We start from the raw sequence: 141,550 nt of genomic DNA on the forward strand, positions 1-141,550 counted from the left end.
TTTCAGAGGTGGTGGTGTGGGTGGCTGACATACATAAGTCTCATTATTTGGACCAGAAGGATCTTCAGGGGTCCAGTCTTCCAGTTTACAGGTGTGGACATTGAGATCCAGGCACCTGATAATACCAGGCTGGCAGGAAAGTCAAATGCCAGAGGCTTCCATGGTCTCTACTTGTGTTTGGAGCAACAGAATTCTGAACAGAGTCAAAGGGATAAGGGGTCTTTTCTGGCACAAGCTGGCCCAAGAGCAGGCCTCTGACAGAGGTCTCAGACTCTGGGGGGCCCAAAAGCAGCTCTCCCTTGGGCTCAGCCTTCTGGATCCTAGGGCCAGAGCAGTAGCTCTGCCGGCTAGGACTTGGTGAGGGGAGCTTTGAAGTCACTAGTTGAAGGTCACCTTCCTGGCCCAGCTCCACCTGGCAATGTTGACTGTGAGGCAGTGGAGGGGAGGGCTGAGAACACAGAAGAGAAAGGTTGCTCCTATTTGGAATGAATTAGTGTGACTGGGAAAGTGGAGAAGGGAAAGAGGTCAGATTTTTCAAAATAAAACCCAGCCCTCAGCTAATGTCTTAGTTTAAGAAAACAGATGAAGAAAGAAACTTTGTGGCAGAACTAATTACAACCGTCTTTTGTGGCCAGATGCAATGGCTCACACCGGTAATCCCAGTGCTTTGGGAGCCCTAGGCGGGAGGATCATCTGAGCTTAACAGCTGGAGACCAGCCTGGGCAACATAAACATAGTGAGACCCCCCCATCTCTACTTTTAATTAAAAACAAAAAACAAAAAACAAAAAAACCATCTTTTCTATGCAAACAGGAAAAAAATGGAACTGTTGTCTACTGTGGCTGCTTGATTACTCTAGGGTCTCAGAATACCCCAAAATGCAGGCCTCAGGAGCAGCTCTCTCTGACCCTCTCCCTCCCTCCTGTCTTTGGCCCCTCACTCTCCCCGGAGGCCAGCCATAGAAACTAGAATCCTTCTTCCTCAATGCAGGTCATAGAAACCAGAGCCCTTCTCCCCCAAAGCCAGATATTGAACCCAAAAATATTACTCTAACTTTCTCCCACACGTTTCTGGGTAAAAACTGGCCATAAATAAATTATCTGACCTACCTTGTTTGCTTGCAGGTCCTAAGACCCCTCCATCCCAGAGAGAGTCCTGCCCCATACTCAGAAGGAAGGAATGCTGCAGAGAGAGGCCAAGAATCTACACGGACAGGCCTTGCTGGGTTTCCCCACTCAGGTTATTGGCCTTCTGGTCCAATTATATTTCTTTCTTCGGTTTTTTTTGTTTGTTTGTTTTTGTTTTTGAGACTCAGTCTGGCTCTGTTGCCCAGGCTGGAGTGCAGTGGCATGATCTCAGCTCACTGCAACCTCTGCCTCCCAGGTTCAAGTGATTCTCCTGCCTCAGCCTCTAGAGTAGCTGGGATTACAGGCGCGCCACCATGCCCGGCTAATTTTTGTATTTTTAGTAGCGATGGGGTTTTCATTATGTTAGCCAAGCTGGTCTCGAACTCCCGACCTCAAGTGATCCGCCTACCTCGACCTCCCAAAAGTTCTAGGATTACAGGTGTGAGCCACCGCGCCCGGCCCATCGTGGGATTTCAACTCTCTACACCAGCTGGACGTGACAGCGGACTCGAGGAGGCGCAGGTGCCGGTGGTCTTGGCTCAAGAATGCAGCAGCCGTGCTGGGCTAATGCGCCTTGGAGGTTCCGCCCTGCAGGCGAGGGAAGCAAGGGTTCGCTCAGATTGACCTTTGGGTTTAAGCTAAAGCGTCAGTAACTGACATCCAGGTTTACATGGGGCATCCTGGAGAGGGTCAGCCTCGCAAGCGGTTCTGCTAATCACCCAGCCCCGATTCCGCTAGCGGGTCCCGGTGGGTCTCACGCCTGTAGCTCCTGCTGAGCCGGGCTTTCAGCGGCGCCCAGAGAAGCACCGGCCGGGCCTGGCAGCTGGGTCCCGGCTTCCGCGGGACACTGGAGGCGTCGGAGGCCCTGGCCCCGCCTCCTCCCCGGCAAGGCCCAATGGGGCGGCGGGCCCGGCAGCCCCGCCCCGGTGGTGTCCGCGCGGCCCGCGCCCGCCAGGCCCAGCGTTAGCCCGAGGCAAGGCAGCTGGGAGGAGTGACGCGCGCTCGGACCTCTCCCGCCCTGCTCGTTCGCTCTCCTGCTGGGATGGCCGGCTACCTGCGGGTCGTGCGCTCGCTCTGCAGAGCCTCAGGCTCGCGGCCGGCCTGGGCGCCAGCGGCCCTGACAGCCCCCACCTCGCAAGAGCAGCCGCGGCGCCACTGTGAGTGCCGCGCGGAGGGTCCTGGCGGGCGCGCGCCCCCAGCTGCGACGTGGCGGATTACCAGGCTGGGGCCGGGGAGTGCGACCAGCCAGCCCGCAGCCAGGGGACGGCGGGGTCGGGCGCTCAAAGGGCCAGGGGGCAGCTTCGCTCCGCGCTCCCCCGCCTGGCGCTTCCTGGCCGGGCCAGGCGCTGGGGTGGGGACTTGAGGGACGGTGGCAACTGGTGGCCCGGGCGACGGCCAGTTCTGCGCGGGCGGGGGCTCGGGGCTGTCGCGCGCCCCTAGGTATTTCGGGAGGGGGTCCTGAGAGTGTCCCGCACCCGAAGGGTGGCCTGCCCGCCCTGCGCCCCTGGAACGAGACTAGCACCCGCTGGGGGCTGGAGCACCCCGCGCGCTCCCCTGGCGAGAGGGAGGGTCGTGGCGCGGCCCCTGCTCAGACAAAGACTGGGAGGCGGGAGGCATGCACTTCCCCTTCCTTTTCAGCCAGGCGCGCGCTGATACCAGGCCCACGTCAGCTATTTTTGGAGCCTTTTACACAGCTGGAGGAGCGTCCTTTTTAATTTTCCCCTTTTGTTTGGCCGCCCCCACCCCCACCCCTTCGCCTTCATCGCTGCACTTGAGGCTCCATCCTGGGGCCTCTCCTTGACTTGACCTGCCTTGGCAGGCACATGCCCTCCCTGCCTGGCTCACTCGCCGCAGAGACCTGGCAGCCCGCGCAAAATGTCACTTTGCGGAATTGTTCCCACGGCTTCTGGGTACCCTTAGCTCCCTGCTTAGGAGAGAAGACAGTAGTCAGGTCGTGATAAGCAAGACTTAGCCCGAGCCTCCGTTACCAACGCAGGCTGCCTTGCCTGGCATGTGGGCATCGGCCTGCCCCCTCACCCTGGCTACCCAACACAGCTACAAAAGGCAGGGAGCAATGTAGGTCCCTTGGCCCTGTCCGATGCCTGTTGTCATGGAAACCCCTATCCTAATCTGGCCAGGAGCCCCTTGCAGTGAGCCAGGAGAGTGAGGAAGAGGGGGTGGAGCCCGCCGGCCCTGGCCTGGCCGGAGGAGGTAATGGTTAACCGGATTGTGGGAGCAGCTGACTAGAGCTGGGGGGTAGGGAGGCTTGGGCCCCAGTCCTGCCTCCCCTGCCAAGGAGAAAGGGGCATGTCTGCTTTTGCACCTCTGGGAATCTGTCTCAGGGATCAGCCCAGCAAGTCCCAGGTTCCAAGTGCCCCAGGCCCCTAAGATTCCCATATAGCACACCACCTTCAGCAAAAATACGGTGGAAGTGAGCTACAAACTTTAATTCTCCCTTCTTTTCTGCCTTGATGGTAAAAAAAGAAACAAAACAACACAACACAAACAGGAACACAAAGCCCCTTTTAAGGGTCCTGAATTTGGATGCAGGAAAAGCAGTCAGTTGTGGGTCCTTCTAGAAGTCCCCATGTGGGTTGGTTATGAATGGGGAAATTGCTTGGTTTTTGAGTTGGACATCAGACTCTACAGTTGCGACTCTGCCAGCTTGTTACCTGGCAACACAGCTGGAGACAGAATACTTGGCATTCCTCTTGATGACAAGGAAAGAATATTTTTGGGCTAAAAGAGCCCCGTGTCTTTGCTGCCTGGTTATTCCTGCATACATCTTTTCCTATTTTGCAACGCCATAGGTTTCCAGCGACTGCTGGTGATGTTTCTGGTAAGTTAGAGCTTGGGGCAGTGGGGGCCAGTTCTGTGAACCGCCCGGTGGGAGAATTACTTATCTAACCTTCCTTTACTCCACTCCTAACCCAGAAATTTCTTAATTCTTGCCCCTTAAGTGTGCAGATCTTTCTGCCATGTCAGATAAGGCCCTAGCTGCCCTGCCAGAGCTGATTTGGGTGGTTGTGTTTAGGCCTAGTAGGTACTGAGGAAAAGCCTCTTTGGAATGGCTGAGGCCTGCTCCCACATCTTCTGTGTGAAGTTGAGGGCTCTTGGGCTGGTTCCATTCAGGGTATGAGGTGCTGGAAACTGCTCTCGGATTACTGGAAGCTGGGGTCTATGGCCTTCCCTGGGATTTATACTCTGTAAACCCATGTTAAAAATACCAGCAGATTACAAATATTAGTACACTGTAGGTTGTAAGCTTCTCCAGGGCATGGGGCCCAGTGCTGGTGAGAGATGCCACCTGTGTACATCTGGTGCAGGCTGCTGGTAAGAATTCACTGGCCCCTGTGTGGCAATGCACACCAGATGAGTGAGAGGGGAGGAAGCACATCTAGTGAAACAGAAGGTAAGGGCCAGGGCAGCCCTGACCACAGATGGCGTTGACTTCAACTTGACCTTTATTTATGTCTTTGACAAAAGTAGTGTACTCCTACTTTGTGCCAGACACCATACTGGGTGCTGGGGATAGAGCTGGAAATGAAACCAGCAGAGACTCTTTCAAAACCCTTAGGAGCTCAAACTCTGATGTGGGAGGGGCAGACAGTAAACAAGATAGACTTTGACTAGCATGATATATGGGTACAAGAGCTAAGGAAGGCCAGGCACTGTGGCTCACACCTGTAATCCCAGTATTTTGGGAGGCTGAGGTGGGAGGATTGCTTGAGGCTGGGAGCTCCAGACCAGCCTGGACAATATAGTGAGACCCTGTCTCTACAAAAATAAAAATAAAATTAGCCAGGCACAATGGCGCGTGTCTGTAGTCTAGCTACTCAGGAGGATCACTTGAGCCCAGGAGGTCAAGGCTGCAGTGAGGTATGATTGTGCCACTGCACTCTACCCTGGGTGACAAAGCAAGACCCTGCCTCCCCTCCCCCCAAAAAAAGAGAAGAGCTAAGGAGAAAAAGACAAGAAAGGTATGTGCACAAAAGTTTGGATAGGGCAGCCAGAAAAGTCCTCACTGAAGGAATTGCTGAGGAGGGGAGGAAGCAGGCCATTTTCTGGAAGCAGGGGAAGAGGGACTTGCAGGTGTCAGGGGCATGATGGAGGAGCAGAGAGGATGGTGTGAAGGCTGGCTCAGCAGGCACCAGGTTGAGTGACGGGATGAGGTTCAGCAGTAGGGTCTGTAGAGGGCTCACAGGCCGTTTTTGAGAACGTTGGCTTTTACTTTGCAGGGTTTTGAGAGAAGTGCTGTGATCTGATTTCCATCTTATCAGGAGCATTGTAGCTTCAGGACCTGGCAAGAGAGGATGATGGCTTGGATCTGGATGGTGGCACTGGGGATGGTGAAGAAGTGGTTGGATTCTGGATATTTTGAAGGAAGAGCCAGTAGTGGGAAAAGGTTCCAGTTCAGGAGATTTTACATAACAATCTAGATACGCAGCAGGCACTCACTCATGGCAAGGATGGGCTTGTCTGAGGGTGGCTTCTGGTTTTGGTGGTTTGGATATGGATAGGAGAGAAGAGAAGGAATGAAGGATGACACCAAGGAAACTACTAGAGTTTGTTCCAAATTGGCTGTTCTGGCTGGATGGGGTGGCTCCCAGGACTTTGGGAGGCTGAGGCGGGTGGATCACTTGGGGCCAGCAGTTCGAGACCCGCTTGGCCACCATGGTGAAACCCCATCTCTACTAAAAATACAAAAATTAGCTGAGTGTGGTGGCGGGCACCTGTAATCCCAGCTACTCAGGAGGCTGAGGCAGGAGAATTGCTTGAACCTGGGAGGTGGAGGTTGCAGTGAGCCAAGATCATGCCACTGCCCTCCAGCGTGGGCGACGAGTGAGACTCCGTCTCAATACATACATACATACATACATACATAAAATAAATTATACAAAATTGCTGTCCAGCCTTCTTGAGCCCCCAGGAATTGGAACCTTTCCCCACTCTCTGATCCTTTGCTGGGACATGCTGACTGAGCAGCCTCTCTGCTGAGAATATGGGTAGGAATGTGGAGGGAGCAGTTATGCCTGGGGCTGGCTGCCTGTGACTGGACCTGTAGCCTCCTGCTGGGAGCAGCAGGAAGCCAGGGATGGGTTTTGAAATCCTTACTTGGTATTGGGTGCTAGGAGCCCCAGACAGGGAGGAGAGTCGGCCTAATGGGCCTCTGATGAGTGGTGTAATTCCATCCTGCACTCTCCCCGAGAGGCCAGTGTTTGTGCAGTGCATCAGCTGAAGATTCACGGTGGCTGTCACTTCAGAGGTTTTCAGGGAGGTCTAACTGCTGCTCCATGTATTTCAGGTAGCTTGTCACCACTTGTCTCCCAGAGAAGGGCAGACCATGGCTGTATCTCCACCATACAGGCTGAACAGCAGACAGGGGTCTCAAACTCCAGTGCCCTGGGCCACACTGGAGGGCACTTAGCTGTCATGGAGTGAAGTGAGAGGCCCCCCTCAGCCCAGCCCATCCTTGCCATGAGTGAGTGCCTGCTGCACATCTAGATTTTTATATAAAATCTCCTGATTTTTTTTTTTTTGACTGGTTTAAATTTTTATTATTTTGGTAAAAAATGTATAAAACTTACCATCTTAATCATTTTTCAGTGTACAGTATTGTTAAGTACATTCACACTGTTGTGCAACCATTACCACCATCCATCACCAGAACTTTGTCACCTTGCAAAACTGAAACTGTCTACCCATTAAATAACACCTCCCCATTTCCGGTCCCCAGTCCCTGGCAACCACCATTTTACTTTCTGTTTCTGTGAATTTGACTATTCTAGGTACCTCATGTAAGTGGAATCATATGGTATTTGTCTTTTGTGACTGGTTTATTTCATGTAGCATAATGCCCCCCAGGTTCATCCACTTTGTAGCAGGTGTCAGAATTTCCCCCCTTTTCAAGACTGAATCATATTCCATTGTAGATACAGTAGTCCCCCTTCTCCTTGGAGGATGCATTTCAAGGCCCCCAGTGGATACCTGAAACTGCAGAGCCTGTAGATACTATGTTTTTTCCTATACATACAGATCTATGATAAAGTTTAATTTATGAATTAGGGACAGTAAGAGATTAGCAATAATAACTAGTAATAAAATAGAACAATTATAACAATATACTATAATGAAAGTTACATGAATGTAGTCTCTCTTAAAATATCTTATTGTGCTGTACTCACCTATTTTCGGACTATCGTTGACTATGGGTAACTGACACCACAGGTAACTGACTTCATGGAAATAAAACCTTGGATAAGGGGGGACTATATCACATTGTCTTTATCCATTCCTCTGATGGACACGTGGGTTGCTTCTACCTTTTGCTATTCTGAACATTGCTGCTATGAACATGGGCATACATATATCTCTTTCAGATCCCACTTTCAATTTTTTTTGGATGTATATCCAGAAGCAGAACTGCTGGATCATAATAGTAATTCTTTTTCTTTTAGCCGAGGAACACCCATACTGTTTTCCACAGCAGCTGCACAATTTCACATTCCCACCAACAGGGCACAAGAGTTCCAATTTCTCCACATCCTTGCCAGCACTTTATTTTCTGTTTTTTTTTTTTTTTTTTTTTCCTGATAGTAGCTATTTTAGTGGTTATGAGGGGATAGTGGGGTGATATCTCATTATGGTTTTGATTTGCATTTCCCTAATGATTAGTGATGTTGAGCATCTTTTCATGTGCTTGTTGGCCATTTGTATATCATCTTTGGACTTGAAATGTCTATTTAAGTCTTTTGTCCATTATATTTATTTCCTGTTATCCAGGCTGGAGTGCAGTGGCGTGATCTCTGTTCACTGCAACCTCCATCTCCTGGGTTCAAGCAGTTCTTCTGCCTCAGCCTCCCAAATAGCTGGGACTACAGGTGTGTGTCACCACACCAGGCTAATTTTTTTTTCTATTTTTAGTAGAGACAGAGTTTCACCATTGTGACCAGGCTGGTCTTGAACTCCTGACCTCAAGTGATCTGCCCACCTTGGGCTCCCAAACTGTTGGGATTACAGGCATGAGCCACGGCGCCCAGCCAGTCTTTTGTCCATTTTAACAAGGAGTTATTTGTTTTATTGTTGAGATTTACTGATTTTTAAAACTTGGTCACCAATTAAGATTTTTTAAAAAAACCACTACCTGGAACAAGCAGAACAAGACTATGCTGGCATCGGCTCATGTGTTTTAGGCATTTCAGTATCCCAGTGGGGTACTGGATAAGTGCTTAGTTAGCACTTGCCGGTGAGTAAATAAGCAGGTCCCATGGTCCCTGAGGGTTGACACACCAGGTCTTTGATCTTGACCTTGAACTCTCCTAGCTATGCCTGCCTGAAGCCCAACCGTGGAGCCCAGGCTGAGGCTGAAACCTGTAAAACTGGCCCCAAGTGAATCTCTTCTTAGGGCTCCAGATTATGATAGTTCATTTTTTTAAAACAAATTTGATTAGCTGTCCTCAAATGAACTCATAGGAGATGCTCCCCAGAACTAAACTAGCTCTGCAACAGCTTAACAGACTTTCTGCAGGTTCTGCAGCTCTTTCCACTCAAGCTTCAGAGAAAAGTGAAAGAATATTGTAGATTGGGTTCAAAATCCCCATCGCATCTTGGGAAAGGTGGCAGAGCCAGCAGCAGCCAGCCACCTTTTGTTCTCTAGGGAATGAAACAGTTCAAGGCTGTGTTTGTGTTCTGCGTCCCTACATCTGACCCACAGGTCTTCCAGAGACCGCATTTGGGTCAGGAACCTGGGTTCTATCTTGCCTCTGATGCAGACCACACTCTCTGAGTCTCATTATTCCCCCTAAATGATCTCTAAGATTATTTTTAGATTAAAAAAAAAAACACGTCTGCGTATCTTTGGAAAGTGAGTTGTTTGAGGTCTGTTAGGCTTTAGTCACTTTTGTTTTAAATGTGCTGTGGTGGTTTCTAGGCCTGCTTTTCACAGGTATTCTGTCCCTTGTCAACTTAGCAGTTGTCAGATCTTCCGACTCTTTTCTTTTCTTTCTTTTCTTTTTGACGGAATCTCGCTCTGTTGCCCAGGCTGGAGTGCAGTGGTGTGATCTCGGCTCACTGCAACCTCCGCCTCCCGGGTTCAAGCGATTCTCCTGCCTCAGCCTCCCCGGTAGCTGGGATTACAGGCACATGCCACCACGCCTGACTAATTTTTGTATTTTTAGTACAGATGGAGTTTCACCATGTTGGCCAGGCTGGTTTTGAACTCCTTACCTTCAGTGATCCACCTGCCTCAGCCTCCCAAAGTGCTAGGATTACAGGCATGAGCCATTGCACCCAGCCCCAACCCAGTGTTTTCAAATAAGTATTCTCTTCCCTTCATTTGCTGTGTCTAATCTAGAGTGGAGCTGGAAGACACATCACTACGTTTCTAAGGACTGTGTGTAACACAAGAGTAAGCAGGTTGTAAGTGAGGCTGAGGAATGCTGCTTTGGGGGAAGGGCACAGCTCTCAGCCGTCCTGTTCCGAGCTGGTGAGATTTCCCTGTGACGGCCGGGCGCGGTGGCTCAAGCCTGTAATCCCAGCACTTTGGGAGGCCGAGACGGGCGGATCACGAGGTCAGGAGATCGAGACCATCCTGGCTAACATGGTGAAACCCCGTCTCTACTAAAAATACAAAAACTAGCCGGGCGAGGTGGCGGGCGCCTGTAGTCCCAGCTACTCGGGAGGCTGAGGCAGGAGAATGGCGTAAACCCGGGAGGCAGAGCTTGCAGTGAGCTGAGATCCGGCCACTGCACTCCAGTCCGGGCGACAGAGTGAGACTCCGCCTCAAAAAAAAAAAAAAAAAAAAGAGATTTCCCTGTGACTGTGTGACTGAAGTTTTAGTAGATCTTGTTCCCTGCTCTGCAGTTGCTGCTTCTTCCCAGGTTGTGGGCAGAGGAGCAGGCTGGTGCTCCGGTGCCCCTGTCTGCTGCAGGTTGAGGTTCAACAAACCTTGTCCAAGGCAGCTGTACTGATTCATTGTTAGGTGGCCAGTTCCTGAGCTTTCTTTGAAATGCACTTACCAGACTGTTGGGTTTTCCTGCAAGTCAGACTCTCCTTCAGTAGCATCTCCTGCTCCCTACCCTCCATTGTCTCCTTGGACCTCTGATCAGCCCCTCATTGAGTCCTTTGATGCTTCTCTGGTAGGACTGACCGACCTGTGTTGACTGGGATCAAGGGTTCAGAGTTCCATTCGCAGGTGCTGTAAGCCTGTCCTTCCTGTTGAATAAGGTCAGTCCTCGTGGCTCTGCTGTTTTCAAGCTCTGTAACCTTGGGCAGTAAGCTGTTAACCTCTCTGAGCCTCAGTTTCCCACATTTAAAATGGAGATAATGGCCAAGTGTGGTGGCTCACGCCTGTAATCCCAGCACTTTGGGAGGCCAAGGCAGGAGGATCACCTGAGGTTAGGAGTTCAAGACCAGCCTGGCCAACATGGCAAAACCCCCTCTCTACTAAAAATACAAAAATTAGCTGGACCTGTTGGCATGTGCCTGTAATCCCAGCTCCTCAGGAAGCTGAGACAGGAGAATCGCTGAAACGTGGGAGGCGGGCGGAGGTTGCAGTGAGCCAAGATCATGCCATTGCATTCCAGCCTGGGCGACAGAGCAAAGACTCTGTCACAAAAAATAAAAATAAAAATAAATAAATAAATAAAATGGAGGTAATGATACCTTCTTGGGGTTATTTTTGGGATTAAATGGAATCACATTATATAGCATTGGTACCCTGTAAGGCACATAGTAGGCACTCAATACCTATCTAGATACCATTTCCTTGATCACTACAAGTTAGTTAAGGGCTCTTGGGTTGCAAGCAACAGACAAAGTGACTGGTTAACTTGGAGAGGATTTTATTATGAGCTACACAGGGTAGCTCATAGAATTGCAGGGAAAACTGTAAAGAACTAAGTCTTGGACAAAAGAAATATCTAGGCATGGGCATGTAGCCCCAGCTACTAAGGAGGCTGAGGTGCAAGGATTGATTGCTTGAGCCCCAGAGTTTGAGCCTGGCCTGGGCAACATAGAGAACTAAAGAGACCCTGTCTCTATACAATAAGTAAATACATAGAAGGGGAGCCCAGGCCCTCCTTAGGAACTAGATGGCAGGAGCCCCTGGACAACCTCTTGCTGATTTGGTGCTGGATGAGGCAGCCGCAGCTAGCCGGCGTTCTTTGTGTTGGTCTCCTTTGCCTTCATATTCCAGGGGGAGAGGATCTGACTGGCCAGGCTGGCCCCCACCCTCTTGGCCACTGGTGGGCTGGGCATGTTTTTGGGTAGTTCTACCTAGCCAGATTAAAGTAGGGGTGGGGTGGGGAGTCCAGCCAGCTTGGGCAACAGGGCAAGACTCCATCTCCACAAACAAAAAAAAAACTTAAAAATTAGGCTGGTGCAGTGGCTCACGCCTGTAATCCTAGCACTTTGTGGGGGTCGAGGCAGGTGGATCACTTGAGGTCAGGAGTTTGAGACCAGCCTGGCCAACATGGTGAAACCCTGTCTCTACTAAAAATAAAAAAATTAGCCAGGTGTGGTGGTGCACACCTGAAATCCCAGCTACTTGGGAGGCGGAGGCCCGAGAATCACTTTAACTTGGGAGGTGGTGGTTGCAGTGGGCTAAGATCGTGCCACTGTATTCCACCCTGGGGGACAATAGTGAAACTGTCTCAAAAAAAAAAATTAAAAATAGCTGGGTGTGGTGGCATGCGCCTGTAGTCCCAGCAACGTGGGAGGCTGTGGTCGGAGGATCACTTGAGGCCAGGAGGTTGCTGCTGCAGTAAGCTATAATGGCATCAGTGCATTCCAGCCTGATCAACAGAACAGGACCCTGCCAAGAAAGAGAGAGAGAGAGAAAGGAAGGACTGAAGGACAGGAAGGAAGGAAGGAAAGAAAAGAAAGGAAGGAAAGAAAGGAAAGGAAGTAAATGAGGATGGATCCAGGTGCTCTAAACCAGCAGTTACCAAACTTTTTGGCACCAGGGGCCAGTTTCATGGAAGACAATTTTTCCATGGGTAGCAGGGTGGTGGGCAGTGGGGATGGTTTTGGGATGATTCAGGTGTATTACGTTTATTGTGCACTTTATTTCTATTATTATTACATTGTAATATATAATGAAAACATTATGCAGCTCACCATAATGTACAATCGGGGGGAGCCCTGAGCTTGTTTTCCTGCAACTAGACAGTCCCATCTGGAGGTGCTGGGAGACAGTGACATCATCACGCATTAGATTCTCATAAGGAGCATGCAACCTAGATCCCTTGCGTGCGCAGTTCCCAGGCATGAGCTCAGGTGGTAGTGCTCACTCGCCTGCTGCTCTCCTCCTGCTGTGTGGCCCAGTTCCTAACAGTCCATGTACCTGCATTAAAGGCTGTGGCCTGGTTTGCTGACCTCTCTCCAGAGCCCACGGTAGTAGTCCATGGCCTGGGAGTTGGGGGCCCCTGCTCTAAGCAGTCAGGGAGCTGATTTGCAGACGGGGGAGTGGACGCTGGGCAGTTGGAGCCCTGGCTTTCTGCCACCGTCTCCTGGTGAAGGGCGGGCCTGGCCGGGAGGAGAGGTCCCCCCACTCCAGCCTCCCCAGGGGCATGATGCACTGTGTGTCCCCGCTTCTAGATGCTGACAAAAGGATCAAGGTGGCAAAGCCTGTGGTGGAGATGGATGGTGATGAGATGACCCGTATTATCTGGCAGTTCATCAAGGAGAAGGTAGCGCCCCCTCCCGAAGTGGGTGGCTCTTCAGGTGGGCTGGCCAGGGAGTGTTCTGTCCCACAGGGTCTTCTGGACTGCAGGTCCCTAGGACTCCCCCGTTGTCCTGGTTGGGCAGCAGCAGCAGTTTCTTCCCCTCTGTCTACCCTTCTTTCACATCTGGTCCGCTAATTGTTCGGAAGTCGTCAGGCAGGGGCCTGTCCCCAGCAGTCTGTGTTGTGCTGGTGCCAAATCCCACGTTGTGTCAACTTTGAGCAGCTTCAACGTTAATCCTGTATCATTTCCGTCTTGATCCCCTGCATTTTACCTCACTTCTTGAAAAGGAGTGAAAGGGGAACAGGGCTGGTGGGCAGGGCAGTGCCCCGGCCTGCAGCTGTGGTGAGCCGCCCTGGCAAAGGGGTCCCAGCGTGGCTGCTTGGTGTCTCCAAAGTTGCCGTGGTCTGTGTATGTCCAGGAGAGCATGTAGTCCTTGTGAAGGCGCCACACTGTGTGTGCGTTCATGGGACACAGGTTGAGAACTGCCACTTCTGATTGTCAGATCTCAAAGCACTTGAGGAGAGGAGGAGACCAGTTGTATGGAGAAATGTAGATGTACTTGGGGTTGGGCTTTGGCTGAGTCGGTGGGCTGTGTGAGGCGGGCAGATAGGCACAATGGGGGAAGAACCCTCCAAAACGCTGCGGCCTGGCCTGCCGACCTCTCTCCAGAGCCCCAGCCTCTGCCAGCTCTGGCCAGGCCCCACTGAGAAATGGCTGACTCCAGCTTTCTGCTGCGCCCCTCCACTCATCCCTGTTCTGACTGTCTCCTGCCGTGGCCTGCAGACTTCCTATCCTGCCCTTTGTTGTCGTGTCCCTGAATCGCTGGGGTGACGCCTTGCTCTGACCCTCTGTCCCCAGCTCATCCTGCCCCACGTGGACATCCAGCTAAAGTATTTTGACCTCGGGCTCCCAAACCGTGACCAGACCGATGACCAGGTCACCATTGACTCTGCATTGGCCACCCAGAAGTACAGTGTGGCTGTCAAGTGTGCCACCATCACCCCTGATGAGGCCCGTGTGGAAGGTGCGAGGGTGTGGAGGTGGGCGGGCCAGGGAGGGTCACAGGCTTCTCCCACCTGCCTCTCCAGACTTGGGGTGGGGCAGTTGGCCATGTCACTCATCTCGGGACTAGGAGGTTGGGAGGCTGCAGAGCTGGGGCTTTCCTGAGGCCAACTGCACCTGAGGCTAGTCTCCCTGTGTGTGCCTGGTGGACAGTGGGGCCTCAGAGGTCACTGTTGATGAGGCTGGGGCAGGCATGGGAAAGGGGCTGGCCTCAGGTTCCACGGTTAGGGCACAGCAGAGCTGAGGACAGAATCTACGTCTTCCATCTCCCAGGACAGTGATGTTTCTGCTGCACTCTAAGGCTCTGACAGTGGTAGGTGTCATTGGTGACAGGGCTGAGGAGGAGGAGGAGGAGGAGGAAGGTAATGCTGATGTAGTCACAGTAATGATGGCTTCTTTGGGCAGCAGTCCATTCTGGCATGGACAATCTTGCAGGCAGGTTTGCAGAGAGATTGTGCAGAGGAGTGCTGTGTGTAAGGCCTGTGTCCTTCAGAGCCTCAGCAGCCTCTGGGGAACATCGCTATTGCCCTCCTGCCGCTGGCTTGGCCTTGCAGGTCTGCCCCTGTCCCCATGGTTATGCAGGATCCCTGAGAGGTGCCCCCACCAGGCCTGGACTGGCTTCTGGTCCTTCGCTGTTGGGGCCGCTCTCGAGGGTTCCATGAAGAGACAGCAGTGTGTGGGCAGAGAGGCTAGGTTTGGATAATTCGAGAAAGGATGGTTGAGGAGTTTTCTGAGCTCTCTTTTCCTACTTTCCACAGTCAGAGGGAGCTGGTGGGAAGCACTCAAGATACATCTGCAAACTCCCAGGCCTGCCCCTGTCCTGCAGGTCATGCCTGACCCACAGCACTGGGATCATTTGAGTGCTGAGCTCTTCATTTCACCTGAGCCCTGGGAGTTATGTATCCCCATTTATGGACAAGGCAGGAGAGGGTCACAGCCTTAGGAACTGGGGCGGCGTTGGGGCCAGGACTGGAGCATGCGGAGTGGGCAGTGTGTTGTCAGGCTTCGTCAGACAAGCCCTTCTCCTGGACTGCACTCCCTCCATGTGTGATGTGGGAATCATAATGGCCAACAGAGCACTTAGCATGGACCGGGCACCGTTCTAGGCCCTTTACACACGAGCTCATTTAGTCCTTATGACAACACTTAGGCTAGGCTAAGTCCTTATGACAACACTTAGGCTAGGTATTTTTCCAGTAATTCTCTTTTACAGCTTCAGTTGAGTCACTTTTGTAAGCCTCACCATTAAAATTGGCAGACTTGGCTCACACCTGTAATCCCAGCACTTTGGGAGGCTGAGGCAGGCAGATCACCTGAGGTTGGGAGGTTGAGACCAGCCTGACCAACATGGAGAAACCCCATCTCTCCTAAAAATACAAAATTAGCTGGGTGTGGTGGCACATGCCTGTAATCCCAGCTACTCGGGAGGCTGAGGCCATCTCTCCTAAAAATACAAAATTAGCTGGGTGTGGTGTCACATGCCTGTAATCCTAGCTACTCGGGAGGCTGAGGCAGGAGAACTGCTTGAACCCGGGAGGCGAAGGTTGTGGTGAGCTGAGATCGCGCCATTGCGCTCCGGTGTGGGCTGGAGCAAATACTCCGTCTCAAAAAAAAAAAAAAATTGGCAGACTCCAGAGCCCACGCATTTGCACTCTAGACTCCACTGCCTCCCTTGTGAAGAATTTTAGGACCGCCGTCTGGCTGTGTTGTTGCTTGGGGTTCAAATTCTGGTTCAAAGGTGGCAGCTGCAGTGGGACCACTTTATCTCTGTCCTCACAGAGTTCAAGCTGAAGAAGATGTGGAAAAGTCCCAATGGAACTATCCGGAACATCCTGGGGGGGACTGTCTTCCGGGAGCCCATCATCTGCAAAAACATCCCACGCCTTGTCCCTGGCTGGACCAAGCCCATCACCATTGGCAGGCACGCCCATGGCGACCAGGTAGGCCAGGGTGGGAGAGGGGATCCACTGACCTGGGTACCCCCCGACCGGAGCTCCTGGCCTAGCCATTCTCTTGTCTCTGCAGTACAAGGCCACAGACTTTGTGGCAGACCGGGCTGGCACGTTCAAAATGGTCTTCACCCCGAAAGATGGCAGCGGTGTCAAGGAGTGGGAAGTGTACAACTTCCCCGCAGGCGGTGTGGGCATGGGCATGTACAACACCGATGAGGTGAGGCTGGCTCCGGCATCCTGGGCCCCTCCTCTCCCAGCTTGTCTCTTCATCTCTGTCTCGTGGTTTTCCTTTCTTCTGTGATGGCCTCATTCTTAGGCCACAAAGAGGCAGAAATGGCCACCAGGGCTGGGCATGGTGGCTCACACTTGTAATCCCAGCACTTTGGGAGGCCGAGGCAGGAGGATTGCTTGAGGCCAGAAGCTTGAGACCAGCCTGGGCAACAGTGAGACCCCATCTCTTGGGAAAAAAAAAAGAAGAAGAAAGAAAAGAAAAGAAGTGGCCACGAACAGCTCCAGGCGTACTCCTGCCTGCTTGGCTACCCTATCAGAAGACCAATGCCTCTTTACCCTCAATTCCAGCTCAAATGCCAGGTTGAGTCACATGACCACCTCTGAGCCAATCACAGAGGCCTGGGGAGAAATGCTTCTGATTGGATAAGCCAGGGACACACTGTCAACCCCAGTGCTAGGCCTAGGAATTAGCCCTGCCCAGCCACTAGTCTAAGAACTGGGGAAAAGGCGGTGCTTTCCAAAGCAAAGTTGAGGGGCCTCTTGCCCCTGGGAAGTTGAGAGGGAGAGGCTGGGCCAGCAGAAACATCCTGTTCACTGCACGGAGGCTGGTGTTAAACAGTCGTGTGGGCGGCGGGGCACCGTTCCTGGAGGTCTGGGCCTTGCCCTGGGAGGTGGGAGGTTGCTGGCAATCTCCAGGCTAGGGCACCACGCCAGGGCCCTGTCTCTCCCCCTGCAGTCCATTTCCGGTTTCGCGCACAGCTGCTTCCAGTATGCCATCCAGAAGAAATGGCCGCTGTACATGAGCACCAAGAACACCATACTGAAAGCCTACGATGGGCGTTTCAAGGACATCTTCCAGGAGATCTTTGACAAGTAAAGCCTCATCCATGTACTCCGTGGCCTTTCTTCCCTCCCCCCCATGCTGTTCCCATCCTATACCCTTGGGAGGTCACTATTAGAATGCATTTGGCTCAGCTCTGAGGCTCAGGGAGGGATCCCCAGCCTGTCAGCCTTCTGCCCTCTCCCCATAACAGACCTTTTTACTCCCAGGCACTATAAGACCGACTTCGACAAGAATAAGATCTGGTATGAGCACCGGCTCATTGATGACATGGTGGCTCAGGTCCTCAAGTCTTCGGGCGGCTTTGTGTGGGCCTGCAAGAACTATGACGGAGATGTGCAGTCAGACATCCTGGCCCAGGGTATGCTGGGAGGATGCTGCTCCCTGTGGGGGTGGACTATTGGTCTTCTCTGGCTGGAGGGATTTTCAGACCCTTTCGGTAGAAAACTCTAGTGGAGCAGCAGGACTCATTGCAGGGTCCTCTGTGGACAGCAGGGGGCAAGACTCCCTGGCATCTGAGTGAGAGAGGATCACAAATTAGGTTTGGACTGGTGTATTACTGAGGCTGCTCTTAGAGAGAAAGGAGGGCACAGGAATTCCAGGGCTAGGTTGTCAGCCTTAGGATGCTCCAGTCCATGATGGAGCCTCATGACTGATTCCAGTAGGAAAATGGGATCAAGCAGGACCGGGGGTTCTTTAAACTACAGCGAATGCTTTTTGCATAGTGAACCTCATGGATGGAAGAGAATGTCGGGAAGCCTGCAAACCCCCAAGCCCTAGGGTGTCCTACAAGACAAATCAGATTGCAGTAAAAGTATAGGTGATGAAGTCAGGAGTTTGACACCAGTGTGGCCAACGTAGCGAAACCCCGTCTCTACTAAAAATGCAAAAAAGCCGGGCGTGGAGGCGGGTGTGGTGGCAGGCACCTGTAATCCCAGCTACTTGAGAGGCTGAGGCAGGAGAATCTCTTGAACCCCGGAGGCAGAGGTTGCAGTGAGCCGAGATTGCGCCATTGCACTCCAGCCTGGGCAACAAGGGTGAAACTCCGTCTTCCAAAAAAAAAAAAATAGGTGAGACCGTTAGAGAAGAACAGCGAGAAATGGGCCAATTGTGTTGGGAACAAGAGCAGGAAAGGTGGTAGACATGGGAAACAGGCAGGACAGAGAGAGTGAAAGAGAAACCTAAGTTTACCAGGGCAGCTCCTGGTAAGGGGAAAGGGGAAGCCCGGGACCGGTTCTGATGAAAAGCAGAGTCGTTACTTTGTGTAAACCTTTGGCTTTACTTTGGAAAGTTCAGTGGGGATCCTCTCACCAGAACAATTCCCATGTAGGATAGAAGGATGAAACGCCGTGGCAGATGAGGCAGAGGCGTGAAAATTAACCTTAAGTGTCTAAGGAATGGTGTGAAGGTGCAAGTAAAATGGAGAAGGGATTGCTCACAGGCAAAATTCTTAGAATTCATAGATAAAGCATTTTCCTGTAGATGTTGTCCATGTTTTCTTTCTTCAATCCTTATTTTGGTGTCATGGGGGTGCCTTTGAAGCCCTGGAGCCCTTGACAATAGAAAAGTTTGCTGGAGTTGACATGTGGATTTGGGAACATTCGGAAATTAATCAAAAAGCTTGAAAGTGGCCTAAGAGAGCAGCTGCAAAAGTGATTGTCGGGAAATAGCTGACCACAGCTTTATTGTTTTGCTTGAATGTGCCTCCAGGTCACGAGCCAGGCTGGGTGGAGGCTGTGGGGGACCACAGGACTCTGTGGGGTCTTGGGCCCTATGGGCCACAGGCTGTGGGGTGCCTGGAGCTGGTGACACAGATGAATGTTAACGTGCTGGTGATAGCCACCCTCTGGTGCCCTCCAGCCCTGTGCTGGGCCCTGGAGACCCACAGCAGGGTGGAGAGGCCTGGAACAGTCCCTGTCCTCCCAGTTGCAGTTAGGGGAGGCTGAGTAGAGCCACAAACTGTGACAGCTACAATATTGGGTTGTAGAGGGCAGCAGGGCTCAGCTGGGTGGCCCCAGGAGAGGCAAGGCCCTGAGAGAAAGGCTTTCTACCCTCCAGGCTTTGGCTCTCTTGGCCTGATGACGTCTGTCCTGGTCTGCCCTGATGGGAAGACGATTGAGGCTGAGGCTGCTCATGGGACCGTCACCCGCCACTATCGGGAGCACCAGAAGGTGAGTGCAGGGCATGGGGCCTCACAATGCCCTTCTACCTCTAGCCTACTGGGCTAAGGGCTGGAAGGACGAGCCTGACCCGCCAGTCCAGGGGTGGGCAGCTGTATCTGGGCAGCCTCCTCGCTAGCTGGCTCAGCTCTTGATCCCCCTGCGACCCCCGTCCCCAGGGCCGGCCCACCAGCACCAACCCCATCGCCAGCATCTTTGCCTGGACGCGTGGCCTGGAGCACCGAGGGAAACTGGATGGGAACCAGGACCTCATCAGGTAAGCATGGAGGGAAAGGCTGGAGCTGCTCAGGACAGGCTCTGAGTCCTGCCCTTGCACAGATGGGGTCTCATTCTGCCCCATCCCCCGTAGGTTTGCCCAGACGCTGGAGAAGGTGTGCGTGGAGACGGTGGAGAGCGGAGCCATGACCAAGGACCTGGCAGGCTGCATTCATGGCCTCAGCAAGTGCGTGGCCTGGGGTGGTGGGCAGACCCTGGGGCCAGGTGGGAGGAAGCCAGGGGACCCTTCCTAAAGTTCCCCTCATGAGTCAGCTTAGCTGCCAGGGGGCCTGGAGCAGGACATATCCATAGCCCCAAGAGATTGCTCAGGCCAGCCTCTGCAGACCAGGCCTAGTGAGTTCCTCCCCATCCCTGAGGCTGGCTGCTCAGCGCTCCTTCTGACCCTGCCCACACCCCTCTCCCAGCTTCTCTCAGGAGAGCAGTTACGTGAAAAGACAGACCCTACCGGTGCCTGCCGAATCACTGTGGCCTCATGGCAGTGGGCTATAGCTGGCCTCTAGCCTATAGCCTGGGTGGCAGGAGATGGCTGTTCTGATGCCCAAGCTCAGGCTGTTCCGTGGAAGGGCCTGGAGCCGCCCCTGATGTGAGTGGTGCTCTCTCTGCAGTGTGAAGCTGAACGAGCACTTCCTGAACACCACGGACTTCCTCGACACCATCAAGAGCAACCTGGACAGAGCCCTGGGCAGGCAGTAGAGGGAGGCGCCACCCATGGCTGCAGTGGATGGGCCAGGGCCGAGCCGGCGGGTCCTCCTGAGCACGGCAGAGGGTGAGCCTCACAGCCCCTCTCTGGAGGCCTTTCTAGGGGATTTTTTGTAAGCGAGATGTTTTTAAAAGCATGTGTGTTTCCCCTCATGGAGATGTGAGGCAGGAGCAGTGTGTTTTACCTCAGCCAGTCAGTATGTTTTGCATACTGTAATTTATATTGCCCTTGGAACACATGGTGCCATATTTAGCTACTAAAAAGCTCTTCACAAAACTGTCTGCTGTGTTTGTCCCTGAGGGGAGGAGGTAGTGGGACCCTGAGGCAGAGGCCCTGCTAGAGTTGGCAGGTTCCCCTGGGGCAGACCAGAGCACCTCAGGAAGGGGCTGCCACCGCGGGGAGGGGACCAGGCAGCCCTGGGATCCCGCATTCCACAGGGGCCCCCTGCGGAGCTCTCAGACACTCAGGGCACAGGCCTGTGAGTTCCCTGGAAATTTCTAGCATGATCCAGTTTCTGTGTCCAGTTCTGCATTCTGAGAGTCAATCAGTCCCTGATAGGTTGTCATTGATTGTTTTCTTCGTTGGTTTTAACCTTCTAAACATCTCCAGATCACTTTCTTAGCCCTTTTCTAGGCACTAAAAACAAGTCCTGCCCACACCTGCCTCACACTTCTCCTTTCCAAGGCTGACTGAGTTTGGCAGGGCTTGGGTGTGGGTGAACGAGGGCCCCGCATTGTCTAGGCCAGCGGTTCCCAGGCTTGGGTTCACTTTCACCATGCGTTGGCAAAACTAGAAAAGTAAGCTTGTGAAAAATTGCTCTCAGCCAGGCATAGTGGTGCACGCCTGTAATCCCAGTACTTTCGGAGACTGAGGTGAGTGGATCACTTGAGGCCAGGAGTTCGAGACCAGCCTGGCCAACATGGTGAAACCCCATCTCTACTCAAAATACAAAAATTAGCTGGGCATGGTGATGCGCACCTGTATTCCCAGCTACTCGAGAGGCTGAGGCAGGAAAATGGCTTGAACCTGGGAGGCAGAAGTTGCAGTGAGTCGAGATTGCACCACTGCACTCCAGCCTGGGTGACAGAGCAAGACTGTCTCAAAAACAAACAAACAAAAATTGCTCTATGCAAGTTCTTTAGCCCCATGTAAAAAGGAAAAATAAAAGTTGCTCTAAAGCTACATATAGTCAAAAGGATTGTCTTCTGCATAGTAAGTTCCGCAAAGCTTCTACTTTTTGGTGTTAAAATGTCCTGGAGAAGAGTTGTATAATCTTTATAAAGCCCTGGACAGGTGTGGTGGCTCACGCCTACAGTCCCAGCACTTTGGGAGGCCGGGAGTTTGAGGCTGTAGTGAGCTATGATTGCACCACTGCACTCCAACCTGAGTAACAGAGTGAGACCCCATCTCTCAAAATCCCATCTTACAAAGTCCCTTTCCTCAATACTGGGGGGACTCCTATGGCTCCTGAAACCTGACCATTGCTGTAGACTGAGTGGCCTTGGAAGGGCTCTAGCCCTCCACCCACACTGGTGACCCCCCGCTTCCTCTTCCTGAGTAATGCCCTGAAACTCTCAGGGCTGTAAGAAGAAATGTGGACTGCTGGCTCCAGCAGGCCCAGCCCCTGGGAGGAAGCTCAAGGTTTCCTGCCTCTTCTTGCCTGTCATCAGCACAGGGCTGGCAGCTCTGCTGAATGCAGCCTCTGAAGCCCAGCCTGGCATCGGGAGCTGGCTTTTTTCCTGAAGCCATGTGGGTGGGTAGGGAGGGGAAGCAGCTTTTCTCTGCCAGTGCTGGGAATGCAGGGGCCTTGGCCGGCTTGACTCTTGGGCCCGGGGCAGTGGCTGTAGACGCCTGGCCCCGCAGGTGGCCATTCCAGTGCAGAGGATGGTCTCAGCCTCCCCTGGGCCGCCCCTGGAGAGTGCAGCCCTGCTGTGTGGGGCTGGGAAGTTTTGCTGGAAGTTCCTACTAGGGGTGAGGGCCAGGTCCCCAAGAGCTGGGGAAAGAAGCATTTGCAGTCACCTCACTAAAGAATATTCATTTATTTATAATTATTGCTAAGTAAACTTCTCTTTTAAACAGGAACATAAAAACACAGTAGGGCTTTGCACAAGTGGAATCTCTAAACAGTTGGTTTGTATACATGTCAAAATAAGTTAGAATGGAATTTGTCCAGGAGTTTCCAAGTCACCCGAGAGGCTGTGCACCTCTTTTGAGAAGGGTAGGGAGGAGTGCAGACAGGAGCCTTGCCGAGACCACCCCCCAGCTCAAACTGTGAGTTGTGCTGTTTCCTCCTCCTAGCTTTGCCCAGGTCCAAGGCACAGGGCAGGGGGCGTTCAAGTATCGAACCTCACAGAGGGCCAGTGCTGACAGTGGGGCTGGGGGAGGGAAAGGAGAGCCCCACCCTGGGGGCCAGACCTTCTCCCTTTGGTTTCCAAGACCAAGGCCACTGCACTGGCAGGTGGGAGGAGGAGGAGGAGGAGGAGGTACAGGGTTCTTTTTGGTACCGGGGAGAAAGACGTTGTAGGAAGAGGTAGTTGCAGGGGATGATGCCTTCTGCTCAGCAGGAGAAAATGTCTTGTGCAGTGACGGGGTCACTGCCACCTGAGGGTCATCATGGCGGGCACCTGGGAGGTTGTGGGGCCTTGGGGTCTGGGAGCCACACTTGGGCCACCTTGTCCATCCTCAGTCCTGATCACAGTCACCCTGAGGCCTGGCTTGGTCCTTCACTTAAGGATCCAGCCTTGGGGGTGGCTGCGCTGCAGATTGGTTCCTCCCATCCCAGGCTGTTCCCCTCTCCGGGTTTCTAGGCTGAAGTTAGTGGCTTCATCTGTGCCTTTGGGGACGACTCCTGCTTGCCACTCCCCACTGAGGCCTCAGGAGGCAAGTGGGTGGGGGTCCGGGTGCCCTAGAGTTCCTGAATGTGATATTTCACTGCCCTGGGCCTGTCGTCTCTGGTTCCAGGGGCAGGAGCTGGCGTGGGAACAGAGGGGAAGAGAGCAGGCGAGCGAGCAGAGTCAGCAGCCCTGACAGCTGAGGATGGGACATGGGATGGAGCAAATCAGCAACTGCAGGAGCCAGGCAGGGGTGGAGGGCTTTCCAGCTCTGCTTTCTCCTGCCTCCCACCCCAGCCTGCTGAGGCTGCTGCCAGCGGCTGCACCTCCAGGGCCAGTGCAACAGTCCCCGTGGAGCCCCGGTCCTGCCCGGCCAGGCTGCTCGGGGTGGGTGGGTAGGAAGCACGCACAGCACACGAGGAAGCTTATGCTTGGAAAAAGAAAATGCATCTCCATCAGAAAAGGTCATAGGTGACACACAGTTGGAAAGAAAAAAATAAGTTACCTTCAGAAGACCCCCTTTGCTCAAAAAAACCCTTGATTTCCCTCTGTGGGCTTCACTTTCCTTTTTTAAATACGTTGTTCTTTCCGGGGAGCTGCTGACTTGTGGTTATCCCCATCACAAGGTGGACACTGAGGAATAAGAAATGACTGCGGTCCCCCTCCCCCGCAGGTGGTCCTGGGCCTTCCCCAAGGACAACCCTTCTTGGTCCCCCGTGGTGCCCTCACTCCGCCCTGCTCTGCCCCATGCTTCTGGTTTTGTTAGTGTGTGCCCGACGCAGGGCCTGTCCCGGCTTTGTTCCTGGTGGGGGCCCCCTGGTGAGGCGTTCCAGCTAGGGCCGAAGTGGATGACGTGTTGCAATCCACTTTAGGGACACCCGCTTCCAGGAAGGGATGTAGGACAGGGGTCTACTGGGGGCTGGGCTCCCCCCAGCTGTCCTGCAGGCCAGGGCCAGGGCCACGTGCATGCCTGGCTTGAGGAGCACGTGGGAGACCCCAGGAGGTAGAAGGCAGAGTGCCCCGCCTGGCAGTCTGTTGACAGGGCAGGGAAGGGGGCCTGGACAAGGGAGGGGTGGGCAGTACTGGCCAGAAGGGAGCTCAGACATCCTTAGAGGCAGGAGTTGGCCGCGAAAAAGACATGGCTCAAGTGGTCTCCTCTTCCAGTGTCAGGACCCCTGAAGAGCTCTGCTGGGCCTGGAGAGACCCCGAGGGCCTGTGCCCTTGTGACCTGTCCCCAGTGGCCCCACTTCTCCCACCCCCCATGGAAGCAGGCCAGGGAGACTCAGATCTGGGCCTCATGTGTTCTCCTTCCCTTGCTGGGATGCCTGGGCCTGTGCTGGCTCACAGCCGGGGCCAGTAGTACAGTCTCCATTTGGTCTAAAGGTCCCTAGTGGTGCAAATGACTTGGGGAGGGAGGGCTCAGAACAGTGGGGCAGTAGCTTGTTTCTTGGCTGCAGGAGGTGCAGCCTGCAGCCCATGGGTCTCACCCCCATTCCCTGGCCCCCCTGGTCCCCGTTGGGGGTGGCCCAGCTTGTGCTATAGCACATTGTAGTAGGCCATCTCTTTCATGGCCTGTTCAGTGAGGACACTGGCCTCGGCGCTGCTGTCCACGCTCGCATAGCTGTAGGCGTTCTCCTCAAAGTCTTCCATCTCCTGCTGGCCGTCGAGCTCAGAAGGGTCAGTGCCTGTCAGCTCCATCATGGGGTCTGTAAGAGAGGGGCACAGTCAGACCTGGCTACTGTCTCATGGGAGGAGCCAGTCACCCCCACGCAGGAAGCTGATGGCCTTTCTAAAGAGAGGGCTTCCCAGTCACAGCCTCCAGGAGCCTCAGCTGCCTCTCAGCCTTCCCACCCTTGGACGCCTCAGGGTCCTGTGGCTTCTAGCTGGGTCACCAGACCTAGGCCGTAAAGCTGAGTGTGGGGGAGTGGGTGCTATCAGTGAGGGCCCTTGTGAGAACTGCAGGCCTGGCCTTGAAGTCTTCTTTGGGTCATTCCTCCATTGACCCATCAAAGTCACTAAGCCCTACTTATTCCTTCTCTGCAGTGTTTCTCGTTGGCCACGGGAAGCTGCCTGCACATCACCTTTGCAACACTTATTAGCACCTGCTGCATGCCAGCCACTTCACAGGCCTCGCCTCATCCAACAGTCACAACAACCCCATTTAGCAGCTCAAAAGGCTGAGGTTTAGAGAGGTGAATCAACTTGCCAAAGGTCACCCAGCACATGCTGTTGTTCTGAGCCACTGTGCTGTTCCGCCTCAAACTGCTGGAGGGTGCTGTTCCTCCTTTGGCCTCCTGCCAGCATCTGTGCTTTTTCTATCGGTTCTATGCATTGGTATCCTTAGGCCTGGCTCTCCAGGGACAGACAAACACTCAGGGTAGGTTCATAAAGATATGTCGGGCAAAAACTCTGAAGAGGCCCCTTGTAATTTTGTAATTATAAAGCTCTTACAGGGGAAGCCCAGGGTACGATCTGGGGGACCTGGGAGGCTGGCAGGGGCTGTGGCTGGCCCCCAAAGTGCATTCTGACCCTGTCTGCTGAGATGTGTGTGTTGTGGGGGAAACAGACCCCAGGCTGGGGGCAGCCCTAGCAGGTCTAAGGCAGGCTTTGTCAGCCTTGGCACTTAGGGCCATAATTCTTTGTTGTGGGGCTGTCCTGTGCATTGTAGGACGTTTAACAGCATCCCTGGCCTATACCCATGAGATACCAGTAGCATCACCCCAGTTGTGACAACCATAAATGTCTCCAAACACGGCCACATGTCACCTGGAAGACATACTCATGCTCAGTTGAGAACCACTGGTCTAAGGGTAATCCCATCCCTTGCCAATTAGTGGTTCAGGAATAGGCATGTGACCCAATCCTGTTGAGTGGGTCATGAGGAAAGGCCTGCTAGTAAGTTCTTAGCACCTTCTCATTGATGTCAGAGAGCTAAGGGGAGCAGGCTGTTACTCTTCCACTGGATGTGAACTAGGAAGCACACACCCTGACGGCCACTGGCAGCCATCTTGTGACCATGAGGATATTCCCACCTAATGCCGTGGACAGAGGAAGCCTCACCCTGATGTCACTGTTGGCGAGCTGAATCAGCCAGCTCTGAAGAGGGCCTAGACTTTGAGACATTTCTTTTCTTTCTACTTTTGACAAGGTCTTGCTCTTTTGCCAAGGCTGGAGTGCGGTGGTGCAATCACGGCTCACTGCAGCCTCACCCCAAAGCAATCCTCCCAACTCAGCCTTCCGAGTAGCTGCCACACCTGGCCTTGAGCCATTTCTTAATTTCCTTATTGTTTAGGCCAGTCTGACTGGGCATTTGTTATGTGTGCCTGTAGCATCTAACACACTGTGAGTCTGCCGGACTTTATAAAACAAGGTCACCTGTCCCATATCTGATAGATTTGGGCTGTTTCTTCCCTCGGTCTAGTGCCACACCTCATGTTACATAGCTGTTTTTTTTTGTTTTTTTTTTTTTTTTTTTTTTTGAGACGGAGTCTCGCTCTGCCGCCCAGGCTGGAGTGCAGTAGCCGGATCTCAGCTCACTGCAAGCTCCGCCTCCCGGGTTCACGCCATTCTCCTGCCTCAGCCTCCCGAGTAGCTGGGACTACAGGCGCCCGCCACGTCGCCCGGCTAGTTTTTTGTATTTTTAGTAGAGACGGGGTTTCACCATGTAGCCAGGATGGTCTCGATCTCCTGACCTCGTGATCCGCCCGTCTCGGCCTCCCACATAGCTGGTTTTAAAAACAAGCTAAATAAAGCACCTTGGGAAAATTTCTACCTGTGGGTCTCTGTACGCCATCCCCATTTTGTTTATCAAGTCTATTGGTCCTGTCCTGTGGGCCCCAGAGAATAGTCTGTAGCATTTTTTATAAGGACATTGATCCACCTCCCCAAATGACAGCCCCATAGTTACGAGATTGTTCTGTCTAGAATGTATGCTGCCTGCCTTCTGCATACGCATCAAGCCTGGGCTTCCCAGACCAAGGCTTTATGTGGGAGGTGGGGACCTGGAGGCCAGTCGTTCCAGGGCCAATTGCTTCATTCTGTCATCTGGTACAGCCAGGGAATAGAGCAATTCTAAGCATCCCTGGTGACTGAGCTCATATAGAAAGAGATTGTACCTTCACCACCCCTAGGAACAAGGTGTACAGGGATAGTCTTTTTAAAAAATCTTGAGGCCGGGCGCGGTGGCTCAAGCCTGTAATCCCAGCACTTTGGGAGGCCGAGACGGGTGGATCACGAGGTCAGGAGATCGAGACCATCCTGGCTAACACGGTGAAACCCCGTCTCTACTAAAAAATACAAAAAACTAGCCGGGCGAGGTGGCGGGCGCCTGTAGTCCCAGCTACTCGGGAGGCTGAGGCAGGAGAATGGCGTAAACCCAGGAGGCGGAGCTTGCAGTGAGCTGAGATCCGGCCACTGCACTCCAGCCTGGGCGGCAGAGCGAGACTCCCTCTCAAAAAAAAAAAAAAAAAAAAAAAATCTTGTTTACAGGGGGCGGGGTTTCTGGTAAAAACTGGAAAACCTGCTAAACAAAATCTTTTTTTTTTTTTTTGAGTCAAAGTCTCGCTCTGTCATCCAGGCTGGAGTGCAGTGGCACAATCTCAGCTCACTGCAACCTCCGCCTCCCAGGTTCAAGCGATTCTCCTGCCTCAGCCTCCTGAGTAGCTGGGTTTACAGGCATGCACCAACATACCCAGCTAATTTTTGTATTTTTAGTACAGACGGGGTTTCATCATGTTAGCCAGGCTGGTCTTGAACTCCCAACCTCAGGTGATCTGCCCACCTTGGCCTCCCAAAGTGTTGGGATTACAGGCGTGAGCCAGTACACCCAGCCTAACAAATTCTAAAAGCGCTGTAACATTGACAGTCTCTTCATGGTCCCAGTTATTTCCAAAAGGGCATGGTCTGCTCTGCTTCCTTCTGGTGGGTTAGCAACAGGGCAGACCCACTGGAACACAGCTGTCAAAATCTACTGCACATGGAATCACCCAAAGTGCTTTACAAAAATCCTGATCCCAGGCCACATTCCAGATCACTTACATTTGAACCTCAGGTCCAAAGTCAGGCATCAGCATTTAAAACATTCCTCAGGTGACTCCCAACATGCAGCTGATTTGCCAGCCAGCCCTCTGGAGTCTGGATCAAAGGTTCTCAATGTGAGGTCCCTGAACCAGCGGCCCTTTTGCTAAGAACTGGGAACTTGTGGGAAAGGCAGTGTCTCACACCCCACCCCAGACGTACTGAATCAGAAACTCTGGGGGTGGGGCCAGCACTTTGTTTCAACAAGCCCTCCAGGAGACTCTGAGGCACTAGTCTGGTCCAGTGTGTCTCAAGCTTGACTGTGCAACAAATGGCCCAGAGATCTTTTTGAAGTGCAGAGTCTGATTCAGCAGGTGTGGGTGGAGCTGAGAGGCCAGCAAGATCCCAGGTGGGGCCGACGCTGCTCATCCTCCTACCACATTTTGAGTAGCAAGGAGCTACCAAGAGCAGCCGATGGGGTTTCATTCTCATCTACTGGAAGCAACCTTAATAGACAACTGAAAAACAAAATAACTGAGATACCTGTTTCTGCCAGAAAACCCAGGTCATTCACTGGTCAGCTGCTCCTGCGTGCCTGACTGCGTTCCAGTAAATAATCCCACGTGGCAAGTCAGCTCACCTGGTTACTGCCAAGGCATGTTCCCAGCTGGTGTGACTCAGAGGCACACCGGAATTTCTTTATTATTATTATTTTTTGGCGATAGGGTCTTGCTTTGTCACCCAGGCTGGAGTGCCGTGGTCCGCTCACAGTTCACTGCAGCCTTGAGCTCCCGGGCTCAAGTGATCTTCCTGCCTTAGACTCCCAAGTAGCTGAGACTATAGGCACACGCCACTGCACCCAGCTAATTTTAAAATATTTTTGTAGAGACCAGGTCTCATTATGTTGCCCGGTTTGGTATCAAACTCCTGGCCTTAAGTGATCCTGCTGCCTCGGCCTCCTAAAGTGCCAGGATTATAGGTGTGAGCCATCATGCCCAGCCAGAGCACCAGAAATATCGCCAAACTGTAGAAGGAGCCTCCCTGTGGTGCTGTCAGCTCCCTCCTTCCTGTGGAGTCTCCACAGCAGTCCCTCCCCACCATGAGGCCAGAGAGGCTAATAGCTTTGCTGTCACCCAACAGAAATGCTTTTAGTACTGACCACTGCTGGAGGGAAAGGCTACCGCTAATACTTGGCATGTTTTCTAACAGCCTCTGAAACTTCTATGAACTGCTGAGGTGTAGGATCCTCTCCCAGAATTTCTCCCAGATCTTAACGTCAGGCCCGTCTGGCCCTTTCATGAGTACATGGCTTACAGTTTGCGGCAGGCACTTGTGAAGAGTGTGACTGATTGACACTTTTTTGCCTCAGTTGCTGGGAAGCTCAGATCTCCCCTCTGCATGTCCCTTCCCTAGGACTTCCCATGGTGTAATTAGGAGTTGGGACCTCACCTGGCTCTCCCTTATCTTTCCAGCTGCCATTTTTTCCCTTTTTAACTTTCTTTCCCATCCACTTATTTGAAATATTATCTTGCGGTAACAAAATAAAGTGTCTGTCACCTCCTGCTGTGTTGTCATCTTGCATGAGCTACCTAACGTCACTGTTCTTCAGTTTCTGCATCTGTAAAATGACGATAATAACAGAGCCAACCTTGCTCTGAGGATCACGAGTTAATAAAGGCCTGGCACACAGTTAGCACTCAATAAATGTGAGTTACGATTTTTATTGTTTACGTGAGCTCATTTAAGTCCTTTGAAGAAGACATAAATATCCCATCGTTATTGTCATCATGGCCCTCCAGGGTCCCCCCCTCTCCAGACCTGAGCCCATCCCAATGAAGTCTCAGCCTTGGCCAGCCTCCCCACTCCTCTAACTGGGCAGGAGGCTCCTGAGTGTGCCATGTTGGTATCATTCCTGCTCTGTCCATTGCGCTTGGCCCACCCACCTTGGCTGTCCAGGCCGATGTCCATGACGCCATGCTTGACCTTCATGTGCCGGCTCAGGTTGCCCTTGAGATTAAACTTGCTGGAGCAGTAGGGGCACTTGAAGGGCTTGCTGCCCGCGTGCAGGTGCATGTGACCCAGCAGGTTGTACATGCGGTTGAAGGACTTCCCGCACACCTAGAACACATCAACCCGGTGTCCTGAGCCTGTGGGGAACCTGCTTTCCCTGGACCCCAGCCCACTCCCACCTCTATGGCTGGGCCAGAATCCTATTCTTTTTTTTTTTTTTTTTTTTTTTGAGACAGACTCTCATTCTGTTGCAGTGGCGTGATCTTGGCTCACTGCAACCTCTGCCTCCTGGGTTCAAGTGATTCTCCTGCCTTAGCCTCCTGAGTAGCTGGTTTTACAGGCATGTGCCACCATGCCCAGCTAATTTTTTGTATTTTTAGTAGAGAAAGGGATTCACCACGTTGGCCAGGCTGGTCTCGAACTCCATACCTCACATGATCCACCCACCTCAGCCTCCTAAAATGCTGGGATTACAGGCATGCACCACCATGCCCGGCCCAGAATCCTGTTCTTTATGGACAGTTCTCTCTTTATGCTTTTCCATGTGACCCCAGACACCCGAGAGACAGGGACACAAGCCATCCATTGCGGGTCACTGCTCCTGTGGGTCTGCCCCACTTTCTCTGAGCCAGAGTTATCAGAAACCCAGGGCTTGGATCTCTAGCAGCACTAAGTCCCCAGGATGGGGTCCTTTCTCTGTGGCTGCACCATGACCCTTCACCCCCTCTCCAGCTCTCATAAAAACCCAACTTCAGCAGCTTTCAGGATCTGAATCCCCACCTGCCCTCCCAACCCCCAAAGCCCACACTGTTTCACCCAGCTGGGGCTCCTTTTGCCCACACTGGCCAGGCCAGCACTTGGTGGGCCACAGCTGCTGCAGGCATGCTGATTCCAGGCCACCCTTGGGGAGGTCCCAGCCCCGGGGCCTGATGGCCTGGTACCTTGCATTTGAATGGCTTCACGGGCGAGTGTACAATCATGTGGGTCTTGAGGGTCTGCTTCTGCACAAAGGTCTTGAAGCAGATGTGGCACTGGTAGGGCCGGACGCTGGTGTGGATCAGCATATGCCGCTTCATGTTTGCCTGTAGGGTGAACTCCCGGCCACACACCTCACACTTGAACTCCTTCACGCCCTGTGGGGTGGGGGGTGATGGTCAGGGCCACCCAATGGGCACAACCTCTGGCAGTGACCCTCAGTGGGGAGCCAGGTAGGTGCAGGGCCATAGCATCACAAAGGCACAGTTTCTGGGAAATGTCTCTTTTTGAGGGTATTCCAAAATAGGTAACACTTGTTTAAAACCACCAAAGAATGCTGGGGCAGAGCCACTTACTCCAGGAAGCCTTTCAGTAATAGACAGAAATAGGCTGTGCCTTACTGTAACAATCCAGATACCTGCTGTCTCCTGCCCCCAGGGTGGATGTGTACATAAGGTCTGTACTAGTGCACTAAGGCAAATGCGTGCTCATTCATTCAACAACCATTTACTGGGCACCTGCTCCAAGCCAGTACCACACTAGGTGGCAGGGGCCTGTGGTCAAGAAGACACAGGGTCTGCCTGCTGTCTGTGGACTGTTTCATCAGATCAAGGACATGTGTATGTGTTTTTATCTTCCGTGCTGTCTCTTGGTGGCCTTTTTGGTTCACAGACCCTTTTGATAATATGATTGAAGATATAGACACCCCCCCAAAAATGGCACTTAGGTCTATGTAGAATTTCAAAGGGTCTTAAACTCCTGGAGCCTATCCACTGACCTCTTGAAAGTGTTTTCCTAACTTCCATGGTGATAACAGCCACCTGTAGTTCTGTCCAACATACAGCCTTGCAGGCCGCTCCCTGGAGGGTCTAATTTGTGGGGCCTGGGATGGGCCCAGGAATTTTTATTCTCAACAGGGCCCCCAGATGATTCTTATCATTGATGGACTTTGGGCTATTCACCCCCAGGAGACATGGATTCCAGGGGAAAACCCACTGGTTTGGACTGTGAACATGCTTTTCTATGGTTTGGAGGTCACTCCCAGAGCAGGACAGGGTGTTGTGTGCAAAAGGGTCCAATTTATTATCCATGAAGGAAAGTTAGGATAAAAGCTGGGAGCTGGGCTGGGCACGGTGGCTCACACCTGTAATCTCAGCATTTTGGGAGGCTGAGGCAAGAGGATCACCTGAGGCCAGGAATTCAAGACCAGTGTGGATAACACGGCAAGACCCTATCTCTAAAATCTGAAAAAGGCCAGGTATGGTGGCTCATGCCTGTAATCCTAGCACTTTGGGAGGCTGAGGCAGGCAGATCATAAGGTCAGGAGTTCGAGACCAGGCTGGCCAACATGGTGAAACCCCATCTCTACTAAAAATACAAAAATTAGCCAAGTGTAGTATACACCTATAATCCCAGCGACTCAGGAGGCTGAGGCAGAAGAATTGCTTAAACCCAGGAGGCAGAGGTTGCAGTGAGCCGAGACCACGCCACTGCACTCCAGCTTGGGTGACAGACTGTCTCAAAAAAAAAAAAAAAAAAAGTAAAAATAAATAAAAATTTATGGGAGTGTTTTTCTTTTTGATGAGTTAGTAATTTAGTAGGAACCCAATGGGACATGTGTCTGTGGTCACAGCTGCTGTCTTAACTGCTTGTTTGGTATAAAACTTTGTATTATAACGTAACAGTTCCCGTGTCTATGTCTCTTGGCAGCAGGGACTTGTGTTGTATACCCTCTTGACACATCGCAGATGTGTGTGACCACCAGGGGGCCCTGCCATTCAGGAGTTTATTTTATAAAACACATGATGTGCACATTGTACAAGGTTAGGCTGATAATAGGGACGTTTTCAGTTTTATTAGCCTTTGGATTTTGCTTTCAGCTTTTCTTCCCAGTATTAACACTCTATGGACTTGGGATTTTTTTTTGTTTTTTTTGAGACGGAGTCTTGCTTTTGTTGCCCAGGCTAGAGTGCAGTGGCATGATCTTGGCTCCCTGTAACCTCTGCCTCCTGGGTTCAAGCAATTGTCCTGCCTCAGCCTCCCGTGTAGCTGGGACTACAGGCGCCCGCCACCACGCCCGGCTAATTTTTGTATTTTTAGTAGAGATGGGGTTTTGCCATGTTGGCCAGGCTGGCCTCGAACTCCTGACCTCGTGATCTGCCCACCTCGGCCTCCTAAAGTGCTGAGATTAAAGGCGTGAGCCACTGCGCCGGGCCCTGAACTTGGAATTTTTAAGTCCCCTAGTAGAGGAGAAAGATGGCAAATCTGTAGCACATGTGCTGTCACCCTGCACAATCACTCCTTGCAGACATTAACAATCAATCATAAGGTTTTATTGCCAGGCCTAGATTCAGTTTCAGAGTCCTTTTCTCTTTTTGGAGACAGCCTTGCTGTTGCCCAGGCTGGAGTGCAGTGATACAATCACAGCTCACTGCAGCCTTGACCTCCTGGACTCAAGCGATCCTCCTGCTTCAGTCTCATATGTAGCTGGACCACAGGTGTGCGCCACCATGCCTGGCTAATTTATTTATTTATTATTATTATTATTATTTTTTTGAATAGAGTCTCACTGTGTCACCTGGGCTGGAGCACAGGGGTACAATCTCAACTCACTGGAATCTCTGCCTCCTGGGTTCAAGCAATTATTGTGCCTCAGCCTCCCTAGTAGCTGGGACTACAGGTGCACACCACCACACCCAGCTATTTTTTAAAAAATATTTTTAGTAGAGCCAGGGTTTCACTGTGTTGGTCAGGCTGGTCTCAAACTCCCGGCTCAAGTGATTCTCCTGCCTCAGCCTCCCAAAGTGTTGGGATTACAGGTGTGAGCCATTGCATTCGGCCCAGAATCCTTCTTTTTTTTTCTTTTAAAGTCTTGCTATGTTGTCCAGGCTAGAGAGCAGTGGCTATCAATAGGAGCAATCACAGCCTCAAACTCCCAGGTTTGAGCAAACCTCCCACCTCAGCCTCCTGAGTAGCTGGGACTACAGGTGTGCAGCACCATGCCTGGCTAGACTCCTTCTTGACATCACATTTTAGGCAGCTACTACCAGTTGACTGGAGGAGCCTCTGCAATGAAATCTACAAATTGCTGGTTTCTAGGCCTGGCCGGGTGTTAACAGCTCCCCGACTCCCTGTAGTGTCTACTGTGAGAGACAGGGTCACGCATTTGACCTGGAGAATCACTTACAGGCCACCGTTATGGGGAGAGGAAGCTCCATGTACATTCAGCTTTGAGGGGTAAAGTTGGTGGGATTTTGGTGGAAACCATGGAACAGCCAACTACCAGAGTGGGATTGTGGGACCCAAGGGGCCTCATTCCACCTACCGGGATATGAGGGCCTCTCAGAGGAGGTGATGTTGGCTGAAAAGTGGGGAGACTAGTGGCTGAAGGCAGGGAATGGAGGGCAGGGGAGTATGGGTTAAGGCTGGGTTTAGGGACATGGTAGATTAGAAAGTGCTGCTCAATTTTCTGCCCTCCCGAGCCACTGTTTCTAGTTTAGCTATATTCTAGAACGACTTGTACTTTTCTGTAACAAATATTTTTCCTTACATCTTCGCTGCTTTGAAAATTAAATATATTTAGCCTGTTCCTAAAGGGAAGTCACAGGTTTTGATTCGCTTTTGTAATGACAAGGAACAAAGGACACCCTCTCTACTTCTGACCACTGAGCTAGGACGCCTCCCTGTTGCATCCTGGCCTTTCTCTGGCCTCTGTCCTCCCATCTAGAAAATAGGGAGGGTAGGCTATTTCAGTGATTTTCAAACTGTGTTCCTTGGGTCTTGCAGGGGTTCCATAAACATTTCATTTGAAAACTTTTTTTTTTTTTTTTTGAGACAGGGTCTCAGTCTGGTTGCCCAGGCTGAAGTGCAGTATCGTGATTTCAGCTCACTGCAACCTCAGCCTCTCAGGCTCAGGTGATCCTCCCACCTTAGCCTCCCAAGTTGCTGGGACTATAGGTAGTGGCACATAATGTTTAAAATTTTTTTTTTTTTTTTTTTTGAGATGGAGTTTCGCTCCTGTTGCCCAGGCTGGAGTGCAATGGTGCGATCTCGGCTGACTGCAACCTCCACCTCCTGGGTTCAAGTGATTCTCCTGTCTCAGCCTCCCAAGTAGCTGGGATTACAGGCATCCGCCACCACACCCAGATAATTTTTGTATTTTTAGTAGAGAGAGGGTTTCACCACATCGGCCAGGCTGGTCTTGAACTTCTGACCTCAGGTGATCTGCCCACCTTGGCCTCCCAAAGTGCTGGGATTATAGGCATGAGCCATCATGCCCGGCCATGTTTAAATTTTTTTGTAGCAATGGGGTCTCCTTATTTTGCCCAGGCTGGTCTCAAACTCCAAGACTAAGCAATCTGCCTGCCTCGGCCTCCCAAAGTGCTGGGATTACAGGCGTGAGCCACTGTGCCTGGCCAAATACATGTTTTTGAATGCGTAAAGCTTTACTACTTAAAAAATTAATTTCAATTATATAGCATTTCTTTCTAATACTCACCAAAATAAGTATGTAATGATAAAACTAGGAGACCACCTAAATGGTCCCATCTGGGACTCTGGAAAGTACTGGATGAAAAATTGGCAGGAGGGGCAGGCCGATCCCCAGGCCCTGGGGATGGTCTTACCTTGTGGGTGAGGGAGTGCTGCTTGAGGTGGTGGATCTGGCTGAACTCCATGCCGCATTCAGTGCACACGAAGGGCCGCACGTTCTGGTGCTTGAGCATGTGGTTCTGCAACTGGCTGCGGTAGTGGAAGGACTTGTCACACTCGAGGCACTGGTAGAGGGTGGGGCCCTGATGAGAGGCCAGGTGGCGCTTGAGCTGGGTCAGGGTGGAGAAGTCCAGGCCGCACTCGACGCAGACGTGGCAGCGGCCACTCTCGTGCTTCACTTCGTGGGCCTTGAGCTCGCTGGGGTAGGCGAAACCGCGGCCACAGAAGTGGCAGCTGTAGGGCTTGACCTCCGAGTGCAGCAGCATGTGGCGCTTGAGGTGGCTGGTCTGCGTGAAGGCCTTGTGGCATACCTGGCACTTGTGGGGCCGGGTGCCCTGGTGCGTCAGCAGGTGCGTCTGCAGGTGGCTGGGCTGCTTGAAGAGCTTGCTGCAGTGTGGGCACGAGTGTGGCTTGATGCCGTTGTGGCCCAGGATGTGCGTCACCAGGTTGTACTTGGACGTGTAGGACTTCTCGCACATGCGGCACTGCCAGCGCTTCTGGCGGTCACCCGCCTCCACCAGGTAGGAGTCGTCGATCTGCACGTTGATGTCCAGCCGATCCAGCTGGGCCTTCTTGTGGCGTTCCACGGTCGAACCCGCCACGTCAGCCTCGAACTCGCCGGCCTCCTGCCACACGAAGCCCTGTTCCGGCTTGACAGGCTCCGGGGACTCCATGCTGGGGGCCTCGGGGTCACTCAGCGGGGCCAGGTGGGGTGGCTCGAACCCACACTCTGTGGGCAAGGCCTCTGGCCCAGGCAGCGCCATGCTGGGCTCGGGGAAGCCATCCCGGGCCGGGGCCGGGAAGTGAGGGTCATACGGGGCCACGTCCAGCTCCGGTCTCGGGGTTCGGGGCACATGCCGGAGCGTCCGGGGCTTGCGGCTGAAGGCGCTGAGGTCGATCATCTTGACGGCACTGCTCTGCACCAGGGCCTCGCAGCCGCCACTGGCTGCCTCAGCCGGGGCTTCTGCTGGCCCTGCTTCCTTGTCGTCACCCGGCACAGAAACCTCATAGACCTCCTGCTCCTCTTCCTCCACCTTCTCGAACTTGACCTTGGGCACCAGGCGCACAGGTGGCCGCGTCTTCCGCCGGGTGTGCTTCTCGAAGGCTGCCTCCACCTCCAGCACCTCCTCCTCTGCCGGCTCCTCCAAGGCCCTCCCGTTGCAGGCCAGCTGGTAGACGTCGGGGCCTGGTGGCCCGGGCTCTCCCATGGCTGCTCCAGAAAGCTCGGGCCCCAGGTCCGGGTAGAAGGCCTCAGCGCTTATGGTAGCTCCAAAGAGCTCATTTTCGGAGACCAGGCCAAGCACGGCAGCCTGAGCCAAGGACAGCACCACCACAGCGTCCGTCTGTGTCCCTGAGTCCATGAAGCCCTCCATCCCGTGACGGCTAGCTAGGAGGGCATCGCTGTGGGTGGAGAAGGGAAAGTTAATATTGCTGGCTCACTGCTGCACGGACAGACAACAGACACAGCGCGGACAAGAGCTTGGCTGATTCTGGGTGTGTCTGACCCTGATGTCTTTTCTACTCCTGCCTTGGGAACAGTGCACACTTGTCATTACAGGGAGCAATGATTCCCGCTGTGTATCTGAGCATCTCCTCCATCTCCCTGGGGGATCCTGGGTAAGCTCTGCCCCCTTGCTGGCCTCAGTCTTCCCATCTGTACAACAGGGAGGTGGGATTTCCTCAGTGGTTCTCAAATTGTGTTCTACAGGTCCTTCAAGAATTCCTTAAAAAGGCTGGGCATGGTGGCTCACATCTGTAATCCCAGCACTTCGGGAGGCTGAGGTGGGCGGATCACCTGAGGTCAGGAGTTCAAGACCAGCCTGGCCAACATGGTAAAATCCTGTCTCTACTAAAACTACAAAATTAGCTGGGCGTGGTGGCGGGCGCCTGTAATCCCAGCTATAGGAGGCTGAGGCAGGAGAACCGTGTGAACCTGGGAGGCGGAGGTTGCAAGTCAGCCGAGATTGCGCCACTGCACTCCAACCTGGGCAGGAAAGTAAGACTCTTTGTCTCAAAAGAAAAAAAATCCTTAAAAATTGGATTCAAAAATGCAAAAATTAAAGATTCTACTATTTAAAAACTGATTTTAAAAGGCCCACCTACTCAAATGTAGTATGTGCCACATTCTAACACATTCAGTAGCCCTACTGGCTTTGGTGCCAAAGTAATTAATTTGCACAGACCTTGGGACCGTGCGGTGAGGTGTTAACTGTCATTATTTGTAATGACTCGGCTGTATGAATGAGAATGTATGGCAAAAAGACACAACATAAAAAAATAAAATAGGTGCTGAGGCCGATCTCAAACACTGGCTATGACTTGTCAGCCCCGATGCTAAACATATGCATCTATGACAACTGGTTGTTGTTTTTCTTCATTAACTAAATGTTATACATTTAAATATCTAAATTTATACTGATAAAAATATCACTTTTATCTGATTTATACATTGGAGTTTCATGTCAGATCTGATTTGAAAGAAGGGCTCCTTGACAGCTAACATGTTTGAGACCGCTATCCGAATTGAATGCTCAAACAGGCTCCCAGGTTCACATTCATAGTTTCTCATCTAACAGGTTTTTTTTTTCTTTTTGATTAGAGATAGGGTCTTGCTCTGTTGCCCAGGCTACTGTGACACAATCATGGCTCACTGCAGCCTCAACCTCCAGCACTGAAGTGATCCTCCTGCCTTAGCCCCTTGAAATGCTAGGATTACAGACATGAGCCACTGTACCTGCCCCTAACATGATCTTCTAAATAGTGCCAATGTGCCCACCTGCCCAGGTACAAATCCCCAGCACAGCAGCCTCTTCCCTCGCTGTGCCACATATGGAGGCATCTGCTCCGTGAGCCCTCTGTGGAGCCTGGTCTTTGCACCCATGGGTCTTCCCACCTGGGGCAGGCTTTTCCCAACCCCATTGACCCCTGCTCCTCCCACCAGCCTCCGAGGCATGGCTGGAGGTCCACCTGCTCCTGGGGCCTTCCTGGCTCTCCCGGCCAGCCCTTGTGCCCTCTCCAGGCTTCCAAGGACTGCAGCACGCCAGGCAGTGTGCCCATAGGGGGTGGCGGCTTCCTCCTGGGTCTATACCCCTTGCCCTGGTTCAACACCTGGCACATCAGAGGAGGGGGGATGGCATTACTGGGGTGACTCTCGCCTGCGCTGCTCCCAGGGCTCCCAACCGACCAACTACCAGCTTCTCCCAGAGCTACGGTCAGGCACACGGTCAGCAGCCCTTCCTTAGGAAACCAGCTCTGGGCAAGGCGTCCCCCTCCCCCCAGCGCCCAGCGGAGCTTCCCCTTCCTGAGGACGGCTAAAAATACCCCAGACAGGAATTCAGCCTCCTTGAAACGGACACCAAAGATTAAACTATTAAGCTTAGAGCGAGGCTCTCGTGGAAGGGATCAGATAGAAGGAAACCTCGGCCTGGGGGTCAGGGTGCATCTGAAATAAGCTGGAGGGGCTAACCCTGCTTCCAAACCACCACACCCCACTCCAATGTCCAGCTGCTGTTCCCAGCTGGACATTAAGCAAAGTCACACCAGTGGCTCAGTTTCCCCATCTGAAAAACAGGGATGAAAACACTCACCCATGGAAAGGTTGTTAGAGCCCAGGGTCCTAACACAAGTGAAGCGGCTTGGTTCATTATAAAGCCCTAACCAACTGTAAAGAATCACTATTGGCCGGAGCATGGTGGCTCACACCTGTAATCCCAGCACTTTGGGAGATTGAGGCGGGCGGATCACTTGAGGTCAGGAGTTCGAGACCAGCCTGGCCAATATGGTGAAACCCCATCTCTACTAAAAATACAAAAATTAGCCGGGCGTGGTGGCAAGTGCCTATAATCCCAGTTACTTGGGAGTCTAAGGCAGGAGAGTCACTTGAACCCAGGAGGCGGAGGTTGCAGCGAGCAGAGATCACACCATTGCATTCCAGCCTGGGCGTCACAGCAAGACTCTGTCTCAAAGGAAAAAAAAAAAAAAAAAAAAAAACCCAAACAAACGAACAAAAAAAACCCATTATTATCTGCCCAGATCTCTGGGAGAAGCCTTTTCTGAAAAAAGTCACAGAGCCAAGAGATGTTTCCATTCTTGGGCCCCAAATTCAGCAAAGCTTAAGTGATTCTGAGGACAACTGCTAGAGACTGAGAACTCATTCATTCATTTGTACAATAAATAGCTGCTAAATCCCTGCTATGGGTTAGGGCTTGTGCTTGGAGACAGCAAGGTGAATGAGGTAGGGGTCCTGCCCCTCGGGGCCCACCACAGCCACCCCCAGTGCCCTCCAGCCACTGTCAGGTTTGTAGAGCACGCTGAGGAATGTGGCTGCCTCCTGTCACTATGGTCTGTCTGACACAGCACCCAGTGGCAACCCTCCTGTCTGTTGTGGGGTTTGGGCAAATGATGTGTTCAGCAGTTTTTGTAAACTTCCTCAAAGGCAGGACCAGCAAGAAGGAGGAACTGAGCATCAGTGGCCAAGCCAGTGCTTCCCCCTTGGCCCTGGATGCTGAGTTCAGTCTAGGCCCTGCTGTCTACTAGCCGTGTGACATCAGGTGATTCTCATCTCTATGGAGGGAAAAGGCTCCTGACTCATGGGACAGTGAGATGAGAATGTCAGTGTCATTAGTTCCCTTTCCTCTCCTTTCCCCTGCAGCCTAATACCAGGCATCAGCCCCCTCCTGCCAACCTCGAGCGCGGGCACAAGGAAACAGTTAACACTGCTTTAGAGGCGAGGAGAGGGCAAAAATGTCAGCCAACGAACTGCCCATGGGAGCTGAAATGTGGTTCCCTACAGCAAGGGTAACCATGGAGCTGACTGTCCACACCAGGACCCCTTCTACAAGGAGCCATTCCTTATAGTCACACCAGGACACCAGAAGCAAACCCCTTCCCATATGAACAGGTAGTTTGGACTTGAGAAGGTGCATCTGTCTCAGGAGCCTGTGCTTGGCTATAGAAAGGGACTAACCCAGAGTCCTTGCTCTTGAGGGTTTGTGCCTAAGTGTGGACAGGAGAGCGGCACAGAGAGCTGCCAACAACTGACGACGAACACCACGGAAGAGCTACAGCTTCTCATTACAGAGAGTTACCAGGTCCCCAGTGAGTCATTTAATACTAGAAACAACCCGGGGGGCAGGGGTGGGGTAGTGCGCTCCCCACCTCATGCCCCAGGAAACCCAGGCTTGAGTAACATACTCTCGAGTGCCTCATCAATGAAGGGAGAGCTGGGTCTGCAGCCAGGCCCGTCTAGCCCCACAGCGGGTCCCATCTGTGCTCCTGCAGCTATGCACCTGCAGAGGTCACATCTGAGCCCAGCTCCTCAGTTCTCAGGAGCTGTCCTGGGTCACTACGGGCCAGCAGGGGCACATAGGCAAGACCTGGGCAAACTGCAACATGAAGCCTTGGGCTCCTTCCTGGCTGGCTGGTCCAGGGCCTCAGCCGGTTCGGGGAACTGGGGTCTCTCCTTCTACTAGAAGTCTTCATTGAGCCACCGCCCACCTGGGCAGTTGGCCCCATGCTTTCTTTTACACTGGCCTGGACACTTGCTTGAGTAGAACACACACCACCCTGTAATGCTCACTTTGTGGGGCTTATGGGGGCAGGCCCTGTGTCCATGTTGTCTTGTTCACTGGGGACGCCAGGCAGGCTCTGCGTGCGTGTGTGCAGAAGGGGCTCTGCTGAGGAGGGAATCTAATTTACCTGTGTTTCGCATGTGTGTTCTGCCTGCCTATGACACACGGAAATGAGGAGTGGGGAGCCCCGGTATCGCTCTGTTCTTCTTCCTCCTGGGCCAGCATTGTGGCTCGTGTCTCCTCACCCGCTCTGGTTCCATCTCCCAGGCTAAACCCTTCTGTTTATGTCCTGGCACAGGGCCGTCCAGGGCAGGAAGAGAGCCTGCCAGGTGTGTGTCACCTGTGTGCCAGGGCTGCCTCCCCACCCACCCCAAGGCCCCTCTGTCATCTGCCTGGGGCCCTACTGGGGCCCCTCCCTTCTTAGAGCAGGGCCTCTTCCACCACTTGTGCTGAGGACTCAGAACAAAAGCTCCCCCCAGGTCCAGGAGAAAGGGGAGCTCAGACTGCCCCAGGCTGGCGAGATGAGGGGCGTCCACTGGCTGGGATGTGGCGTGGCCTCCCACCAGGATGCCCTTGGTCCCCAGGGTAGGGAGAAAGTCAATGTGAAAGGCGGGGAAATAGAGACGCAGATGAGCTGCCTGATTGTAGTTGTGCTGGGAGTGGGGGAAGGGAAGCCATATCAGAGAGAGAGAAAGGGAGAGAGAGAGAAGAAATGAAGAGACAGGGAAGGGGGAGCAGAGGAGGAGCCTGAGTGAGGGGGAGGGAGAGAGAATGAGGCTGTGGAGGCCAAGAAACAAAGGCGGGAGGGGGAGGGGCGTGCAGTGACACCAGAAGCCCAGGACTGCCCTATTTCCCAGGGCTCGGCACCTCCATCTCCCAGGCCTGAGGGCCAGGCCAGCCCCTGGGGAGGGAACAAAGACTCATCGTCTGGGGGCCGGCAGGGGACCTTCCCCACCCAAGCAGAGACACAGGCTCCTCAGAGCTCTGGAATCTCTCACTGTGACTTCTATGGCTTTGCCTCATGGGTCCTGTAAAGGCTGGGCAAGTCACCTGGCCTCCTCCACGTGTCTGTTTCCTGATCTGTAAAATGGGCACAAGAGCCTACTTGGAACGCGGAGGCGGGCAAACTATTGACCTACCTGCTGGTTGCCAGGGTCCCTTCCCCAAGCTGTGACAGCACCTCCTCTCATCCCACACTGCTCACAAGAGTGCTCCTGTCCTCTCATGGGGACCCCATCACACCCCTGCTCTAGGAGCAGGGGAGGATCGGGTGGGATCAGGGTGGCTGGTGTCCCTTGGGACACAGATCTCAGGGCAGAGAGTAGGTGAAGACACCCAAAACCTGGTCTGGCACAACAGGAGCCATTTTGAAGGAAGAACCAACAGGACCTTGTGGCCACCTGGATACTCTGACTAATTCCCACCACTAGGGAGATCTCAAACACCAACTGAAGGGTGGGTGCAGTGGCTCACACCTGTAATCCCAGCACTTTGGGAGGCCAAGGCAGGCGGACCACTTGAGCTCAGGAGTTTGTGACCAGCGTGGGTAACATGATGAGCTCTCGTCTCTACAAAAAAAAAAAAAAAAAAATGCAAAAATTAGCTAAGCATGGTGGCATGCCTGTAGCCCTAGATATTCAGGAGGCTGAGGCAGGAGAATCGCTTGAGCCCGGGAGGCGGAGGTTGCAGTGAGCTGAGATCACGCCATTGCACTCCAGCCTGGGTGACTGGAGTGAAACTCTGTCTCAAAAAACAAAACAAAACAAAAGTATAGAAATAAAGAAAAAACAAACAAACAACCAACAGACAGAAGTCTGGGGCTTCTGCCAGGCCAGGCGTGGGACATCACCAAGTACCCCTGATCAATGTAATTTGATGACTATTTCCTGAGGGCCCAGTGAGCCCATGCTCCCTGACACAGCCTCAGCAGTGCCTCGAACTTATGCTGGAAGGACAGGTTTGCCTGTTGTCTCCCTCACCTTGGCCTTGAATTACCAGGTTGCTCAGAGACTGCAGTCTCCAGCCCTGAGCTGAACCTCTGACTTTTTATTTATTTATTTATTTTTTTGAGACAGAGTCTCACTCTGTTGCCCAGGCTGGAGTGCAGTGGTGTGATATTGGATCACTGCAACCTCTGCCTCCTGGGTTCAAGCAATTCTCCTGCCTCAGCCTCCAAAGTAGCTGGGATTACAGGTGCCCACCACCATGCCCGGCTAATTTTTTATATTTTTAATAGAGACAAGGTTTTGCCATGTTGGCCAGGCTGGTCTCGAACTCCTGACCTCAGGTGATCCACCTGCCTCGGCCTCCCAAAGTGCTGGGATTACAGGCGTGAGCTACCACACCCGGCCTGACTTTTTATTTTTTTAAGAGATGGGTCTTCCTCTGTTGTCCAGGCTGGAGTGCAGTGGTGCCATCATAGCTCACTGCAGCCTCAAACTTCTGGGCTCAGGCGATCCTCCCGCCTCAGCCTCCCAAGTAAGTGGGACTAAAGGCATATGATACCACACCTGTCTAATTTTACATTGTTTCTGTAGAGGTGGAGTCTTGCTAAGTTGCCCAGGCTGGTCTTGAACTTCTGGGGTCAAGTGATCTTCTCACCTTGGCCTCCCAAAGTGCTGGGATGACAGGCATAAGCCACTATGCCAGGCTTGAGCCACTGATTTAATGCACATTTACTAAGCACCTATTAGGTGCTTGCTTGTGGGTACATAGAAGGGGCAAATTAAAGTTCTCACCCTTGGGGAGTTGACTTGTATGAGATCAGTCCACATGAAGCACCAGGATCTCTGGGACGTGGGGGCTGCAATATGGGGGTGGAGTGGGGACAGGACTGAGGGCTGGGTCCCATGGAGGCAGTTCAGGACCCAACAGAGCAAGAGCAGGGAGGGGACTCCTGACCCTGGGTCTGGCATTCAAGTCCTCCAGGATGTGACGAGGGGCCTTTTGCCCCTCGGAGTCCAGGGCCCTGGGGCTGAAGAGGCTGAAGCTGGAGTGGGTGGGACAGGTAACCAGGTGGGAGGAGAAGAGGAAGTTCCAGGCCTGTACACAGCTATGAAAAACATGCATGGGATTTCACCGCCTAAGGAAACCAGCCTCTTGGTTTCCCCTGTTGTCCTCCTCGCAGGAGGCTTCAAGGGAAACTCTACTCGCATGCGCAGAAGGGAAGAGGAAGCGAGAGCTGGGAGGCCTGTGCACACCTCGGGGCCCCTTGCCACAGTCTCACTTCTGCCCAGCCCACAGGCCTCAGGAGCCAGGGGCCCAGGGAGCTGCCGCCTGCACAGGGGAGGGGCAGGGGAAGCTCCAGAGTCTCTTCCTCCTGGGATCCTGTCTCTGCCTTTGTTCCCCTTTCTCTATGGACAGATTCACTGAGCCCTGCCTCTGGTGGCTGGGCCCCTGACACAGGGCCACCAACCCACAAACCACCATGATGTGCACCGTGCCCAGCCCTGTTAACAGATAAGGAAACTGAGACCCAGGGAGGGGAAGGGAATGGTCCAAGGTCACACAGTGAGACAGTGAGGGAGTAAGGACTAGAATGCAGGTCTCCAGCCCTGCAGCCCCCACAGCCTTTTGGTAGGTGGGATGCACTGCCCATGCCTTCATTTGCTGGCCAAGATGGCTCCCAGGCAGGCTCCATGGCCCCTCTGCCCCCAACTCACCGATGTTCCCTACCTCGGGGCCTCTGCACAGGCTGATTGCCCTGCCAGGACTGCCCTTCCCTCGAACTGGGTGAATTTCCCATCATCTTTGAGGATTTAGTGCAGGCACTGCCTCCCTTGAAGTACACGAGGGCAGGATGAGGACCATTCTCCCAGCCTGAGACCATCACTGTGATGGTAAATCTTGTGCGTCATCTTGGCTAAGCTATGGTGCCCGGCTGTGTGCTTGGCTAAGCTAGATGTTGCTATGAAGGTATCTTGTAGATGTGACCCACATTTACAATTGGTTGACTTTAAGAAAAGCAGGTGACTCTCCATAATGTGGGTGGGCATCAAACAATCAGTTGAAGGCCTTAAGGACAAACACTGAGGTTTCCCAGAGAAAGAATTCTGCCTTGACATATGAATCTTGCCTGAGTTTCCAGCCCCCAGGTATGCCCTGCAGATTTTGGACTTGCCAGCCCCCACAATCACAGGAGCCAATTCCTTAAAAGAGACCTCTCTGTATATATATGTGTGTGTATGTGTACGTATGTTGTGTGTGTGTGTGTGTGTATATATATATGTGTGTATATATATATAGTATCTCCTACTGGTTCTATTTCTCTCTAGAACCCTGACTGATACGATCACACTGTGGATCATCTCCCCCCACAGCCAGGCCCCCCCATAGAGTGACTGCAGAGGAACAGAGGGGGCCCAGCGGGGGAGTGTCTCTAGAGAAAGACAACAGGGTACAGAAAAGGGAAGAGAAGGAAGCTGACAGTCACCAAGGGACCAAGACTGAATGCAGTAAGTGAAATGGAGAGGTAAATCCTTGCCTGAGAGTTCTACCAAGGCTTTGCTCTTCTCTGTGCACCTCATTCCCAGGACAGTCCTGCCTCCTCCTTGGGGTGGTCTCCAGGCAGCATAGGGAAGGGCCTCTCCAAATTAATTAGCAAGAACAGACACAATCTCAGTGACCTGACCTTGTCTGGTGAATCAAGCCAGAAGGCCCTCCCCACCCCAGGTACCTTCTTCCTTGCCTTCCCCTAATGGCAGAGTCTCCAGGAGCTCAGGCCCAGGAGCGCTGAGTTCTTTCTCACCTGACGCCCTCCCAGGAGAGAGAGCCCCTCCTACAGGGCCTGCTCTGACAACGGTAGCTCTCTTGATCCACCCCCCAGGCCCAGGTGCACCTACACCTGACCTGGGAGCCATGCCTCTGCTTCTATAAGCTGAGGGCTGAGGTGGGCCTGACTGCCACAGGGTGGCCCCTGTGTGAGGATCTCCCTCCTCTAAGAGGTCACAGTGATCCTAAAACCCAAGGAAATGAGGAGTGGAGCCCCCATGGCAAGGCCTGAACTATTCTGATGTGACTTCTCAGACACAAACTCTTGTGAAGACAGAGACTCCGGGTCCACAGAGTTCCAGAACTGGTATTGTTTGATTAGAATGCCAATACCGGGGTCTCACTCTAGACCAGTTAAACCAGAATCTCTGGGTTCAGGGCTTGGACACAGGATTTTCTAGAGGCTTCTCAAGTGATTCTGATTCTCCAAATTATTATTATTATTTAGTCTTGCTCTGTCACCCAGGCTGGAGTGCAGTGGCATGATCTCAGCTCACCGCAACCTCCACCTTCTGGGTTCAAGCGATTCTCGTGCCTCAGCCTCCTGAGTAGCTGGGACTACAGGAGTGCGCCACCACGCCTGGCTAATTTTTGGATTTTTTAGTAGAGACGGTGTTTCGCCATGTTACCCAGGCTGGTCTCAAACTTCTGGGCTCAAGTGATCCACCCAGCTTGGCCTCCCAAAGTGCTGGGATTACAGGCGTGAGCCACTGTGCCCGGCCTCTTGAAATTAATTAGCAAGAGTTGATGCATACTATCAGTGACCTGGCCTTGCCTGGTAAATCAAGCGGGAGGCCCCTCCCCACACCAGGTGCCTTCTTCCTCACCTTCCCCTGATGGCAGCTGCCCCACTTCCACCCCTGGCATAGCATAGCATACCTCCAAGCATAGCACACCCCCACCATCTAGGGCAGTTCATACAGAAGTTGGGCCCAGACCCATGGCCTGGCCCTCCCCATCCCCTGAAAGAACTTGAGCCAAACTTTCCTCTCTTGGAAACATGGCTCTGCATTAAGCCTCAGTCGTCCATCAGCCACAGGAGCAGATGGGCAAAGAACACACAAAGGAGCGCCATGGGGTAGAGTGAGGCCAAAACGCGAAGGGGCAGAGAGCCTGGGCAAGTGGTGGTGGCGGGGTGGGTGTCTGAGGAGAGCCCAAGGGAACGCTGATTCCAGAAGGCACCTGGATTCCAGATGGTGCCCGGCCCCTGCCCCTAACCTGGGGGACCCTCGCTGGAAATCAACCTCCGTTAGCCCTGAGGTGAGTTGGGTGGGCCTCTGGTTCTTATAGAAATGAGCCTGCCTAAACTAACAGGGCGTCTGCTGCACAAATTACTGTGGGCAAATGCTGAGCTGCCTGCAGAGCTGCATAAAAAGCCCATGGTAGGTTTTCTTTGATGCTAAGTACAGGAGTAATGCGCCGCCTGTGATCTGAAGACACCAGGATCCCAGAAGCCATGGGCCTGATCCTCCCACCTCGAAGCTCACATGCCCAGTAAACGCATGCGTGTTTCTTTATTGCAAGGGAGGGACGCTTGGCTCTCCCGTGGCAGGATGGTGGCCTTGCTGAAGACCCTTTGCTTCAGCCACTTTGGCTCTGGGTCTTAGAATCTTCACCGGCAGGGCTGAAAGGAACTTTGGGGACTCTCCTGTCCAATGCCATCATTTTACAGATATGGAAACAAAGACCCCAAGGCCCCCACCCCTCACTGAGGACTAATCTGGAGCTCTTGATTTTTTTTTTTTTGAGACTGAGTTTTGCTCTCGTTGCCTGGGCTGGAGTGCAATGGTGTGATCTCGGCTCACCGCAACCTCTGCCTTCCGGATTCAATCGATTCTCCTGCCTCAGCCTCCAGAGTAGCTGGGATTACAGGCATGAGCCACCACAGCCCAGCTAATTTTTTTTGTATTTTTCGTAGAGACAGGGTTTCTCCATGTTGGTCAGGCTGGTCTCAAACTCCCGACCTCAGGAGATCCACCCGCCTCGGCCTCCCAAAGTGCTGGGATTATAGGCGTGACCACTGCGTCTGGCTTTTTTTTCTTTAGACGGAGCCTTGCTCTGTTGCCCAGGCTGGAAGGTAGTGGTGTGATCTTGGCCCACTGCAACCTCCAGTAGCAGAGCGATTCTCCTGCCTCAGCCTCCCAAGTAGCTAGGATTACAGGTGTGCACCACCATGCCTGGCTAATTTTTGTATTCTTTTAGTAGAGATGGGGTTCACTGTGTTTCCCAGGCTGGTCTTGAACTCCTGACCTCAGGTGAGCTGCCCGCCTCGGCCTCCAAAGTGCTGGGATTATAGGCGTGACCACTGCGTCTGGCTTTTTTTTCTTTAGACGGAGCCTTGCTCTGTTGCCCAGGCTGGAAGGTAGTGGTGTGATCTTGGCCCACTGCAACCTCCAGTAACAGAGCGATTCTCCTGCCTCAGCCTCCCAAGTAGCTAGGATTACAGGTGTGCACCACCATGCCTGGCTAATTTTTGTATTCTTTTAGTAGAGATGGGGTTTCACTGTGTTTCCCAGGCTGGTCTTGAACTCCTGACCTCAGGTGAGCTGCCCGCCTCGGCCTCCCAAAGTGCTGGGATTACAGGCGTGAGCCACCATGCCTCTGGAGCTCTTGACTCCTTGTGTTTCCTTCCATCCATGTCAAACATGGGGGTCACCCCCCAACTCAGGCTCTCCCACCAGGGTGTTTACCTTCTACTGTGTGGAGGCCGTGAAGGTGTGCACAGGAAATTGTATGGGGCAAGGAATTTCCACCATTCAACCCACCTGATGGAAATGTTTTGAGCTCTCAAGAGTTCTGCCACGTACCCTTGCCCTAGGATGCTAATAATCAGTCAAAAGAGAGAAGACTGAAGCAAGCCTTGTGCTTGTACCAATCGGTCACGACATCCCACCTGCTCCACATCCCAGTCACCTCCCATTGCTCTTGCAATCAAGCCAAACAGCTCACCAAAGGCCTCCAGAACTTGCCTGGTTGGTCCCTGCCTCCATGACAAGTCCACAGCGTGCTGTCCCCTCTCTCCATGTGAAGCCACATGGACTTCATCCATGTTCTTTAATAGACCTTGCCTGCACACGACCTCTTCACATATGCTGTCCCCTACCTGGAATGCTCTTCCTCATTCTTCTCCCTTCAGCTTTCAGCCCAGGTATCACTTCCTCAGGAAGCTTGCCCTGACCCCGTGCCCCACCCTGACCAGGTCTAGACCCCAGGTCCTGAGCAGTCTCAAGTTTCATACTTTTCCTTCCTGGACCTTATTTTAACTTGTAATCATTTGTGAATGATTTATTTATTTATAGAATTACTTGCCTAATAGCTACCATCCCAGTTAGATTCTGACATCCCAGTTAGATTACACTCTCCAAGGGCAGAGACCTTGCCTGTTTGCTCACTACTGCATCCCTAGCAGAGCACACAGATAGAATAAATTGTTGCCCTTTTGAGAACACCCATATTCAAGGGCAAAGAAAAAAGAGGCCCCTTGCTAAGCCCAGCTTTGGACAGCAGCCAGATAGACCCTGCCCGCCTCTTTTCCCTGAGCTTTAGGGCCAGTTCCTGTTCTGAGGGGGAGGGACAGCAGGCCTCATGTTTCCAGAGGGCTCCACATCTTTCCTCCAAGTCCGGAAGCAAAGAAGCACATCTGTTCCCCAAACAAGTACACTATCCTGGACCCAGAGGTCACCAGCTTTAGGTAACGGGAAAAACAGACGCAACTTCGGCTCACAAGTTCAAGGGGACAAAGATAAGAAGCAAAGGAAGTAACAACAGGACCATTCACTGGGCTTGAACTTCATCAGGGCCTGGGATGAAAGCACACCATTTCTAGCCCTCAGGGCAGTCCTCTGGGATGGGGCGTACCATTTCCACTATACAGACGTGGAAACTGAGGCAGTTCCCCGCAGGCAGGATAGAGCAGGCCAGGGCCGAGACCCAGCCCTCTCTACCTCAGCTGCCAGGGATGGGCTTTCTGGGTCTTGTCTTCCTCCTGTGCCAACCTGTTTTCCCACACCGGGGCCTAATTCACACCTGGGAGCCCCTCATGGCTTCCCTTCCTCCTCACCAAGCCTCGCCTCAGACCCCTCCTGCACCAAACCCTCCGCCTTCTCCATCCCATCTTCCTCTCCCTCCATTCCTCCCCTCCTTCGGTTTCCGTGGCAACCCCATCCTCCGCTCCGCCACTCAGTCCTGCCTTCCCATCTCATCTCTTTCTTCCCTCTTTCATCTCTCCCCTCATCACAGTGTACAGTCCAAATCCCCCTCTGTCCTCTGCCTCTGCTCTCTCGCTCCCTTTTACTCTCCTTTTATCTCCTTCAATGTTCTCTTGTCATCTCAGGGTGACATTTATTTATCTCTTGCTTAAAAAAAAAAAAGAAAAGAAGGAAGAAAGGAGGGAAAAAGAAACCCCATTCCATCAGCCAGGGCTTCTCCAGATCAGTCCCGGCCTTCTCTCTCTCCGTCATCTCTAAGGGTCAGACTCCCCACGGGGGCCAGGAGAGGGGAGACAAACCCCAGAATGGACCCCTGCCTGCCACAGGGAAGCTTCTCTATTGACCTCACCTAGGGAGGGGAGGAAGAAAACACACGGGTGGGAAGTGTGTGTTGGGGGGGGCTCCCTGGGAGGAGGCATCCCAGAGAGTCTGGCCCTGCTTCCCTGAGGTCAGGATAGGGGAGAAGCCAGCACCTCCCTCAGGATGAAGCAAGGGCAGGATCTAGAACAGGGGGTGGCCAGGTGCAGAAATCCCCCATGACCAGCCCCAGGCAGGAATTCACTGCTGACTGGCGCAGTGGCTCACAACTATAATCCCAGCACTTTGGGAGGCCAAGGCGGGAGGATCACTTGAGCTCAGGAGTTCGAGACCACCCTGGGCAATATTGTGAAACCCCATCTCTACAAAATATTAACAGGCCATATGGCACGTGCTTGTAGTAACAGCTACTCGGGGCGCTGACTGGGAGGATGGCTTGAGTCTGGGAGGTCGAGGTTGCAGTGAGCCATGATCACACCACTGCACTCCAGCCCGGGTGACAGAGTTAGACCATGTCTCAAAAAAAAAAAAAAAAAAGGAGTTCACTGCTGTCCAGGGAAACCCAACCATTCACGGCCCCATGCTGCCTCTTCAGGCCCTACCTTGCATTGTGTGAATGAGACACAGGGCCTGGCCCCAGGCTGAGGCACCCAACAAATGCTCAGGGTGCGCAGCTCCCTCACTCCAAAAAGGATGGTGAGGTTCACCAATTCTCCACAATTCACTCTTCTATGTTCCTAAATTGCCTCTGAGTAAAGGAAGCAAAATTCACAGGTGGGACTCTGTGCCCCAAGTTTAAGGCAGAATGAAAGGTTGCCAGCTCTTTCTAATTTATTTTCAGTCATCATTTACTGAGCTCATATTATGGATCAGGCACAAGAGACAGGCTGTCCCAGGGAGATAGACATTTTATTTTATTTTTATGATTATTATCTTATGAGGCAGAGTCTCTCTCTGTTGCCCAGGCTGGAGTGCAGTGGCAGGATCTCAGCTCACTGCAACCTCCGCCTCCCTGGTTCAAGTGATTCCCCTGCCTCAGCCTCCTGAGTAGCTGGAATTACAGGCATGCGCCAACACACCTGGCTAGTGTTTTTGTATTTTTAGTAGAGATGGGGTTTCACCATGTTGGCCAGGCTGGTCTCGAACTCCTGACCTCAGATGATCTGCCCACCTCAGCCTCCCAAGTGCTGTGATTACAGGCGTGAGCCACTTAACCCAGCCCAAGATAGACATTTTAGTTTTCATTTTACAGATGAGCAAACTGAGGCTTAGAGAAGCTATGATTTGTCTAAGTCACAGAGCCAGTAAAAGATAAGGGCAGGATTGGAGCCGATTATAATCACATTCTTCCCCATTTACTCCTCTTCTTCCTGTGTTCTTGGGAGGAGTGAGGTCACATCACTCCGAGTCCTCCTTAGCTCAGCCTCCTCCTGGCTTCTCCATTGCTGTGTTTAATCTCGAGTGATCAGAAATGACAGGAGAAACAAAGATCCGGGAATGGAGACTGACTGCAGAAAATGAAGCAAACCGATTATGGTTGTGGCCCCAGCATCTCAAAATGACCAAGAGAAGAGATCCCCTGTGAAAAAAAAAATGTCACATGGGGATAAAGAAAGGGGCCCTAGGTCTTCAGAAGCCCTCGAGCTGTGAGAGTGTCTGGCTGCAGGTGAGAAGTATTGCTGTGCCAGGGATCAGGCCAGGGAGGAGGCTATGGTATTGGTAGTCCTCCACTAAAAGGCTGGCTCAGCACCTCCTGGACCCCAGGAGCAGGGTCTGAGGATGGGGAGATGAGAAGCAGCAGAGGTGGGGAGGAAATGGGGAAGGACAGCCCCTTCCTCTGTAAGTGGTAGGAGGGAGGGGTACATGGTTCTCAGCCCAGCAGACCTGTCCTCCACCCTCAGCTCTGCCACTTAGGAGCTGCATACCCTCAGGCAAGTGTCTCAACCTCCTCCCTGGGATTTGGTTTCCTTGTCTGTATAGTGACAGGAGAAGGGTCTAATCACTGCACCCTTCCTTTCAGCCTGGAGTTGTGCCTATTGAGATCATTTTTATACAGCACATAATCTTGACAACAAAACCTATTTACAGAGGAGGAAACCAGAGCACAGGAGTTGAGCGATTCACCCACGGTCACCAGGTACACCAGAGAATAAGTGGAGTTGGGTCTAACTTAAATGCCTCTGCTTTTATTTGTTTATTAATTATTATTATTATTATTATTTTGAGACGAAGTTGCCAAGGCTGGAGTGCAGTGGTGCCATCTCAGCTCACTGCAGCCTCTGCCTCCCTGGTTCAAGCAATTCTCCTGCCTCAGCCTCCCAAATAATTGGGATTACAGGCGCGTGCCACCACACCCAGCTAATTTTTGTATTTTTAGTAGAGGCGGGGTTTTGCCATGTTGGCCAGGCTGGTCTTAAACTCCTGACCTCAGGTGATCAGTCCACCTTGGCCTCTCAAAGTGCTGGGATTACAGGTGTGAACCACCATTCCTAGTCTGCCTGTACTTTTAAGATAAAGGACATAAGGGAAATGATGTGTTTCCTAAGGGCTGGTGCATAGTAAGGATCCAGCTACTGGGAGTGACTGCTAATTTTTTTTTTTTTTTTGAGACGGAGTCTGGCTGAGTCACCCAGGCTGGAGTGCAGTGGCGCCATCTTGGCTCACTGCAACCTCCGCCTCCGAGGTTCAAGAGATTCTTCTGCTTCAGCCTCCCAAGTAGCTGGGACTATAGGTGTGTGTCACCACACCCGGCTAATTTTTGTATTTTTAGTAGAGATGGGGTTTCACCATGTTGGCCAGGTTGGTCTCCAACTCCTGACCTCAAGTGATCCGCCCACCTTGGCCTCCCAAAGTGCTGGGATTACAGGCATGAGCCACCGTGCCCCAGCCTGTGCGATTGCTATTATTATTGTTCCTATCATCCAGCCAGGCTGGTGCTGGGTGCTGGCGAGGCACAAAGATCCCCAGTCTCAGGACCTCACAATTTGGCTAGAGACAAGATTAAGAACCACAAAGTAGTAGTGGAAAGTATCAGATAGGAAATAGCAGTAAATAAATGTGCTTTAAAAAAAACAAACAAACAAATTTAAGGGATCAGGAATGTTCTTCCATATAAATGGGCACGTTAGGAGGCGATAAACTCAGGGCATGGGCCACAGAGTCAGAATGCAGTTTGGCCCCATCACTCATACCTTGGTCTGTGTGTGCCTCAGTCTCCTCATCTGTGTATGAGATAATGGTTCTCACTTCCTGGAGTTGTTAGGGGGTTTAATTGAACCCATTAGACAAATGAGTATGATCTGTGGTGTCTATTACCCAAAGGTTGGGTGGAGGGGTATGGGGAGGTCTAGAGAAGAGAGAAGTTGGTTAGGAAGACCCCTTCCCCCACAGACCCAGCCAGAGAGGAGGGCCTGCCCAGGCTGGAAGCACGAGATGGAGAAAGGAAGGGAAAGCGGACAGAAGCGCAGGAGGTAGGGAAGGTGCTGAGGTCTGAGGGCAGGCGAAGAGTATGGCCTGGGCACAAGCCCTCTCCGTTCTCACAGCAGCGTTATGACTCCTCCCTGGGCCTCCATGCCAGCAGAGCCCCTGGCAGTGGCTGCCTCCCGAAGCCACTACTGTAATCAACATTTATTTTGCAGTCACCCACACACCCAGCTCGAGTACGGATTTATGCCAGGAGGAGTAAAGAATGCCTCTCTCATTCACGTAATGCCTTCGTGTATCTCCTGGGGGGAGGGACGGCTGGTGCAGCATATCAGCTGATAGTGTATACACGCAGACATCAGACACATGCTGCCGTCCACACAGGCTCTCATAGAGGCAGGCAGGAGCGGTGTGAAAAGCCATGCCTTCCTCAGTCACCTGACAACGATACTTTCATGTAGTGAGCCGAGGGGTAGGACCTATGCAAGGGGCGGAAGCTCGGGTACCCACACTTGACCCTGCAGTCGAGCTGGAGGGAGATGCACGCCTCAGATAAGAGGTTCAGAGAAGGCAGGAGCTGCATGATGGGCATCCCAGCCAGGAGCTCCTGGGTCTGCACATTACCAGGAGCTCACAGAGGAGAAGGCCAAGGCAGCCTGTTGGATGCAGGGTAGAGGAGAGGCGGGAGGAGAACCAGAGGACAGTGGGGCCTGGGAAGGAGAGACAGAAGAGGGTCTCGAGGGCAGGACAATGGATGTCAGCGGGGAGGGTACCCAACGTGGTCGGTTCAGCCCAGAGCAGGAACTAGTTTCCTCTCCAATCTGGATCACAGAGGATGACCTGTAGGAGCTTGGAAGCCCTATCTGCAGGGTGGTGGGCTCTGGGCCATGTGTCCCAGATGCTGGAATCCAAACGCACGTGTGACCCAAGGGCGAAAGTGACTTTAGCAGAGGGGATGATAATAAAACTAGCAAATGCCTGGCCATGACTAGTAGTGTGAGGGTTTCCATCCCCTCTGCCTGGGGTGCGACTGCCTGTGGGGTTGAGGTCCCTTGGGGCAGGCCATGGAGGCAGGGTGGGGCCCCTCAGCAATGGGAAGCTCTAGAATTGGCATGGCCACCTCTTTGCTCTACTGTGTTGGGCAAGTTGCTTCATCTCTCAGGGCCTCTGTTTTCTCAACTGTAAAATGGGGGTAACAGCTGCCTTCCCCACAGGATGGGGAAGAAGATTCAATAAGATAATGCAAGGGGATACACCTGGAGCTGGGGGCTGGCTTCTGATAAACGGTCAGTTTTAGCTTTTATACCACAATGTATGTACACATACAATATGAGTCACCCAGGGCCCCTAAATATTTGGCATGTTCTAACTATCACTAAAAATATCTAAATCCCATGAAGGAGTTGGGAAAGGATGAGCACTTGGAAAAAGTAATGAAATCAGGTGTGAGGAAGGACAGAGATGCTGGGAATGGACCCGGTCCCACAGAAGGTTCTAGCTCAAGTCCTTTGTCCACATGGGAGCCCCTGGATTGCCAGGAAATGGGCAGTCTCAACCCCAGTGCCTGTGGGGCTGTGAGGGTCCCTTGGGCCCCAGGACCTGAGGAGGACGCTGGAGAGGTGGAAAGGCATCTTCTTTGGGCCTCTAGAAGTCTCGTCACAGATGCTACCTCTTTTCTGAAATTTTACAACTCATCCAGGTAGCTCAGAAGACCGCATTCCTAAATGAAGTGCAAGATCCAACTCTCCTCATCAGAGTGTAGATAACCTCTTTCTGGGATCACAATCCTGCCACCTGGAATGACCCACTCCTCAGCAAACAAACGCAGCTCAGATGGGTCACAGAGGGAAGGGCTGGGTCCAAGAATGGGACCCCCACCCCGCCCCATGCTAGCCCCGACCCCTGAAACCAAAACACCCAGAAGCTTCTTGTGTGAAGCCCACACACACTCATGTGTGAGCATCCAGGAGACAAGAGTCACCCTCCTCGCTGTGCTGACGCAAGGACGGGCTCGGCTGTGTCCTGGCTCTGAAGTGCTCAGGGCCTGCCCCTGGGAGCCTTGGTGGGTTCCCTCCTTCAAATGCCCCCAGCTCTGGGTGCCAAAGTGAAGAAGGAAACACAAGGTCTTCTGGGACTCCGAAAGACAGGCTGGGCAAGAGAATGAGCAGGCCTGCTCACACAGCCACCGCCCTCTACAGTTTACAAAGCCCTTCCCAGGCATGAAGTCATGGGCCGTTCCCTGCCAGGTTCTGCACTGGCATCTGAATGGGCAGCACCTGCGTGGGCTCTTATTCCTGATGGCAAAACCTGACGTTCACAGACTGGCTGGCTGCCCTGAGAGTGACAGTGCCAGCCTGGCCAACTTTCAGTACAGTGTGTCATTTAATCCTGACTGCAGCCTATGGTTGGTACTGGTGCCATCACCCTGTTTTACAAATATGGAAACTGAGGCACAAAAAGGTTACGAGCTTTCGAACATTGCTCCTCGCAGCATGGCCCTCGAGCTCTGGCACTGCTTCCAAATAGATAAGGGAAGCCTTAGAAACTTGGCTGGGCGCGGCAGCTCACGCCTGTAATCCCAGCATTTTGGGAGGCTGAAATGGGTGGATCATTTGAAGTCAGGGGTCCAAGACCAGCCTAGCCAACATGGTGAAATGCCGCCTCTATTAGAAAAAACAAAAATTAGCTGGGCGCGGTGGTGCACCCCTGTACTCCCAGCTACTCAGAGGCTGAGGCAGAAGAATCATTTGAACCCGGGAGATGGAGGTTGCAGTGAGCTGAGATTGTGCCACTATACCCCAGCCAGGTGACAGAGCAAGACTCTGTCAAAAAAAGGACGGAAGGAAGGAAGGAAGGGAGGGAGGGAGGGAGGGAAAGAAAGAGAAAAGAAACTTGTATAGCAATGTGACAACGCTGTGACATCTGAGCCAGGTTGATAAAGTATTAGTCTGTGAGGCTTAGAAATGGACTTAAAAAAAAAAACCCACCAGGTTTTGAAGCACCGGTTTAGATCCAGACTCTAGAGTTGAAGGCCTGAGTTTGCATCCTTTGCTACTTCCCAACGGCATGACTCTTTCTCCTTACTAAAGTGGGGTGGTACCAAGAGCACCTGCCTTACCAGTTAAAATATGTAAAGTGCTGAAAGCAGAACCTGGCACGCCTATGGTGTTTACTGCTATTATTAGCATTCAGCAGCTCGCTTGGGGCCACACAGTAGCTACTGGAGGAGCTGGACTCCTTGATGCCAGTTCTCAGTGGGGAATTGACTGCTAGGTCCCCTGCCACCTGGGAAACTGGGGCCCCAGAAACATGCCTGCCACTAAAGCCTGTCCACAAACTCAGACCCTCGTCCTGTCCCCACCCGCCTCCAACCCCCCTTCCATCTCTAGGCCAGCTCAGCTGTGGGTGGGCGTCTTAATGGGTGTAAGGAGATGTTCTTGCCCAAACCGGAAAAACCTGATGGCCAGGCAGGCCCGCCCTGGCAGCTTCCGGGTTGCTAGTAGTATCCTGAGAAGCAGGTGGGGCCAGGAAGAGCAATGGTGGCCTCCTCCCCTCGGCCCAGGCTCACATCTCTATGGTGCCTGCCCCAAAGCCATTTTGATCCCTTTCTTGGAGCATAAATCCCAAATGTCCCTAGATAAGCAGACTCCTTGCCACCTTTACCCACAGTTCATCTTGTCTTGGTCACCCAGACCCAAAGGGAGGACGGCTTTTTCCCCAACCCTTTTGGAGCCCCAGACCCTCCTCCTGGGAAGTGGGTGTTAGCACCCAGCTTGTACATAGTAGGGACTCAGCACCATCTGGGACTTCAGATCCACCTCCCTCATTTCCACATCCGACTGACATTCTTCCTCTACCTGGGTCTGGTCACTACTGATGAGTGGGCTCGTTGTCCCCACCCGTCTGGGTGTCTGGCTTGGTCACTAGTCCTTCCTTCTCCTGCCGCCCTCTGTACCTGGCACTGACTTATCCCTCCGCCCTCCTCTAGTCTTCCCTGGGGAGGATATGGCCCCTTCCCTGAGGCCCTGTGCTCTGCGGGGGCAGCGATAGGACTCCCATTTGCATGAGGCTTTACAATTTACACAGCACTTGGCTGTGAGCTGTACTGTTTCCACTCTACATCTGTTAAAGACACATGCAATTCACACATCAGCAAACATTCATGAAGCACCTACTATGGGCCAGGCACTGAGCTGGGTGCGCAGGAGGAAGGGCACACAGGGTTCTGCCTTGGGAGGGTCCTGCCGGCCACACCTCCAGGCCTGATGGCTTGTGCCAGCACACCTGGGCCTGGAGCCCTCGGCTCACATAGCCCAGGCCACTCACATCTCAGGACTCCCTCCCAGAGGGAGCTGCCTCCTGCAGAGAGCCCCGTGCCCCCCCAGAGACCATGGTTTTTCCTGTGGCCCCTGGGAACCCTGGCTGGACGGGAGCCCCACAAGCTTTCTCTATGGCCCTGGGGGACCAGGGTGTGACCAGGTCCCTTCTTCTGTGCTCTGAGGAGGTAGCCAGGGTCTTCCAGACCCACTGCCCGACGTGCCCCTTCTGCAGGGCAGAAATGTGCCCAGACATGCAGGTAGGTCCTCCCGAAGAGACCTGGGTCCTGCTCCCTTGCGTCTCTTCCTCTCTGGCCTTCGGCTCAAAGCTTTCATGCACACTTAGTCTCCCTGCCTGCACCACAGCCCGCTGCAACCCTGGCAATGTCCAATTTCTTGTTTTCTCTCCACCCCCTGAACTGGGGCCAGATCTATGTCCTCCATCACCTCCTCAAGCTCTACTCTATGATATCTGTCCCCTCCACCAGAGTTCAACTGTCCTCTGGAACGTGGCAGCCCTTTGCCAAACACAGGAGCTTTGAGCTGGGCCTCCTCATCTGGCAGCAGCCACACAACCCTCTCTGGGCTCACAGGCCACGCAGCACCACCCTCTATCTCGGCCCACTCCTTGGCCTCCTGCATCCCAGCAGCCCCTGGGCTCAGGCCTTGGCCTGAGTGGGCTCCCTCAGAGAAACCATCTCTCATGGCTTCTGCGCTCACCTCAGTGTTGACCTCACTAGAGCTGCACCCTTACCCAGGTCTGCAATGGTTCCTAGACGGCAAACCTGTCAGCCGTCACTGTCTAACCTCTCCATGGCTCGTGTCCTTGAAGCCATCTGCCATTTCCAGCTTCCTTCTCTGCTGTTCCAGTTGACCAGGCTCAAGCTCTGAGGTCACTGTAGAGTGACTGAGGTTTTGCAAGGCTTTTCTGCCTGGCAAACACGGACAGCACACCATTCTCCTAGGAGCTAGAGAGATGAAGACAACAGTCTCCGCCCTCCAGCAGCCACAGTAAATGGATGATTACCTTAGTGAGTTGATAGCTATGACATACAACTCCCAGAAGGTAGATAAAGGGAGATGTGATTAAGTCTATGTGGGGGAGTCAAAGGGGGAGGTGGCACCTGAGAAAGGTTTTGTAGGTTGTGTAGGAGTTCAGCAGGCGGATTAACAGAAGAAAGGCACTCCGGGGGAGGGAGCAGTGATTGTAATGTGGAAGTGTGACACAGTGCAGAGGTTTGGCCTACACAGGTATAAACACACCTCAAGAGTAGGCAGGGCCACCTTTACTCCTCAGACCACAGTGACTGGTGGCCCCTGGGGATGTAGAAAGTGGAGGCCCTGCTGCGGTCCTATCCACTCAGCCACGCACACAGGAGAGGAGCCACTGCTTAGCAGGTAAAGTACATGTGCTAACCAGGCATACGCACACGGCTGATTGACAAGCGTATGTCGGCTCTCAGAAGAGGTTCGTTTCCACAGGTTTAAAGAAAAATAAAGAGGCCTACAGGGAAAGAATCAAACTGTTCTGTTTGGATAATTTAGGAAAACCTGAGTGAATATTCTCTGTAGCTCCCAAGTGACATTTTAAAATCCCTCTGATGCGTGGGACACATGTGTCCCTGCCACAAAGGATGTGTCAACACAGGCTGCCAAACCCAAGGTGGCAGGCCCCTTATTTGGTGAGGGCTATCCAGCTCGGCCATCGGTCCAGCTTGTGTAGTGTGGACTGGCCCCTTCCTCACATTCAGCCCCTGTGTCATGTTCACACGGATGCCACTTAGCCCTCCTTGGCAGGGAATGGTGACACCAGGCTCTGCCAGAGTGGGGAGGCCCATGGGACCACATCCATCTCTGCCTTCACCCTCACCTCGAGCCCCATATTGGGCCAGGGAGAAGGGAGGGATCCCAAGGCCATGTCTAGATCCTGCCAGTCCCACCCCAGGCCTTCAGTCACCTATCCTTGCTGACCCACTCAGGACTCCTCCTGTGTGACAAACAGGTCCCTCCAGCTGGTGGAGACCCCCAAACACTCTTCCCTCTTTAAAGCAGGAGCCTAAAAGAAAACAGTGCCTTCAACAGGTTTTTTTTGTTGTTGTTGTTGTTGTTGTTTTACACATTTAGAGCAATGGAGAAAAAAACTATTCTCCCTTCCTCAAGTAAACCCACTTCTCTACTGGTCCCTTGAAAACAGAAGCACTATTCAAAAGGAAAAAGAAAAAAGAAATTTAAAAGAGAGAGAGAGGCAAGAGGGAAAAAGAGGAACTGAATAGAAGAAGAAAAAGGGGGAAAAAGAGAGGGAGAAGAGAGTGAACCCCGAGGGAGGTGGTGAGGGCTTGGAATGAAAGGCAAAAGTGAAGGGAAGGAAGGCAGAGACACAAAAGGCAGGGGAGAGAAAGACAGAAGCTTTGAAAGAAAGAATGTTCTAGCGTGAATGCAGCGTGCAGGGGAGAAAGGCGTGCTTGAAAAGGAGCAGCCTGAAGCAGTGACCCCTCATTCACAGGCGGTGCCAATCACGGTGACAATGCAAACCCTTTCTTCTTTTCTCCTTCTCTCCTTTCTGGGGAGGGAGAGGCTGAACACTGCAAGTTAATTCCTAAAAGTACAAAAAATAAATTCAGTTCCACTGGAGAAACATCAAAGAGCTGCTGTAAAGGCTTCCCCCAAACAGGCTACAGCCCCAAGGGGAGTGCTCCCATCAGCTTTATTACAGGGTCGGCTGCTCCCTGCCCTGGCGGCCCGGCTGTGGCCTCCTCCCATAGGGTCCTAGGTGAGCCAAGGGAGAGAGCCTGTGATGCTGTGCACAAGGCTCGGTCTCCAAAGGCAGCTCGGACCTCTGGGTGCCCGCAGATCTCCTCTCTCAGAGCCCTTGGGCCCTTAACCAGGTAGCGGGGGGCAGATGAGAGGGGTCTCAGTGAGACAGCTCCTCTGGCTGGAGGTGAAAGCCGTGGCAACTCACCCTGCCTGGGCCATGTCCACCTGGTTCTCCGGCTGCCTGCACACAGGAGGTGCGCGGTCCCCGGTGGATGTGTGCGGTGAAGGACATTCTGAGTCAGCCCTAGGATGGGCTGTCCCCTCGAGGGACTGCTCCAAGGAAGCCTGCCGCCTGCTCAGGCTGGGCCCTGACTCCAGGAGGGTGAGCGGGTAGGTTGGCTCTTTTTACAGGCCACCAGCTGTTGGGTCTATGTCACTCACAAGGGAGGGCCTCTGTGGACGTTGAGGCGTGTTCTTACATCATGGGTCACTGCAGACCAGCACCTTCCTGAGTTAGCCAAGACCCAAAGACTACGCACAATATACGTGCCCTGACCTGGATTTAGATTTCCTGTCCTTCCTGGTTGGGCCTCAGTTACACACCAGATAATGCCGGCAAATGCCCACACACAGCCCTCAGTCTAGTGACCGAGTGTCTCCCAAAATGTCCCTCTGCGCTCACAGGTGAGCGTTCCCCATCCCCCTTCTTTGTCTTCCCTTCTCCTGCTGTCTCTCAGTACCTATCGAGTCATGAGGAAACCTGAAATGGGGTCACCTTTACGCAAAGGCTCCTTTTTCCTTCTGATCATCCAAACGCTAGATAATGAGAAATGCCTGGGAGCAGAGAGGCTGAGTGGAGGAAGACTGATTGGTTTATTGACTGATTGATTGAGCGAGTCTCAACCTTACTTATCTATTGAGCACTCAGTCTGTGCCGAGCTCAGTGGTGTGGGCTGGGATTATAAAGCGACAAGGACCAGTCCAGAGCCCTGAGGTGCTTGGGGCCAACCTAATGCTGCCTGGAGGAGATGCAGGGAGACACATGGATCAGGGAAAGAAAACCCTTCCTTTGCTATCTTTATCTGGAAAAGGCTGTTATTTCTTGGAATAGGCCCCAGGAGGGCCTCCGAACCCAACAAGGAGGCTGGAGAGAAGAGGGGCATGGAAAATACAAAGAGGCATAGGGGCCGGGCGTCGTGGCTCACACCTGTAATCCCAGCACTTTGGAAGCCTGAGGCGGGTGGATCACCTGAGGTCGGGAGTTCGAGCCAGCCTGGCCAACATGGTGAAACCCCGTCTCTACTGAAAATACAAAAATAAGCCAGATGTAGTAGTGGGCGCCTGTAATCCTAGTTACCTGGGAGGCTGAGGCAGGAGAATCACTTGAACCTGGGATGCAGCGGTTGCAGTGAGCCGAGATCACGCCACTGCACTCAAGCCTGGGCAACAGAGCAAAACTCCATCTCAAAAAAAATAAAAATAAAAAAAATAAAAAACAAAGAGGCATGGGGCAGATATTTAACCTAGCCACCAGCAGCCTATAAAATCACCCTTGCGCTTCCATTTGACAAAGGCAAATCCCACAAATACTTTTTGAGCACCTACCATGTGCCAGCCAGCTCCTGTGCGTTCCTAGGGAGATGGCAGTGCACAAGACTCAGTCCTGCCCTTAAGAACTTACGGTGTTGTGAGAGCAACAGGCAAGAAAACAGGCAATTTTAATTTGGTGTGTAAGAACAGAGGAGGGGCAGCCTTAGAGAGGCTGGGCGGGGGTCAGGGAAGCTCTTTCAGAGGAGGTGGTATGGAGTTACTTTAATATATTAAAGTGAACAAAATTTTCATTTGTTTTGAAAAAGATTTAAAGAATTTCACTGGTGGCCAGGCCCAGTGGCTCACACCTATAATCCCAGCACTTTTGAGAGCCCAAGGCAGGAGGATCGCTTAAGCCTGGGAGTTTGAGACCAGCATAAGCAATATAGTGAGACCCAACCTCTACAAAAAATTAAAAAATTAGCCAGGCATGATGGTGCATGCTGGTAGTCTTAGCTACTCTGGAGGCTGAGGTGGGAAGATCACTTGAGCCCAGATGTTGGAGCTGTCATCACACTGCTGCATTCTAGCTTGGGTGACAGAGTGAGACCCTATCTCTAAAAACCAAACAAAGAAACAAACAAACAAAAAGAAAAGAATTTCACTGGCAAGATACCTAGGTGTCTAGAAAAAAAAATAGAATTGATCAGTGAACCAACAGATAAATATCCAATGATGTTTTCCTAATCTGTTGGTATATTAGGAGGAATCAGAAGCACAGAGAAAAGTAATGCAGTGAGAACAACAGAAACAATAATGAACTCTTTTTTTTGAAGAAGTAATAGTAGTTCAGTGACATGTTTAGCAGTGAATAGTATTTACACTGTGGGCTTACCCCAAAATTGCGACCTGATGATAATACTAAGAGAGGAGGAGGAGGAGGAATGATAGGGTGGTGGAGAGATGAGTCCTCACTTACAAGAATATGGAGGCAAAAGATAATGTCCAAAATTGATAAATCAAGAAGTCATCAGAGTAACATATTATTTCAGAACATGGAGGTAAATAACAGGAAGGAGGAAGTAAGCAGTTTGCAAATGGTTAACTAGCTGGAGGGCTGGAGTCGGGAGTGAGGTGGGGCGGGGCCTACTGTGTTAGCACTAGAAGCCCATCAGTATTGTTTGATATAAAAAAAGATACATATATTACTCTGATAAAAAACAAAATTCAAAGCAAGCAAACAAGCAAAAAAGGCTTGGTAAAGGCGTCACTGTTAAGTCAAATTGAGATCAACGTGAACTCCCCAGAGCATTGAGCCAAGAAATAGAAGGGGCACTGTGCTTACGAATTGATGGGAACAGAAATTCCTTCAAGAAAGAACAGAATTCAGGGAGCTGCTGCCCATGGTGACACATTTGGGTGGAAGAGGCTGGAGGGCTTGTACCTCGCAGGGAAAATCTGCAGTGTTCACATGTGGCTTTAACAACCCCATCCGGAGCACTAAGGACACTTCCCTGGAGACTGGGGGATCTGGGTACCAGGGTTCCTGCTGTTGCCTAGAGGTGGGGACCAGATCCTCAGATACAACCTCCTCAACTAAGGTGGCATGATCTACATGCGTAGGAGGCAGTGGCCACAGTGCACAGGCCTGAGGCCTGGGTGTCCTCACCAAGCCATAGCCTAAGCTGGCATGGTCATCCGGCAGCATGGCCACCACAAAGTGCCCCCGGGCTCTGGCTCTCACCGCGTGCTGACTGTTTCCTTATCAGGCACCTCTGCTGTACATTATGGTCTTTCCTCATATGTGACAGCAAGATTATACTTGTCCAGAGATCTCTTCTCTGGACACCTCAAATTTCCCCCAAAAGACTAGAGAATTGCAGAGCATATCAAAAAGCTGAGAGTCCAGAATGAAACAGATGTGGGTGACTTGAAGAAGGGCCTTTGGTGTCCCAGGCACTTTTCTCTTTATGGGACAATGCCCCTTGTTTGGAGGCTTTGGACTCAGTTCTAACAAGCATGGTTATCCAGCTTCCCAGACCATGGCAGATGCAGAGGGAACCCAAGGAGGTGAAAGGGGTGCCACTCGCTGCTGGAGGCTACGACAGTGGCTGGCCAGGATGCAGGCTGAAAATGACCCAGTGATAGTTTGGGGCCATTAGGGATGGGGCAAGCAGCTCGGACACCTCCCTACCTCAGCTCAGCACCGAGGGCTCCTACTCATGACTTGCAGTCATCAAGATGGATTGGACTGTAGTAGATTACATTCAATACTCGGCTGAGCACTCAGCCAAGCACACGTTGGATCCAGGAGTGAAATGAGGTGAGACCACCTGTCATACAGTCGTGGGGCAAGACTCCCAGCTGTCACTGCAGAGAGCCCCACGCTGGGTCACAAGGCAGGGCTCTAGTCCACTTTTGCCTAAGAGAGCGGACCTGGGCATAGCCTCGACCTCTCAGAATCCCACCCACTAAATGAAGAGAATATCTGCCCTCCCAGTGAAATCATCTTTACACATCGATGCACTTTTTTTTTTTTTTGAGACAGTCTCACTCTGCCATCCAGGCTGGAGTGCAGTGGCACGATCTCAGCTCACTGCAACCTCCATCTCCTGGGTTCAAGCGATTCTTCTGCCTCAATCTCCCGAGTAGTTGGGGTTACAGGCGCCCACCACCACGTCTGGCTAATTTTTGTATTTTTAATAGAGATGGGGTTTCACTACGTTGGCCAGGCTGGTCTCGAACTCCTGGCCTCAAGTGATCCACCCGCCTTGGCCTCCCAAAGTGCTGGGATTATAGGCGTGAGCCACCTCACCTGGCAGGAAGCATTTTATACATAACATGTCATGTTACCAAAGCCATCGTTTTTTCTAGGTGGTTGGACAGGATACCCCACGACTCACACAAGGACAGAGAGCCAAAGAGATAGCCTCTCTGCATTAGGATTTTCCTGGACACAATGAAGCAATTATCAGGCAAGTTTTGAAACTATGCAAACTTAACCTGAACATATTCGATTACACGAATCTATTGTGTAACACAGCTGGCCTTCCTGGACTCTTCAAAGCCAATGTCTCTCTCTCTCTCTCACACACACACACACACACACACACACACACAGCAGGGAGGCTGTTCTAGATTAAAAGAAGGTAAAGAAACACAACACCCAAATGTAATGCATGAAGCTTTTTGGATCAGGAAAACAGCCATACAAAACACATTTTTGGAGTTCAACTGGGGAAATATGAATGGGATGTAGATTGGATATTATTGGACAGTGGTAATTTCTTAGGTAGGATGATGGCACCGTGGTTGCAAACGGGGAAGTCCACACTCCTGAAATATACCTGCTGACGTACTCAACGGCGGGCTGTCTGCAACTCACTTTCAAATGACTCAGCAAAACCACGTGAAAGAGAGTGTGATAAAGAAAAGGTGGCAAAATGGCAACAATGAGTGAATCTGGACGAACGTTTCTGTCAAGTCTAAAAATTCCAACTAAGGAGTTGGGAGGAAACACACCACGTGGGTGAGTTGTGACTTATTCTTTGCGTCTGTGGGGCCAGCCTTTGGCTTGTTCCCCAACCTGCTCCACAATGAAAGTGATGCACTGGTGATAGAGGAAGGGGCCTGTGACAGTGCTCCTGATCTGCATGGCACACCTAGAAAATCATATTTGGACCATATACTGGGGTAATTGGGCAAGGCTGGTCCAAACCATCCACAGACCCACCTACCTCAGCCGACTGAAGGTCAAGAGGAAATCAGTGCCTAGGCACCACTCAGCGGCCCCAGCATTCACTTTGGTACAGCACCCTGGCTGGAAGGCCAGGCCTGTGGTTAAAAGGGAGTAGACACCAGACCCTCACTTGTCTCTTCACCTCCTCATCAAGGCTTCCTTCGGGGAATTCGTCTCTCCCTGCTCAAGCCTGTCTCTTATAGCTCTGGAAGCCTAGGGACCGTATTAGAATATTCTATGCTTAGGCCCACTGCCCCCTCGAGATCTGGAGTTCTTTGAGGGCAGACACCTGGCCTCCCTCATCTTTAAGCACAGATTCTGGCATGCCACATCCGAAGGTCAGAGAAAGGGATCCAGCCTGCTATGCTTATGAGTGCTGAAGATGCTCTCATAATCGTGGCATGCTCGGGTCGGAGATCATTTCCTCAGAAGTGTTCCAGCTCAGCCCTCACTCCATCCTAGCCAGTGGTGTCCAAAGCTGAAAAGCCCAAGCTCTGCTACCTGGTGGTGGTACTTGCTGGTGACTGAGACTCACTTTCCTCTTCTGAACTAGGTCCCTTCCAGCAGACTCTCTAGGGACATCTGTGCTTAGTGCTCCCCTAGTTCCTTCTGTCCAGGGGCCTGGGGCTGACTGAGCAAGGCAGCCTTCCCATCACTGGAGAAAAGCCCCAGTGCACAGAGCAGTTCCTGACACTTTCTAAAGCCCTCCTGGGGATTCCCAGTCCCGGTGGCCCTGGGAGGGCAAATGCCAGCGCCAATACTCAGGCTGGACCTAGCCCCAGGGACTTTCTTCCAAGGGGAGGGGAGGACCAGGAAGAAGGATTGGAGAGCTAAACTTAAAAACAGTGTGTGGCCCACCCAGGGAATGAACCTGGAACAACTCTGATAATTTTTAAAAGCCCTTCGAATGACTTCAGTGTGCACCAGGATTGAGATGCTCCACCCCCGCCCCCCTACCTGAGCCCCTGCCAGGTCCTCCAAGCTGAGTCAGGCTTCGAACCCATTCCCACTTCCCCTCCTCCCCACCATGCCTGACCTCCCATCTCTAGCCTGACCCTGAAGGCGGCCCTTGCTTGTGCTGCTCTCCTCCTCCCTACCTCTCCAAAATTATTGCATTCTTTGAAATGTGCTTGAAGTGTCTCTTTAGCAACCTGGGCTGCCTCTCCAGGAGGGCCGGAGAATTCCCTGACGTGGAACTGGGAACAGTGGCTGGAGATGGGGCAGACAGAGCCTTGAAGGCCATGTCTGGATGCCATTCTCAGGCATGGGAAGCCAGGAAGTAACATGATCCCATGCATGTTGCTGAAGACCCTTCTGGTTCCTGTGTGAAGAGGACAAGGGGGGCCAGGACTGTGTCTTGAGCTTATCTATTTAACCCTTTCCCATGCCCTGCCCCACCCCCAGCTCGAGGCCTGCATGGGAGCCACAGACCTTGGGAATGATGGCCAGGTCTGTCACTAGAAATAATGGAGCTGGCTTTCTTTCCACTGCGGCCAGTAGGACTGACAGCTGAATGTGGGGAGGAGGTGGTTAGTGATGAATGCTCACAATGAGAATTCATTCCAGGCTCCCAATGGAGAGAGACCATCTGGACAGAGCCAGAGGCCACTGAAGGGACGTCCCTCGGTGGGGAAGACGCTGGCTCCAGCCACTTCAGAGAGACGCTTTGGAAACCCAAGGAGCACTCGCCTGGTGTCATTCAAAGGAACATTAAAATTGAACGGCACCAAGTGAATGGAAGAGAAATGTTATACAGCAAACCTGTGAAGGGGTTCCCCCAGATAAAAGCAAAGGAAAGAGGAAGAGAGAAACAGAGGCGGATGGGGGTGGGGGGCGAGCGGCAAGAGTGAAGGGGAAGAAAGGAGGAACGGGAGGGGAGTCTCAAAGCTTTCTGAGTTCACAAAGAAAGAAGGAAACAGGGTAGAGAAGAACAAAAAGGAGAAGGTGAAGTGCTTGCGCTTCGAAGTGGAAGTCACTCCAGCCCTTGAGAAAGCTGCTTGTGGGGCCGGGTGGGGCGAGTGCGTCTCAGGATATTCTACCAAGCGGCTCTTCTACCAAAGAGGACCCAATCCCTTCACCCTCGGAAGCATCAGGACTTCACAAGGCTGGGAAATGCTGACTCCAGGCTGCCTTGGGGATGTGCAACGGTGCCACTGCCCGGGGCCCTTGCCTGGGGCCTCACGTGTAGAAGGGCCCGCATTTGGTTTCGTGCTCTGCTGTTCTTTAAATTTTACTAATTTTTAAACATGGGGCCTGCGTTTTCATTTTGCACCTGGCCCTGAAAATTATGTAGCCAGTCCTGGCTGACCTTTCCAGAGGACATTTTTGCTAGCAGGCGGGTGCAGGAAGGCAGTGGGCTGGCTCTGCTGCTGATCGCTGTTTGCTATCCAAATACACGTCCCCGTGTTGTTGACTCAGCCACCAGGTATTAGGAAGTGCAGGGCTTCCCACCCCAGCTAGAGAGCCCAGCCTAACTCAGATGAGATACGTGAGTGCTGGAAAGCATTATCATTTAAGGAGCTACCAGGGTCTGCCGGATGCTAGGCACAACATGGTCCTGACCCTCTCCCAGAACATAAGAAGCACGATGGTGCTGAGGCCCAAAAGCCAGCCTGCTAACACCCTCTCAGCCCTGGGAGTCCTGCCTTCTGCAGCCAGCTCACTATAGAGGCAGCAGGGGCAACTGTGCAAACCTGTCCACACCCAGGAGCTGATGGGCTCATGGGTCCAGAGTGGAGATGTCACTGCTGCAGGAGCTGGATAGCCAATGCTGAGCCAGGGCAGGAAGCCACAGCAAGTCACTGGCACCCAGCAGCCGGAAGCGGGGGTGTTTGAGACCAAGACCACTGCCTCATGTCTCAGCCCCCACACCATGCCCCAGGGCCACTGTGTGGTTGCCAAGTCCCCACGTGAAGTGAGGCAGATGCGGCCAATCACCATGGCCACGGGCCTGTGCCCAGCCTGGCCCAGCACCCCACATCCCCCAGCAGTGCTCCCCTTCTCTGCCTGGTCCTTCACTCAGGGATCCAAAATTCCTGTACTGTATAGGCCTCTTTCCCTTGCCAGAACCTCCTTCTGATGACTGAAAGCAGAGGCCCTCCAGACACCCCTTCTACCAGCAGGGAAGCCCTGGGGCCCCTGCCATCAAGCCTCCTTCTCTGAGTGAACAGAGGGCTGTAACAGCATCACAGCATCTTTTCTAAGGGCTTGCAACTCAAAAGATCCAAATCTCTTAAGCCCGACCTGGGGGCGACGTGGAAGAGGTCTAAGTCCCCGACAGGTGCCAGGTGTGCAAAGGAAATGCACCTGCAGGCAAAACCTGAGGCAGGTGGGGCCGGGTGCCCCACCCATGGCCAGAACAAAGAAGGCTCAGAAGGCCTACAAGGGTGTCCTGGGCCCTAGGGTAGCAGGAGGGCGGGTGGGCCTCTTGGAAGGGGCGAGAAGAGCAGGCGGGTGAGGCAGAGGCCGGAGGAGGCCCAGCCAAGCTGCCAGGCTTCCCCTGCTGCCAGGGAGGGCCCTCCAGGAACTGAGTTAATCAGCAGGAAACCGATGGTTGTTTCCTGACAACCCTGCTGCTGCCGACACCATGGCCACCACCACCACAGGCACAGAACACACACACGCGCGCGCGCACACACACACACACACACACACACACAGGAATTTGGAAACAGGAAGGACAGCTGGCAACTTCCTGAGGACCCACAACGCAATCCACTTTTTCAAATAACATAGACAAAACAACACAAAGAATTCCTCCCTTTCCTGAGTGCAGACTGTGTGTGGAGCCTCTTGTATGTGATATCTTGTTTATATCTGGCAGAAGAACCCCTCCAGGAATGACTGTCATTCACCTGTTTTCTTTTTTTTTTTTTTTTTGAGACAGTCTCACTCTGTCACCCAGGCTGGAGTACAATGGTGCGATCTCGGCTCACTGCAACCTCTGCCTCCTGGGTTCAAGCGATTCTCCCACCTCAGCCTCCCGAGTAGCTAGGACTACAGGTGCTAGCTACCATGCCCAGCTAATTTTTGTACTTTTAGTAAAGACAGGGTTTCACCATGTTGGCCAGGCTGGTCTTGAACTCCTGACCTCAAGTGATCTGCCTGCCTCGGTCTCCCAAAGTGCTGAGATTACAGGTTTGAGCCACCGCGTCCAGCCATTCCTGTTTTCTAAACTCTGAGGGGCAAAGAAAGTGGGCCAAGCTTGCACAGCTGGTAGTGCCCACGTTTCCATACCCAGGCCAGGCAGGACTCAGAAGGCCATCTCTTAAACCACCTTGCTCTGCCTTGAATCAAGGAATTTCTCCCCAGGCTCTGTGACCAGAGTCAAACCAAGTCTATGGGACAAGCTGGGCATGGTAACGAATGCCTAAAGTCCCAGCTACTTGGGAGGCTGAGCTGGGAGGATCGCTCAGGCCCAGGAGGTCAAGGCTGCAGTCAGCTATGGTCACGCCTGTGAACACACACTGCACTCCAGCCTGGGCAACAGAGCGAGAACCTGTCTCTAAAAAACAGGAAAAAGGAACCTATGGGACAAGGCTCAACGTGGAGTAGCCGGCTAGTCTAGGAGCCAACCCCTTTCTGCCTGAACTGGTCTGTCGGGATCTCGAGGGTGAAGTGGGAGTGAGAAGTCTTTTGCCTGTCCAACTCTTCTCCCGCTTTCCACTTCCTAAGCTTAAAAGCACACCTCCCGCTGCAAACTTTCCCAACCTTTAACATCCCCAGTGCTTCTCAAACTCTGTAGTGAAAGGTCAGCTTGATTCATCTTAATCCTTAATCCCTCTCAGATGTAACATCAACAGGCAGTTTAGTCCTGAGTCCTGCCCCGTGGGGTCAAAGGTGCCCACCCTGGCCCACACCCTGTTCGAGATGAAGCCACCAATCGCCCATTTGGATGTCATCCTGCCAATGTCAAACTACAGAAATTTCCAAACACCAATCCCATTTTCTGTGTTTAGCTCCTCCTCTTGGTTGGCTAACATTGTCCAGAACAGCACTGGTGCATGGCCCGTACTTTTGTGGGGCACTAGCCTAAGAATACACAAGAATGTTTATAAATTAAATAAGTTTAAATACAGATATATATTTCCTCTTAAATGAAAATTCTAGTCACAGAGCCTCAAATTTCAAACACATACTTTTTTTTTCTTTTTTTTAGAGACAAGTTCTTGCTATGTTGTCCACGGTGGCCTTGAACTCCTGGACTCAAGGAATCCTCTTGCTTTAGCCTCCTGAGTAGCTAAGACTATACAGGCCAAACACACATTCTTTTTTTTTTTTTTTTTTTTTTTGAGATGGAATCTTACTCTGTTGCCCAGGCTGAAGTGCAGTAGCACAATCTCAGCTCACTGCAACCTCTGCCTCCTGGATTCAAGCAATTCTCCTGCCTCAGCCTCCCAAGTACCTGGGATTACAGGTGCCCACCACCATGTCCGGCTAATTTTTGTATTTTTAGTAGAGATGGGGTTTCGCCATGTTGGCCAGGCTGGTCTTGAACTCCTGACCTCAAGCGATCCTCCTGCCTAGACCTCCCAAAGTGCTGGGATTGCAGGCGTGAGCCACCATGCCTGGCCCCAAACACACATTCTTGTTACTTTTTGGAGGCCATTTAATTTTCCAAGTTCATCCAGTCTGCCTCTCCTCTCTCTTAAAAATAGAAAATAATACATTTAAGTGTCCTGGAATTTACAATCAACCATATGTGATCTGCTGAGTTCCACGGAACTGAGGTTTAAAGAGAACGTTCTGTTAATGAGAAATTCACAGTGGCTGGACACAGTGGCTCACGCCTATAATCCCAGCACTTTGGGAGGCTGAGGCAGGAGGATCACCTGAGGTTGGGAGTTTGAGACCAGCCTGGCCAATATGGCAAAACTCTGTCTATACTAAAAATATAAAAATTAGCTGGGCTTGGTGGCAGGCACCTGTAATGCCAGCTACTCGGGAGGCTGAGGGCAAGAGAATTGCTTGAACCTGGGAGTCGGAGGTTGCAGTGAGCTGAGATCGCGCCACTGCACTCCAGCCTGGGCAACAGAGCGAGACTCCGTCTCAAAAAAAAAAGAAATTCACAGTCAATACTCAGTACACAATATAAAGTTCGTAACTGGATGGCTTCCTTCAGATGAAAATGGGCTTTAGTTTTTACTAGCCCAAGCATCTGCAGGTTTAATTTCAGAATAAAAGGCCACTGTAACAGTTCATAGTTGGCCCAGGCTGGCCGTAACAACACTAGCACCTAGGAATATCTGAGGGTATTTTAAGATGCAGGCACTTGGTTCCCATCTACCCAGATCCAGTGCATTTGGGGCTGGACCCAGGCAACTACATTTTAACAAGCTCCCCAGCAGAGAGTAAGAGATGACGTGGCCACTGAAGATGCCCCCACTGCATGAAAACAAGCGAGATGGGCTATGACCAGTGGCTCACAAGAATTGGTCTTCGGAATGCAAAACAAGCAAAAACAAAACCAACTGGGTTTCTCCCATGGGGCAAGTGCTGTGCAAAGACCTGGCATTGAGAGACCAGAGTTACAGTATTTTAGAACTTCCTGTGTGTCCTCACTTAACCTCTCTAGTCTTCCGATTTCCTCAAAGGAGACAGGACAAATGAGAGCAATGCTTCTCAAATGTGCTGAGGAATCACCCGGGGAATCTTGCTAAAATGCAGATTCTGGTTCAGCAGGTCTAGGGTGCTGTGAGAGACACTTTATTTCTATTAATAATAAGCTCCCGGGTGATGCTGCATCCTGGATCCCCCCAGGGTACATTTCAATCCCTAGAGTCTATGATTACTCACTATATTCACGCAGCTTATGTGTTCTTTTTCATTCACTTCAATGTGTTGGACTAAACTCACGACCATCATTCTCATTTATGAACAAAACCCATCACCACCAACTGTTGGGTCCATAACCTCTTGAGATGAGCCTAAGCTTCCAATTCAAATGTTTATTTAAAGAAAGAAAAAGAAAAGTAGATTTCGTGTTTGCTGGTATCCGTTTGTTACCAAACAATCCATTAAGCAATTTTTTTTTTTTTTTGAGACAGTGTCTTGCTCTGTCACCCAGGCTGGAATGCAGTGATGCAATCTCCACTTACTGCAAGCTCTGCCTCCCAGGTTCACGCCATTCTCCTACCTCAGCCTCCCGAGTAGCTGGGACTACAGGTACCCGCCACCATGCCCGGCTAATTTTTTCTATTTTTTTTAGTAGAGACGGGGTTTCACAGTGTTCGCCAGGATGGTCTCGATCTCCTGACCTCATGATCCGCCTGCCTCAGCCTCCCAAAGTGCTGGGATTACAGGCGTGAGCCACTGCGCCCAGTCAATTTTTTTTTTTTTTAATCTGAAATGATCCTCTTTGCAGCACAGATACGGCCCTTTCCTGCTGGGCATGTGTGACTGCCCCGTTGGGAAGGTGGCCTCATATTTCCACCCAGCTGGGCCTGCTTGGTGTCCCCTCCCCCACTGGTTAACACACACTCTGTGCACACGTGTTCAGAGTGTTCGGCCAGGGCCTGGCACATAAGCACTCAACTCCTGCCAGCTGTTTTGTTCAGAGACAAGGAAATGAAAGGCCAGAAGACTTATGATTTGCTGAAAGTCAAGTTCTTGGCAAAACCAAGACAGGCCCTGAAACCCATCCCTCCTTCCTCTGTGCCTCAGTTTGCTCATCTATAAAATGGAGCTAATAGCTAATTCTTTCTTTCTTTCTTTTTTGAGATGGAGTTTCGCTCTTGTTGCCCAGGCTGGAGTGCAATGGCGTGATAATCGGCTCACTGCAACCTCTGCCTCCCAGGTTCCAGCGATTTTCCTGCCTCAGCCTCACAAATAGCTGGGATCACAGGCATGTGCCACCACATTTGGCTAATTTTGTATTTTTAGTAGCGATGGGGTTTTACCCTGTTGGCCAGGCTGGTCTCGAACTCCTGACCCCAGGCGATCCATCCACCTTGGCCTCCCAAAGTGCTGGGATTACAGGTGTGAGCCACTGTGCCTGGCCGATAGCTAATTCTAATGGTTGTTGTGAAAATTAAATGAGGAATGTCTGTAAATGCGCTTACACTGGCACTTAATAACTGCTCATATGATCTTGATTGTCCAGCTTGATCTTTTTAATTACTAAAAAATTTTTTGGCCAGGCATGGTGGCTCACACCCGTAATCCCAGCACTTTGGGAGGTCGAGGTGGGCGGATCACCTAGGGTCAGGAGTTCGAGACCAACCTGGCCAACATGGTGAACCTCTATCTCTACTAAAAACAGAAAAATTAGCCAGGCATGGTGGCGTGTGCCTGTAATCCCAGCTACTTGGGAGGCTGAGGCAGGAGAATCACTGGAACCCAGGAGGTGGAGGTTGCAGTGAGCCAAGATCACACCACTGCACTCCAGCCTGGATGACAGAATTGAGACTCCGTCTCAAAAAAAAAACAAAAAATTTTTTTGTAGAGACTGGGTCTTGCTATCTTGCCCAGGCTGGTCTCAATCTCCTGGCTGCAAGCGATCCTCCCACCTTGGCCTCCCCAAGTGCTAGGATTACATGTGTGAGCCACTATACTTGGTCTATTATCAAGTTTGAAAGTCCCAGAATGACATAAAATCCATTCTGGTTTGACTTGGAGTTTGTTCATTCTCTGTGGTTCGTATCAGCACTAACTGCCCTGGTGATGCCAAATGGCCAGAATGGCCCCTACTCCTTGCTGGGGCCTTTTTGATTGGACCAGAAGAGTTCACCACCCTGTAAATATACCCCATGACAGACACCTGGCTGGTGCTCTCCCGGGGAAACCTTCCCCTGCTGAGGGAAACCCTGTGCAAATATGTTCCTGGATCAAAGTCCTCTGAGAGGTTTCCCAGTGGGCACTCGTTCCACACCCACATTTATTATCTCCATAATTGCCAGGCATGGGAGTAGGTGTTGGGAAAAAGTAACAGCAATAAACAGAGCACAGCCTTTCCCTGCCATGAGCTTACTAAACTGGAAATAAATTGCTTTTAAATTAACATTTTCCATTATAAAATTAATAAAACCACCTGTTACAAAAGGTTTGAGAAAGAAAGATGGAAGAGAAAAACATGAATACACCTTCTCACCCTAATGCAACCACTTCTTGCGTATTTCTTCCTGGTCCTCCTCATGCATGTGTTTTTCACATGGTTTTGATCAGTGTATACAGTCTGGTGTCCCACTGGTTTTCCCTTACCTGGATGCCACAAGCGATTTTCCAACTTGCATGTTTGTAATCGATCACCCATGTTCATAGACCATTCACACAGATCCCCATCTGCCTGCCAATTCTTGCACTGGAGGACATTCAGATTGCTTCCAGTCTGTCCACACTGCCCAACAAATCACCTCCATGCATTCATGCACAGAGAAGATAAAGGGAAGAGGCAAATATCATATAATTTGATGGTGTCAGAAGGGACTCGGTGAATAATGACACTGTGTCAACTAGGGCAAGTTACTTAACCTCTCTGAACCTCAATTTCCCATAATATGGGTAGAATTGTAAAAAGGATTTAAATAGGAGACTATTGGTAAACTCCCAGCACAGGGCATGATACACAATTATAAATGCATGTTTTCTTTTCTCTTACACATCAGAAGGTCATGTCTATGACTCCTAAATACCCTCTCAAGGACTGGGACCATCTGCAGACACACCCTTGGAGCACAGTGCAGCAGCTTCCCATACCCTGCATTCAGATTGCTACATTATGGGCGATTGAGGATTTGTATGCCGAAGTATTGAAGGGAGAAATGATGTGTGCTCTGTAACTTTCTCCAAAATGGTTCAGGAAAAAAAATATATACCTGTGCAGATGAAGCAAATATGGCAAACATTAACATCTATTACATCTCAGCCATTGGCGTAAGGGTATTTACTGCAATATTCTTTCAGTTTTTCTCAATAGTTGAAATTCTTTCATAATAAAATCTTCCAAAAACTCTCCTAATTTAAAAAGTTAAAAATGGTATACTTTCAAAACTTGTACTGAATTCATTAATTTCTTCAACAAATATTAATTCAATAGAGTTAACAAATATTAACTCAATATAGTATCTGTTATGCAGAACTGACCTGGTTCCTAGCCTCAGGGAGCTTACCATTTGGCATTTTCTTTAGGTCAGGCATTTGTTTGCTAATTATATTGTCTGTGCATATTGTCTTCAAGTTTAAATCTTTTTTTTTTTTTTTCGGGACAGTGTCTCACTCCGTCACCAAGGCTAGAGTATAGCGGCACAATCTCGGCTCACTGCAACCTCTGCCTCCCAGGTTCAAGTGATTCTCATGCCTCAGCCTCCCGAGCAGCTGGGACTACAGGCATGCACCACCATGTCCAGCTAATTTTTGTATTTTTAGTAGAGACAGGGTTTTGCCATGTTGGCCAGGCTGGTTTTGAACTCCTGGCCTCAAATGATCAGCCTGCCTTGGCCTCCCAAAGTGCTAGTATTACAGGCATGAGCAAGGCCTTCAAGTTTAAATCTTGATTTTTAAAAACTAATCTATATAGGATCTTGGCAGAATTAAAATATCAGTGGCTGGGCACATGGCTCATATCTATAATCCCAGCACTATGGGAGGCAGAGGCAGGTGGATTATTTAAGGTTAGGAGATTGAGACAAGCCTGACCAATATGAAATACAATAATTAGCCAGGTTGGTGGCGCATGTCTGTAATCCCAACTACTTGGGAGGCTGAGGCAGGAGAATCGCTTGAACCCGGGAGGTGGAGGTTGCAGTGAGCTGAGATCTCGCCACTGCACTCCAGCCTGGGTGACAGAGCAAGACTCTGTCTCCAAAAAAAAAAAAAAGAAGAAAAAGAAGTTACAATTTTTTAATGTAGTCAAATCTGTTGAATTTTTTGATGATTTCTGCTATTTGTTCTAAACTTTGGAAATCAACCTCTAGCCTACGATTTGGTAGAGGGCAAATTGTACTTATTGTTATTTAATACTTTTACTTCTTTGTAATATTTACATGTTTCTGTTTCAGTATTATGATGCTGACTAGAGTGTTAAAAAGCAATGTTAAATAGTGATGGTGATGGCAGGCCTCCTTATTTTGTTACTGGTTTCTACAAGAATGCCTCTAGTGTTTAAGTTAATTATAGAATTGGTTATTGGTTTGAAATAGATTATTTTTGATTATGCTAAGAATGCACGCTTCTGTTCCTTTTTTTGCTGTATTGATTAGGTAGACATGGTTGTTCAATTTAATCATTTTTCCCCAGCACATATTGGAAACAATACGGTTTTACTTTTTTAATGCATTAGCATGACGTAGTCACTATATTAAGCTTTCCTAATATTGACTATTCTTTCCTCCTGCCCCACTGGGTTATGGTGGATGACTTGTTTAATATATTATTGAATTCTATTTCCTACCCAGCATTTTTATGCTTCAAAATAGTCTCCTTGCCATGTTTAATATCAGGCTTATTTTGCTTTGTAGAATGAATTGGAGAGCTCTCCATCTTTTGCTAAGCTATGGAACAGCTTAGCGTTATCAGTATTATCAAATTTGAAATAATTAACTAGCAAAAACACTTGGGACCAGTGTCTTTGGTGGGTAGAGGGGCAGTGCTTTGATCAGGATTGAAAATTTTTCTCAATTAGCAACATATAAATTTTCAGAAAAGCATGCATTTAATTGAGATTTTGAAATTATGCCTATGATTTGCATAAATTTCTATTATTTTAAAATCTCCTCTGTATCTATTGCAATGTCCCCTTTCTCATTCCCTTGTTTTTGTTGTTTGTTTGTCTTTTTTTCATTTCTCCCTTTTATTTCTCAAATAGAATTGCCACGGGTTAGTCTACTTTACTGTTTGTTTAAAAACAGAATCAGTTCTTGGATATGTTTGCTAATTTCACTGTGTTTCTGTTTCCTAATTCATTTATTTCTGCCTTTATGTTTACTTTTTTTTTTCCCCCCGGTTTTCCTTAGGGGCTGTTTTTATTCTTTTTTTTCCTAAGCACTCAGGCTGAATGCTTAGTTTATTTGCTTTTTCTCTCTCCCTTTTTAATAATAAAAGCATTTAAGGCTATGAGAATAGTGCCAGCTGTCTCCCATAGGTTTGGGTATGTGGCATTCTAGTTCTCAATGCTTTCTAAATATTTGTCAGTACATTCTTTATTTCTTCCTTGAACCAACAGCAATTTAAGTGCTTTAAATTTTTTCAAGTGGTTGGGTTTTAGTTTTAGTTTGTTTAAATTTACAATATTTTGGCGAGGTTTACTGCATGGTGATCAAAGGACTCCCCGACTGGCACAATTTCTGTTTTGGGTAGAATGTGAGTTTTTGCAGTTGGTTACTGGTAGCTGACAGAAATGTTTGCAAAGCATATGCTCACTTGTAAAGCCCATGTGCTTTTTTAAAGTTTTTGTTTGCCATAATGTTATGTCAAATGAAAAAGAAAAAGGATATAAAGTTCAATGTGCTTGTAACCATGTTTAAAATACAGTGTATTTACATATATGCAATGAAAAAGGCTGTGAGGAAATACACAAAAATACTAAATGGTGTTGGTAATTTCCAGCTTGTGAAATTATGGGGCAATTTGTACTGTCTTTACCGTTGTCTGTATTTATCAAATTTTCTACATAAGCCATAAAGCTGACTATTTTAATAATAAGATTTCTTTAAATATGTATTTGCCCAAGGTCTCGTCACAGACATGCTCTGCTGTTAGAACAGTAGTTCTGCAAAGCTCTCCCTGGCCAGAGAGTGAAGGAAGCTACAAAGAAGAACTTGAGGAGTAATTGGATTTAGACCCAAAAGAGTGTTGATGCCTGAAGACGGTGGCCCTGTGAGGGACTTGGTCACCCCGGCTCTGGTGGAGGAAATTCATTCTCAGGGACACCCCAGAGAACTGCCCTCATCCCTCCACGTCCCCCACTCTCAAATGAGCTTCCCCCACTTACTGTCATGGCTGAGTTTTCTCTCACAGGGAAAAGACAGGTATATGAAAAATAGCCAGTGAAATCCAACCACAGCAACATATTCGTGCAGACTATTTTCTTTCTTCCTCAACATGATCTCTAAAGCCCACTCAAAAAACTGCATTTTCAACCCAAGGTCAACTGCCAGAGACTAAGTGAATTCAGAGGAACTCTGGCCAAATCCCCGGTGCGGGCCCTTGCTAATGGAAAGGGTGGCCGATGTTCACCTTGGATGTTCTATCAGTTCCTGCCACCCACCCCAACACCGGCAGCTCTGGAGAGGAGGTGGCCAAAAACTCAGGGAAATGTAGCAGCCTGATCTAGCAGGGAGATCTACCTGCCCACCCTCAGAAGAAAGCAAGGATGCAGGTGGAGGGAGAGGCAGCAGAGATGGTAAAGTATGAGAGGAAGAGGGGGCGTGGCAAGGAAGCCACAGACAGAGTAGTTCCTGGGGACCCATCATTTCACAAGCAGGCAACGGGCAAATGCACTGCCCAGGCGCCACGGCCTTGCAGCCACCTGCGCTCCCTTCCCCACACATCTACTGCCATTACTGGGAGTCGTCTTGCAATGGGGTCTTCCTCCTCTGTTTCTCTGCCGCCCATCCTCATGGATCTGAATCCTCTGGACCAGACGGGAGGAAGGAGCACAGGTAGGGGGCCATCAGCTGTCTCAGCTGCCATCCAATGACCCTCCCACCCCCAACACAGTCTGGTGGGGTCTGGGTCCATAGGAGTCAGAGGGAGGAAGACACTCCTAGAAAGTCAGGGGAAGAGCATCCTGACCGAGCTGCCCTTTTCTGAGGGGGATGTGTTAAGATGGCCAATGAAATATGGCATGGGCCAAAAGAACTGCAGTGATGGGCAGAGATGCTGGGATGCCCAGTGCCCCAGTGAAGCATCTTGTTTTCTGGGAACGCTCACCGCCTGGGCATGGCTTAGGTAAGGGGTGGGAAGGAGGGTTGCATCATGTGGCCAGGGAAAAGAGCCACAGACATCCTTTCTCTATAAACCTGGCCCTTACCCCATCCCTACTCCATGGCTGGGTGTTCTGGGTTGTCACCTTCAAGCATGCCTTTTGTTTTCTGAAGGTCTCACTCTGTCACCCAGGCTGCAGTGCAGTGGCATGATCTTGGCTCACTGCAACCTCCACTTCCCAGGCTCAAGTGATCCGCCCATCTCAGCCTCCCGAGTAGCTGGGACTACAGGTGTGTGCCACCATGTCGAGCTAATTTTTTGTATTTTTGGTAGAGACCGGGTTTTGCCATGTTGCCTAGGCTGGTCTCGAACTCCTGAGCTCAGATGATCCACCTGCCTTGGCCTCCCAAAGTGCTGGGATTACAGGCGTGAGCCACCATGCCCAGCCAAGCATAGTTTTGTTTTATTTTGCTTTTAATAGAGTTGGGGTCTCACTCTGTCACCCAGGCTGGTGTGCAGTGGTGTGATCATGGTTCACTGCAGCCTTGAACTCTTGGGCTCAGGGGATCTTCCTGTCTCAGCCACCTGAGTCATAGGGATTACAGGCATGAGCCACCATGCCTGGTTCTCCTACAAGTGTGTTTATGTTCAATTTGATGCCACCTACAGGTACCAACTTCCTACCTGCTGCTCCATGCAGTGGGCTGAACCTCCAACTCAGAATGTAGCCAAGAGCTTGCAGTCATCACTCTTTGGAAGAGTGCTACCCAGAGAACACCTGGCTTCCAGTTTGTCAGTCAGCAGAAGAACTTGTGCAGGGAGAATGGAAATAAGCCAGTGTTTTAGCTCTGATTTTTATCTAGACGCCACCAGGCTCTCCAGTGGCTCAACCACCTCTGTAGCTCCTGCTTTACTTTTCTGGCAGGTCTTAGGAGCTGGGTGGCAGAGTCGTTCAATGGATGGAGTGTGAGCTTTGGACTCATCGCTCTGGGTTCAAATCCCACTATCACCCCTTATAGGTGTGAGGCCTTGGGAAAGCAGCCACCTTCATAAGCCTCAGTTTCCCTGTCTGTAAAATGGGGAGAGGAATGCTATTTCTCAGTGGGTCACTGAATTCAAAGAATCTAGATCAGTGTCTGGCCTATAGCAGCTTCTTGACAGACATTAATTCTCCTTCTCTTCCCCTTGCCAGTACTGGGGAAAACCCAACCTGAAGATGTCATGTACTCCTGCAACATTTCAAAAGAGCTTTCTACATTCTCAAATGGATTCAGTAACTACAAATATGTATTAAGAACATGCCCCAGTGGAAAAATTTTACTTGGGGTTACTTCTCAGTGAATTTTAAGAAACACAATCAAGCCTATTAATGTACTTTTGTAAACTATCTGTAAACAGCTGGTGCAAAGCAGAAATTCTAGGCAAAATGAAAAGGAATTCAAGCAAAAGTGCCATATGTATTCAAGGGGTTTCTCATCTCTCAGGTCAACATTTCCAAATGGATTTCCCCATAGGGATTTAACAACACAAGCCCCAAGTCTCCCAGCTTATGCCAGAGTGATCCGCCATATTGTTTCTTTGCTCAGAACCCACTGGTGGCCTCCCAGGCTTCAGGATGAAGCCCGAGCCTTTTGACACATTCTCAGTTGGTCCCCACCTATACCTGCAGCCTCATCTTCTGCCGTCTCATCCACAATCCCCCTCTGACTCCTCAAACGTGTCCCCTGCTGCCTTTGCATGTTTGAGTCCCCCATGCCTCCTTTTTGTTTGGTTTTGTCTTTTTTGAGACGGAGTCTCACTCTGCCCCCAGGCTGGAGTGCAGTGGTGCAATCTCGGCTCACTGCAACCTCTGCCTCCTGGGTTCAGGTGATTCTCCTGCCTCAGCCTCCCGAGTAGATGGGATTACAGGCACGCACCACTACGCCCAGCTAATTTTTCTATTTTTAGTAGAGAGGGGGTTTCACCATATTGGTCAGGCTGGTCTTGAACTCCTGACCTAGTGATTCGCCCGCCTCGGCCTCCCAAAGTACTGGGATTACAGGCATGAGCCACTGTGCCCGGCCTTGTTTTGTTTTTTGAGACAGAGTCTCGCTCTGTCACCCAGCCTGGAGTACAGTGGCTCGATCTTGGCTCACTGCAACCTCCGCCTCCCTGGTTCAAGCGATTCTCCTGCCTCAGCCTCCCAAGTAGCTGGGACTTACAGGCATGCGCCACAATGGCCAGCTAATTTTTGTATTTTTAGTAGAGACGGGGTTTTGCCATGTTCACCAGGCTAGTCTTGAACTTCTGACTTCAGGTGATCTGCTCGCCTAGGCCTCCCAAAGTGCTGGGATTACAGGTGTGAGCCACCATGCCTGGTCCCCCATCCCTCCTTTGTCTGCTAGGACTCAGCCAGACACCACCTCCACCAAGCAGTCTTCCCTACAGCCCCCACCCCTCCAGCACATTTGAAGAGCTAACTTCCTGTGCTTTTGTGTCTATATCCAATATCTAGTACCCCTTCTGGATTGGGGGCTCATTGGGGGGAAAGACCATGCCATTCACCTTAATATGACAGAGTTTAGCACATGGGTGGGCAGTTGGTAAATGTTTGCTGATTGAATTAAGTTAAGAGATGACAAAGGGAGATTTTTCAGAGAACAGAGGATTCAGGATGGTGCAGGCCTTTCTCCTGACTTCATAGCCCCACGGTCTGCAGGTAATAGTGATAACCATGGGTTATATACAAATACACGGCATAGCTATGAAAAGCAGGCTCATGAACCCACTTCACAGGCTGTGAAACCAAGGCTCGGGGAGGCTGTGGGTCATCAGGGCTAGGAGATGGCGAGCCGAGGCTGAAAGCCATGGGTCCTCTAATCCTGAGCCCCATGATTTAAGGATGAGGTCCTCCCCTTGCCTCTAAGCCGCATCTGCGGGGATCTTTCAGATCTGCACCTACTTGTGGGGAAAAGAGAAGCTCTGTGTTTCTGCGTCTAATGCAGTTTCCATCCAACAAAGCACACAGTTGAGAGAGCTCCCCAAGGCTGAGGCGGGGCCAGGTCAGAAGTCTGAACACACACTGGAGCAAACACTTGACTCCATCGCAAGGAACCCAGGGCTGAAACCCTCACCCTTGGAGCTGATGCCCCCCGGGCTGCTAAGGGTGGGGTGCCACACCCTCTCTCACAGGACACCAAAGTTGCCCACTATTCGTGTTCTTGGTGGGTCCAACACTATCACAAATGGAGCCCTGCTTTCCCCAAATCTTAGTTGACTAAAGAAGCAAAGTGACAAGTTTCATCTGAATCTAAGGTTGCAGAACGGGATCTGTAACACTGTCACAAGTTGCGGGGAGGCGGTGAGGAACCCACCATTCAGGGAGGACGGGAGGACCGGGCAGATAAGAGATCTCATCCACTAGACAGATAACAGGGCTAAAATGACAAAGGAGCTGGGAGCCGTTGCTGGCACTTTGAGAAAAAGGAAGAGCATATTAAAATTTAAACAAAGTCCACCCCAGGGGAAGCATGCAGCCTCCCTCTCCCAACCTGTGCCTCTCATTTCCAACACACATGAGTTGTCAGGTTCACAGAAACCGAAACGTCCCTCATCTCAAGGGGCTGGAGTTTGTGTTTTTGTTTTTTGTAACCCATCCGGGCAGCAGCTGGCATGCTGTGTCTCCCAGCGGTGAGGCAGCTCGGGCCTCCAACAGCCCCCATGGCCTTCTTGGCAGAACTGAGAAAAAAGGGTGGGCTGGGGCCTCAGCTGGGACAGCCCTGCCTGGATGGAAGGGTGCAGGGGGGTTGGGAGCAGAGCTGGAGGAGGAAAGGGGCAGTGAGGTGCCTGGATGTGCCCAGTCCTGAAGGTGGGCACCAGTCTAGGTCCCAGCAGGAGAGAAAAGGGAAGAAAGCAGCTCAGCAGACAGGAAGGGCCCCAGAGGCGCCATGAAGAATGCGCTGTCACGCAGGAGGAAGAGAGCGGAAAAGGAGGAAGAGCTGGTCAGGAGTGGGAACAGGAAGGTCCGATTTAGACCACGTAAATGCTACTTCCTCAGTAATTCCATCAAACTTCCCTCTGTTCCCCCCACCAAGTGATGACGAAGAACTGGGCTTCAAGGGGCTGAAAGTCTGGGCAGAGGCACTTCCTTGGCCTGGACTCCTGGGCCAAAGTCTGAGGCCTGCACAGGAAATCCTCAGCTCCCCCAGTTACCGCCCCCCATAAGCACCAACCTAGTCTCTGAATTAGGGCAGGATGTTTGTTTAGGAGCATTGTCTTGGAAGAAAGACCAGCCTAAGTTCTCTGATAGACTCTGGAATCCTCAAAACCAGCTCTCTGCCCTGGGCACCCTAACGGCTGGCACCAGAGAAGATTTCCCTGGGGAACCACAGGCGTGCAGCTTCCTGGGGTCAGGGGAGGCAAGACAGGGTCTCTGGGCCCAGCCCTTGCACTCCCATGGTAAAGCGAGGGGCCAGGATGATAGACTCCCTTTCCTAGGTCAGCTATGCCCAGAGTCTCTCAGGCCCTTCCTTGCCATTTACTCTCAGCCAACCTGTATGACCTGTGAGAAACATTAGGAAACAGAGGTCTGAAAGACTCACAACCATGTTTAAAAGAATAGGAGTTAGTATTTGGTTAAACAGAATCCAAATATGATACAATGTGTGCAGGGGGCAATTTACCCATCTAGATCAACAGCCTTGGCCCAGTGATTCTCTTCTGGAGATGTATCCCAAGGAAATAATCAAGTCTCTGGGCAAATATACCCAAGGATGTTCACCACGGTATTCTTTACAAGACAGAAACAGAGGAAACAAGCTACATGTAGGAGATTGCTTAAATAAATGATAGTCCATCTGTTCAAAAGAACTATACAACCCTTTAAAGTGACTTGATGGAGGCTGCTTAACCTGATGGAAATTTTAATCACATGTTGTAAAGTAAAAGCAAAAAAAAAAAAAAGAAAAATTAAAATGTAATAAGATGGTATAAACAGTATGATCTCATCTTTTTAAACTGAAAAATATTCTGGGGGGCTATACAATATACTAAAATATTAATAATTATAGGTGGTTTTTATCTTCTCATTGCCTACTTTGAGTCCCTAAATTTTCTGCAATAATCATCAACCTCTTTGTAGCAAGAAAAAAAATCAATAAAAGCTATTTTCTAAAAAACAAAAGAAGAGATACAAAATCCAAGAGACTGTTCATTCCTTGGGCTTTCAAATCTTAGCTGGATTTGAAAACAAACAAACAAAAAAACACTAGACAGAGACATCTTAAATCCACCTAAGAATATTTAAGAATATTTTCAAGGTGGTTTCCAGGACAGGGGAATTAGAATCTTCCATAAGGCTCTACTGAGCACAGGAAGAGTGAGAGCCACCAGCAGGGAGACACATCCTCCAGCAACGTCCATGAATATCCAGGGCCCAGCTTTCCTGTGCGGGCCCTTCCAGTCACTATAGCTGGAGCGGGGAGGTAAGGGGCAGGCAGGGGCCAAGGTGCAAAAAGGCAAAGCAGACATGACCTCCGTCCTGGTTTAGGGAAAGGGTAGTGGCTGTTTCTTTAGACAGTGAATTCAAAGAGAAGGGGAAAAAAGGCCAGTTCCTAACCTGAGATTTGTTCATCTAGGTGGCGACAGGAAATTAATTTTTACCACCAAGGTAGAAAAACCCCAGCTGGGTGCGGTGGCTCATACCTGTAATCTCAGCACTCCTGAGGTCAGGAGTTCAAGACCAGCCTGCCAACATGGTGAAACCCTGGTTCTACTAAAAATACAAAAAGGAGCTGGGTGTGGTGGCACACACCCGTGATCCCAGCTATTTGGGAGGCTGAGGCAGGAGAACCGCTTGAACCCGGGAGGCGGAGGTTGCAGTGAGTCAAGATCACGCCACTGTCCTCCAATCTGGGTGACAGAGCAAGACTCCATTTCAAAAAAAAAAAAAAAAAAAGCCCCAAAACAGGGATTTGGAAGAGAAATTCCAACAAGCTCTGTAATTGAAGCAAAAGAACACAGCTGATGTTACACAGAAGTTTTTCTGGATAGTGAGACAGAACACAAGATGATGATGGAACAGAATGCTGGGGAGGATGTCCAGAGCACTCACAGAGCACTGTGAGTGAGAAGCTAGCCTTTGCTAAGACAGATGCCCTGGAGCCCAAGGAAGGAGATTCCAGAGGGCATGGCCCTAATTATTCAAGCACCAGGAAAACCTGAGGAGCAGTGGGAAGGTGTCTCAATGTTTCCGGTCCCTTTATGATCAAAAGCCAAAAGCTTTAAAGTGTACTTCAAATATCAAAATGCATCCATTTGGGAACCGTTTCCTGGGTGCTTCCCATCCATTCTCGAATTCTACAAACAACTGGGCACTGATGGGTATAAACTTTACAGGGGAACAGCACCATGCTGTTCAAGACGCTCCTACCTTCAACAAGCAACCAAACAAAAGTGGACAGGGTGGGTCATTAGGACGCATCCCTTGTAAGATGCCAAGCAGTATAGTGACAGGATGTTGGACATGCCAGCTCAGGCCCACAGATCCTGAAAACTTCCTGCTCCCGAGAGCATTCCTCAGCCCAAAAGGACCCTGTCTCTTTCTTAAAAGAATGATGACTCCAAGTTAGAAAATAAATGTGGCACCACACACAAGGACAGCTGGAGCTAGATGATTTTGTATCTCTTAAAGACATCAAATTCTTCCCCTGGTGAAGCTATAGCCTATAAATTACAGCCTCGTATTATATATGGCCAACACTTTCAGCTTTGTTCTCCATACAGCATTTCTCATCAGCAAGGAGGAAGCAGTCAACACCCTGCTTTGAAAAACAGCACGGGTAGTTCTGGGAAACAAATAATAAAAATGCACCTCTCCGTCCCTTTAATTAAAGAGATGCCATCCAATGGCACTTCTGAATAGAAAAATATTTTTTTAAAGTTATTCTCCCAGAATCTTCCAAGTACCAATGCCTTTACCCCTAAAAAGTTCCCTGCCATAAAACAAAAGTGAAGGCACCAGCTTAGGCAGCCAGGAAATGCTCCCTTGGCACCTGGCAACAGCTGGCACCTACCTGAGGCCAGTTTATAGACAGAAATAAAAGCTCCCTTGAAATAACACTAAGGTTCAGACATTCTGATAAAAGCTGGGAACTTCAAAGGCAGGACTGCAGAGCCCATCCCTAATCCTCCTCATGTGTCTGATGTGGCTGGCTGGGCTCTGGGCTTGCCTTCACCATCTACTGCCTGAGCTTTTGCCTCGTAGGCACAAGCTAGCTGCAGAGGCAGGAGTGGAAGTTTCTTTACAGTCACTCCCTTTGCAGAGATGGGTCTAGGCCATGGTGTATGGCCATTTGTCCTTGACCAGTGAAATGTTGGTTAAAAAAAAGAAGAGGCCAGGCACAATGGCTCACGCCTATAATCCCAGCACTTTGGGAAGCCAAGGTGGAAGAATCACTGAGGTCATTAGTTTGAGACCAGCACAGACCCCACCTCTACAACAAATTTAAAAATGAGCCAGGCATGGTGGTACATGCCTGTAGTCCCAGCTATTTGGGAGGCCAAGGCAGGATGATCACTTGAGCCCAGAGTTTGAGACTGCAGTGAGCTATGATCGTACCACTGCACTCTAGCGTGGGTGACAGAGTAAGACTCTGTCTCAAAAAAGTAAAATAAATATAAGAAGAGAGCAAGAAAAGAAAACTGACAGAGATGAGCCCAATGGCTCTGGAGTCAGGACTGAATTCCATGCCAGGTTCCAAAGCTAACTCTCTCCATGAACTTGGGCAAGTCATTTCAGACTTCTGAGCTTCAGTTTCTTGGTCTAAAAACGATAACCTTGCACCAGTTTCTGGAGAGTATAAACTGAAACCGTCTATGTGAAAACGCAGAGCAAAGGTGAAAGCCTTCTTCTCCCCCTCAGCCTACCCTCCTTTCTTTCTACCCATCCTTTTTTCCTTCTTTAAAAACAAATTATTAGGTAGTATGTGCACAAGGTACAAGATTCAAAATACAGAAAAAGATACACAGTAAAAAGTTTGCCCCCACTGTGGGAAACCACTGTTACCAGCCTCCGAGGTATCTTTGCAGAGCTACTGCATAACCAGGCATTCTATCCCTCACTTTCTCACTTAAAATGTCTTAGTTGGTACATAGTATACATTGGTACATAGGGCGTGTCCATTCTTACAACTGCACAGAATTGCATCGTATGGCATTGGGCCCAGTGACTCACACCTGTAATCCTAACACTTTGGGAGGCTGAAGGGGGAGGACTGTTTGAGTCTAGGAGTTTGAGACCACCCTGGGCAATACAGTGAGACCTCATCTCTACAAAAAATTTAAAAATTAGCTGGGTGTGGTGGCATGCACCTGTGTTCCCAGCTACTTGGGAAGCTGAGGTGGGAGGATCGCTTAAGCCTAGGAGGTTGAGGCTGCAGTGGGCTGTGACTGTGCCACTGCACTCCAGCTTGGATAACAGAGCAAGACCCCATCTCAAAACAAAAAAATAAATAATAATAATAATAATAATAATAATAAAGAATTGCATTGTATGGTGGCAGGATAATTTATTTACCAGTTCTCTAGTGATGGACATTCTGGTTGTTTCCTTTCTCTTTTCCTTTTACAAGCAATGATGCAATTAACTATCTTGAAAAAAATGCATCATTTCACACGTGTACAATTTATCTGTAAAGAGAAATTTCCAAAAGTGGAATTGCTCATGTAAAAGTTGTACTGATCTACACTTCTATCAAAAACTATGAGAGTATCTGTTCCCCACCGTCACATCTCCACAGAAAACTTGTGTTTCTCTTCTTGCTAGTGGGCTCAACACATTCTCATATGGTTCAGAACCTTTTCTGTGAACTGTCCGTGTTTTTAGCCTGCTTTAAAAATTCGGTTGATGGTCTTTTTCTTACTGATTTGTAGGAACTCTTTAGATATTAAGGAAATGAGCTCTATGATATATGTTGCAAAAATGTTTTCCCAATTTTGAGAGCTGGGAGACTCCTTTGATTTTATGATGGATTCTGCCATGAAGAAATTCTCTACATGCATAGGGTCAAATGTATTAATTTTTTCTCTTATGACTTCTGGGTTTTAAGTCATTCTTAGAAAGTACTTTCTCCAAGTTCATTTAAAAAAATATTTAGCATCTATAACCCAACTGAAATTTATATTGTTTTAATGCATTAATTTTTTAGATAGCCACCTAGTTAAATCAAGTCATAATTTCTTAAATGCCATTTTTTTTTTTTTAAGAGATAGGATCTCACTATGTTTCCCAGACTGGATTCAAACTCCCGGGTACAACTGATCCTCCCACCTCAGCCTGTAGTGTAGCTGGGATTACAGGGACACACCATCATGCCTGGTTCCGCCATCTTTATTTTATATTAACCCATCTTGAAGTCCCTTCTTCTTCCTCTCTTCCAACTCATGCCCAGTTACCTCAGAATTACACCCTTTCTCACCACAGCCCTCCCATCCCTTCATTCAATTTGTGAGTCAAGAGTTGATCCATGGTATTGTGACTGACAGCCACACAGCTGCACTGGATCTCAGTGTCTTAGAACAAGTAGAGACCTCAGAGCATCCTTTCATTTTACAGCTAAGGATACTGAGATCCAAAGAGGTGAACTGGCTTTGTCTAAGACCAGGGGGCAGGTTAGTGATTGTGATTTTTTTTTTATTATTACTATTCAAAAAGAAGAGAAGTACTGGTTTTGCCATAAATTCGATGTGATTAATAAATATCTATGGAACAACTATTCTGTGCAACAGTGAGCCAGGGACTGGGGCTCCAGAAATAAATGATATAGCTCTGTGCTTTCAAAAAGCTCAGAATCCAGCATGGGGTCCGAACGCGTATACTCACAGACTAATAGGTAATGCAACAGTGGCCTGTGAATGTGGAAAGATAATTTTGCAACATATGGTGTGGGGAAGGCTCAGGAGATACTGAGTTTTTAATTGGGCCTGAAATGATTAGGACTTTGACCAAAAATTGAGAGAAGGCATTTGGCAATAAAGTGACAATGGGACAAAGGGGAGCGTCTGGTGATATATATTCAGGAAGGAAGTAATCTTAGTGTTAGCTGTGGGTGGGGTTTAAAAAAAAAAGGTTCCTCTGAGAATCTGTGGTCATTGGCAGGCTCTTATGTGGGTTTAGGTTCTGGTTGTCAAAACTGCAAGCTAAGAATTACAGAGAAATGAATCCATCTGTAGGGCCTTCAGGTACGTAGCAGAAGGAAACACACATCCTCCCTGGAAGAAGGTACATTCATCCTATACCTCAAAGAATTCTCACAGATAGAATCCTAGCAAACATAAGCTTGCAATCAAAAATCACACAACACCTGGCCAGGCACAGTGGTTACACCTGTAATGCCAGCACTTTGAGAGGCCAAGGTGGGCATATCACATGAGGTCAGAAGTCCAAGACCAGCCTGGCCAACATGGTGAAACCCTGTCTCTACCAAAAATACAAAAGTTAGCCAGGCATGGTGGTAGACACCTGTAATCCCAGTTCCTCAGGAGGCTGAGCCAGGAGAATCACCTGAACCCGGGAGGCAGAGGTTGCAGTGAGCCGAGATTGTGTAACTGCACTCCAGCCTGGGTGACGGAGCAAGACTTTGTCTCAAACAAACAAAAAAAAGAACAGATGATAGCCACCAATCCTTGCTTTCAGGAAGCCCAGTGAATCTTTAGCCAAATAAAATAAAATCCACTCCTCAGTACATTACAGTGAATTGCACAGTACAAAACATAAGCATACAAATACACAACCTCAGAGAAGAATTTACCTAAGGGAACAATAATTGGGCTACCAACTTTCTTACTTTCTTTTTTTTTTTTTTTTTTCTTTGAGACAGAGTCTCCCTCTGGTGCCAGGCTGGAGTGCAGTGGCGCCATCTTGCCTCCACCTCCCAGGTTCAAGCAATTCTCCTGCCTTAGCCTCCCGAGTAGCTGGGACTACAGGCACACGCCACCACACTCAGCTAATTTTTGTATTTTTAGTAGAAACAGGGTTTCACCATGTTGGCCAGGATGGTGTCGAACTCTTGACCTCATGATCCACCTGACTTGGCCTCCCAAAGTGCTAGGGTTACAGGCGTGAGCCACCACGCCTGGCCCCCAGCTCCTTAATATCAACAGTGAAAGTCTGAAGACAGTGGAATGATGCCCGTAAATACTGAGAAAATAATGGTCAGGCTAATGTTTTATACCCAGCAAAACTATCTTTTAAGAGTAAGGATAAAGCCATTATTATATATATTCTAGACTAAAAAAAGATGAAGAAGAAAAAAAAAAGAATAAGGATGAAATAATAATTCAGCCAAACAGAAACTGAAAGCTTATGACTAAAAGACCTTTGCCACATGATGTTCTGATCCCAGAAAGAAGACCTGAGATGAAAGGAAAAATGTGAGTAAAAGGTAAACATGTGAAAAATAAAAACAAAGGATTAAGTGTATACAACATTAAAATTAGAGTCCAATTTGTGGGATTAAAGACAGAAACATAAACTACTGTATGACAATGGAATGTGGGGAGGGACAGTGGTGACTTTATATAAAGCATTCTAAGGTCTTTACATTGTTTGAAAAAAATATATAGACACCAACTGAACATTACGCAGTCTGCGTTTCAGGCCGGGCACGGTGGCTCACACCTGTAATTCCAACACTTTGGGAGGCCAAGGCAGGAGCATGGCTTGAAGCCAGGAGTTCAAGACCAGCCTGGGCAACATAGCCAGACCCTGCCTCTAAAAAATAAAACAGCCAGGAGTGGTGATTCCGTGCCTGTAGTCCTAACTACTCAGGAGGCTAGGCCGGGCGCAGTGGCTCACACCTGTAATCCCAGCACTTTGGGCGGACGAGGCAGGTGGATCACGTGAGGTCACGAGTTCAAGACCAGCCTGGGCAACATGGTGAAACCCTGTCTCTACTAAAATACAAAGATTATCCAGGCATGGTGGCACACGCCTGTAATTGCAGCTATTTGGGAGGCCGAGGCAGGAGAATCACTTGAACTCAGGAGGCACAGGTTGCAGTGAGCCGAGATTGTACCACTGCACTCGAGCCTGGGCAACAGAGTAAGACTCCATCTCAAAACAAAACAAAACAAAATGAAACAAAAAACAATAAAAAATAGAAGTTCAAGAACATAAGTTCAAATTCAAGACCAACTACTCAGGAGGCTGAGGTGGGAGAATTACTTGAGCCCAGTAAATCAAGGTTACAGTCAGCTATGATCCTGCCACTACACTCCCATCTGGATGACAGAGCAAGATCCTGCCTCTAAAAATAAAAAATTTTAAAAAATAGTATATAAGTTTCAAAGCAGTAGAGAAAAAATGGAGTGAAGGAAAGAAAAAAAAACTTTCAATCAATTTGAAATAATGAACAGAAGAATCAGAAAAAGCACACACAGAAAACACCAAACACGATGGTAGAAAGGAATCTGCATCCTGTTTTGGCCAGGTGCGGTGGCTCACACTGTAATCCCAGCACTTTGGTAGGCTGAGGAAGGTAGATAGCCTGAGCTCAGGGTTCAAGACCAGCCTGGGCAACATGGAAAAACCCCATCTCTACAAAAAAAAACAACAAAAAAAACCCCCATAAAAATTAGCCAGCTGTGGTGGTGCATGCCTGTGGTCCCAGTTACTTGGGAAGCTGAGGTGGATCACTTGAGCGTGGGAGACGGAGGTTGCAGTGAGCTGAGATCTGCCACTGCACTTCAGCCTGGGTGACTGAAAAAAAAAAAAAAAAAAAGAAGGAGAAGGAGAAGAAGAAGAAAAAAAGAAATCCATCTATTTCCAAAACCATAACAAATGCAAATGGCTTGAACTCTCTGGTTAAAGAGCATAGATATCAGACTAGATTAAAAACAAAAGGAAATCCAGCCCTAGGCTGTCTACGGGAGACATGAGGACAGGGATCACAGGCCAAGAGGCCTATGCAGGCTGAAACCACAGTCGTAGTAGGTAAGTAAATAGCAATGAACCATGACCAAGGCACCAAAGCATGGCAAGAGGAAAGAATGGCACAAAAAGCAGATGAGAGACAGGAAAGGGACCCAGAGTGATGAGCCAGACCCAAGGTGGGGAAGACTGTTCACGATAGTAACTGCTATGGAGAAGTCAGGTAAGAGGAAGTCACAAGATGGGCCACCAGGCAGTCAGGTAAAAGGAATTCACAAGATGGGCCACCGGGCATGATTAGGTGGCCAGGGACCTCTAGGAGAGCCAGCTGGAGTGAGAGTGGGCTGGGGTGAAATGTTCCACTGTTGTTGAGCTGGCAAGGAGGAGGGGGGAGAGAGGAAGTGGGGACGGAGTGGACTCTTCGTGAAATCCTAGGGTAAAGAGAAGTGACACAGGTTGGGGTTGGGGACGGGGAGAGAGGTGTGACTGTAGCTGTAGGTGGAGAATTAAGGCATAGGAGGATGTGGGGTACCCAGACCTAGGGAGGAAGCCAGGGCAGGACACAGAGGAACAAGCTGTGGGGTTGACAGTGGGCACATGGGGAATGGACCAGGGAAGTGGGCACAGATTTCCCAGGTTGGGGCAGGGATGGGCAGGGCTGCTTCAAGGAGTGCTGTGTAGTGGGAAGACAGGAAGAGTTCTGAATTTCAGAGGTGACCTGCTTCTGGGTACTGGCAAGTCTACAAATGATCTTGTGATTTGCAGCTAGAGAATGGAGCCATGATGGGAAGCAATGGCTTGTGAGCCCAGGGCCCGAGGATCAGACATCACAGAGTGAGATTAAACTGACCAGCACTACCAGTTTCCAAAGGGTACCTGATGCTTCTCAAGGGGCCAGCTTGGACTTGGTCCTTGTGAGGACATTCTGATGTGCCCCAAGTTTAGCCACTGTCTTTTACCAAACACATGCAGGACAGCCTTCCCAGTCTGGAAGCCTGCATCCTTGCTGTCCCACCCAGAATGGGATGGGGCCCAGGATGTCATTCCAGGTACCATCCAGAAAACGAAACCACACATAACCAAGAGTTATCACAAAAGTTATAGTTTCCCATTTAAATGTGAAGGGTAGACATTCCTGCTTTCTGTAGTGACCACTCTAACTTCATTTCGATTCCATATATATAACATGTTGGGGGCAGGGAAAGAAGAAAGGGAAAATAGTTGGGTCGCAATGTGATACACTTATTCTCAGCTTCCCACTACACTAAAAATCCTCACATTTCCAACAGTTTTCTTGGTTCTCCCAGAAATAAACACACAATAGAGCAAATGTAGTTAATATCAGAAACTCCTTTACAATGGTGATTGCAAAAGAGACCAACTCACTGTTTTTTTTTTTTTTTTGAGACAGGGTTTTCAGGCTGGAGTACACTGACGCCATCACAGTCCACTGCAGCCTCAACCTCCTGGGCTCAAGCGATCCTCCCACCTTAGTCTCCCAAGTGGCTGGGACTACAGCTACGTGCCACTGGCTGATTTTTAAAATTTTTTTGTAGAGACAGGGTCTCACTATGTTGCCCAGGCTGTTCTCAAACTCCTGGGCTCAAGCAATCCTCCAGCCTGGGCCTCCCAAAGTCCTGTGATTATAAGCATGAGCCACTGTGTCTGGCCTCCAACCCACTTCTAATAGTTCTTTTACTTCACTTACATATATATATACACACACACATATATATTATATATAAAATAAAGATAACACATACTGGATAAAAATTCAAATAATACAAAATGAATGACAGAAAAGACAAAAGGCCTGTGTACTTGGGGTAGGCACTAGGGATGGGGGAAGGGTCAGGTCTGTGAACTATACACATTAATTAGCAGGTAATAAAAAACAGTTATTTTACCTTTTGAAGCTGCTGATTCGACATATATTTGGCTGTGCTTTGGCTGTAACATCCTTTAATCCCTCCCTTTCAGAATCAACCCCAATTTCCTGTTGCCACCTTACCTCCCTAATTTAAGGGTGCAATTCTTCAAGTGCCTTCTTTCCAATTCTAGAATTTTTAATTTAGCCTTTAGTGCAGCAGCAGTTTTATTTTCTAATTACTTTCTTTGCAAACAAGCATGAGTTGGGCTCAATAGTGATACAGGCTTTCACGGGCTAGCCTGGCAACCTGGAGCTATTCACAACGTGCTTCCTTGGGAAAATCCTTTCTATGTTTTACATGAACAACTGGGGAGACGCTTACTTGTAAAGTGGGGGTGGGGGTAAGCCTCTTCATCTGTGCTACCAAAAAGAGCTCACCCCTAGTCCTGCTTGCCCTGTTACCAGGGTAGGCTTTGCAACCAGCGACTCTGGGACCCCAGAGCCTGGGTTCTAACCCTAGCTCTGAGGCTTACTACATCTGTGACCTCCAGAAAGGTATTCAACCTAAATGAGCTAACAGTAAGTGTAGAGTGCTTACAATTATGCCTGGCATATAGTATGTGCTGTATAACAAAAGAGCTGGGTGAGGTTAGTCAAGTAAGACATTTGACTAATTCTTAGAGCTGGCCAGTGAAAGCTATGGGTCCTCTTCCCAGAAAAGCGCACACATGTAACCTTCTGCACAGTTTCAGGTATCCCTGACGCTCGAAGCCCACTCACACACTGCAAGAGTCCAGGACCCCCGATTTCAACCCTCTGGTCTTCTCTACAGTAATGTGACGGTCTCAGGGATAAAACTCTGAGGCAATTCTTAAAAGTATTATGTTCCCATGCATGGAACTATTGAGCAGGTGCCTCTCTCTCCCCGTTTTAGGTTCGCTTTTGGCAGAAACATTACACCTTTCTTCCCCAAAGCCCTTTTGACCCTTGCCAGTTTTTCTCTTGCTTCAGGCCAAATCCTCCCAGGGTCACCTTAAGACAATCCCTGTGTGCAGCTCCACACACTTTTAGGGAATTATTCTGATCCTTATCAAAAGCTCTGATGGTTCAGCCCATCTTCAGTGCTTACAGAAGTCAGACCAGAGCATGGACTAGTGTCTGCAGGGTCTCCGCCAACAGCAATACAGGGGTGGGTCACCCTCAACAAGCAGGGAGACAGCACAAACTGGAAAAAGCCAAAGATCAAAGAAGTCACCCCGGGTGACTTTCCCTGGGTCACCCAATGAGCTCCCAGCGAAGCTGAGAACATCTCATTTCAGTACTTTTGAGTCCATCAGTGCTTTACAGACATTACCATGCATATGAATTAAAAGGCAGATCCAGTAGGTTTGCTGAGAAGCCCGGGGCTCTGCATTTCTAACTCACTACCAGGTAATGCTGATGCTGGTCCATGGACCACATATGGAGTCGCAAGGTTCACATCAAGGTTAATGAACTGTACCACCCTGGTTAAAGCCTCTTCATCCACACTGCAGGTGGCTATTTAAATGCCCTTTCTTCAGGAAAGCTTCCCTTCCCCCTCTCCATGATTACTGGCTTCTATGCCTCCGTACTTTTTCCTGTGAAGCATTTATAACAACTGTAATTAAAGAGTATTTGTGTAATTATTAGTTTAATGCCTGCCTCCCAGGGAGACTGAAAGCTTCACAAGGACAGGACCTGCACAGTGTCTAGCACATCACAGACTGCCAATGAACGAGGAGCTGCTGTGGTCTGGAACAGGCTGGGCCAGCATCCTGGAGTACGCAGGTAACATTTATACATGTGGGAAACAGCCTCTGGTGGTATCAAGGCCAACAAGGACATTTCTTAGCTTTAAAATTCCCACTAGTTTCAAATATATGACAACTAAACTTTAAGCTGAAAAGCAATCTTTGCCCATAAAAAGATCTCCTACATCTTTATCAAGTGCAAAATAGCCCTGATCTCACAATAGCCACTCTGCTTGAGGAACAGTTAGGCCCCTAAAATAAGCATTCCCTTATAGGCCTCACTGGGTGAACCCTCTTCAGGCACACTCCCTGACCAGCCTCCCTCTGCTGCAGACCCACAATTTCTTTAGTTTTTCTGCTGCTGTCCTTTCAAGGAACCCCAAAGTGCTGAACGCCCAACTCTTTGGCATGGGCAGAGATATATGACCACATTGTTGTTCCTGGGAGGCAAAGTTTGAAGTTAGACAGCCTGGATTTAGATACCAGCTCTGTGCCCTTGGACAAGTTATTTAACTCCTCTGCCAAATGAGAATAAGAATGCAAGAGCCAGCACCTGCAAGGACTAACAGAGACAAATACACAAAGCACGTAGCATAATTCTGGCCTAAGACACATGATTATTATTATTCTCTCTATATCCTGAGTCCAATTCAAAACCTATTGTTTTAGGCTGGGCACAGTGGCTCACGCCTGTAATCCCAGCACTTTGGGAGGCCCAGGCGGGCGGATCACGAGGTCAAGAGATCGAGACCATCCCGGCCAACATGGTGAAATCCCATCTCTACTAAAAATACAAAAATTAGCTGGGTGTAGTGGTGCACGCCTGTAGTCCCAGCTACTCAGGAGGCTGAGGCAGGAGAATCACTTGAACCCAGGAGGTGAAGGTTGCAGTGAGCCGAGATTGCACCACTGCACTCCAGCCTGGTGAAAGAGCGAGACTCCGTTCCAAAAAAAAAAAAAAAGTCTAAAAAAACCTATTGTTTTGTACAAGTCTCCACCCAGGGGCTCCACCCCATTCAGGATCCTCTCTTCCCACCCCTCTCCTGCCTCACCTGTCTGGAGCTTGTTTGAAGCAATGACTCACAGCACAACTCTGCAGCTCCCATCAGCTCCCATCAATCACCTCCCTGTCCCTGCCTGTGTCATTCATGGGTTCCTTCTGGGAGGTAAATCCTTTCCTAATGTCCAGTACATTCATTCAGCAAGTATCTACTGAGGGCCCACTATGGATGAGACCCTATTCTAGGCACAGGGACTCAGCAATGAACAAAGCAAAGACGTCTACCCTCACGAACGTTGCAGTACATTTAACCCACAGACAGAGATCAGGTCTTGGGTCCTTACATTCCTTCTCTTCTCTCCTGACCAATCCTAAATAAATCACATACAAGTCAAAGTACGAAGAAAGCATTCCAGATCAAAAAATGGTGTGATGTGAGAAAATCCCAATGACTAAACTGCTTCTCTGATTGTTGGACTTTGAAGAAGTCAATGTTGAAACAGCCTGAATCACCCAGTTCCCCCTAGTTGTCTCACTGGCCAGTCACATCCTCCAGCATAGTTTGTGTAACACATCTGGAAAATGAGGCGCTCCGTTTGCGTCTCATGTGTGCAGCACGAGCCCACGGTTTCATGCTCTCATGGATACATTCTTTGAAGTGAGCGTGATTCGGGATCCCCAGCAGTAGCAGAGACAGTGGCCTTGTAGAAACAGCACTGGGAACAGGTTCTGAAAGCTCAGGTTTGAGTGCTGGCTCTGCCACTTACTGTGTAATCCTGGGTACAGAGCTTTCTTCCTGCCTCAGTTGCTTTCAGACAATCTCTAAGGCCTTCTTCCAGCTTTGAAGTCAAAGGGCTGGGATCAACCACCGTTAACACCAGACCCAGCACATTCACAGATCCCTTATTTCAACACAATGAGTCCTGCCCTGGGCTAGGCTCTGGCTAGGCCTGAGGAATGGGGGTATGGGACGGGTCAGCAAGCCAGATGATGAGCTTGTGCCAAGCATTAGCACTGGTGGGGCCAGGGAGCCTTCACCTGTCTCCTCCAAGATGCGCTGGACTCCTCCTTTTATTTATTTATTTACTCCCTTCTAGAAAGAAGTTGTGCCTCTTTCCAAACACAACTCTGCTAGAAATATCTCTGGGCCACAAGGCAAACCTAAAATAGAAGTGCAAAATCTCTGGTGGTCCCATTAGTCTCCCTTCCTCCAACTCAAAAACCATTCCAGACCTTGTCTGTCTCCTTGTCTCTAGACAGTGAGCCTAAAATAAGTCTCCCTGGTAGGAAATGCCTGGTTGGAATGGAAATGACCCAAGCCCTTAAAAAATGGCCCGCTGACCACACACCGTGGGCTGAAGACTCACCCAGGTATCAGCTCTGAGGAGAAGACAAGCAAGTGAGCCTGGGTCCCCAACTCCCTGCAGCCCCCTCCACCTAGACACAGGCAACCAGGCCAGGCTAGAGAAAGAAAATGTGACCCAAACATCCAATTCCCCCTACCCAAAAGAAAGCAGCTCTATCCCACGGCACTCATGCAGGAAAGCCAGCTCCAGAAGATCACTGGGGCACCAGATGGGCACCTCTCTGGAGCTACAGATGACCAATCAGAGGCTCTGCTCCGAGACTGGCCAGTATCCGGCATGGAGTTACCCAGTCCTGAGGGTCAGCTGATAAAACCACCGAGAAAGTATAGAAAATAACATTCTCTTTAAAACAAATGAGAAAGGAATGGCCACTCTAGGTTTCCGAAGTCAAAACCAGATAGCTCCATCGGCTTTGATCACATTAGGAATACATTCTCTCTTATCTAATGAGTTAAGAACAGTTTTCTTCTTCCCTTCTCCCATGTGGCCCCATTGGTTCTCTAGGCCCCCTGAAGAAGACGCAATAGGGACACAGACCCCCAGTACTCTACTTGGCAAAAATGAACTTTGGTTTTACTTACACGTGTACAAAAGCAGGACTGAGAGGGCAGCTTCAAAGCTGGCTGAGTGACCCCCAAGAGCACAAAGTCCTTCTCCGCACACCTGTGGGGAGTTTTGTGAATTTCCCAGGCACCCACAGGGACTAGTTATGTACCCTGCAGGTCGATACCGGCCGGGAGTTCCCATTTTGCACAGCAAGAAAGGTGCTCAGGGTGCCCTTTGCAGGTGGGCACTCGGTCTGCAGCTCAAGGGTGGGCCGTGACGTTGCTCCCTCACTGGATTGCCCAGTAGGCTCCCCTCAGACCCGGTAGGATGAGCACCTCGAGGTGTCCCTGTGATCCCAGCACTTTGGGAGGCCAGAGCGGGCGGATTACGAGGTCAGGAGTTTGAGACCAGCCTGGCCAATATGGTGAAACCCCATCTCTCCTAAAAATACAAAAATTAAACGGGCGTGGTGGCGTGCGCCTGTAGTCCCAGCTACTGGGGAGGTTGAGGCAGGAGAATCGCTCGAACCCGGGAAGCGGAGGTTGCAGTGCCACTGCACTCCAGCCTGGGCGACAGAGCAAGACTCTGTGTCAAAAAAAAAAAAAAGAAAGAAAAAAGAAAAGGCACCCAAGATACTACTGCTACGACTTGCCCTAACCGTCTCGCAAAGCCTAGAGATACATGAATGACCCTTTCGGGTTAGTTAAAATCCACACAAGCACCTCCCTGGCCTCTTAAATCTTTCCAAACTACAGCTCAGACTGGAAGGAAGCAGTTGCAGCGCCCATAAAAGTCATCTTAAAAGGCAAGTTGGAAAAAAACCCGATACGCACTAGTTAGCAAGTCCGCGGTGAAGGGGGCGGTGGCCCAAGGGCCGGATCTGCGGGATCTGCGCGCCTAGGGTGGGGAGACTGGGGCTGCCCCGTCGGTCCCCGAGCCCGCGCGCCCACCTGGTAGCCTGAGGGCCCCGATCTGACGCCGGTGATCACGCCCCACAGCTCCATCCAATTAGGAAAATGACCGCGAGAAGACGGAGAGAAGGCGACGAGGAGGAAGGGGGGGCTGAGCCGCGGGAGGCTCCAGACGGCGGTGGGGACCCCGCCCGCCACCCCCACCCCCACCCCCACGCCCCCAGCCAGCGAGCGCTGGTCCTGGGTCCCCGGCCCGCGGCGCCCCGACGCCATCCAGGCGGGGGTCCCGCGGCGCCCAGCTTGCGGCGGCCGGTGGCCCCTCGGGGACGCCCCCAGCCTCCCCAGCGGCGCGCTCAGCTTTCCCCCACCCCCGGCCGGCTGGGACGCGCAGCAACCCCACCCGCTCCGAGAATAAAGTTTGTGGGCAGCCGTAGGGGCGGGGCGGCGAGGGGGTGAAACTTTGAGTCCCGGGCCGGGTGTGGGGGGGAGCGCACCCAGCACCGGGACACCCACGTGCGGGCCCGAGAGCCGCCGCCACTGTCGCCTCCCGGGCCTCCCGCGCCGCCGCCGCCGCGACGCTCTCCTTTCATTTTTGCTTCTCTCTCTCTCTCTCCCTCTCTCTCTCTCTCTCTCATTCGCGCGCTCTCCTCCCTCTCGCCCTCTTTGCTCGCTCCCTCCCTCTCCCTTCCCCCTCCCCCTCCTCTCCCTCCCCCCCACCCCCAGACGCCATCTCTCCCTCTTTCCCCGGCTCTCCCTCTCTCCCTCCAGCTCTCCGGCATGAGGGAATGTGGAAGTGAAAGGAAAAGACGACATGTTTGCAGCGCGGCGCGGGCCTGCGCGCGGCCGTCCCCAGGGAGAGGCGGGGGGCGGGTCGGCCGCGGCCGCAGCGACCCACCCCCGCGCCCCCCGCGCCCCAGCCGGCCGGCCGCCCGGGGCTGCGGGGCTGGGGCTGGGGCCGGGGGCCGCGCGGGACACTCACCCTGGGTCCGGGCGCGGCTCCTGCGCTGGGGCCCTCGGCGGGCCGGGCCGGGCCGGGCCGGGGGCTCCTGACTGCCCACCGCCCGGGCTGCTGCTGTGCGCCCGCCGCCCGCCTCCACGCGCGCCCGCCGCCTGCTCCTGCCGCCCTCCCTCCGGCTCCTCTCTTTCTCTCTCTCCCCCCTCCTCTCGCTCGCTCTCTCCCTCGCGCTCTCTCCCTCCCTGGAAGAAGGGAATGAGGCAGGGCTGACGTGAAGGGATGCAAAACAGCTCCTCCTAAGCCAGCTCGCAGAGGAAGAGAGAAACAGAAAAGCAGCCCTTTTATCTCTCTTTTGTTTTCTCACTTCCTTCCACCCCCAACACCCCCCTCTTGTCAGCCCAAGTTTTCTTTTCTCTTTCTACCGCAGAGGATTTTTCTTCCTTTCTTTCTCTTTCTTTCGGTTCAACTCTCCCACTCGAATTGAAAGCCTGAAGGGTTTTCTTTCTCCTGTTTTTTTCTTCCCTCTTTTCTTCCTTCTTCCTCCTTTCTTATTTCTCTAAAAGGGTTTTGTTTGCTGTGGGAGTTTCGTTTGAAAATCAAGTCACGCCTTTTTTCCTTCTTTTCTTTCTTTCTCTTTTTTTTTTCTCCTCTCAGCAGAAAAGGGGAACAAAGATTAACTGAAGCAGGGAAGAGGGGAGAGGCAGAACCTCGCTTGGAAATGGGGGGCCCGGCCCTGTCCGGTACAAAGGGGGCCCGGGGGCCCTGCGCCCCGCCCCCCTCCCCAGGGAAGCCAGGGGCGTCCTCTGGAGAGGAGAGCCGGTGGGGGTGTGGGGCACGGGTGCGGCTCCTGGGCGCCGGTTCCTTACGAAGTGCGAGCGAGGGCCGCCGAGCCCGCCCCCTCCCCAGCCAGAGGTGGCAAGCTGGGTGTGTGTGCTTCACTTATGTATTTTTAAAGTAGGCAGATGGGCTTGGAACAAACATCCCCGCAGAGCACTGAACAGCAAAAGCCTTTAAACAGCTGTTAGCAGAGCCCTGGACGGCCTGACTCGAGGGAGCGGCGCGGGCTCCGAGCGCCAGGGCCTGGGTGGGGAAGGGGCTCAGGGAAGCTGCTGGGATCGGCGGGCTGGCGGGGTCCCCGAGCCCAGGGCCTGGGCCTAGGTCCCGGGGCGCAGTGTTGGGGGGCGCCGAGGCGTGGCCGCTGGCAGCGCGGCCGTCAGGTCCCTCTCTGCTCCCTGAGGGGCCGCGGGGTTTGGCACGGCCTCGCCTCCCTCCAGCTCCGGCGCAGGCCGGACACCAGGCCTCCAACCTTCAGAACACCCGCCACCCCTAGCCATTTCTCGACTCCGACGCAGGGCGGGTCCGGAGCCCTCGGACGGAGCCGGGCAGTGCCGCCAGGAAGGGTCAATTATTCATGGGGCGCCCGGGCGTGCTCCCAAGACCTGCTCTGTCCTCGGGTTCTCCGGAGGACTGGGGAGAAGACGGGGAAAGTTCCCAGAGCAAAGTTGGTCACATTTCTCATTTTCCCAAGTAAGTACTGAGCACCTGCTGGATGCCGGGCCCTCGGACTGGGGCTACAGTAGGGGAAGAAACGTGAAGTCTTGGTGGGCCCCGAGAGCAAACGCAGGGAACAATGCAGGGGAAGCTGCGGCTCAGGACCAGGTCACCCGGAGGAAGGAAAGCCTGGATCCTCTCCCCTCCCTCTTCCCTTCCTTCCCTTCCCTTCCCTTCCTTCCTCCCGGCTGCATCTCCTTGGCTCCACCCCTTCTCCTCATCAATTCCTCCCACACTTCCCTGCTCTCCCTGGCTTTTCACTGAAGGGTCCCTTCTCCCAGGGAGGAGCAGATGCTGAGCCCCATTGTCTCTCCCCCAGTGACTGCAGCCTCCCGGGGACAGGACCTGCCACTCCTCCCCCCTCCCCCCAACCCTGAGCCCTGGGCCTTCAGAAATGAGAGCCCCAAGGCCACGGCCCCTCACCCCACCCTAAACCAGCTCCTGGTGCTCTGAGCTATGACTCCAGTCACTCAGAACACATTTGTCTCTGACTAGGAGTGAGAAAACAGTAGCCTGAGAGTTTGGTTCAACAAGAAGGACACCATGGTTTTTTAACAGCAGCACCCTGAGCCCCCAATGACCCCAGAGCCTTTGCCCAGGTCCTGCAGGAAGCCACATTTCCGTCATCACCTGCATCCTCCCACTTGGTACACTCAAGCTGTATCCTCCAAAAAAGCAGAATGCAGCTCTTAGAGCCAAGCATTCATTTAACAAATGCTTACTGAGTAACTACCCTGTGCCAGCTAAGGTGCTGGCTGCTAACAGCAAGAGGCAGTCCTTGCTTTGGCCTTTGGCTTTGCAGGCGAAGGAGCAAGAAAAGAAGACAGGCGACCGCAATGCCATGCAATACAGGCAATAGTGAACCAAGGAAGCTCCTAAGAGGGTGCTTAGACTACGGTGGTCAGGTGTGGCTTCCTGGAGGAGGTTGTGTCTAGATTAGGCTGTGCTAGCCAAATGCATGGGAGAGAACAGTCTGTCCAAAGGCCCCAGGGCAAGACAGCACATTATTACAGGTTCTTAGAACTGTCAAGAGTTGAAGTGTTCACTGCAGCTTAGAATACGAGTGGGTGGGGGGAGAGTGAGGATAGAGCACAAGTGGGAAAAAGGGGAGGGTGTCAGGGAAATGTTCAGATTTTAGCCCCTCCCACTTGCTAACTTCATGAACGTAAATGAATAACGTAACTTCAGTGAATAACTTAGACTTAATTTCGGGACATAGAAAATGCAGGTAAGGGCCGGGCGCGGTGCCTCACGCCTGTAATCCCAGCACTTTAGGAGGCCGAGGTGGGTGGATTACAAGGTCAGGAGATCAAGACCATTCTGGCTAACACAGTGAAACCCTGTCTCTACTAAAGAATACAAAAAATTAGTCAGGCGTAGTGGCGAGCGCCTATAGTCCCAGCTACTTGGGAGGCCGAGGCAGGAGAATGGCGTGAACCCAGGAGGCGGAGGTTGCAGTGAGCCGAGATTTCGCCACTGCACTCCAGCCTGGGCGACAGAGCAAGACTCCGTCTCAAAAAAAAAAAAAGAAAAGAAAAGAAAATGCAAGTAAGAAGACCTGTGGATTGCAGAGACAGTGTCTTAGTTTAAGGGCCGAGGCTTATCTGCTCCATATTCCTGGGCAAGTCAACCTCTCTAACTTTTCTGTAAAACAGGGATAAAAATACCTGCTTCACAGTTTGTTGTGAGGCTTAAACCCCACACCTAGCATGGTGTTCAGTACATAAGCACCAATCCTTGGTAGCTTTTATTTACTATTACTACATATCAGGGAGTGACTGGGTAGTGCCCCGACGACCTGGAAATAAGATTATGTTCAGGGTTGAAACCAGAGTGACTCACCACACCAGAAACACAATGAGGCTGAGGGGGAAGCATTCCTTCAAAGATGACCAGTGTCCCAGTGGGTGGCTGGGACTGGTGACCACCCACATCTGATCAAGATGGACAGGTGGCTTCTCAGGAACATGACCAGAGCTTGATGACTGGTTACCAAGGCCCAGCCTCATCAGCAGAGTTGTAGCCTGCCTGAGGAACAAATAGGAATCAGGAGAGGATGGGCCTCATGAAATCCAGGAAGGCCCCTGGGAGCGGGCACCTGGCTATGTTTGCTCAGGAGAGAGAAGTAATCACAGAAGTTCGCACTGGAGGAGCAGGGGAGGGGTAGGGGGTGATTATTGACTTCTCCACAACCTTATTTAAAACTCCCAAAACCTCTTAGTCCTTTGGTTGGATTATTGGTTCTCCAAGTGACTTGCACATGAACTTGGAAGCAGTTAAATGCCCTCAAGGATCCAGGCAGATACCACAGCTCTAGTTCCTGCTTTGTAAACATTTTATCCTTCTATTATTTCTTTTGTGAGTGGGAGTCTTGCTCTGTCACCCATGCTGGAGTGCAGTGGCACGATCTTGGCTCATTGCAACCTCCGCCTCCTGGGTTCAAGCAATTCTCCTGCCTCAGCCTCTCAAGTAGCTGAGATTACAGGCATGTGCCACCACACTCAGCTCATTTTTTTTGTATTTTTAATAGAGACGGGGTTTCGCCCTGTTGACCAGGCTGGTTTCGAACTCCTGACCTCAGGAGATCTGCCTGCCTCGCCCTCCCAAAGTGCTAGGATTACAGGCGTGAGCCACCATGCCTGGCCCTCTGTTATTTCTTTACAACACAAGTTCATTGTGAAAGAATTTGAAAATCAACTAAGCGAAAGTGAGAATGAACCCTATCTAGAAACATATTTTGGTATATATCCTTGGACATTTTATATCCTAGTAGCTACATTTAAGTGCACATAATAATAAAACTGTACAAAGTCAATATCATTAAATGATTACTATATGTATAAGTATGTTACTTTTACAAAATTAACAAAAATGGCATAACACTACACCTACTGAATTGCAACTATTTTCACCCAGTATATGTCACAAATTATCTCATGGTCTGTAAACACCCACATTCTTCTTTGGATACAAGGTCTTGCTCTGTCACCCAGGTTGGATTACAGTGGCATGGTCATACCTCATTGCAGCCTTGAGCTTCTGGGCTCAAGCCATCCTCCCACCTCAGCCACCCGAGTAGCTAGGGTTACACTGTGTGCCACCATGCTCGGCTGTATTTTTTACTTTTATTTTTTGGTACAGACTGGGTCACACTATGTTGCCCAGGCTGGTCTTGAACTCCTAGGTTCAAGCAGTCCTCCTGCCTCAGCCTCCCAAAGTGTTGGGATTACCAGCGTGAACCACCTCACCCAGCCCATATTCTCATTCTTAGTGAATGATATTATTTCATGGTATATGTATCTTAATTTGTTTAAACAAATTATTAGACTCATGGGATATTTGCAGGTTTTTCGCTTTTATGAACCTGCTTTGATAAACATACCTGTACAGCCACCTTAGTGTTAGGCTGGGCTAAACATTTTATTTGAGGTAGGTGTCATTATCATTTTACAGATGAGGAGGCTGAGGTACAGAAAAGCTTAAAAACTTCCTAAGGTCACTACCTTGGAGAGTCTGAGCCAGAATGTGTAGCTAGGGTTTCCCTTTGGGAGTTCTCTTTCAGCATCTGTTTTCCCCTCTTTAGAGTCCCCTCCACTTTCCCCACCAATTTCCTCTCTTCCAGATTACCTCCCTGTGAGAACCTGTCTGGACAGGTGACCCACTTCCTTCTGTGACACCTTTTTAACTTAAATAGTGTTGGGAGGGGTGGAAGCTGATAATAAATGATGTGTAATATATGATACAGTATTTTGTAAATTTCAAAGCCCGTGTGAATGTTAGAAGGTCCAGTGAGGCCCTAAGCTTGCAGACATCACCATTTAGCCAAATCTCCTGACTTGCCCAAACCCAGCAAGGAATCCTCCAGATTCACACCAGCGAGAAAGAAATCAGCTTTTTGATACAGAAGTAGTAAATGGAGGCCTCCCCTGGGCATTTCAGAAGCCCCAAAGCTGCCTCCCTAGAGCTGAAATTCAAAGGTAGGTTTATAATTATAAGGTTTATTAATCCTGATTTCCCTGATGGAGGATACATTCCTGCTGCAGATCTTTCCAGGATGTTCTAGCCATCTCTGAAAATTCCAGGAATCTTGTAAGCTGAGAAAAGGGATGAAACACAGCTCTTCAATGTTTCAGTCAACGTGTTCACTAGAGTAACTCGCTGAGAGATTAGCAGGTGATTATTAATATCTGCTTCTTTCATGGCCAGAACCAACCAAACATTTTAAAAGATATTTTTGGCTTTGCAATAGCTAATATTCGACTTTTAATATCCAGACTCCCAACAGGAATCCAGCCAATGAAAGGCGAGGACTCCGGGATTCAACTAGACAGGCACTGCAGAAAGCAGAGGTGGACCTAGGGCTCCTAAAAGGCTGGTCTTAGCAGAAATGGCATGGGGGTTGGGAACTGGTAGAGAGTCACTGAGAGCTAAGCTCTAAGTGCCCACAGAAGATGCACTGGGCAGCAATTCAAAATCCTCAGAAGGACCAGGTGCAGTGGTTCACGCCTGTAATCCCAGCACTTGGGGAGGGCAAGGTGGGCGGATAACTTCAGGTCAAGAGTTCGAGACCAGCCTGGCCAACATGAAACCCTGTCTCTACTAAAGATACAAAAATTAGCCAGATATGGTGGCACGTGCCTGTAGTCCCAGCTACTCAGGAGGCTGAGGCAGGAGAATTGCTTGAACCTGGGAGGCAGAGGTTGAAGTGAGCCAAGATCACGCCACTGCACTCCAGCCTGGGTGACAAAGCAAGATCGTCTCAAAAAAGCAAAACAAAACAAAAAAATTAAATTTAAATTAAAATTTAAAAATAAATGATAAAAAACAAAATCCTCAGAAGTATAGTAACAATTTAGGAATACTCAGGGTTTTCAGGGAAAACCCAAGGAAAGCGTAAGTTTGTGTGGATAGATGGGATGAACATGTGACTTACAAATTGTTAGTCCAGGAGTAATGAAAGGGTACATGAAATAATCCAGCTCCTCTGACCTCCCCTTGTGATCGAGGGTGCACAATTGCATGGCTTTATTCCCATCATGGCTTGAACCAATTAGTTAATTCATCCTATACACATAAATTTAAGAATAAAAATATGCCAAAAGAAACATGGGTCATCACAACTGCCAGTTTCACCGAAGAGTTAAAAATAAATTAAATTTAAAAGCCACATTGATGATACTTATGGCTACAGGAGGGCAAATTGGTACAAAGCCTGGAAAATAATTGGATAGTAAGATCAGAGAAGCTTAAAAGTTTCTACCCTTTGATTCAGTAACTCGAATTCTAGAAATCTGTTTTTGAGAGAAATAATCAGCAGTGTGAACAAAGATGTGTTAAGCATGTTTATGAAAGTATTATTTATATTGGCAGAAGTTAAAAATAGGAAAAAAGAAGGAAAGAAAGAAGGAAATAATCTAAATATCCAAAAGTGATGGAAATGTTTAAAGAAGTTATGGCATGCACATTTGATGTAATACTATATTAGCTATTAAAAATCATGTTTTTGAAGAATAATGACTTTGGAAGTGTTTGTAATATGCTGAATGAAATATAAAATTGCATATGCATCAGAAGTACATGTTTTTAAAATTTGGTATATACACATATACTTATCCAGAAAAATACAAAATGCCTGGAAGAAAATATACAAGTTAAAAAGTTATTTCTGGCTGGGCATAGTGGCTTACATCCCAGCACTTCGGGATGCCAAGGTGGGCAAATCACTTCAGGTCAGGAGTTCGAAACCAGCCTGGCCGACATGGTGAAACCTCATCTCTACTAAAAATATAAAAAATTAGCCAGGTGTGGTGGTGCATGCTTGTAATCCCAGCTACTCAGGAGGCTGAGGCAGGAGAATCACTTGAACCTGGGAGGCAGAGGTTGCGGTGAGCCAAGATCGCGCCATTACACTCCAGCCTAGGTGAAAGAGTGAGACTCCATCTAAAAAAAAAGTTATTTCTGTTTGTTGAAATTATAGGTGATTTTAATTAATTTTCTTCTTTATCCCTTAGTGTACTTGCCCAACTTCTTTTTTGTTTCTTTTCCTTCCTTCCTTCCTTCTTTTTTCCTTCCTTCCTTCCTTCCTTCTTTTTTCCTTCCTTCCTTCCTTCCTTCCTTCCTTCCTTTCTTTTGTTTTTAAAGACAGGGTATTGCTCTGTCACCCAGGCTATAGTGCAGTGACACAATCCTGGCTCACTGCAGCCTTGAACTCCTGGGCTCCAGCAGTCCTCCTGCCTTGGCCTCCCAAAGTGCTGGGATTATAGGCATGAGCCATCACGCTGGCCCTATTTGCCAAATTTCTGTAATGATTATATATTTTTTCTCTTCCTTGAGCAAGCTGTATTTATTTTTCTTTTTCTCCTCTCCTGGATTATTAAGGTATAATTGGTATACAAAAAATACACATAATTAATATATACAATCTGTGAGTTTGAACGTATGTATATACTCCTGTGACAATAACTACAGTCAGTATATCCATCACCTCCAAAAGTTTCCTTGAACCCCTTTGTTGTTTGTTTTGTTTGTTTCTGTGGTAAGAATGATTATATTAATTTTGAACAACAAAATATATATTTAGAAAACAAGGTCTAGGCTTCTGGTTCACTTCATAGTCAATGATGAGAAGACCTAGGCCAGGCCTTCAAGGAGCTTCCAATCTTCAGGAGAAACAGCCATGGAAACAGAAGTGATGCACAGAATGCAATTATTTCTCCTCCCTTGGAAATGTTTGAAACCTAGGAGGAAAGAGGAACCAGCGTTTTGGTTGCTGATGATTTGGGCTCTGGGTTGAATAGACTATCTATTGTGAAAGTGTATTGTGCAAAAAGAGAATAGAGCTTTTTGTGAAGGGAGATAAAGAGGGTATAGGGTGGGAATGAGGAGGATGGGGAAGGAGGGGGCAGGGCCAGGCAGATCCCTGAGAGGCCTGGAAGCACTTACCCTGTGGGTGAACCTCAGGACTGCTGTAAGGTCCCTCCAAGTTGTCCTCCCCACACTGCACATGGGTCTTGGTGTCCAGGGCCAGCCTGGTAGCTGGCATTACGTTCATGACAGTTCAGTAAATGTTTATTACCCATAAGAATACATGAATGTGGCTCACACCTGTGATCCCAGCACTTTGGGAGGCCGAGGCGGGCAGATCACGAGGTCAGGAGATCAAGACTATCCTGGCTAACACGGTGGAATCCCATCTCTACTAAAAATACAATTAGCCGGGCGTAGTGGCGGGTGCCTGTAGTCCCGGTTACTTGGGAGGCTGAGGCAGGAGAATTGCTTGAACCTGGAAGGTGGAGGTTACAGTGAACTGAGATTGCGCCGCTGCACTCCAGCCTGTCACGGGCTGTGACAGAGTGAGACTCCATTACTCCATCTCAAAACAAAACAAAACAAAGAGGTGATGTTTAAACCAAGTCTTGAAAGAAAAGTGGGCGGCTGCTCAGCAAAGCAATAAGGACAAGATGTGGAGCAGGGGGAATGGATTTTGGAAACATGTAACCTCTCTGAGCCCCCATTTGCTGCTCTGAAGAATCCTACCTCACCACTGAATGAGATAATATATGCAAGGTACCTAGCACGGGGTCTGGCCGATAGTAGGTACTGAAGAAGTCAGTTCTTTGTTCCTTCAGTATCAAAATCAGTTCCTCGGCCGGGCACGGTGGCTCAAGCCTGTAATCCCAGCACTTTGGGAGGCCGAGACGGGCGGATCACGAGGTCAGGAGATCGAGACCATCCTGGCTAACACTGTGAAACCCGGTCTCTACTAAAAATACAAAAAACTAGCTGGGCGAGGTGGCGGGCGCCTGTAGTCCCAGCTACTCTGGAGGCTGAGGCAGGAGAATGGCGTGAACCCGGGAGGCGGAGCTTGCAGTGAGCTGAGATCCGGCCACTGCACTCCAGCCTGGGCGACAGAGCGAGACTCCGTCTCAAAAAAAAAAAAAAAAAAAAATCAGTTCCTCTTTGAAGTTTACTTTCCGTTCACATTTTGTTCTTTTCCCCAGTTCCTCTAGATATCTTGACTGTTGGCTTGGGCCCTTAAAGTTACTCAGATGATTTTCCAAGATCTGAAAAATAATTTAAAACACCTATCATATTTCCATCACAAAGAAAATCCCAATAAAATTGAAAATACGAGTGTCATATAGATCACATTCCCTGTTCACATATGCTAAAATTAGAAATTAATGTTAGAGTCAGTGTGAAATTTGTGACTGTGAAATTTGTGGCAGTGAAAACAATTTAAAAATAAAAATAATTAACTTTAGAAATCAGCTATTAAACATTCTCTAGACCAGGCACGGTGGTTCACACTTGTAATCCCAACATTTTGAAAAGCCAAAGCGAGTGGATCGCTTGAGTCCAGGAGTTTGAGACCAACCTGGGCAACATGGTGAGAACCCATCTCTCTAAAAAAAAAAAAAAACAAAAACAAAAAAACAAAAATTAGCTGGATGTGGTGGTGCACACCTGTAGTCCCAGCTACTTGGGAGGCTGAGGTGGGAGCATGGCTTGAACCTGGGAGGCAGAGGTTGCACAGTGAGCTGAGATTGTACCACTGCACTTCAGCCTGGGTGATAGAGTCCCTGTCTCAAAAAAAAAAAAAAAAAAAAATCTCCAAAATTGCTTTTGGATAAAGTAAGAACTCAAGAATAAAGTGGTTTTGTTTGTTTGTTTGTTTTATCGTTTTTGTTTTTGTTTTGCTTTTATTTTGGAGACAGAGTCTCGCTCTGTCACCCAGGCTGGAGTGCAGTGGCAGGATCTCTGCTCACTGCAAGCTCTGCCTCCCAGGTTCACACCATTCTCCTGTGTCAGCCTCCCGAGTAGCTGGGACTACAGGTGCCACCATGCCTGGCTAATTTTTTTGTGTGTTTTTAGTAGAGACGCGGTTTCACCGTGTTAGCCAGGATGGTCTCGATCTCCCGATCTGGTGATCCGCCCGCCTCTGCCTCCCAAAGTGCTGGGATTACAGGTGTGAGCCACCACGCCCGGCCAATAAAGTGTTAAATTTAGAAAATAACACAGGCTGGGCACAATGGCTCATGCCTGTAATCCCAGCACTTTGGGAGGCCAAGATGGGAAGACTGTGTGAGGTCAGGAGTTCCAGACTCGCCTGGCCAACCTAGCAAGACCCCATCTCAACAACAACAAAAAAGAGAAAATAACACAAACAAGAATTGTACCCGTGAACAGAATATTGTTGACAATAAAAAGAAGGACTGGGCTGGGTGCAGTGACTCATGCCTGTAATTCCAGCACTTTGGGAAGTCAAGGTGGGAGGATCACTTGAGCCCTGGAGTTCTAGAACAGACTGGGCAACATGGCAAAACTCTGTCTCTACTAAAATTTCAAAAATTGGCCAGGTGTGGTGGTGCATGCCTGTAATCCCAGCTACTTGGAAGGCTGAGGCACAAGAATTGCTTGAACCCAAGAAGAACAGGTTGCAATGAGCCAAGATTAAGCCATTGCCCTCCAGCCTGCACAACAGAGTGAGACTTTGTCTCAGAAAAATAAAACAAGAAAAAGTAAAATATGACCCTATTTAATGATTATTGGGAATGTTGCAAATTGTATACAGTTAAGAATGTTCAAATAAATTAAAAATAAAGAATTTTTTTAAAAAAAGAATTGCACCTGGCCAGGCACGGTGGCTCACGCCTGTAATCCCAACACTTTGGGAGGCCGAGGAGGGTGGATCACCAGGTCAGGAGATCGAGACCATCCTGGCTAACACGGTGAAACCCTGTCTCTACTAAAAATACAAAAAATTAGCCAGACGTGGTGGTGGGCACCTGTAGTCCCAGCTACTTGGGAGGCTGAGGCAGGAGAATGGCGTGAACCTGGGAGGCAGAGCTTGCAGTGAGCCAAGATTGAGCCACTGCACTCCAGCCTGGGCAACAACAACAACAACAAAAAAGAAGTGCACCCATGAAAACCAAAAGTATACATGCATTACTCAAAAATGTATTTAGCCGGGCGCGGTGGCTCACACCTGTAATCTCAACACTTTGGGAGGACAAGGCAGGTGGATCACTTGAGGCCAGGAGTTCAAGACCAGCCTGACCAATATGGTGAAACCCCATTTCTACTAAAAATACAAAAATTGGCCAGGCAAGGTGGCATGTGCCTGTAGTCCCAGCTACTCGGGAGGTTAAGACAGGAGAATCGCTTGAACCCCGGAGGCAGAGATTGCAGTGAGCCGAGATGCGCCGCTGCACTCTAGGCTAAGCAACAGAGTGGGACTTCATCTCAATTTTTAAAAAAGTATTTAGATTTTAAAATAATTTTATTATTATACCCAGAAAAAGTTAAATAAACAAAATAGTCATTGATGTAACAATCTAAAATATTAAATCTAAAAATATTAAAAAACAAAATCCTAAAATGAGGAAGGAGGATGTGAATAAATTAGAAAATGGAAAAACAGAATTAACACATATGTCTTTCAGCTAGTTCTTTTTTTTTTAAAAAGAGACAGGTCTTGCTCTGTGGCTCAGGCTGGAGGACGGTGATGAGATTGGAGCTCACTTGCAGCCTCAAGCTCTCTACCTGCTTTACCTCACTATTGTATTAGGTAGATACTATCACTTCCAACTTCCTGGGACCACCAACCAGTTAATTAATTAATTAAGTAATTAAGTAATTATTGTTGAGAGACAAGGTCTCGCTCTGTTGCCCAGATTGGTCTCAAACTCCTGAGCTCGAGTAAGCCTCTCACCTTGGCTTCCCAAAGTGCTGGGATTACAGACGTAGCCCAGCACGTGTTTTGTTTTGTTTTGTTTTGTTATTGCACCCAGGCTGGAGTGCAATAGCATGATCTCAGCTCACTGCAACCTCCACTTCCCAGGTTCAATCGATTCTCCTGCCTCAGCCTCCCAAGTAGCTGGAGTTACAGGCATACCCACCACACCCAGCTAATTTTTCTATTTTTAGTAGAGATGGGGTTTCAACATGTTGGCCAGGCTGGTCTTGAACTCCTGACCTTAGGTAATCCACCTGCCTCAGCCTCCCAAAGTGCTGGGATTACAGGTGTGAGCCACTGTGCCCAAACAACAAGTGGGTTTTTAAAGGAAAATATGAGACAGTTCCTAAGTTGTTTACCAAGAATTTACATTAAAATAACATTATTGGCCGGGCACGGTGGCTCAAGCCTGTAATCCCAGCACTTTGGGAGGCTGAGATGGGCGGATCACGAGGTCAGGAGATCGAGACCATCCTGGCTAACACGGGGAAACCCCGTCTCTACTAAAAAAAATACAAAAAACTAGCCGGGCGAGGTGGTGGGCGCCTGTAGTCCCAGCTACTCGGGAGGCTGAGGCAGGAGAATGGCGTAAACCTGGGAGGCAGAGATTGCAGTGAGCTGAGATTGCACCACCGCACTCCAGCCTGGGCGACAGAGCGAGACTCCGTCTCAAAAAAAAAAAAAATTAAAAAATAAAATAAAATAACATTATTGATTGGCTGTACATTTTTTTAATCACAAATTCCAGCAACATAGATATGATGGTTAAGGCACGTATTCAGGAAACTACAGGGAAGAAAAGAAAGAACAAAATGCCAGACTGCTCTAAGCTGTTTTTCTTCTCTCATTTCTCCCTTTTGACAGATATCTTCCTCTTCCGAAGGCATTGAGAATCAACATTGTAGGTTTAAGTTCATCCCACATTGTTGGGAAGGCTCATTCCCAGGTAATATTGTCCCACATAGGAGGGAAAAAGGAAAGATACTATTGCTTAAGAATTTAGTGAATTCTCGGGCCAGGCGTGGTGGCTCACACCTATAATCCCCACACTTTGGGAGGCCGAAGCAGGCGGATCACCTGAGATCAGAAGTTCGAGACCAGCCTGACGAACATGGCAAAACCCCGTCTCTACTAAAAATACAAAATTAGCCAGGTGTGGTGGTGCATACCTGTAATCCCAGCTACTTGGGAGGCTGAGGCAGGAGAATCGCTTGAACCAGGGAGGCGGAAGTTGCAGTGAGCCGAGATGGCACCAGCCTAGACAACAAGAACGAAACTCTGTCGCCAAAAAAAAAGAAAAGAAGAATTTAGTGAATTCTCAAGGCCTAACTGATTAGCAGCACAAAGGGACACAGCAATGGGCTCTCAGGCCAGTCACCAACCACCTACAAGGGAGCCAAGGCATGTTGGTTGGATCATTTTTTTTCTTTTCTTTTCTTTCTTTTTCCTTCCTTCCTTCCTTCTTCCTTCCTTCCTTCCTTCCTTCCTTCCTTCCTTCCTTCCTTCCTCCTTCCTTCCTTCCTTCCTTCCTTCCTTCCTTCCTTCCTTCCTTCTTTCTTTCTTTCTTTCTTTTTCTTTTCTTTCTTCTTTCTCTCTTTTTCTTTTCTTTTCCTGAGACAAGATCTTGCTCTGTCACCCAGGCTGGAGTGCAGAGTGACATCATAGGTCACTGCCACCTTGACCTGGGCTCAAGTGATCCCCCCGTCTCAGCTTCCCAAGTAGCTGGCACTACAGGGGCATACCACCATGCTTGGCTTATTTTTAAATTTTTTGTAGAGATGGGGGTCCCACTGTGTTGCCCAGGCTGGTCTCAGACTCCTGGGCCCAAGCCATCTCCCACCTCAGCCTTCCAAAGTTCTGGGATTGCAGGCATGTGCTAGTGGCACAGCTGAATCATTTCTAAGTGTCTAGCTATCACGATATCATGACTAGTTGTTTCCATTGTTGACTTTAGACATCTAGAAATACAAAGCATTGTCAATTTAAGAGTAAAATTATTAACAAAACAATTTGAAATCCAGAGTTGAGTAATGTTCCTATTCCTGAAGGTAACCAAATAAATATTTCATCTACTTCTTGTCCTGCTCTGAAGAACAAGGCATTAAAGACCTCCAGTGATAAAGATGTCCACTCAGGTTCAGCTGCCTGATACTTTGCCTTCCAGTGTGGTTGGAAGTTCTTTATTTGAAGTCGTTTTCTAATAAACAAAATCTCCAGGTTGGAGACAGTAATGTTTGATGTCTTCATCTCCCAGGAGCTTGCTATTACAAGAATCCTTCATTAATTTAAAATTTTTAATGAGAAGCTTATAAGGCCTTGGCAATGAAGAAGAATATCACCTTTAAGGAGAGCTGGTCAGTAGACTCCTTCATCCACATGCATGGGTCTTCCTGTTTTTATTTCAAAGGAAGAGAGTTGATGTTTTCCCGAGTAGAATATAAGTTAAGCAAATGGAGGAGCCTTAGGCCAGGGAAGGTTAAAAGTTTCTGTAAGCTTTGCCAATGGATTTTTGTGGGGTTTTTTTGGTCTTTTTTTTTTTTGAGACAGTGTCTTGCTCTGTCACCCTGCAATCTCTGCTAACTGCTGCCTCAAACTTCCGGGCTCAAACGATTCTCCCTCCTTAGCCTCCCAAGTAGGTGGGACTACAGACACGCACCACCATACCCGGTTAATTTTTTTTAAATTTTTGGTAGAGATAGGGTCTCACCATGTTGCCCAGGCTGGTCTCAAACTCCTGGGTCAAGTGATCTCTTACCTCTGCCTCCCAAAGTGCTGGGATTACAGGCATGAGCCACCATGCCCAGCCTGCCAACTGATTTTTTATGATGTGTGTTTCACCAGTCTAATAGATTGAGGGGTGGTATGCACAATGGAAATGCTGATCCATCCAATCTTAATCCGTTTTGTCCACACAAGATAAGAATTTCCATAAACCTTTTATAGTGTCACAAGTTTCCCCCATTATCTCTTTCCCCAAGTTTCTATATCCAATCAGTTTTTTTCTGTTGTTCTTTTTTAAAAAAAATCTCTTCTATTTAAAACAACCTTTAAAAACCTCTAGACAAGGTTGGTGTGGTGCCTGCCACTTGTAATTCCAGCATTTTGGGAGGCTGAGATGGGAGGATTACTTGAAGCCAGGAATTTGAGATCAGCCTAGGCAACATAGTGAGACCCTATCTCTACAAAAAAAAAATTAGCTGGGTACAGTGGCACATGCCTGTAGTTGTAACCGCTCAGGAGGCTGAGACAGGAGGATTATTTGAGCTCAGGAGTTTGAGGCTGTAGTGAGCTATTGATGGTGCCACTGCACTCCAGCCTGGGTAACAAAGCAAGATCCTGTCCCTAAAAAAAAAAAAGAAAAAAATTTAGACGAAATTACATTTTTTTGAACAAAAACCACACTGTCATGCTTTCTCTACAATCTTCTTTGCCAAAAAAAATCCTATTTTCTGATATGCTCTGTATAAATAATTGCTTCTCTTAGAACTAGTAGTTTTAGTTCCACATAGTAACTACAATTTTAACTCTCAGTAACCTTAGTTTCTAGTGAAAAACCTAGAAGTGATTTTGAACTATTTTATATCAGTATTTGTAGACGAAAACCATTCCATAACTTTTTAGGAAGATGTTTCCTCATTTTCTTTTGTTTATTAACAGATCTAAATATATTTTAGCTTTTCTATACCATATGAAAATGAGGTGCTGGCCAGGCATGGTGGTTCAGGCCTGTAATCCTAGCACTTTGGGAGGCGAGGCGGAGGATCACTTGAACTCAGGAGTTCAAGACCAGCCTGGGCAACATAGTGAAATCCCGTCTCTACAAAAAATTTTAAAAATTAGCTGGGCATGGTGGTGCGTGCCTGTAGTCTCAGCCACTTGCAAGGCTGAGGTGAGAGGATCGCTTCAGTCAGGGAAATGGAGGTTGCAGTGAGTCGAGATTGTGCCACTGCACTCCAGCCTGGGTGACACAGCAAGACTCTGTCTAAAAAAAAGGAAAAGAAAAGAAAGAAATAAGATGCTCCAGTATATAAACTTAAGGTTATGTTTAATATTTCAGTATTTTAACTTACTTAGAAATGACTTAGACATTTTATGCTTATGTATTCCTTAAGTTAAGATAAGATGACTTATAATATACAAGTACCCTCCCCAATGTCTTCCTCAGTCATCTTGGGTCCCAAGTACCCATGTGGCACCAAGGACGGTGATGAAGGGCAGAGCCCATCTCGATCCTGAATTTACATGCTAGGTGTAGAGCTTAGGACGGAGCTATGAAGACAATGCCTGGAGGATCTGACCCTTTCCCACGTGGGTAGGAAACACAACTGGGCCAGGGAGGACATACTGGGTTTGTCCCTGCCCTGTTACTGGTGGCTTAGGTGCTGTAGACATACATATGTCTTTAGGGCTTACTATGGCCACCTGTGTAGAATCCAGAATCTAAAGGCACAAAACCAAAGATGTGAGCTCACAGTAAGATGTGTGCAGTGCTTCAGGGAAGCCTAGCAGACACTCACACAGCTTTAGCTCACAAATAAATCAAGAAAGTATAAAAAAATTACAGAAGCAACAGCTTTATGACCTTAAAATATCTAGCAAAGACAGTAAAACCTGTCCAACCCATAGACCCAGGTAAAAATGTCTTAATTATATTTAATACCGACAATTCTGAAAACATTCTAATTTCATATTACCAATGTTTTTAAAACTAGTTTTATTTATAAAAGATGACTAAAGTCACATGAACTTAAAAAGCATTTGGTAGCCAGGCATGGTGGCATGCACCTGTAGTCCTAGCTACTCAGGAGGCTGAAACAGGAGGATCACTTGAACCCAGAAGTTCAAAGTTGCAGCAAGTTATGATCACATCACTGCATACCAGCATGCATGACAGAGTGAGATCCTGTCTCAAAAAAAGAAAGAACAAAAGAAAGAAGGAAGGAAGGAGAGTGAAAAAGAAAAGAAAGAAGAGAGAAGAAAGAAAGAGAGAAAGAAAGAAAGAAAGAAAGAAAGAAAGAGGGAAAGAGAAAGAAAGAAAAGAGAAAGAAAGAGAAAGAGGAAAGAGGAAAGAAAGAGAAAGAAAGGCATTTGGGTTTACTCATTAATTTATGAACTCATTTATTACAAGTCAACTTGGAACCATGTAGACAGGATACAAACAAAGACATGTATGCTGTATACATAAAAAATACAGACAGGCCAGGTGGGTGTCTCATGCTTGTAATCACAGCACTTTGGGAGGCTGGGGCTGGAGGATCACTTGAGCCCAAAATTTGAGGCCAGCCTGGGCAACATAGGGAGATCCCATCTCTACAAAAATAATTTTTAAAAATATTAGCTGGGTGTGGGTGGTGCTCATCTATGATCCCAGCCACTTGGGAGGCTTAGGGTGGGAGAATTGCCTGAGCCCAGAAGGTCAAGGCACTTCAGCCTGGGTGACACAGTGAGACTTTGTCTCAAAAAACAAACAAAAAACCTACACAGACACAAAAATAATGATGTTAATGCTTTTACTTAAAAATTTTAGCCATAAAACTGGTAAAACTCACTAGTTTAAAAGGACAGTTGGATTAAATTGTGCCTCGGTAAATGGAATAAGTTAAAGCTTATTCAAGCCCTTATCAAGTTTTTGAGAAAACATAGTAGCAAATTTGCATCTCAAAGCACAAAGAGAATTTAAACATTTTCAGGGAGTTTGGGTGTGTTAGAAGATTAAAAATGGATGCCAAAGCCAGTTGTGGTGGCTCACACCTGTAATCCCAGCACTATGGGAGGCCAAAGTGGGCAGATCACCTGAGGTCAGGAGTTCCAGACCAGCCTGGCCAACATGGTGAAACCCCAGCCCTATCAAAAATACAAAAATTAGGCTGGTGTGGTGGTGGGCACCTGTAATCCTAGCTACTCGGGAGGCTGAGGTAGGAGGATCACCAGAACCGGGGAGGCAGAGGTTGCAGTGAGTCCAGATCACACCACTACACTCCAGCTGGGTGACAGAGTGAGACTCCATCTCAAATAAATAAATAAACCCACAAAGACAACTTATGTTCATGCATCTATCAGTTTGGAAAATTCAAAGACAAGTCTGAATTACAATCAACAGGAGGCAGCTGCAATTTTAAAAGCAATGCTACATTATTTTCCGCCAAGAGAGGTGAAACCATCAGCACCTGACAGCTGATAACTGGATCCTTTTGCCCCGAGGCAGAGGTGGAGAAGGCAGAAGTCCTCAGCAGAGCTCTTTTCCTGAATCTTCTGTGTAGAGACAGAGACCAAAGCCCTGATTCTTAAATGAAAGAGAGGGTTTGAAACCACTGGAGTCAAAGGAACACAATAGAGTGAGGCTGGCACCCAGCACTGAGTCTCAGAGGGAACACTGGATAGTCAGTGGCAGTCACTCTGAATCCTCTGGATCTGTGCTAGATACGTTAACCTACAGAAAGAAACTGAGGCAAATTAATACAAGTAGAGAATTTATTTAGGGCTAGTTTGGGAACTGCAACCTGGGAGCATAGATTCAAGTTGCCCTGAATATACACTCTGATTAGCGGAAGTTACAAGTGGTTGTTGTTGTTGTTGTTGTGTGTTTGTTTGTTTTAGTACTCAGTAGTTATAGCAACGAGTGGATTTTTAAATGAAAAATAAAGATGCAGTTCCTAAATTGTTTACCAAGAATTTGCATGAAAATAATGGCAGCCCTGGTGGCTCACACCTGTAATCCCAAGCACCTTGGGAGGCCGAGGAGGGTGGATTACAAGAGGCCAGGAGTTCAAGAGCAGCCTTGGCAACAAAGTGAAACCCCGTGTCTACTAAAAATACAAAAATTAGCCTGGCGTGGTGGCGCATATCTGTGGATATCTGTGGTCCCAGCTACTCGGAGGCTGAGGCAGGAGAACTGCTTGAACCCGGGAGATGGAGGTTGCAGTGAGCCGAGGATGGTGCCACTGTACTCCAGCCTGGGCGACAGAGTGAGACTGTCTCAAAAAAAAAAAAAAAGAAAAGAAAAGAAAAAAGAAGAACTTAGCTATTAATTGGCTATACATTGCTCTTTGTATCACAAATATCAGGAACATAAAGATAATGCATGAGGTGGCTAGTCAGGAAATTACAAGAGAGAAAAGAAAGAACAAAATGTCATTGAATAATTGCCCCTGGGCATGGGTGACCCCATCCCATGGGCATGGGATGCAGGACTAAAGTCCCATAGTCTGTCTCTCTGGATCTGATAAATTTTGCATACCTCACATAGCTCAGAATGACTGCTCTGAGCTATTTTTCTTTTTCCGACTGATAAGCCCCTACCATAGCTCCCCAAATTTCATGACAGCATTTTGTGCACTAGTAACTATTTAATTGTTTATATCACTGTGTGTCCTGCCCCTTTCATCCTGGTTTGTGGTTCCAAGAGGATAGGGATCATGTCTTCCTTCAAACCTCCGAGTCCCAGTGCTCAATCAATACTTGTAAAATGAATGAATGAACAGACGTGCAGGCGTCAATCACCCAGTCAGATAGAGACTGCAAAGTTGTTTTCTAATAATGAAGGAACTGGTGGGGGGCGGGGGCAGGGATTTGATTGGACATCCAAGCTAGGAAGAAGATGTTGGAGGAAGCAGGGATTCATTGATACAGAGGCTGTGGGGGCTAAGTGGAAGGGAGTATCAGAGTGTAGCAAGCCCCAGATTCATTGTTGGTGTCTTGCGCGCGCTCTAAGGCTAGGCTGCCTAAGTGGAGAAAGCTGACGGTGGCAGGTAGTAAGTGCTTGGTAAATGTTGGTCATTATAATTAATGCAATAGGCCAGTTGTGGTGGCTCACACCTGTAATCCCAGCATGTTGGGAGGCTGAGGCAGGTGAATCACTTGAGGCCAGGAGTTCGAGACCAGCCTGGCCAACATGGCTGTATTAGTCCGTTCACACGCTGCTAATGAAGACTTACCTGAGACTGGGGAATTTATGAAGGAAAGAGGTTTAATTGACCCACAGTTCAGCATGGCTGGGGAGGCCTCAGAAAAATTGCAATTATGGCAGAAGGGGAAGCAACACATCCTTCTTCCCATGGCAGCAACAAGGAGAAGTGCCAAGCAAAAGGGAGAAAAGCCCCTTATAAAGCCATTAGAGAGTTCACTCACTGTCACAAGAAAAGCATGAGGGTAACCACCCCCATGATGGAATTACCTCTTACTGGGTCCCTCCCATGACACATGGGGATTATGGGAACTACAATTCAAGATGAGATTTGAGTTGGGACACAAAGTTTAACCATATCAATGGTGAAAACCCATCTATACTAAAAATACAAAAGTTAGCTGGACATAGTGGCGGGCACCTGTAATCCCAGCTACTCAGGAGGCTGAGGCAGGAGAATCGCTTGAATCTGGGAGGCGAAGGTTGCAGTGAGTCGAGATCGAGCCACTGTACTCCAGCTTGGGCTACAGAGCAAGATCCTGTCTCAGAACAAAACAAAAAAACAAACAAACAAACAAAAAAACAAAAGAAAACAAACAAAAAAAACCCCATAAAATTAATGCAATAACCATATGGATGGAGCTCCTGGGAAAAGCTGTTTCATTTGCTGGAAAAGAGAAGGATGGAAGAAAAATCTAAACAGAAACCTAGAGAAATGAAAGTGTAGGCCAGACACGTTGCCTCATGCCTGTAATCCCAGCACTTTGGAAGGCTGAGGTGGGTGGATCACTTGAGGTCAGGAGTTCGAGACCAGCCTGAACATGGTGAAACCCTGTCTCTACTAAAAATACAAAAATTAGCCAGGTGTGGTGGCACATGCCTATAGTCCCAGCTACTTGGGATGCTGAGGCAGGAGAATCACTTGAACCTGGGAGGCAGAGGTTGCAGTGAGCTGAGATCATGCCACCGCACTCTAGCCTGGGCGACAGATAGACACTCTGTCTCAAAAAACAAAACAACAACAGGAAAGATTTGTGATTTAGGCAAAGAAATGTGGCCTTATTGTGGGTGGGAGAAGAAGCACAAGGAAAAGGAGAAGGAGGCAGATACACAATCTGCTTGCTTCAGCTGAGCACAGTGGCTCACTCCTGTAATCCTAGCAATTTGGGAGGCTGAGGCGGGTGGATCACCTGAGGTCAGGGGTTTAGAGACCAGCCTGGCCAACATATTGAAACCCCGTCTCTACTAAAAATACAAAAATTAGCCAGGCATGGTGGTGCTAGCTACTTGGGAGGCTGAGGCAGGAGAATCACTTGAACCCAGGAGGCAGAGGTTTCAATGAGCCGAGATTGCCACTCCAGCCTGGACCACGGAGCGAGACTCCATCTGAAAAAAAAAAAATCTGCTTGCTTCATGGAAGTGCAAACTGCATACAGGTATGTCAGAGAATTATCCTTAGCAACCAATGTGGCGGAAGGGACAGCTATTCCTAGGGATAGCTTGGTGGCTGCCCCCATACTTCCAGAAAGTCTGAGAGAGGAAATGCTGAGTATTGGGAAGCATGAGTTTTTTTATTATTATTGTTTTGTTTGAGACAGAGTCTTGCTCTGTTGCCCAGTCTGGAGTGCAGTGGCTTGATCCCAGCCCACAGCAAACTCTACCTCCTGGGTTCAAGCAATTCTTCTGCCTCAGCCTCCAGAGTAGCTAGGATTACAGGCATGGGCCATCACGCCCGGTTTATTTATTTATTTACTTATTTTGAGACGAAGTTTTGCTCTTGTCGCCCAGCTGGAGTGCAATGGCACGATCTTGGCTCCCTGCAGCCTCCACCTCCCAGGTTCAAGCGATTCTCTTGCCTCAGCCTCCCGAGTAGCTGGGATTACAGGCGCCCACTACCACGCCTGGCTAATTTTTTGTATTTTTAGTAAAGGTGGGATTTCACCATGTTAGCCAGGCTGGTCTCGAACTGCTGACCTCAGGTGATCCACCCGCCTCAGCCTCCCAAGGTGCTGGGATTACAGGCATGAGCCACTGCGCTGACCTTTTTGTTTTTTTTGTTTTTTTTGTTTTTTTTTTTTTGTATTTTTAGCAGAAATGGGGTTTCAACATGTTGGCCAGGCTGGTCTTGAATTCCTGACTTCAGGTGATCCACCCGCCTTGCCTCCCAAAGTGCTGGCATTATAGGCATGAGTCACTGCGCCCGGCTGGGAAACATGAGTTTGAATACATCTCATCACAGTGATAAAGAAGGCGGGGACACCTTGCAGCAGGTGCAGGTCATTCCTCTGCACACCCAGCCCCTTATGTTAGCTTCATGCTGGTCTCCCTCTTCTCAGCCCCTCTCCTGCCTTCCTTTTACCACCTCTTGCCCAGGTGCTGTGAGACACCTTCCTACTCTCCTCTCCCTCCTGTGGAGTCCATTTGCGAGGAAAAACAAAAATGGCTGGAATCATGGTGGAGTTGCAAAGATTCATGTTTTCTTTGTATACCTGTAAAAAGAAAATATGAGAGATGTGTTCTCCTGGATACACCTATATTATGGAAGTAGAAAACCGTACCACATGAAGGAAAATTAAGCATTACAAAGAGCCCCACCATCAACCCCCTGAACCCTTGGACATGCTCAGAAGCCCCCTTCAGATCCCCTCTGGAGCCTCCATCTGCCAGTTCATTTTCATTAATTAAACGTGCTTTTCTCTAGCATCAGCACACATAACAAATGATGACAGGGTTTCAGATCCCAAATCTTTCTTATTTATCATCCATGGTTATAAGTCTTACTTTCTGTTTTTTCATTTCAAAAATTCAGCATTTCCACTATATTACACATAAAAATAAAAATATCTTAGCCTGGGAATTTGACAACTGAAAATTCCCCCACCCTTTTCTCCACATGGGTAAAAATATGTGCTAAGTTCTAAACTGATTTACAAATGAATTTTTGGACCATAACCTGTCTGTAAGCTATTTGGCCTATCTGTGTGTAACCACGTATTTGTATGTGAATTTGCTTATCCCAAGTGGGGTTTTTCCCTCTCTTTCTTTTTCTTTCCTTCCATCCTTCCATCCTTCCTCCTCCCTCCTTCCCTACCTCTCTCCCTCCCTCCGTTCCTTCCTCAGCATCTGCTCATCTTGCTTTTTTTTTTTTTTTTTTTTTTTTTAATTTTTGAGACAGAGTTTCACTCTTGTTGACCAGGCCAGAGTGCAATGGTGCAATCTCGGCTCACCACAACCTCCACCTCCTGGGTTCAAGCGATTTTTTCCTGCCTCGGCTTCCCGAGTAGCTGGGATTACAGGCATGCGCCACCACACCCAGCTAATTTTGTATTTTTAGTAGAGTTGGGGTTTCTCCATGTTGGTCAGGCTGATCTCAAACTCCCGATATCAGGTCATCTGCCTGCCTCGGCCTCCCAAACTGTTGAGATTACAGGCGTGAACCACCGTGCCTGGCTCATCTTGCTTCTTCCTTCTTCTTTTTTTTTTTTTTTGAGATGGAGTTATTGCCCAGGCTAGGGTACAATGGCACGATCTTGGCTCACCGCAACCTCTGCCTCCCAGGTTCAAGCGATTCTCCTGCCTTAGCCTCCCGAGTAGCTGGGATTACAGGCGCATGCCACCATGCCTGGCTAATTTTTTTGTATTTTTTAATAGAGACAGGGTTTCACCATGTTGGTCAGGCTGGTTTTGAATTCCTGACCTCAGGTGCTCGGCCTCCCAAAGTGCTGGGATCACAGGCATGAGCCACCGTGCCCAGCCTCATCTTGCTTCTTATAATGCATCCCAAATTTGGTTTGAGGGCACTATCCGTTCCCTACTCAAAGTCCACGCAGTTGGGTGGTGTTGATCCAGTCACAAGGGTGGCATGGGCCCAGGTCCAGCCTATCAATGCATCACATTTCTTTATGTCACTTTTGAGCCAAGTCAGGCCAGCTAGGGGCAGTATAACTCAATTACTTGTTAGACTTATTGTACTTACCTTTTCCCTTTTCCTGAGAGAGTGTAGTAAGGTTTGGAGCTATGGCCACCATCTTGCAGTGACAGGAAAGTGAAACCAGTGTGGAGTAGAACAGAGAGGGGAAGCAGAGACTTGCTTCTTTATGAAGCTGCCCCTGAAGATTAACTTTGCGCTTAGGCTTGTCTGCTTTATGAGTGAATAAGTCCACTTTTTGCTTTAACCAAAAAAGTTTGGGTTGGATTTTCTGTCACTTGCAACCAAAAGAGCTCTCACTGGTTCTCTCTCTACTCCTGCATTAGTGAGTCCCATGGCAGACTCATGGATCCCCTGCTGTTGACCTAAATACCCTGCTCTTCTCCTCTTTGGAAAATGAGCACTGCACACATGTCCTGCTGAAAGAAAAGGAACTGTTTTTAAACAGTCTGAGCTCCAGTCTTTTCTGTACCTCCAAATAGGCAAGTCACATATGTTCCCAGAGTTCTAGCAGACACTCTAGCTGTCATCTGGCACCATCCTGAAACTCAGAGCAGTTCTCCTGCGGGGAAATGCAGCCAGCCCCAGGTAGAACCAAAGTGACAGGAAATTCAGGGTGTTTCGAGTCTCCCGATGGCCAAACTGACCAAACCTGCCTCTCCTGGCCGATCTCCAGAGGCACAGAGAATTCATGTCTGTTTGAAAGAACAGTAAACCTGGCAGGCAAGGTGGGGAGAGAATTGGTTAAAGACAAGCGCAAAGGCATCAGCCAGACATGGGTCTAAATCCTCATCTCATCACTCATAAGCTGGGTCCTGGTGGCAAGTTACTGAGCCTCCTGGGCCTCAGTTATCTCATCTGTAAAATGGGGATAGCAGCATCCACTTCATAAAGCATTTGCAAGGACTGACTGACGTAATGAGGTGACAATGCCTGCAGTAAGTGCTCAAAATATGGGAAAAAAATAACAATATTATTATCGTTCAATAGCTCCAAGCCTGGCCTAACTTAAAAGCATGCTAAAGCTTCTTGTTAACTGGAAGGATCCTAAAAAGGAGAGGGCAAAAGCTAGCTATGGCTTGGTTACCCCTCAGTCGGAACCATGGCATGAAGAACATGGACATTAGCTTCAGGTAGACTTAGGTTCAAGTCTGGCTGTCACTTATAAGTTGTGTGACTTTGAACAAGCCATGAGAGACTTTCTGAGCCATTATTGCTCCATCTGTAAAGGAGGCAAATGAAAACTGACCTCAGAGACTTGTGGTGAGAATGTTATGTTGTAAAAAGCTCAGTAAGTGGGCGGGGCATGGTGGCTCACCCCTGTAATCCCAACAGTTTGGGAAGCTGAGGCGGGAGGATCACCTGAGGTCAGGAGTTCAAGATCAGCCCGGCCAACATGGTGAAACCCCATCTTTACTGAAAGTATTTTCTCTACTGAAAAATTAGCCAGGTGTGATGGGGAGTTTCTGAAATCCCAGCTACTCAGGAGGCTGAGGCAAGAGAGTCACTTGAACCCGAGAGGCAGAGGTTGCGGTGAGCCAAGATTGCACCACTGCACTCCAGTCTGGGCGAAAGAGCGAGACTCTGTCTCAAAAAAAAAAAAAAAGCTTAGTAAGTGGTGGGTACGCCCTGGGCGTGTCCACGGCTGGCTGTGCAAGTGATGGCTCTCAGTTAGCTGAGTGCAGGGGTGAGGCTGCTGTTATCTTTATTTAAGCAGAATTAATGTATTCCTTAGGAAAGGTATATAATTTATGGTGAGAGAAGAGGAAGAGGAAGAAAAAAGAGGAAGAATAATGAGCAAACAACATGTGCTACTGAGGAAGAGCTATGTGGAGTGACATTGTCTTGAGATCTTTATGCACAGATGGTTTGCCACTCTGGGAGCCTTGTAATATGAGGGCAGGGCATTGGCAGTGGCATCAGAAGAGCTGGGTTCTCCCTGGGAGTTGGAGGTTGCAGTGAGCCAAGATCATGCCACTGCACTTCAGCCTGGGTGACAAAGCAAGACCCTGTCTCCAATAAAAATTAAAAATAAAAATAGGCCAGGCACGGTGGCTCGTGCCTATAATCCCAGCACTTTGGGAAGCTGAGGAAGGTGGATTACCTAGGATTAGGAGTTTGAGACCAGCCTGGCCAACATGGTGAAACCCTGTCTCTACTAAAAATACAAATTAGCCAGACGTGGTGGCAAGTGCCTGTAATCCCAGCTACTTGGGAAGCTGAGGCAGGAGAATTGTTTGAACCTGGGAGGCAGAGGTTGCAGTGAGCCGAGATTGTGCCATCGCACTCCAGCCTTGGCAACAAGAACGAAACTCTGTCTCAAAATATATATATAAACAAATACAAATAAAAGTAAAAAGAATAGCTGGGTTCTCATCAGTACCTCTGAGCCACTCAGAAACTCATGTCCCTTTAGTTCTGGCTGAGCTGCTTTCCTTACCTGTGTGACCTCGGACCTGTGACAGTTTCTCTGAACCTTGTGTCCTATTTGTAAAGTGGAACTATTAACACATATTTTTCCAGGATGGATGTGGAGGTTAAATGAAACATGGAATGTGGAAACATTTTAAAAACTGTCTAGAATAGCCAGGTGCAGAGGCTTACGCCTGTAATCCCAGCACTTTGGGAGACCGAGGTGGGTGGATCACCTGAGGGCCAGGAGTTTGAGACCAGCCTGGCCAACATGGTGAAACCCCATCTCTACTAAAAATACAAAAAAAAAAAAAAAATTAACCGGATGTGGTGGTGCATGCCTGTAACCCCAGCTACTCAGGAGACTGAGACAGGAGAATCACTTGAACCTGGGAGGCAGAGGTTGTAGTGAGCTGAGATCACGCCATTGTACTCCAGCCTGGGCAACAAGAGCAAGACTCAGTCTCAGAAACAAAAACAAAAACAAAAACAAAAAACAAAACACTGTCCAGAATCCTCTTCTGGCCCCAGAGAGCCTTAAGGATCTATGGTTTGGGTCCTGCAGCTTCACAATATACATGACATATTTCCTTTTTAAAACATTTAAAATATTTTATATCTTTTTAAAAATAAAATTTACAATAATTAAAATAATTTTTAATTTAAGACTGGGCCTCACTGTGTTGCCCAGGCTGGTCTCAAACTCCTGGACTCAAATGATTCTCCCGCCTTAGCCTTCCAAAGTGCTGGGATTGCAGGCATGAGCCACTGCACCTGGCCACATGACATATTTTCAATGTACTTTTCCTGTGTCTGTTTTATGCCCTGAAGGATGGACAGGGTGGGGACAGAGCAGGGAGGGTAGCAACACAGAATTTGGCATGGGCTGGACTCCCTGATGGAGATGGTGGTTGGGGTGGGGCTGTTAAATGGGGCAGAAGTGAGGTGGCAGGAAGGCAGACAGCCTAGATGACCTGAACCTGAATTCTGGCCTCCAGCTGGGAGACCTTGGGCAGGTCACTTAGAAACTCTCCAGCCTCCCTTAACTCTTGAAAATGAGAATGTTATTGTGAGAATTAAAAAGAAACATGTTTAAAGCACTTAGCATGGTCCCGGACACGTTTTCAATCCCCATGAGTTTTATTGAATTATTAAATAGGAGAAACAAATTAGAAACTCAGGAATACCTGAATACAGTCTGAGTTCATTCAGAAATGAACATTTGATCCACTAAGGGAGTGTCTGATTTTCAAATGACTTATCTTACTTCATTTAATAATATTTAATTGACTTAGAATGGCAGAGTATGGGCTGTCTTGGTTGGAAAGGACATTAGGCAGGGCTTGCAGTGTGGCCACAGGAATCCTAGGCTCAGCAGAGCTGCCTCAGTGCCAGGAAGGCCCAGTGAGCAGAGTTCCAGGGATTTGCCCCTGAAAGAAGTTTGTAAGCCCCACAGCTCAATGCATAAACCCGTTCTGATGTTCCTGGTATGAGACTGAGGCCCTTCTTTGAATAATTCTGTAACATTAGACATCATTACCTTTCTTTATTGGAAGAGGAATCTACTGCCCTGTCATGGCCATCTGCGTCCAGCTTCTAGACCTGATTTCTAGAATTCTCCATTTTTTTTTTTAACTTTAACTTCATTTTTTTTTTTTTTTTTTGTAGCAATGGGGTCTTCCTATGTTGTCCAGGCTGGTCTCAAACTCCTGGGCTCAAGCACTCCTCCTGCCACAGCCTCCCAAATTGTTGGGATTACAGGCATGAGCCACCGCACTTGGCTGAATTCTTCATTCTTAAGGAACAGCTTCCAGCATAGCCCACAGGAACTGCAGGGTTCTGCCCCGTGGGCCCTCCTGAGGAAGCTGGGGGACTGACAGCTCCTGCTGAGCCTCAGAAGAAGGAAGGAGCCCAGCATCCTTGATAATCCATTTTTAGGCCGAGGTGGGTGGATCACTGAAGGCCAGGAATTCGAGACCAACCTAGCCAACACGGTGAAAACCCATCTCTACTAAAAATACACAACTTAGCCAGGTGTGGTGGCACATGCCTGTAATCCCAGGTACTCTCAGGAAGCTGAGGCATGAGAATTGCTTGAACCCGGGAGACAGAGGGTGCAGTGAGCTCAGATCATGCCACGGCACTCCAGCCTGGGCAACAGAGGGAAACTCTGTCTCAAAAAAAAAGAACAATTTTTTTGAGAAATTCATATTGAAGTCCAATAACTCAGGGGCCAGAGGCCTTTGAGACAGTGAGCTCTGTCCTCTGTGAAACCAGAGCTTGTTATACAACAGGCTGTAATTAATATCACCAGGAGTCTGAAAGACTCCCCATCACTAATAAAAAATGAAAGCCATCTGGGCCCAGTGCCCAGAGCCTGAAGACTCATGCCAGGCCGGGATCCTCCAGCAGACAGCGCTCAGAGGGACAGGACAAGTCAACCATGCCCCCACAGTCCCAGCCTCCAAATTGCAGAACACAGCCCTTCCCCATCTGGTTTTCTCAGCTAGAGCAGGGCACGCACCAGAAGACCTGCTTCTTCAGGGTGTGAGCCACTCAGAGGAGAGACCTGGGCGTGTTGCGGTCAGGTAGGGGAGAGGGAGACTGGGGCACCCGCTTCAGGAGTGGATTTCCTTTGATTCTCAACTTGCACATCTGTTTGTTGCCCATTTTGCGTGGATTGGGCTTCCACTCTTGTGCAGGGCACATGGGTTCAGCCAGAACTTTCCTGCACACTGCTGCCACATTCACTTGCTGAAAACACCTCTCAAATCACACCACTCTTTTGCTCAAGAACCTGTAACGACTCCCTATGTCCATGGTATCAGGTGGACTTTGCTGACTGGTGTCAAGGCCTTTGTTAAATTGCCTGCCCTGTTCCAATCTGCATAGTCTCTACATAGGCAGGCTGGTCTCCCTCTTTGGCTGCCCCAAACTGCCACCCAGTTTCTATTCCATAAAATGGCACCAGTTGTGCCCACCTCCTAGAGTTACCGTCATGTGGCTTAAACAAGAGAACACATGTGAACCACACACCTGGTATATAATAGGCAGTTAGAGTATGTCAAATGTTTGTGATGTCGCTGCTGCCACTGAACTCATTCCTTCCTTTGTAACTTCCCCCTTCCCTTCCCCCAACCAAAACGTTTCTGCCCTTTACAGCTCAACTCAAAGCTCCTCTTCCTCTTGGAAGTCATCCAGGATCACCATGTAACTGTGTTTCCAAACCTGGGGCACTTCAGAATCACCTGGGTTTTCTTTTTTTTTATTCTTTTTTAATTTTTTTCCTTTTTTTTTTTTTGCATGGTTAAACATTTTTTTGGTGGTAACAATTTTTTATTTTTTATTTTTTACCATCATAACCATTTTTAACGTAAAATTTACCATCCTAACAACTTTTTTTTTTTTTTTACAGACGGAGTTTCACTCGTCACCCAGGCTGGAGTGCAATGGCATGGTGTCGGCTCACTGCAACCTGTACCTCCCAGGTTCAAGCGATTCTCTTGCCTCAGCCTCCTGAGTAGCTGGGATTACAGGTGCCCACCATCATGCCTAATTTTTGTATTTTTAGTAGAGACAGGATTTCACCACATTGGCCAGGCTGGTCTGGAACTCTTGACCTCAGGTGATACATCCGCCTTGGCCTCCCAAAGTGCTGGGATTACAGGTGTGAGCCACCGTGCCTGGCCTCTCATAGTGGTTTTGATTTTCACTTGCTGGATGATTAGTGATGTAAGCACTTTTTTATATACCTGTTGGCCATTTTTATGTCTTCCTTGAGGAAATGTCTGTTCAAGTGCTTTGGCAAATCGAGTTACTTGTTTTTCTATCACTGAGTTGTAAGAGTTTGTTGTTGTTTTGTTGTGTTTTGAGAGAGTCTCGCTCTGTCACCCAGCCTAGAGTGCAGTGGTGTAATCTTGGCTCACTGCAACCTCTGCCTACTGGGTTCAAATGATTCTCCTGCCTCAGCCCTCCAAGTAGCTGCGATTACAAGTGCCTGCCACCACACCCGGATAATTTTTCTAGTTTTAGTAGAGACGGGCTTCATGAAGTTTGGCCAGGCTGATCTCGAACTCCTGATGTCAGGTGATCCACTCGTCTCGACCTCCCAAAGTGCTGGGATTACAGGCATGAGCCACTGTGCCCAGCCATCTTTTTTTTTTTTTTTTTTTTTTTTTTTTTCTTGAGATGGAGTTTTTGCTCTCTTGCCTAGGCTGGAGTACAGTGGTGTGATCTTGGCTCACTGCAACCTCCGCCTGCTGGCTTCAAGGGATTCCCCTGCCTCAACCTTCCGTGTAGCTGGGATTACAGGCGCCCGCCACCACGCCTGGCTAATTTTTGTATTTTTTGTAGAGACCCAGTTTTACCCTGTTGGCCAGGCTGGTCTCAAATGCCTGAAGTGCTGGGATTACAGGAGTGAGCGAGCCACTGTGCCAGGCCGAGTTGTAACAGTTCTTTATACATTTTGAATACTAATTCCATGTCAGGTATGTGGTTGGCAAATATTTTTCTCAGTCCATAGACTGCTTCCCATTTTGTCTTCTTTGCTGTGCAAAAGGTTTTTTTCTTTAATCTAGTCCCATTATTTATTTTTGCTTTTATAGCTTGACCTCTTGGTGTTATATTAAAAAGTAATTGCCAAGACCAATGTCAAGGAGCTTTTCCCCTGTGTTCTTATCTAGGAGATTTATGATTTCAAGTTTTACATTTAGGTCTTTTATCCATTTCGATTGATTGTTATGTATGCTGTATGATAAGGGTCCAATTTTGTTCTTCTGCATGTGAAAATAGTTTCCCCAGCACCATTTGTTGTCTTCAGTTCTGATTTTTTTTTATTTTGTTTTATCTTTTGAGATAGGGTCTCACTCTGTTGCTCAGGCTGGAGTGCAATGGAGAAATCATGGCTCACTGCAGCCTCAACCTCCTGGGCTCAAGGGATCCTCCTGCCTCAGCCTTCTGATTAGACGAGACTCTATCTATTAGATTAGATAGAGACAGGGTCTCGCCATGTTGCCCAGACTGGTCTCAAACTCCTGGGCTCAAGCAATCCTCCCACCTCAGCCTCCCAGAGTATTGAGATTACAGATGTGAACTGCTGCACCTAACCCATTTCTGATTTTAGTTGCTTGAATCTTCTCCCTTTTTTCTTTGTTAATCTAGCTAAGGGTTTGTCAACTTTGTTGATCTTTTCAACAAATCAACTCTTAGTTTCATTGATTTTTTTCTATTGTTTTTCTATTCTCGATTCCATTTATCTCTGTTCTGAACTTTATTTCATTCCTTTCACTAGCTTTGTGTTTACTTTGTTCTTTTTCTAGTTCCTTGAGGTGTAGAGTTAGGTTGTTGGTTTGTGATCTTTTTTCTTCTTTTAAAAAATATATACACATTTTTTATATACGTGTCTTTCATTTTCTTTTTTTCAAACAGAGACAGGGTTTTACCATATTGTCTAGGCTCTGGTCTCAAACTCCTGGGTTCAGGTAATTCTTCTGCCTCGTCCTCTCAAAGTACTGGAATTAAAGCATAAGCCACCATGCCTGGCTCTTTCTTCTTCTATTATTTATTTATTTATTTAAAGACAGGGTCTCACTCTGTCACCCAGTCTGAGTGCAGTGGTGCAATCATGGCTCACTGCAACCTCAGCCTTACAGGCCCAAGTCATTCTTCTGCCTCAGCCTCCCAGTAGCTGGAACTACAGGCCTGCTTCACCATGCCCTTTTTTTTTTTTTTTTTTTTTTTTAGTGACGATGAGATCTCACTATGTTGAGTGATTGCCCAGGGTGGTCTTGAACTCCTGGCCTCAAGCAATCCTCCCACCTCAGCCTACCAAAGTGCTGGGATTACAGGTGTGAGCCACCTCCCAGGACCTCTCCTCCTCCTCCTCCCCCTCATCTTCTTCTTTCTTCCTCTTCCTCTCCTCCTTCTCCTCCCCTTCCCCCTCCTTCCCCTTTCCCTTCTCCTTCTCCCCCCTCCCCCTACTCCCTCCTCCTCCTTCTTCTCTCTTCCTCTCCCTCTTCTTTCTTCATCATTGTCATCATCTTCTTCTTCTTCTTTTTTTTCTGTTGCGACAGTCTGGCTCCATCGCCCTGGCTGGAGTGCAATGACACAATCTCTCAGCTCACTGCAACCTCTCCCTCCTGGGTTCAGGCGATTTTTGTGCCTCAGCCTCCCGAGTAACTGGGATTACAGATGTGCACCACCATGCTAATTCTTTTTTTTTTTTTTTTTTTTTTTTTTGAGACGAAGTCTTGCTCTGTCGCCCGGCTGGAGTGCAGTGGCCGGATCTCAGCTCACTGCAAGCTCCGCCTCCTGGGTTTAGGCCATTCTCCTGCCTCAGCCTCCTGAGTAGCTGGGACTACAGGCGCCCGCCACCTCGCCCGCTAGTTTTTTTGTATTTTTTTTTTTTTTAGTAGAGACGGGGTTTCACCGTGTTAGCCAGGATGGTCTCTATCTCCTGACCTCGTGATCCGCCCGTCTCGGCCTCCCAAACTGCTGGGATTACAAGCTTGAGTCACCGCGCCCGGCCAAACATGCTAATTCTTGTATTTTTAGTAGAAATGAAGTTTTACCTTGTTGGCCAGGCTGGTCTCGAACTCCTGGCTTCAAGTGATCCAGCCGCCTTGGCTTCCCAAAGTGCTAGGATTACAGGCATGAACCACCACGCCTAACGTTTTCTTCTTCCTCTTCCTCTTCCTCTTCCTCTTCTTCTTTTTGAGATGGAGTCTTGCTCTGTCGCCCAGGCTGGAGTGCAATGGTGAGATCTTGGCTCATTGCAACCTCCGCCTCCTCCTCCCGGGTTCAAGCAATTCTCCCTGCCTCAGCCTCCCGAGTAGCTGGGATTATAGGCTCCCGCCACCATGTCCAGCTAATTTTTGTATTTTTAGTAGTGACAGGGTTTCGCCATGTTGTCCAGGCTGGTCTCAAACTCCTGACCTCAGGTGATCCATCCCTCTCAGCCTCCCAAAGTGTTGGGATTACAGGCATGAGTCACCTCGCCTGGCCTCTTCTTTTTTAATGTAAGCATTTGCAGCTATAAATTTCCCTTATCCCATAAGTTTTGGTATGTTGTGTTTTGTTTTGTTTTCTTTTCTTTTTTTTTTTTTGAGACGGAGTCTTGCTCTGTCGCCCAGGCTGGAGTGCAGTGGCCGGATCTCAGCTCACTGCAAGCTCCGCCTCCCGGGTTTACGCCATTCTCCTGCCTCAGCCTCCGGAGTAGCTGGGACTACAGGTGCCCGCCACCTCGCCCGGCTAGTTTTTTTTGCATTTTTTAGTATAGACAGGGTTTCACCGTGTTAGCCAGGATGGTCTCGATCTCCTGACCTCGTGATCCACCCGTCTCGGCCTCCCAAAGTGCTGGGATTACAGGCTTGAGCCACCGCGCCCGGCCATGTTTTGTTTTCATTTGTTTCAATATATTTTCTAATTTCCCTTGTGATTTCTTATTTGACCCTTTGGTTATTTAAAAGTGTGTTGTTTTATTCCCACCAATTTATGGATTTTCCCAATTTTTCTTCTGCCTTTGATTTCTACTTTCATTCCATTATTTTGAGACGGAGTCTTGCTCTGTCGCCCAGGCTAGAGTGTAGTGACTTGATCTCAGCTCACTGCAACCTCCCCATCCCGGGTTCAAGCAATTCTCCTGCCTCAGCCTCCAGAGTAGCTGGGATTACAGGCATGCGCCACCACACCTGGCTAATTTCTTTGTATTTTTAGTAGAGACAGGGTTCCACCATATTGGCCAGACTGCTCTCAAATTCCTGACCTTGTGATCTGCCTGCCTCGACCTCCCAAAGTGTGGGATTACAGGCGTGAGCCACCGCGCCCAGCCTCATTCCATTGTTATTAAAACAGATGCTTTCTATGATTTCAATCTTTTAAAATTTATTAAGATTTGTTTTGACCGGGCTCGGTGGCTGAAGCCTGTAATCCCAGCACTTTGGGAGGCCGAGACGGGCGGATCACGAGGTCAGGAGATGGAGACCATCCTGGCTAACACGGTGAAACCCTGTCTATACTAAAAAATACAAAAAAAAAAAAACTAGCCGGGCGAGGTGGCGGGCGCCTGTAGTCCCAGCTACTCGGGAGGCTGAGGCAGGAGAATGGCGTAAACCCGGGAGGCGGAGCTTGCAGTGAGCTGAGATCCGGCCACTGCACTCCAGCCCGGGCACAAAGCAAGACTCCGTCTCAAAAAAAAAAAAAAAAAAAAAGACTTGTTTTGTGGCCTAACATGTGGCATATCCTGGAGAATGTTCTGTGCACCTGCGAAGAATATATATTCTGCTGTTGTTGGGTGAAGTTTTCTACAAATCAGTTAAGGTGAATTGTTCTACAGTGTTGATCAATTATTTCCTTATTGATCTTCCATCTGGTTGTTCTATTTTTTTCCTTTAAAAAATTATGCTATATTTTAAAAGATAATACATTGACATCAGCCGGGTGCGGTGGCTCATGGCTGTAATCCCAGCACTTTGAGGGGCCGAGTCATTCTCAGATCACTTGAGGTCAGGAGTTTGAGACCAGCCTGACCGTAATGGTGAAACCCCATCTCTACCAAAAATACAAAAATTAAGGCCGGGCGCAGTGGTTCATGCCTATAATCCCAGCACTTTGGGAGGCTGAGGTGGGCGGATCACCTGAGGTTGGGAGTTCGAGACCAGCCTGACCAACATGGAGAAATCCTGTCTCTACTGAAAAATACAAAATTAGCCAGGTGTGGTGGCACATGCCTGTAATCCCAGCTATTCGGGAGGCTGAGGCAGGAGAATCGCTTGAACCCGGAGGTGGAGGTTGCCATGAGCCAAGATCACGCCATTGCACTCCAGCCTGGGCAACAAGAGCGAAATTCCATCTCAAAAAAACCCCAAAAAACAAAAAAGCCAGGTATAGTGGTGCGTGCCTGTAATCCTAGCTACTCAGGAGGCTGAGGTACAAGAATCACTTGAACCTGGGAGGCAGAGGTTGCAGTGGGCGGAGATCACACCACTGCACTCCAGCCTGAGCAACAGAGCAAGACTGTCTCAAAACAATCAAACAAAACAAAACAAAGATAATTCATTGACATAACTCAGAGTTGTTTTTCGTTTTTTTTTTTGAGATGGAGTCTTACTCTGTCACCCAGGCTGGACTACAATGGTGCCATATCAGCTCACTGCAACCTCTGCCTCCCGGGTTCAAGCAGTTCTCCTGCCTCAGCCTTCCGAGTAGTACCTGCCACTACGCCCAGCTAATTTTTTGTATTTTTAGTAGAGATAGGGTTTCGCCACGTTGGCCAGGCTGGTCTCAAACTCCTGACTTCATCATTCACCCACCTCGGCCTCCCAAAGTGCTGGGATTACATGTGTGAGCCACTGTACCCGGTCGGCTCAGACTTTTAAAAATACAAAAGGTCTTTCGATTTCTGTCTCCCAGCTGCCATTTCTCCTTCCTAGAGGCGTCTAGTGTTACCTGTTTCTTAGGTCTATTCTTGAGCATTTTAAACAAAATATATATATCTGGTGTCCTTCCTAGAGTTTTTGATGCAGTTAGGTCTGGGATGGGTTTGGAAAACTGTGTGTGTGTGTGTGTGTGTGTGTGTGTGTGGTGTATATATAAAAAATAGAGATGGGGTCTTGCTATGTTGCGCAGGCTGATCTTGAACTCCTGGACTCAAGCAATCCTCCTGCCTCAGCCTCCCAAATTGCTGGTATTACAGGTATGAACCACTGCCCCCAGCTTCCTCTGTCATTTGTTTTTTTTAGAGACAGAGTCTCCCTTTGTTGTCCATGGTGATCGTGAAGTCCTGGGCTCAACTGATCCACCTGCCTTGGCCTCCAAACTGTTGAGATTTCAGTTGTGAGCCACTGTGCCCAGCTCTCCCTTGTTATTTTTTGATGGGAAAAAAAATGGAAGCATTCTGAATTCTTTGTGAGGTGTGTTTTACTGTGGCTCAAGCCTGGAGACCTGTGGAATTGGTTTATTTTAGGGGAGGCAGTGAGGCTTGGGGAGGTCACAATTGCTGACTTCTGAGAGTCTAAGGAAGATGGTATAGGGTCATTTAAGATCTTTGAGGTCCAGAGACACATTTACTTTTGGAGGCCCCACCCCAGGTCACATGAAGCATATTAAAAAGCATCTATACCCACAGTTAAATATAATTTATATCTAACAACATAACAGTCACATTGCCATTGCCTATTTGGCAAATGTTACATTTTGCAGACAGTTAACATTTATTGTGATTGTGCCATTTGTATTTTTCGGAGTCAATCTTTTCTGTCTTCTTGTTGGTTATTTTTTAGCTTGCAAACATTTTGTTAGACCTTGGCACTTTGCCACAGTGCCTGGTGGATGGAGCGATGTGGGGTGTGCCAAGGCCAGTGGGTGGCACTTTAAGAGAGCCTGTGTTGGCTCAACAGAGGGAGCTTTCTAACCATAAGGGAGCTGCCTCTACCAGAAGAGCTTCCTGTTCCTGGAAATAATTTTATTTCATCTAACATCTAACTTAGCACCTGGTGCATGCCAGGCCCTGTCCCACCATCAGAAATGCTGCAGGAAGAATTACTGTCCTCAATGGGAAGCAGGAAATGTGGTCTCTGGAGTCCCTTCCAGTCTAGTGATTTCACAGGTATGGGGGCATTGTCTAGCAGCTTGCTAGTCAGTGTGATTCCTGGGGCAGCAGCAGCAGCAGGATCAGTCAGGAGCTTGTTATAAATGTGAATCTCAGGCTTCACTCAGACCTACTAAATCAGAATCTGCATTTTTACAAGATCCTCCATAATCATGTGCATATGACAGTTTGAGAAACAGTACTCTCATTCTCAGACAAACTTTGTTGATCTTACTAGCAATGCCAGTCCTGGGCTGAACACAGCTATAAGTTTAAGGGCTTATTTGTAATTTAGGGAGGAGCCATTGCCCTGATATTAACTGATAACCACCAGTGCATCTCCCACGGACAACTGAAAGCCCCAACAGAGCCTGCTAAAGGCTCAGCCAGGGACCTATATTCTGGGGTCTAGGGTCCGTGTAGGGAAGGGGCCTGCTGAGGGCTCACTGTCAGTCTCAGGGCACCCTCTGTGTTTGCAGAACCCCATTCTCTCCTGCACAAGAAGTCTCCTTGACTGTCCTGGGGTTAGCATAGGGCAGTCCATGGCATTCTTTGATCTGTAGGCCAAGGGCAGTTGCTGCTATGAGAGGTCTGTCATTGCGGGAGGGCAGAGCAGCGGGCACATGGAACTTGGGAAGGATGGAATCCTGAATTTCTGTTCTACATTTTACATGCCATACTTGCAAGATGGAATGCCAGTCATAGTCACTTCCTCCCTAGACATCTGTCAACTGCCCTACTGTGTGCCCAGCACTTGGCAAACATCATCTGATTGATCTGCGCAACTGATCTCCCTAAAGTGGGATGGCAGCTGAGGCTCACGTGGGTGAGGTGACTCGCTCAGGCTGTACAGGGGCCTGGACTGCAGGCCTGATTTGAAAATGCCCAGATGTGGAGCCTGGAAGGGCTCAACGTGGTCAGAGGCAAGCAACGGGGAAGTTATAGATCAAGCAGGAAGGTGAGCATGTGGCAGCCCGGCACTGGCCCTCAAAGAGTTTGTGGTCCTCAGAGTGTTAGGCAAATGCCCATGTGACTGAAATAGGGTGGAAGAACTCAGAAGATGGAGCCTTGGCTCCTGGGTGGCCACAAAGTTACCAAAGAGCTGTGATCTCCCTCTCAGGGAACCCCTTGAAGGGCCCCGTGATGAAGAGAATGCTCCTGGGCCTTAGCCAGGGCCTCCTGTCTGCAAAGCCTGGGCAAGGCTCCCCACTTGTATGCTTTCTAGCGGTTTCCGTTTTTTTTCTTTATTATTATTTGAGACAGGCTCTCACTCTGCTGCCCAGGCTGGAGTGCAGTGGCACGGGATCATAGCCCATTGCAGCCTTGACCTCCTGGGCTCAAGTGATCCTTCCACCTCACCCTCCTGAGTGGCTGGGACTACAGGCACATGCCACTATGCCCGGCTAATTTTTGTATTTTTGTAGAGACAGGGTTTTTCCATACTGTCCAAGCTGGTCTCAAACTCTCCTGGGCTCAAGCAATCCACCCGCGTTGGCCTCCAAACGTGCTGGGATTACAGGCATGAGCCACCATGCCTGACTGTTTCTGGCTATTACTCTTAATAGCTTAGCTGATTCTTTTAGATTATTTTAGTATCTCTCTCTCTTTTTTTTTTTTTGAGATGGAGTTTCGCTCTTGTTGCCCAGGCTGGAGTGCAATGGCGCAATCTCGGCTCACTGCAACCTCCGCCTCCCAGGTTCAAGCGATTCTCCTGCTTCATCCTTCTGAGTAGCTGGGATTACAAGCATGAGCCACCACGCCCGGCTAATTTTGTATTTTTAGTAGAGATAGGGTTTCTCCATGTTGGTCAGGCTGCTCTCGAACTCCCGATCTCAGGTGACCTACCCGTCTCAGCCTCCCAAAGTGCCGGGATTACAGGCATGAGCCACCACACATGGCCTATTTTGTATATCTTATCGTTCTGATTTTTATTGTTCCCAATTATTTTTCCTTACTAAATGGTTTCATTTTCTCGTTTACCCTTTCAAATCTTTCAAGTTTTCTGGTTTCCTTTCACATACCCTTAATTATCTGTTTTTATTGTATTTTCCTTTAATTAAAAACACTGGCCAGGCGCAGTGGCTCACGCCTATAATCTTTGGGAGGCTGAGGTGGAAAGATCACTCAAGCCCAGGAATTGGAGACTAGCCTGGGCAACATAGCTAGATCCCGTCTCTATAAAATATCAATTAGCTGGACATGGTGGCATGTGCCTGTAGTCTCAGTTACTCAGGAGGCTGAGGCAAGAGGGTCACTTGAGCCCAGGAGGGTGAGGCTGCAGTGAACCATGATCTTGCCACTGCACTCTAGCCTGGATGACAGAGTGAGACCTTGTCTCAAAACAAACAAACAAACAAACAAAAGAAAGGTCATTTTTTCTGACTAGAAAATTTTGTAGTAATCTATTTTTATTTCTAATGTTTGAAAAATATAGGAAAGGGTAAAAAACAAAATTAAAATATAGGGATAACAACCATTGTTGTTTTATTCCATTCTCTTCGACTATTTTTTTCTTTCTTTCTTTTTTTTTGAGATGGAATCTCACTCTGTCGCCCAGGCTGAGGTGCAGTGGCGTGATGTCAGCTCACTGCAAGCTCTGCCTCCTGGGTTCATGCCATTCTCCTGCCTCAGCATCCTGAGAAGCTGGGACTACAGGTGCCCGCCACCTCATCCGGCTAATTTTTTGTATTTTTAGTAAAGACGGGGTTTTACTGTGTTAGCCAGGATGGTCTTCACCTCCTGACCTTGTGATCCGCTTGCCTCGGCCTGCCAAAGTGCTGGGATTACAGGAGTGAGCCACTGTGCCCAGCCGACTATTTTTTTCTACACATAAACACAGACATCACTCTAACACCTTGTCGGCAATATGTTGTAAATAGTTTTCTGTGATTCGATGTTTGTAGAAAAAACTTTTTGTTTGTTTCTTTTTGAGATAGAGTCTCGCTCTGTTACCCAGGCTGGAGTGCAGCAGTGCAATCTC

At 49.4% G+C, this 141,550-nt stretch overlaps 2 protein-coding genes across 9 annotated transcripts; one reads left to right on the forward strand and one right to left on the reverse strand.

Moving 5' to 3' along the window:
* Positions 1-2,011: 2,011 nt before the first annotated feature.
* On the forward strand, positions 2,012-21,277 carry IDH2 (isocitrate dehydrogenase (NADP(+)) 2). 2 transcript variants are annotated; one of them, XM_033189029.1, is made up of 11 exons: positions 2,012-2,284; positions 12,726-12,817; positions 13,712-13,877; positions 15,695-15,855; positions 15,941-16,084; positions 16,835-16,971; positions 17,149-17,300; positions 18,998-19,110; positions 19,278-19,375; positions 19,469-19,561; positions 20,001-21,277. In XM_033189029.1, exons 1-11 carry the CDS (start codon positions 2,170-2,172, stop codon positions 20,086-20,088), a joined length of 1,359 nt encoding a protein of 452 aa, XP_033044920.1. In that variant the 5' UTR covers positions 2,012-2,169; the 3' UTR covers positions 20,089-21,277. The 2 variants fall into 2 exon arrangements, with proteins under 2 accessions (XP_033044920.1, XP_033044921.1); XM_033189030.1 differs by lacking the exons at positions 12,726-12,817; positions 13,712-13,877 and having other exon boundaries at positions 2,068-2,284.
* Positions 21,278-22,110: 833 nt separating this feature from the next.
* Positions 22,111-102,366, reverse strand: ZNF710 (zinc finger protein 710). 7 transcript variants are annotated; one of them, XM_033189027.1, is made up of 6 exons: positions 101,478-102,366; positions 99,623-99,704; positions 35,553-37,038; positions 30,894-31,085; positions 29,886-30,060; positions 22,111-24,632 (listed from the first exon to the last, which is right to left on the reverse strand). In XM_033189027.1, exons 3-6 carry the CDS (start codon positions 37,008-37,010, stop codon positions 24,463-24,465), a joined length of 1,995 nt encoding a protein of 664 aa, XP_033044918.1. In that variant the 5' UTR covers positions 37,011-37,038; positions 99,623-99,704; positions 101,478-102,366; the 3' UTR covers positions 22,111-24,462. The 7 variants fall into 7 exon arrangements, with proteins under 7 accessions (XP_033044918.1, XP_033044915.1, XP_033044913.1 ...); XM_033189024.1 differs by lacking the exon at positions 101,478-102,366 and adding an exon at positions 100,421-101,107; XM_033189022.1 differs by lacking the exon at positions 99,623-99,704.
* Between the last annotated feature and the right edge of the window lie 39,184 nt (positions 102,367-141,550).

Source organism: Trachypithecus francoisi, unplaced genomic scaffold (genome assembly GCF_009764315.1).
Source record: "Trachypithecus francoisi isolate TF-2019V2 unplaced genomic scaffold, Tfra_2.0 Lachesis_group3, whole genome shotgun sequence".
Taxonomy (NCBI): Eukaryota; Metazoa; Chordata; class Mammalia; order Primates; family Cercopithecidae; genus Trachypithecus; species Trachypithecus francoisi.

What these genes read in the sequence shown, in the direction of transcription:
- ZNF710 (XM_033189021.1), bottom strand. Translation starts at nt 41,432, where the DNA reads ATGCTGGCCCAGGAGGAAGAAGAACAGAGCGATACCGGGGCTCCCCAC. An exon ending in AACACACATGCGAAACACAG is followed by an intron (nt 37,039 to 41,334) that starts GTAAATTAGATT and finishes CTCCACCCACAG; the next exon opens with CGATGCCCTCCTAGCTAGCC. An exon ending in CATCGGCCTGGACAGCCAAG is followed by an intron (nt 24,633 to 29,885) that starts GTGGGTGGGCCA and finishes CCTCTCTTACAG; the next exon opens with ACCCCATGATGGAGCTGACA.
- IDH2 (XM_033189029.1), top strand. Translation starts at nt 2,170, where the DNA reads ATGGCCGGCTACCTGCGGGTCGTGCGCTCGCTCTGCAGAGCCTCAGGC. An exon ending in TTCCAGGAGATCTTTGACAA is followed by an intron (nt 16,972 to 17,148) that starts GTAAAGCCTCAT and finishes TTTTACTCCCAG; the next exon opens with GCACTATAAGACCGACTTCG. An exon ending in GTCAGACATCCTGGCCCAGG is followed by an intron (nt 17,301 to 18,997) that starts GTATGCTGGGAG and finishes TCTACCCTCCAG; the next exon opens with GCTTTGGCTCTCTTGGCCTG.